This window comes from Ovis canadensis, chromosome 6, assembly GCF_042477335.2.
Source record: "Ovis canadensis isolate MfBH-ARS-UI-01 breed Bighorn chromosome 6, ARS-UI_OviCan_v2, whole genome shotgun sequence".
In the NCBI taxonomy this organism is placed as follows: domain Eukaryota; kingdom Metazoa; phylum Chordata; class Mammalia; order Artiodactyla; family Bovidae; genus Ovis; species Ovis canadensis.
Window position 1 is genome coordinate 80,955,389 of NC_091250.1, and position 144,179 is coordinate 81,099,567.

General features: G+C 36.3%; 1 protein-coding gene across 1 annotated transcript; it reads right to left on the reverse strand.

Moving 5' to 3' along the window:
* Nucleotides 1-7,397: 7,397 nt before the first annotated feature.
* On the reverse strand, nt 7,398-93,612 carry GABRG1 (gamma-aminobutyric acid type A receptor subunit gamma1). The gene is made up of 9 exons (XM_069593054.1): nt 93,007-93,612; nt 69,114-69,262; nt 46,105-46,172; nt 27,945-28,165; nt 26,997-27,079; nt 25,019-25,156; nt 24,744-24,896; nt 20,410-20,621; nt 7,398-10,270 (listed from the first exon to the last, which is right to left on the reverse strand). Exons 1-9 carry the CDS (start codon nt 93,108-93,110, stop codon nt 10,001-10,003), a joined length of 1,398 nt encoding a protein of 465 aa, XP_069449155.1. The 5' UTR covers nt 93,111-93,612; the 3' UTR covers nt 7,398-10,000.
* Nucleotides 93,613-144,179: the final 50,567 nt, after the last annotated feature.

The following is a 144,179-nucleotide window of genomic DNA, read 5'->3' on the forward strand; positions in this document are numbered from 1 at the left end:
GATTTATGGTAGATGTTGAATATGTCATTACTAAAGTTACCTATTTTGTAGTATTATATTAAAGATGCTTTCCTATTTAGTCAGAGTATAAAACTTTTAACAAACTAATTTTTGTGACTATTGGAATTGTAAATTTTAATTATTGAAGTGCACATACTGAAATGCAGAGAGAAAGCACATGAGTAATGTGCAAAGTAAATCAAATATTTATTCCAATAAAATTATTCAGAAAGAGCTGTTCAGATTTTGATACTGTGAAAAATGTTAAAAGCAAGATAATACATTGGCACAAACAGCTTTAATGAAGAAACATACTTTATGCTGTCTAAAGGGGGAAAGTATTAAAATTACTTTAGTAGTTGCATTTATCACTTTTCTTTTACTTAAAGCATCTTGTGTCAATTTTAGTTGTAGCAGTATTCTTCTCTCTAGATTAATCTACTTTATCTACTTCAGAAAACATTGGAATAATTATGAAGCATGCATTTGACTTAATAAAACATATTGCAAACAGTTTTTTAAGCAGATTAAAAAAAAAAAGATCACAGCTGTGATTAATGTCTCTGAGAGGAATTGAGACTACAAAGTACAGTGAAGAGCAATGAATTGCATTATTGGGTTGGCCAAAAACCTCATTCAGATTTTTCTGTAATATCTTATGGAAAAACTCACACAAACTTTTTGGCCAATGAAGTATTTTTTGAAAACTAAGAAAATGCATTTAAAAACATGTAGCACATTTTAAATAGCCTAATAAAGTTATTTCAATACAGGAGGCAATTTTTTTCTGTAAAGTGCCAGAGGGTAAATATTGAGGCTTTATGGACCACTTGATCTCTGGTACCTACTCAACTGGGCTTCCCACCTGCCAATGCAGGAGACATATAAGGGCTGTGGGTTTGACCTCTGGCTTGGGAAGATCCCCTGGAGGAGGGCATGGCAACTTATTTCAGTACTCTTGAGAATCTCATAGACAGAGGAGCCTGGTGAGCTATAGCCCAAAGGTTTGCAAAGAGCTGGACATGACTGAAACTCTTAACATGTATGCACACACACCACTACTCAATTCTGACAATACAGTGGAAAACCAGCCCCAGACAACACATAAATGAAAGGGTATGGCTGTGAACCTATAACTATTGCTGTGATAGAGTGCCACTTTTTTTTCTAAAAGGTAGATGTAGACATAGCTCATTTTATTGTGCTTTGTCGATCTTGTATTGTATACATATTGAAGATTTGTAGCAACCCTGGGTCAAACAAGTCTGTTGGCACAAATTTGTCCAACTGCATTTGTTCATCCTATTTCTGTGACACATTTTGGTAATTCTCTCAATATTTTGAAACTTTCCACTGTTTCCTTTGGTAATCTGTGATCAGTGATCTTTGCTGTTACTCTTATAATTATTTGGTGCTGCCATAAACCATCTCATATAAGGTGGCAAACTTGCTTGTTGAAATGACAATGAAAAATTGAGAATATTACATAAACTTAGTTAACAAAGCCAAGGTAGGGTTTGAAAGATTAACTTCGATTTTGAATGATGGTCTTCTGTGGGTAAAAAGATATCAAATAGCATTCCCTACCCTTCTTATTTAACTTATATGCAGAGTACATCATGAGAAATGCTGGGCTGGAAGAAGCACAAGCTGAAATCAAGATTGCTGGGAGAAATATCAATAGCCTCAGATATGCAGATGACACCACCCGTATGGCAGAAAGTGAAGAGGTACTAAAAAGCCTCTTGAGGAAAGTGAAAGAGGAGAGTGAAAAAGTTGGCTTAAAGCTTAATATTCAGAAAACTCAGATCATGGCATCTGGTCCCATCACTTCATGGCAAATAGACAGGGAAACAGTGGAAACAGTGGCTGACTTTATTTTGGGGGGCTCCAAGATCACTGCACATGGTGACTGCAGCCATGAAATTAAAAGACACTTACTCCTTGGATGGAAAGTTATGACCAACCTAGATAGCATATTCAAAAAGCAGAGACATTACTTTGCCAGCAAAGGTCCATCTAGTCAAGGCTATGGTTTTTCCAGTGGTCATGTATGGATGTGAGAGTAGAGCTGAGCGCCGAAGAATTGATGCTTTTGAACTATGGTGTTGGAGAAAACTCTTGAGAGTGCCTTGGATTATAAGGAGATCCAACCAGTCCATTCTAAAGGAGATCAGCCCTGGGTGTTCTTTGGAATGACTGATGCTAAAGCTGAAACTCCAGTACTTTGGCCACCTCATGCGAAGAGTTGACTCATTGGAAAAGACTCTGATGCTGGGAGGGATTGGGGGCAGGAAGAGAAGGGGACGACAAAGAATGTGATGGCTGGATGGCATCGCCAACTTGATGGACATGAGTTTTAGTGAACTCCGGGAGTTGGTGATGGACAGGGAGGTCTGGCGTGCTGTGACACATGGTGTTGCAAAGAATCAGACACGACTGAGCAACTGAACTGAACTACAGAAATATAATTCTTGAAGAGTCTGTTGATATGGAGAACTCCATTTTTGGTCTTACTTTAAGAAATTGTTGCAGCCACCCAATCTTTAGTAAACACCCATCAGATTAGTCAGCGGCCATTAACATCTAGGTAAGACCCTCCACCAGGAAAAAGATTATTACTTGCTGAAGGCTCAGATGATGATTAGTATTTTTCAGCAATATTTTTAAGTTAAGGTATGTACCTTTTTTAATAAACAAAACTATTGTACACTTAATAGACTACTGCTACTGCTGCCACTGCTAAGTCACTTCAGTCGTGTCCGACTCTATGTGACCCCATAGACGGCAGCCCACCAGGCTCCCCTGTCCCTGGGATTCTCCAGGCAAGAACACTGGAGTGGGTTGCCATTTCCTTCTCCATAATAGACTACAGTGTAGTGTAAATATAAGCTCACTATTAACTGTATTGGGAAACCAAAAATTTGTGTGGCTCATTTTATTGCAATATTCATTTTATTGCAGAGGTGTAAAACTGAACCCACAGTATCTCTGAGGCATGCTGTGCAGTCTGTATTATATTTGATTAGATATCAGGGTAATTTTTTAGAACACTTTTAGCACCTGTTTAAAATGTTTCAGCTGACATTAAGTCCACATTAGATAAAGATTATGTTCTTACTGAATAATATAGGATTTCTTGCCTCAAACACAATTGAGTGGATTTTTTTTAAGTCAAAATGTCTCTTTTGGAAAGGAATCTTGTTCTAACGTTGAAATATGAACATTATGTTGTCATCAGAGTAGTTCCTTGTAATTGAAAGAGAAGCATCTGTACAACTTAAGGTACATATGTTTCTTTAGGTATGTGCGCTGAGAGAATGCATTTAACATATTGATCCTCAATTTTTCCATCTGTTACATATAGCTCTTTACTTTGAAGACTAGGCTATTCATATATAATACACTTAAAGTTCTAGACACATGGCAAATGCTCAGAAAACACTAAAACCTCCCACATCTTATTCAGTTTTTTATAGAAACAGCATTGGACTTTAAGGAAGAATCACAAACTCCCCTCCTCCTTCTTTTTAAAGTACTGTATTTTAGTGGTAGAGAATTTTTCTTCACTAGCTGTTTCCTCAAATGAAATAATACATTTTCATATCAGGGTATTTGAAATGGCCTGGGTATTAATCCTAGCTAATATATATTGTTCTCCTTGATTCATGTGGGGAATACTATCTGGTTGTTCTGGTTAAGATGAAATCACAGGTTGTTAAAATAATCCAGAGATTTGTTGTCTTTGCAGTGAGAATCATGCATAAACATTAACTATCTTTGCCTAACCTTTTAGTTCATTTACCTTAATTCATTTTCAGATCTCTGTGTTAAAGAGAAACTCTTAAATTTATTTCCTTAATTGGAAAAAATGTGAAGTAACATTATCAGAAATTAACTTCTATGCTAAAATCATGATTACATATTCAGAACCAAAAAAGTGACCTATGTGTATGAAAACTACAAAAAAGACACACTGTAAGAGAATGTAACTTTTTGTTTCATAATAAGTTACTGCATTTATTTGCACTTAGAGTCATTAAAGGACAGAAGGCTGATAAACTGAGATACTTTTGCCACACACTCACAAAATGCTCCCCAAAATGATGTCAGAAGCTGACAACAGAAGCCATTGCAATCACAAGCCATAAAATTTTATTATACAAAGTGACTACGTATGGACACAAATAACTGTTATTACAGTGGTTTATCAAGATCCAAACCATTTAGATCATCTATATCTTAAAAGTTTTTTAATTAGTAACTCTTTTCAGCTTAACTGCATTATAGTTATCACAGGCTCATCTTAAATTCACACAGATTCAAAGGTACCAGGTATATTCCATTGTCCAACAATAATTTATTTTGAGACAAATATTTCAGAAATTGTTTGAGAATCAGAAATCAACTTCCTAGATTTGTCTGGTCACTCAGCAGCCTATTTCTACTCACACTTCTCCTCCCTTCCTCTCTTTGTCCAAATATAATATTTTTCCGTAGTTAGAAAGAAGAGAAAGTTACTTGAAGAGAAAGCCCTTTCAGTGAGGGAACAGATTTTTACAAAATAATAATAATTTGGACAGATTGTACTTCAGGAGATTCTTTTTTGTCATCCCTAAATGTGGCATGCTGCAATTCATGGGGTCACAAAGAGTCGGACTCAACTGAGCGATTGAACTGAACTGAATGTGGGAAAACCTTAGATCAGTAGGAAAAATAAGCATTTGATTAAAATGTTACAAGTAACAACAAGATCATAATACATCTAAAATTACCTTGTAATGTTTTACTGTCAGTTTACACTCATACCTACTATGAAATACAGGATCCCCTTTCCTACCCACAGCATTTCACTTAGTTAATATTGTCTGTTAATCACAGCTTCTTGTTTGCCTTTTTTTTTTTCCTTTTATTTCAGGATCCATCTTTCCTCCTACTCCATTGAACTTCTATTCCTAGCATACTGACCTTCATTCTCTCTCCGTCCATGTATTATAGTAGAAGCTTCCTAACTGGTTTTTCTTATTCTAAGCATCACACACCAGTAGGATGAAACTTTTGTGATATTAATAATGATGCTTCTGTACTCACATAACATCATAAACTCCTCAAGAATTGGTATCACCCAGTTCAGTTCAGTTACTCAGTCATGTCTGACTCTTTGCGACCCCGTAGACTGCAGCATGCCAGGCTTGTATCACCCAGTCCTCTGAAATGTGTATTCTTGCCTCTCTATTATGGGGTTAGACCTACCTATCTAGTCTCATCTTTGCTTGTCCCTGTATGAATTTTAACCTTCAATTAAAATGAACTTTTATTTGTACCCAAATAAAAGCAAACTTTTATTTGATTCTGCTTCTTTATTCAAGATGTTTACTCAACTGGAAAATGTGTTCTCTATTAACCCCAGCTATTGACATATTATATTCTCAAACTCCCATTTCTAAGCGCATATTCTCCAAGAAACTGTCTCAGAGTTACCCTCCCTCCCTTAGATTGTATAACTCATCTTCTGTTGATATGACAATTTTCCTAAGGAAAGTTAATTTTTATATTCCCTCTTGTACCTCATTACCTTTTACATAGGAAGTGCTGCATAAATATTTGAATTGTTAGGTTATTTTCAAAATGAAAACACAAACCTGACCTTATATTGACTAGAGCAGTGTGGTCAATAGCGTCTGGAAACAACATTTTGGAAATTTTGTTAGAAGGTTGGGAATGGACTTTACTATGGTAAAGTAAAAGTAAAGTAAATGGACTTTACTATGGTAAAGTTTACTATGCTTTGTCAAGGGCTCTCCAGCTGCAAAAACAATGATGACCAATAGAAACAATAACAAGTAAGTCTGGACTTTGTTGGGTATGACAAAGGGAGTTACATAAATTTGATGATGTAAAGAAAAATAGATTGGTCAGTAATTATTTTCAAAATGTTATTCTTGGGACAATGCTAAATCATTAATGGTCTATGGAACCCCTTCTCATAAACTTCAGCACTAAGATCAATGAAATATTGTAATTACAAATGTGATATCTTGCTGAATTTTTCAAGAGTGAAAGTAGGCACTGGTATAAAACTTTGGAGACTTCCCAGGTGGTTCAGTGGTAAAGAATCTGCCTGCCAATGCAGGAGACACAAGGGGCACAGTTATGGTCCCTGAATCAGACAGATCTCCTGGAGGAAGAAATGACAACCAGTTCCAGTATTCTTGCCTGAAAAATCTCATGGACAGAGGAGCCTGGTGGGCTACAGTTGATGGGGTCATAAAGCATCAGACACAATTGAATGACTGAGCAACAAAAAAATAAACTGATGATTTTATATATGTGTTTATTTATTTATTATGCATTTATTCAGTTATTGGTAATCACTTTAAATTTTAAACTCAAACATATCATCTGATCTAAATCTCTTGCATAATCAAAGTACAAGATGCTTTTCTTCACAACACACTTGACTTGAAATACAATTTCACATCTTACAGTTATGGGCCCTTGATGTGGGAGCTCTGTCAATCATTTTTAATTTTGAATCCTCGGAAAGGATGTAGCTCTCAATATGGGTCTTGTTATTAAGCTGAAATTTAAGATAATTTTATGATTAAATTTACTATCAGAATATGGGAACACACTAAAGGGGGAAAAAACCATGGGGGTTATTTCTATATTAACCCACATTTATTGTGAAAAGTGAAATGTTAGTCACTCAGTCGTGTCTGACTCTGTGACCCCATCAACCGTAGGCCACCAGCTTCCTATGTCCATGGAATACTCCAGGCAAGAATACTGAAGTGGGTTCAGTATATGTCAGTATACTGAGATACTGAAGCTATTCCCTTATCCAGGGGGTCTACCCAACCCCTGCCTGCAATGAGGAATGAACCTGAGTCTACCTCATTGCAGGCAGATTCTTAACCATCTAAGCCACCTGCTGCTGCTGCTACTGCTGCTAAGTTGCTTCAGTCGCGTCCAACTCTGTGCGACCCCATAGACGGCAGCCCATCAGGTTCTGCCATCCCTGGGATTCTCCTGGCAAGAATACTGGAGTGTGTTGCCATTTCCTTCTCCCCATATTTATTGTACTTTAACCTAAAGTTAATAAGTTTTAAAAACTCCTTAATGAAATCTATATCTTTAAAATATAATGTATCCCATGAATTGTCTAATTTCTGCTTACATTAACACCTTCTATGTAGCTAGATTTACTCTTGAATTATGCTCTTTCCCTACTGAATGCTCAGAAAATCTAAGTTCTTTATTTTTTTCAGAAATTACTTGAAATTTTAGGAGTTTTATTTCAATTAAGTCTATGCAACTCAAAAATAGATAAAATATTTTCATGCACTCATAAATCCAAGAGAATAAAATCATGCTAGTCACGATTTTCCTTTTCAATACTTCTAGATCCTGGTAACATATTTAGAGGATAGTGCTATGTGAATTAACACTTCTCCAAATTATTTTAAGTCCCTCTGGTCCAATTATCCTTTCTCTATCTATATTTTTTCTTTTTGGTGTATGTTATTTGGTGTATATTTAAACAGTCAGAAAACACAAGTACCAGTGAATCCAATAAAATCAAGATGTAACTCACCTAGAGAAAGAAGAGGAATTTTTTTTTAAGAATTCTTTCTTAAGATAATAAAACTAATACTTGAAAGAAGAGAGAAACAGGGATTAGACTGCATTTCCTTTTAAAGTAAGATCTATTTGATTTCTTGTAAAAATAATCTAATTGCATCTTCTTTTCACTCTCATTTTTAGAAAGAATAAAATTTGCACACACTTCCTCTTCTGATCTGCATGTTTAAATAGGACTGTTCAGAATACCACTGGCTTTGAAAACAAATCACATGTCTTAATGGTATATACAATGAATGTACGTAGAAAAACATCTGTCATATTTTTATCTAACTTTTATCATATTTTATCTCATTCACAATGTGAAATTGTTAATAGTAAAGTTAAGTTAATGGAACACAGTGAGAAAAGAAAAGTTGTTCAAATTAATTTTTAAGAATTTTGAAGTATGGTCATGCTCAGATAGACTTGAAAGAATACCAGAATTAAAACTGCCCCATGATAATGAGCAGGCCGGTGCTTAAAACATGGAAATACCCATGATACATTTTAGTGAAATGATTTATTCTTCATTGATACTTCATTTTTCATTTATCTTTAAATGAATGTTTACTTTAAGAATATCCATCAATATGCAATGTTACAAAAATGAAAGCATAAGCACTTTGTAAGTGAATATATACATGGCCAAAGTTTAATTTGGCTCTCCATTCAAAAAAAGCAGTGTCGGTGGATATTTGGGCAATATCACTTAATTCATTATTACTTTTCCCCAAGATTTATAAGCAAAGTGAAAAAATTCAGATGTAGGTTGTTGATACAAAATGAAATATACTAGACTGAAAAAAACCCTGTATATTCTAAAAACCTAAGTAATACCATGCCAGAGCATATTCATGTATTCACTAACCACGTGGTGTCAAGTGCACAAGGGACAGCTTCCTCCACATACCATAAGATGGGTCAGGACCATAAAACTCTTCATCCTGATAGTTGCTGTTGACAGAGGAAACAATTTTTAAAGGCTACCCTCAAGATCACCCTGGTGATTTTCCAACTGATTAGGTGATGGTGAATGAATAGGGAGTTCTTATAAATAATTGATATGCCAAACTAGTTATAGGAATATAATAATTAAAGCCTGAGTTTAACTCGCCTCTTAACAAAACAGACATTTGGAAACTATTAACCAACAGGCTCTAAACTATAGTAAGATTATTTTTGTTCCTGTCTCTCAGAATCGAGAGTTCCATACACTCATTTTCATTAGAGGTACCTCTAACAGAATTTCACCTTTAATATAATTTCTGCACCTGCTCACATTTTCTAAAAAAGAGAATGTCATTACAATTTATAACAAACTCATAAACCTGACCTAGTTGAAATTTAGGAACTGGAAAAGACAATATGCAATACAGGCCTGAAACTGTGTTTCCAGAATATTACTGGTCTGAAAAATGTTAATAGCATGTACTTAAGACAATATCCTCAAATTGAATTTCAAATCAATTCGCTGGATAATATTCTTTAGCCACATGAGTAAATACAAGCCCTGTTCCTCAATGTTTGTTGTTGTTGTTAATTTAAGGAAAATAACACTTTTTTAGAAGGTTAAGAAAAAGTCATTTAATTTTAAGCTTGGTAGATCTAAACATTTCAGTATTATTCTCTTTGTTCTTCATAAATGCTATGAAACAGAAAAAATGGTTAAATGTAATATTTTTCATTTCTTTTCACCTTGTATTTAAGTGTCTTTGATAGTTTCCATCCTAGTTTATAAGCCACCAAACCTAAATATTTCATCAGGAAATGAACTAGATTAAAGGTAAGCTAAAAACTGGCTTTTTCTTCTTTAAAAAATAAAAAATTTTAAATTAATGTGTTTGGAGGAGTAAAGCTTCTTAGAAATCAACCCAATGAAATCATGGTTTAATGTTTTCAACTAGTTCTATTCCAAACAAAGCATAAAAAGAAAAAGAAAAAAAAATCAACAATATTTTCTAGGCAAAAACAGATTACATAGTATTAGGCATTAGATTAGGCTACCATTACAAACAATTGGTTAAATTTAAATAAAATTTTTAATAAATTATTCCATCTTTAAAATATGAATCACAGAACTCATAAATTCAAACTCCTAACAGGATATATGCAAAAATAAAAAAAATAAAGTACAAATATACAATACTATTTTAATAGGCTGAATTTTGCAATAATCTATTTTATATAAAGTACATTTAACTGAAAGCTGCTATTTTATTTACCTATGAAAGCCATAAAACAGGTAAAATAACTATTCACATTTAAACCATTGGTTTCTCTGCATTTTGAATTCAAACTTCATGCAATATTGAAGGACAGTAGACGATGTTGGATTTAGTCAGACTTCTTTTTCATTTTTCCTAGTAAGTGGGATTTATAAGTAAAGATAGCCAACCCAATAAACCAGATTGAACAGGGCAAAAGCTGTTGGGAAAAATATTCGAGAATAGGAATCAATTTTGGCAATGCGTATGTGTATCCTCCCTTCCCTCCATGATCCTGTTCTGCAGTCTTCAAAGCAACAGAAGAAGCTGGCACAATCTTTGCCCTCCAAACACTGGTAGCCATAATCATCTTCTCCTTGTGGCAGAGAAAGGCTATTCATTGGAATCAGAGTGGATCCAGGATGGAGTCCAGAGGACATCTGAGTAAGATAATAAATGAATGTTGAGGAGAAAATAGCATAAAAAGGATCAATTTGTCCCCGCAAGGCAAACTCTAGGAGTGATATGCAGTAAAAAAAAAAAAAAAAAAAAAAATTGCATTTTTCAAAAATCAAACAAATATTCAACCCTAACATCTTTTTTAGGCTATAATTTACTTTGTAGTATGCTGCTGCTGCTAAGTCACTTCAGTTGTGTCTGACTCTGTGTGGCCCCATAGATGCAGCCCACCAGGCTCCCCTATCCCTGGGATTCTCCAGGCAAGAACACTGGAGTGGGTTGCCATTTCCTTCTCCAATGCATGAAAGAGAAAAGTGAAAGGGAAGTTGCTCAGTCGTGTCTGACTCTTTGCAAGCCCATGGACTGCAGCCTACCAGGCTCCGCCGTCCATGGGATTTTCCAGGCAAGAGTACTATACAAATATTATTTTATATTCCAAAGATTTTGAAGGAAAAAGACACTAAAAACTGAAATATATTTTTTTACCTTTAAAAAGATGATCTACTAAATTATTGTTGACCATGAATCTAATTCTAAAATGAGGATAAACTATATTTTCTATGATATTTTACAGTAAAACATTTACAATACTATAAACATCAGTTGGCTTGCTGTGGTTATATTCTGTATTATATTTTAGTCATAATGAGAACAAATAATAAAGATTGACGAGTTTGTATTAATTTTCTTATCACTTAATACCTAAATAGTATATGTTCCAATGTTAATCAGAGTGAAAGTGGTTAAAATACAAGATTGTTAATATATGATTTTGTAAAGCAGAAAATTTTAAGACGGTGTAAATGAATAAAAAATATTTGAGGTCTGGAGTTGTGGATAAGTATGAAGCTTTGTGTTTGGGAGAAAGAACATGTAGGAGTTAAAAACTCAGCTTGGAAACAACTGATATTCAAAATTTTGCTCATTCTACCAAAATTTGTCTCATTCCAGTCCTCCCCATAGCTGGGGAAGAATTACATTAATGAACGCTTAAATAAAATGGCAAGTAAATTATGAATGAAAATTGCCATCTTTAGTAACCCTTATTCTTCAGGACATCCACATATTTCAGGGGTTATTTTAGATGTGAATCTCACAATATAATATAATCAATGGTTTTATTTTGTAAACACTGAATACAATGCTGAAATTATAATAATTGTTTTATCATGATTTTAAATTCTAATGAAAATATTTATAAAATTTTTCATCCTAAATTCTGAAATAAATCTCAAAACTATAAAAATTAAACACTGTATGAGAAAGATTTAGAAAATCAAGTACAAAAATGAGAATTTAAAAACATTTGGACCTATATTCAAACCCACTTTATTTCTAAAATAAACAGAGAATCTGAACCAATAAATATTAAACATTCAGTAGATGCAAAAAGCAAATAATCACAGTTAATGATGTTTTAAAAAGATAAATCCATCACACAAGGTATACTATCCATATTAGAAACAAATTGTGCAGCTCAAAGATAAATAATGCCCTAAAAGTAAATATAAGTGTGACTGAACCTGTGCACACATATCATGAAAAACAGAGGCAACATATTATTATATGTTAACGATGATCTTCTGAGACTGATACTTGGGTTTACTAGACTAGATTCCTCAATTTTAGTGGAGCACTAACACGTACAAAATTGAGATAAATTTGTATTAATTTTCTTATCACTTGATACTTAAATAGCATATGCTCCAATGTTAATCAGAGTGAAAGTGGTTAAAATATAAGATTCTTAGTATGCAATTTCAAGGCTATAAGACATAAAACACATTCCCTTTATCACTCAGAACTGCCATAAATGGAGACAGTGTGTTCGTTGGAAGATATCAATTTTGTATGAGAAGGATGATCAAACATAAAAGTGCACAAAAATGGAGGAAAACTTGCAAATGTTTCACTTAAAATATGAACCAATCCCTGGTGGCCAAAATCATGGAGAACATCTATTTCAGGGACACTTTAGATTGATGGTTTTCTACTTTCCTGCTATCTCCCTCAAAATGCCACTAACCATAAACTGAAACTATACTTCATTGAATGATGAACGTGACTTGAAGTGAATTTTGTATGTGCTAAGAAAAATAATTAAAGAGTTGATATAGTATCAGTAAAATAAAATATTTGTGATATACAAATTTGTAATCTGGAACCACTGAAATATAAATTGGAAAAATATAAACATTACAAACTTTATTTATCTGAAGTACAACTGCATAGCCTACCTTATAATGTCTTAAATAAAGATCCTGATGTCCACCCAAAATAACAAACATTGAGAAAATAAAATAGACCTGTTTAAATAATATAAACAAAACAACAATCAAATAGAATTTTCTTCTACTTCAAACGATGTGGTTTTGAGAATATACCATCTTTTTGTTATTTCAAAAAAATCACTAAGAATATAGCTAAACTTAACATTTTGAGAAATCAATTCCATTCTATTAAAGATACATATGTATCTGGTTATATACTAAATACTCTATTACTTATAGTTTAATCATATAGTTAATATACAAAATATACTTTAAGCACCAAGGCCAATACTTACTACTCAGATCATATACTACTACCATTAATAATATTCAGTATTAGCAATTAACAGACATTGTAGACATTATTAGGTCATGTTATTGATATTATAAAATATTGACTAGTATCACTACTATTAATTTTTCATCAAAAAGTTATACATGAGTATACTTAGTTAATTATCAGTCAAAATTTCAAATATTATGAAACTATATTAGCGTTAAAATAGATATGAGGTAGATTTTTGTCATTCTAAGTTATCAATCTTGGTACCTCAAGAATATAGAAGTTAATGTAAATAATTATCAGAGGAAAGTAAAAAAATAGAAAGTTAAAAAAACAAATAAACCTAATTCTGAGGGTTGGGACCAAGGCTGATAAGCAGAGAATTGTATTTTCACTTGTACATTTATACATTGTTTGATTTGTTCATTTGTTTCAATCATACACAAGTAAGCTTCTTACTGTATTTCAGATTTCACCAATATCAAATAATCATTCCTGGGAGCTTTGCAAATACCATTATACGAAAGAAAGTTTATAATTGGTGAAACTGTGTATTCATACAGCTTTTCATTATTTTTGTGCTCTAAAAGGTGGAGGATTGCTTATTCATAAAGATATGATATGTATTAGCTGAAGAATGGGCTGTGGGTTGGGTACTGTGGCCAAAACAAATACACACACAAAAAAATACCTTTCACACTGTATTTCCACTCATATTCTAGTTACATTCTCAGTAATATATTATATCTTGAACTTTTGCAGTAGTCTTTATCTCCTTGCTTCTTTTGTAATTCAAAAGTATTCCATGCTATTTATAATTGTCTTTCAAAAATATAGAAACAAATATGCCATCTTTGAAAACATTCATAGTTCATCAGTGCTGACAGGGCAAAATCTGAATTTCTTAACATTGTGATGAAAACTTCAACATCTTGGCAATAAACAACTTTTCTATTCTCAACTTGCCTTAATTTCCTTCCTAAGATTCGTATTTTTAAACCAGCATTATCCAGAAGTTTCTACTAGTTACATGTGGCTATTAAACACTTGCAATGTGACCACTGCTACTAAGATTTAAATGTTACATTTTTGGTTGATTTTAGTTCATTTAAATCAACCTAGCTAGTGGTTATTGCATTAGACAAACAGCTTGAGAAATACACCAGTCTACTTTTTATTCTTACATGTAAACCTCAACCTGGATTACATGGTTCCTTCTCTCAAATGTTCTTGCTAATTTGTTTTCCTGAAAACTGCAATTTATTCTTCAGAGAACTACTCCAATGATGTCATGCTTCCTATGTCGTTTTCTCTATCAAATTCCCACTTGGAAGAATTAGTTTACATACATTTTAAATAAATTATTTACAGTGGAATGAGAGAAGCCCACCCACTGCACTGTCACTCACAATGGCATAGCCTCTTCTCAACACTATGTGCTTGTTCGTGTTTCACAAACTATATTACATAATGTCTCAAGACTCCTTCTGTGCATGGGACAGCCCACTTAGTTCAGACTCTGTGGTAACTATCTCTATTTCATTGAAAACATCTTCAAACATGCTTAACTTATATCTGTCATAGAAAATATTTTGGGGCTGAAAAGGTATTTGAAACCAGTTATCTAACTTATCCTTCCTTACAGTGCCTTTGTTTACTTTTGATTTTTACATTGGACTGTTATTTGTACTGTATTTCTTATCTTCTGTTTATACTTCTAATTCATTTTCCCACAACTAGATTTACAGAGCCCTGAAAGCAGAGAACACATTCTGTCATTATTCTCTTCATAGTGTCTTGTCCATTCTTAGTCACTCAGTTGTGTCCAACTCTATGCAACTCCATGGACTGTAGCCCACAAGGCTTCGCTGTCCATGGAATTCTCCAGGCAAGAATACTGAAGTGGGTAACCAACCATTCCCTTCTCCAGAGGATCTTCCTGACCCAGGGATCTAACTTGGGTTTCCTGCACAGCAGCGAAATTCTTACTTCAGAGCCACTAGGGAAGCCCATCTTGTCCACTGTTGGTGAAATAAACTTCAAACATTTAACATTTCCACCAACTGAGAGATTACAAATAAGAAGGTTCCATCCTCAAATGGCTATGCTGCTGCTGCTGCTAAGTCGCTTCAGTCATGTCCGACTCTGTGCGACCCCATAGACAGCAGCCCACCAGGTTCCCCCGTCCCTGGAATTCTCCAGTCAAGAACACTGTAGTGGACTGTCATTTCCTTCCCAGGCTCCTAATATAGGTAGAAAATAGTTTTCTGGTATTTTTATCATCAAACGGCTGAATATTTGAGTTTTAAAATGAATGACTCTTTATTTAGATTGTTTATTACTATTGCTTTTCTGATATCTTTACCTCTTTCATAGGGGATCTTGAGTTTATAATTCAATATATTTAGTATACTAGATTTAACTGAAAATAGATATTGATACAAACATACCTGAATCATATTCTCAATGAATAGAAATAAAATCCTATTAATATATATTCAGTTCAGATGCTCAGTCCTGTATGACTCTTTGTGACTCCAGGGACTACAGCAGGCCAGGCTTCCCTACCATCACCAGCTCCTAGACCTTGCTCAAACTCATGTTCATCCAGTCAGTGATGCCATCCAATCATCTCATCCTTTGTTGTCCCCTTCTCCTCCTGCCTCCAATTTTTCTCAGCATCAGGGTCTTTTCAAATGAGTCAGTTCTTCGCATCAGGTGGCCAAAGTATTGGAGTTTCAGCTTCAGCAGTCCTTTCAAAAAATATTCAGGACTGATTTCCTCTAGGAGTAACTGGTTGCATCTCTTTTCAGTCCAAGGGACTGTCAAGAGTCAACACAATAGTTACAAAGCATCAATTCTCTGGTGCTCAGCTTTCTTTATAGTCCAACTCTCCCATCCATACATGACTACTGGAAAAACCATAGCATTGACCAGACAGACCTTTGTCAGCAGAGTAATGTACCTGCTTTTTAATATGCTGTCTAGGTTCGTCATAGATTTTCTTCCATGAGCAAGTGTCTTTTAATTTCACGGCTGCAGTCACCATCTGCAGTGATTATGCCTAAAAAAATAAAGTCTCCCACGGTTTCCATTGTTTCCCCATCTATTTGCCATGGAGTGAGGAGACTGGATGTCATGATCTCAGTTTTTTGAATGTTGAGTTTTAAGCCAGCTTTTTCACTCCCCTCTTTCACCAAGAGGCTCTTTAGTTCCTCTTCACTTTCTGACATAAGGATAGTGTCATTAGCCTATCTGAGATTATTGATATTTCTTCAGTGATCTTGATTCCTGCTTGTTTTTCATCCAGCCCAGCATTTTGCATGATGTATTCCACATATAAGTTAAATAAGAAGGGTGACAATATACAACCTTGATGTACTCCTTTCCTGATTTGGAACCAGTCTGTGGTTCCATGTCCAGTTCTATTGCTTCTTGACCTGCATACAGATTTCTCAGGAGGCAGTTCAGGTGGTCTGGTACTCCTATCTCTTTAAGAATTTTCCAGTTTGTTGTGATGGACACAGTCAAAGGCTTTGGTATAGTCAATAAAGCAAAAGTAGATGTTTCTTTGGAATTCTCTTGCTTTTTCAATGACCCAATGGATGTTGGCAATTTGATCTCTGGTTCCTCTGACTTTTCTAAAATCAGCTTGAACATCTGGAAGTTGGGTTCATGTACTGTTGAAGCCTGGCTTGGAGAATTTTGAGTACTAGTTTGCTAGCAAGTGAGATGAGTGCAATCATGCAGTAGTTTGAACATTCTTTGGTATTGCCCTTCTTTGGGACTGGAATGAAAACTGACCTTTTCCAGTCTTGTGGTCACTGCTGAATTTTCCAAATTTGTTGGCATATTGAGTGCAGCACTTTCAGAGCATCATCTTTTAGAATTTGAAATAGCTCAACTGGAATTCCATCATATCCACTAGCTTTCTTCGTAGTGAAGCTTCCCAAAGGCCATTTGACTTCGCATTCCAGGATGTCTGGCTCTAGGTGAGTGAGCACACCATCATGGTTATCTGGGTCTTGAAGATCTTTTCTGAGTAATTATTTTGTGTATTCTTGTCACCTCTTCTTAATATCTTCTTCTTCTGTTAGGTACATGCCATTTCTGTCCTTTATTGAGTCCATCTTTGCATCTCTTTTCTTGAAGAGATCTCTAGTCTTTCCCATTCTATTGTTTTCCTCTATTTCTTTGCATTGATTATTAAGAAAGGCTTTCTAATCTCTCCTTGCTATTCTCTGGAACTCTGCATTCAAATGGGTATATCTTCCCTTTTTTCCTTTTCCTTTAGCGTCTCTTCTTTTCTCAGCTATGGTAATAAAGACCAAGTCAAAATGGCACTGACATTCACAATAAAAGATAAAGAAGAAAAAAATAAAATACAGACATAAGAAAATGATAGAAGGACAAAAGGAAGGATGAAATGATAGGAGGAAGGAAGGAAGGTGGGGGATGCAGTAAGAGAAACAGAGAAGAGGTCCATTGTATAATATCACATGGAGAATAAGGCAGAAAACATTTTTATTAACTTATATTTTTCTTAGAGCAGTCATTGAAGCTAAAATTCTATTGTGTTCAAGTATCATCTCTTTCTCCTGGAAGAGGGCATGGCAACCCACTCCAGTATTCTTGCCTGGAGAGTCCATGGACAGAGGAGCCTGGACAGCTACAGTCCATAGGGTTGCAAAGAGTCGGACACAACTGAAGCAACCTAGTACTTATGCATGCATCATCTCTTCCTAAGTAAAATAAATTGAACTTTTCAGGGATTCTCAGCTAAGCAGTCAAAGAGATCTCAAGAATGCCCTTGAATATCATTTAAATAGACATATTGACCTTTCAATGACTCCAGGCAAGATCTTTGGTGCTGGCCCATTGCCATAAATAATTTGGTGAAGGAAAGGAAATGCTTGGTTTTAAACTATTCACAATTTGGGTCCTACAAAATAAAGTAGAGTGTTGGCAGAACAGAGACATAGAGAATGAGAAAGGAAGATAAATTCACAAACTACTGAAACAGGTGTAAAGGGAATGTGCTGCAAGATTTCTGGGTCTAAGCTTGCATTTGATTCTCCTGGCTGGAACAGAAGAAAAACACAGATTCCACAAAGCCCTTAAATAGAACATTTTGAGACAACAGCAAACAGAGCTATCTATTCTTCATAAGAGTGTGTTCTGATTTACCTGATTACCGAGACCATATGGTTGAACACTGAACTAGGCAAGGAGTCAGCTTTGATTAGTGATCCAGTTTTTCACTTAAAGTGTCAGTTAGTATTGAAAGAGCTAATGAAGCATGTAACTGAACAGAAGGAAGATACTATAGAGTTTTATTTTAGATAGCTCTAAATATATTTCTTCTCTAGGTAGTCAATTAAATGTTTAATTTAACTTTTCAATATTTATAATTTAGTGCTTTTAAGCACTCATTTATTTTTTATTCCTTACTTTTTCAGCTTTAGTATTTTGCTTCTAGCGCTTGGTGATATATTGTAAATATTAAGCATATAGATAATTTTTTCTTAAATAGCTTTTCTAGAACAGTACCTAGAACCTGGGTGTCCTTAATAAATATTTGACGAATGAACAATTATATGAACATCATAATTTTAAAGCTTGCACTCCAGTGTTTCAGCTTCCTGAGTGAGGCATCTGGTAAGGTGGTTGAGAGCACATAACCTGGAGTCAAACTGATTATCTGTAGTCCTACAATAGCCTTAGGCAATATTAGTATCTATATCACATATTCTTAGAATGAAATTCTAGAATCCATGTGAGACTGTACATTGTTATTCTATAATGTCAATTATTTTTATTTTAAACATTCTCATTCACATCCTTATTTATTCACACACTCATTTATTCACTGTTCAGAAATAAAATTGTCAAAGTAGTAACTGAACATAGCTGTGGATGAGTAAATGATGAAATGGAAAATCCAGAGAGGATGCTTGGCTTGGAGTAAAGGAAGAAAGTAGAAAACCGGTGTTTTTCATTACTTAAAAAAATAGCAAATGGGTATTAAACTTGAAATCATTGCCTCCTGATGCTTTGTCCATTCAGAGACCACACTAAATCTTATTAATAAGCTAAAATGACATCAACTTGAGAGAATCACAGGCTAATTCTACCACGTAAATTCTGAAACATGTACCACCAACAATGTGTTCTTCTTCCTTGGAATATTGTGGAAATCTGGAAGCAAATACATAAGGCTTTGGTCCTTGGAGTACAACATAATATAATTTTAAAGTATGGAAAAATTATATAAACAAACTGATGAAAAATGAGGGACAGGAGAAAAATCATTATATCCTAGAACTTACAAATTTAGCACATAACCTGAAAAATCCCATGCTTCATTATGTATCTGCTATGGTAGGTTTGGGCTTCCCAGGTGTTGCTAGTGGTAAAGAACCCATCCACCAAAGCATGAGACACAAGAGACTTGAGTTCAATCCCTGGGTCAGGAAGATACCCTGGAGGAAGATCCCCACTCCAGTATTCTTGCCTGGAGAATCCTATGGACAGAGGAGCCTGGCTGGCTATAGTCCATAGGGTTGCAAAGGGGCAGACATCACTGAAGCAACTTAGCACACACGCACGTATGGTAAGTTTACAAGCTTGCCACTCATGCATAATTGTTTTATATAGTTTTCAAGTATATTGTTATTATGGAACAAATCTGCTTGGAGAACATTTAGTGAAATTAGCAATGAAGTGTCTTATTTTTCAGAATCTCTTAAGAACAGACAACATAAAGGAAGGGTTACAAGCTTGACCTCTGGCACCAAAAACAACCTGGGTTTGAGTCTTGGATTCCTCACTTTCTAAGGTTGTCCTTGTGCAAAGTATTTAGTAGGTGCCTATGAGCATAAATGAAATCATGCATGTAAAATAGAGGAGTTCTTGGTACACTCAGTAAAAGTTAAGTATTACTTTAAGGTTGTTATAATGCCATTATAAAAAGAAATTATAGTTAGTCATCCAATACTGAAGTATTTTAGAGTCAGTAGAATTAATTCTAATTTACCAACCTGATGTTTTATAAGTTAAGGTAGACATATGCCTAGGAAGAGGGGTAAGAGAGTACAACTGTATCGGTACAAAAGCCAAACAAATATCTTTTCTATGACATAGAAAGCTGCATCTTTCAAACACAGTTGAATACCAACATTAAAGAGGGATATTAATCTCTAAAAATTAGGTTGGTGGGACAACCATATTAGAAATTAAAATCCTATCACAAAAATAGATTCAAACAGAGAGCTTAAATGAGGAGTTTTCTAGGGCAAAGAATTTACTACTTACGGAAAACTTCACAGCATAATAACCACTCTTTGCAGAGGTGATTCAAAAGTACTTTCTAGGGAAAAAATATAAGTATACTTCTGGTAGTGGGGAATATTAGGTACTCAGTTTCATTTTATTATTTTTTATCTTTTGTCAGGGTACCTCTAGCATTTACATCAGTCTAAGAAAATATAACATGAGAACTCAAAAGAGTATCTCCAACAGTAAGTTGTTTATAGAGATATATATATATATATATTTTTTAACATACCGAGGTCTTGATTTTTGGCTTTTTTTCTCTAGAAGTCTTAACGTTTTTGTTGCTGGTAAAATAATGCAAGGTGCCATACTCCATCAAAGCTGCAAACACAAAAATGAAACAAACAGAAACAAAGAGATCCATCGCAGTCACGTAAGAAACCTTAGGTAAGGACTTCCTGGCAATTGTACTCAGAGTTGTCATAGTCAGCACTGTGGTGATACCTGTGGAGGGAGGGAAGAAAAATAGATGATGACAATGATCTTAGACCATTTTTATTCTTCCATTTGATATGGCAATATTGTTTGCATAAATAAACCATGGAAACAAAAGAATATGCTTATTCATGATTTACAGGGGGAAAAAATCTGGTAACCATAGCTACATTGTGTTCAGTGTGTTCTCTGTATAACTTTTAATCATGTAAATTCTCTGGACTGCAAGTAGGTAACTCCCCATACCTGTCCTTGCCTTCTTCCAGAATAAGCGATTATTCAATTTTTAGCTGGTTTGTGCCTGCCTCGAAGTACACATTTATTTGCCAGCTTCCTTTAGCTATGTGTGGCCACAGGCTGAATTGTAGCCAAGAAGAATCAAGTCAAGGGTGTAAACAAAGACCAAAAGATGTCCTTAGACATTAGAGAGATAGGAAATGCCTTTCTTTTCCTCTTTCTCAATTGATTTCTGCTGGAATATGATAGCCAGACCATCAGAAGCCACGTTAGACCCCTGTCTTATTTAATCTACAGTGATTTAAGGTTTCCTGTCACACGCAGTTAAAATTAATCCAAACTGCCATAACATTTTTATAACTTGTATTAAACCTAGTTTTTAGTCTCAGTAAAGAATACAGGCAAATGATATCAAGAGACTCTTTTTAAACGACAAGAGTAAATCATATTTTGAAGAACTCAACATATAAAATGAGGATGTCCCCCTGGACCCAAGCCCTGTGTATGGATCCCTGAGGCTGTCTATTTCTCTTTATCCATGGCCTTCTTGTGGTTCTCACCACTGCTCATTTTAGTCCCCCTTACAGATGCACAGGCTCTAGCTCTTCTTATCTAAAGTACCTCAATTCTCATTCTTTGTCTCATGAAACAGAGCACCATTAGTGGAACTGTTTTCTCTCTAAGAAGTACTAATATAATACCAGATGAATCTTAATTTGGCCAGCTATTTACAGACTGGCATTATCTGAGTTGAAAAAAATAGCACCTCTTTTGTATGATGAAGTTAATAGCCAACTTTTCCCTTCATGTCTACATTAAAATACACCTTAAAAATAATTTCTTTCATATGCCCATCTTTTTATTTTTGTTATCACTTAGGATTGAAGAAAAATAAGGTTGATACAGTTATGATGGATTGGAAGTTATGGAGATAAGTTCAAATTCTGACACTCTCACCTATTAATTCTGTGACCTCAGGGAAGTTTCTTAACTCATCTGTGTCCCTCAGCTAAAAAATTGACACAGAAATGTAATATATTTTATTTAATATATTTATAAAAAATGTACTTACTTCACTTGGGTTTAAAGTAGATGTAAAATCTTTCTTCCCTTCTACTACTAGATTTTAAATCTGTAATTTCCCCCTCTAAGCAAGGCTTTAGCTACATTTTACAAATATTTATATGCTAATTTCTTACTAAAATTCAATTTGAAATGTTTTCTAATTTCCCTTATTTAACCTAGGGGTTATCTAAAAGATCATTTTTAAAAATTCCAAATAAATGAGGCAATTATTAACCTATGAAAAGTTTTATTAATTTTCATTTACTTTCATTTTGTTCAGAAAATATATTCTGGAAAATTTTAGGCTTTTGAATGTTGTTGATACCTTGGTTAATGTTTTGTATGCGTTTGAACATGCTGTATATTCTGTAGTTAGGTACAGTGTTTTATAAATATCAATCAGGTAAAGTAGGTTGATAATTTCATTTAAATTTTATACATCTTAATTGATTTTTCCATGTAGTTATTCTGTAAATGAAAAAGAAAGGGTATTAAAATGTCCAATTATTATTGTAGATTTTCTATATTTCTCTCATTTTTCCTGACAGTTTTTGCTTCAATTATTTTTAACCCAAAATTATAATTAAAGGATTTTCATATAGTAAGTGTGAAATAATCTCAGTGACTACCACTCTTCTCTCTTCCTTGCTTAGCACATTATTTTTTGTAATTTATTAAATCATAACATTCTTATGGTCAAAGGTAGATTTCCCAAGGTACTGTTGCTTCCATTATTATGTCTCATTCAAAGTAGATTGATTTCATTATCAGTGATAAAATTAAATTTCACTTGACTAAAATACTATTACATATCTATTTCATGAAGTAAGGAAAACTATAGTAGAACTTAGCTTCTAGACATTTACCTATTTTATTTAGTATTTATTATCACAGAGTTTAGCTTAAAAATAATATGGTGGATTTCCTATTAAAATATCTCTGAGTTCATAAGAAAACATTTAGAACACCAGATAAATATCCAACAGAGACTTCATTAGGTCTCTGCCACCTCAGAGAGGACTAGTCTGACTCCACAAGATAACACAGCAAATGAGTATCGACCCACATACCTTATCATTCTCTAGCCATTTACTTTTATTTTTCTTTATAGCTGTTATTACTCACTGACATTTTATTATATGCTTTATACATGTGTACATCACCTGTATACCCCACTAAAACATAAATGTTTCCTGTTTTAACAGGAACATTAGCACTTTATAACATATGTTCACTGTTAACACTGCAGCACCTAGAACACTACGTATTTCACACAAAGCAGTTTAAAAATTTTGTTAAAATGCAATGTTGAATAAATGAGCTGAGGAAGTTGTCATTCAGTGACATATATATGCATGTATGCATATATAATTTTTAAAATATCCTTGCTCCTCCAACTACACAGGATCCACAATTTTAAGAGATATCTTCTAAGTAGACTTGACTATGGCTTATGTTTATAGTTGATACCATAACATTATAAAATATGAATTCATGGAAAAATACAATTCCACAATTGTCTATTCTCTTTGACATTATGGCATAGGCTTTTGGCTTTGTAGAAACCTAAAGGTATAAAAAAATCCATCCAAATTATCTTTGGGAAAATAATGTTTAAAAACAACATATAATATTTATTATACTCAGTTGTTGTTTAGCTGCTGTCATGTCCCAACTCTTTGTGATCCTGTGGACTATAGCCCAACAGGATCCTCTGTCCATGGGATTTTCCAGGCAAGAATACTTAGAGTATCATGCAAAAAGAATCTAAAGTAATTTATTTACCTTGTAACACAAAATAATTTGAAATAATTACAGAAACAACATTCAGATATGAATTTATTGTCCCCAGCTGCATCCATACCTCTCTTTAGACCCTCTGGGAGTTGCAGTTCCAAGTACAGAACTAGGTACTTCCTGTTTTATCTTCCTACTTTTATGTGATTTGAATTTTACAAATTTTTTTTACTATTTACTAAATGGAGTTATTTACCAGCTACAATAGAACCACAGGAAAATCTCTTTATTTTTGAAAATAGAAACTGTGCCAACTTTTTTTATGTTTTTAAGACACACTTGTCAGTAGTGAGATTCATGTACTATACTGATGTGGGGAAGTAATCAATTAATCAATAATTTATCTTTGTATATCTATATTATAAGAGTTTAGGTTATCATTTTCTTTTAAATAAATGTATAGTAATTAGGCACATTTTCTTATGCCTAATTACTGATTACACTGATTATTACAACAGAATGCCAGTGAAAGAAAGGAAAAGTTTCTTTTATCAAGTACTAACTACAAATTACCCTTTTAATCAATGTTATTATACAGGCAATTCTCAAAAGTTCACAGAATAATAACACATTTTATAGATAACAGAAGCCCAGAAACTTCTTGTCCCTGTCCTTTGGAACAGTTGAATATTCATTAGTACCATTGTAAGAGCAGGGGATTTCAAAGCCTTTTAACTACATGCTAGTCAATAAACACTGCCTATTAGTGATTCAGCTAAAAAATAAAGTCCTGATAAAAAGTATTGACAATACTGACCACATTTAAGATGTTTGGATTCTGTATGATTTTCATGCATTAATTCTATTTAGCCCCTATCCTTCCCTTGACCTCCATTAAAAACATTTATGAGATTTCCATCTCTTTACAATTCTATTTCCCACTTGTTTACATATATTCACTTCAACATCACACTGCACTAGAGTATCTGTCCATTTTTGTCTGTAGTTAGAGGAATATTTCTAATATATTAAACTATAAACTTTTAGCATATTAAAAGTTGCATGACACTATAGCATAAGATTACATCATACCCAATGATGTTCTTGCAGGTACTGCATCTTTATTGATCCAAAAAGATACCCAAGAAAGTACAACTGTCAGAATACATGGAATGTACGTCTGAATAGTGAAATATCCCATTCGTCTGCTCAAGTCAAAGAAAATTGTCATGATAATATAGTCCCCTGGAAGAAAAAAAAATATTTTAGCTATAAAATACAAATAAGTATAGGATTCCAAGCCATAGATTTAAATACAAATGCCACTTGATGCTAGCATTAGTCATTGATTTGTGTTCCTTTCTTACCAGAGATTGTGTGAGAGATTTCAGTTGTGTTCCGTAAACCTACAAATGCAAACTGATATAATCTCCAGTATTTAGGATCAGCCACTTCTACAGAAGGCTTTTTCCACTTATATTCAATTTCATTTTTAGGGTATCCATCTAGGTAAAAATTAAAATTAAAAATATACATATTAGCAGATCCAAATCTGTTACTGTTGCAATACCAACATTATTAAAAGACAAATGTTTGGAAATTCTTTCTCACTTTTACATGTTAATATAGAAAAATACTGTATAAAATTGGTGAGTATAGTATAAAGATAATCCTAATGATTAAATAATGATAGTCCATGCTAATTACATTTAAATCAAGAAATAAAATCTTGCTAGCATTTAAGAAAAACCATGCATCCACTCCAATAACATATTTCCCTGTTCAGCCAGAGGTAACCACTGACCTGATTTATATAATAATCCTCCCCTTATGATTTTGGTTATATATATTTTTGATAAGCAGTTCTGAAAAATATAGTTTAGGTTCTTTTTGAACTCTGCTTGATTTTTGCCATGCTGGATGTATTATTTTATATCTTATTTATTTTAATATAGTATTTATAACCATCATTTATGCTATTTTATGTAGCAGTAGTAAATTTGTTCTGTTGTAAAGATGTGCCAAAATTATTCATCCATTTTACTGTGTCCACACTTGTAATCTTTCCTGTTGGCTATTACTAACACTGCAGTTTACAATATTATTGTACATGTCTCACAAAACACATATATGCAAAAGTCTCTCTGGTATAAATACTTAGACATGAAATAGCTGGGTTGGGGATTACGTATACTTCCCACTTTATGAAATAGTGCCAATCTCTTTTCCATAGAGAATATATTAACCTCATCTCTCATCAGGCAGAGTTTGAAAATGCATGTTGATCCATGTTTTCATTAAAGTTTATGTGGACAGGCTTCTTTATTTTCACTGTAGAGTGTTTTATTTTTTTCCTGAATATGAATAAAATCTAGAACAAATTTCACATGCTTATTAAATTTTTGAGTTTATCCTTTGGATCATTGCTCATTCAATTGTCCATTATTTTACTGTTTTTTTTTTTTTTCCCTATCTTTTCTTGGTCTGAATTCTTATATATGTTCTGGATACTAGACCTTTGTTAGTTATTTGTGTTGAAAACATCTACCTTCTCTATAGCTATCTAGAATGGAAATGCATTCTTTTAAAAAACACATGCTTTTATTTTTGCTACATGTCCTAGAAATACACAAGGGTATTTTGGACCAAGTTAAGGAAATTTGGGAAAATCCAAGTTGAGTGGGCTTCTGATGCTGATTTAGACCTTAGTCAAATAACACAGTGAGCTAGTTACTTAACCACTCTAAATTTCATGATTTCGAGTCTTAAAATGGGAACTATAATGACATCTTCTAAATATATTTATTTAGAAATATATTTATTTCTCACTAGAAATTTATCTTTGTTTCATTCACTTTTTTGAATGAAATAAACATTTCTTCCTTGACTTTTCCAACTAATTAAAGTCTTCTTAAATATTTGCCATTTATGTGGTAAAATTCTTCACCAGACAAATTAAATATATTTTCAAATATAACGTAATAAACTTAAATCTGGCCTCCTAGAAGATGAATAAAATTTCAATCAACTTTTTATCCATGGCAGTGTAAAAATATTTGAATATAAATCTATCTTCAGTAGTCCTTTAGTTAATCAAAATAGGAAAAGGATATAGATAGAATGAATATTTGTAAATAATAAGATTATATATTAAATATACATTTATTATCACTTTTAAAGTAAGAAATAAATGTTATTTATAAATTTATCTAAGACAGTTAAACATAATTTAAACTTCTGATAATTGTATAAATCATGGTTTATCTGACATAATTTTATATTTTTAAATAAAAAGAATCATAGACTATAAAATTCTATTAAAATATCAAGCATTTTATCACTTACAACTTGAAAACTCCAATGGACATGAATGTTCATCCATAGGAAAGTTATGAAGCTGAAGGTAACATTCTGCATTAATTGTCAGTCTATTTAGATGGGAAAATAGATATCAGATAATGAGAAATAATTTCAGGCATTAAAAATATTTTCTTTAATTTTAAAACATAATTTTGTCCTACAATAATGGACTGTGATACAATATAAAACAATATTAATTCTGAAGTCTCAAAACTTAAGTAGTAATATTATAACATTCATAAATGATTAATAAAATTCTGACATTTTTCTCTCCAGCCAACTAACTTGCCTCAATTAGCCCAAGTGTGGTTTCTGTGTTTGTGATTAAAATTTTATACTTCAGAATCTCAACAAACACACAGGCGTACATACACAGGCAGATTAACAGAGTGTATTCAGTTAAGTATGGTAATTTTTTTCTTTGGATCATAAACACCTTCTCATTAAGGGGATGATTTATAATGAGTCAATATGTTCAAGACAATGAATTAAATAAACCTGAATCTTACCTATCAACCCTCATTTAATCCTCTGTTAGGGATGTTTTACTATACCACTGAAAATCAGAGTATTTTAAAGTATTATAGCAGGGTGGACTCCTAAAGAAAATCTTTGTCGATCATTTGCCTTACAGGTTTAAAAATATAGTATTTATGCCACAGCCTTTTCTGCTTCAAAACAGGGAAATCAAGGAGTTTTTCCTCTTTGCTTTCAGTCCTATTCACTTACTGGTAACACCAAGCTTAAACAAGCTTTCTACAATATTTCACCTTTTAAAATTTTAGTGTATAAAAGAAGCTTCATATTAATTACTCTGCAACTGTGAAAAAGGGACATTTATGAGTTTCAAATATTAATATGAAACTAAATTAGAGCAACTACAAGTGTTTTTTTTTTTTTTTTTTCTAAAAAAACAAAACAAAACAGTAATACCTTAGAGTATATAGAACTCGTCCATCATTCCATATTCGAAGAAGACGGTTAGGAGTTGTTATCCAATGAGCATCAGATTTTCTTGAGTTTCTGAAGAAAGTATCAGGAATCCAAATTTTCCCAACCATATTACTGTTAAGCATGAGCACTTTCATGGTACTATTGAATTTTAGACGACTATCAAACCAGGTTTGGGCAAAAATTATATCTATTGTGTATTCCTAAGAGATAAAAAGAGAGTAATGATTCATGATAGTAAAGCTTCTATTTTAGAAGCTTTTAGCTTCTCTTCAGACGTTTGAATTTTTATATTTTAAAATTTCTGCAAGTAAATAGCACTTGAACTCAATCTTTTTAGAAAAGTGTATGCCATTATCATAACCTTTCTTTTTCATTATTTACCTGAGTCATGTAAAACAAAATCCAAGATTTCTAGCAGTAACTGCTGTCCAGTGTGGCTTCACATACTTTTTGTAAATTGTATTCAACATTTTATAATATGGTTATTAATATAAAGGTCAATCACTTTCATGTCAACAACTATATAACAATTTTGTGATATTTATGAGTGATTAAGTCACACAAAAAGGCACAAACTAAAATATCAAAATTCAAGCACTCACCAAATTATCTAACAGCCATCAGATTATCCTTTGTCCAGAAAACTAATTTCAGTCATTTAGATTCAAATGTTTTAAAGCTAACACACACAGAGAAACCCCATTTTTCTCTCTCTCTCTCTTTCACACACACACACACAGAAACTCCATTAAGCACTTATAATATGCTAAGTATTGTGTTGAGTTCTGTAAGTATCAAAAATTGAGAGAGAGAGAAATAGAGTTTTGCATGTATCAGGGCTTCCCTGATAGCCCAGTTGGTAAAGAATCCACCTGCAATGCAGGAGACACTGGTTTAATTCCTGGGTCAGGAAGATCCGCTGGAGAAGGTATAGGCTACCCACTCCAGTATTCTTGGGTTTCCCTTGTGGCTCAGCTGGTTAAAGAATCCACCTGCAATGGGGGAGACATGGGTTCTGATCCCTGGGTTGGGAAGATCCTTTGGAGAAGGGAAAGGCTTCACACTCCCGTATTTTGGCCTGGAGAATTCCATGGACTGTATAGTCCATGGGGTTGGAAACAGTCAGACACGGCTGAGCGACTTTCACTTGTAAGTATCATGTCATTAAATCCTTACTACAGCCCTATGATGGAGAAGGCAATGGCACCCCACTCCAGTACTCTTGCCTGGAAAATCCCATGGATGGAGGAGCCTGGTTGGCTGCAGTCCATGGGGTTGCGACGAGTGGGACAGAACTGAGTGACTTCACTTTCACTTTTCACTTCCATGCATTGGAGAAGGAAATGGCAACCCACTCCAGCATTCCTGCCTGGAGAATCCCAGGGATGGGGGAGCCTGGTGGGCTGCCGTCTATGGGGTCGCACAGAGTCGGACACGACTGAAGTGACTTAGCAGCATAGCCCTTTGAAATAAGTACTACTATAATATTTATTTTAAGGAATGTTTATCAATAGAGACATAAAATAATTCTCCCTACATCATAGAGTAGATGATATGAAAACTGAGGCATTGTTAAATTGAATCCCAAATCCACATACATAGCAACCACATATAATGGTCATCATAGTGAGGCCTGATGGGTGCCATAATTAGAGAAAAGCCTCTGTTCATAATCAGAAAGACTATAAATAGGAAATTTCATGGTTATGAGAGAATTCTTAGAAGTAGGTGCTTAAGTATAACCTGCCTTTGTATCCTGACAGTTATGCCTACCATATTAAAAAGTAAAAAATAATTTGATAAAATTAATGAATAAGAATGCATAACCAATGCTATTGAGAAAGGAAAATGAGTAAGTGCATGTATGTGTGAAACTTTGATGTTAGAAAGTTAGGAAAAGAGTAAACCGAAAAGTATGAAGTTTTATATGAGTCATTTGAGGTGGGAAAGATTACTTACTCACTCTTGATGTAATGCTAGCTCTTATCCAAACTTACCCAGAAAGAAATATTTAATATAATAGATAGAAGTATAATTGAGAGTTTGACTAATGAAATTGGTAGAGAGAACTGAACAGCAGAAACTGCTTAAGATAAAGTAAGAGGCTAACATACCCCACCAGGATTATGGATTAGCAAAGATACAACATTAGTTGGTAGAAGAAAACTTAAACTACTTAGTAGGTATATTGGCTGCAGTATTCCTAATGAAGAGGGCATTAAAAACGACACTTGAAAACTAGCTTGTATAGGGCCGGGAAACAGCTCAGCAAACAATTGTGGATCCTGCTTTTCAGCTGGCAGTTCCTTCTTTAGCAGATCTGTTTGTAACTGTGCTAATCACTGTTGGATGAGTTATGACTTCCAAAGAGTCAAATTTCCTCAAGCAGAGATTTTTGGGAAAATGAGATTTTTTTTCTGCTCACAATTCCCTCAATCTAGGTTCAAGAAGAGAAAGATACAGAGCATTGTCTTGATAATCCATCCTTCCTAAACTTTTTGCAGAGGTTAATACTTCCAAGCTCTTTTAAATTACTAATCCTTAATAAATGCTTCACTGAGATAAGAAGTTATTCAAGACTGTGCCATTTTATACATAATTGAAAAATCCCATTTTATTTGCTCATTTGTATTAGTGTAGTTTGAAGAAAATGATCAAACCCTGTTCTTGTACTTCATGTTCCTATTTATAGGTTATAATTATCTACATAATAACTAAGCAAAAGAAACATGAAAAGGAACTCCAGTCACTCAGAACAACAAGTAGAATAGCTTCTAGGATAAACATTTCAAGATGAGGAGCAGTGCATTTAGCATTTGAGATCATATGTACATTGTGAAACTTTGCCTCCTTGCAGTTAGCCCAGAAAATAGCATTAGTGGGTAAAGGTGAAGAAGTGAGCCATCGTCAATCAATCAAACTATAATTGATGAAAGTGAGTGTCATGCCCTTTTCCTACTTCACTGTCAGCTTGCAATTACATGCTGTGTCTAAAACTTAAATGCACATGTTAACTATCTTTTTTTAGTAATGAAATTAACATCACACAAAATGCAGACCTAAATAATTAACTTAGGTGCATAATTACATCAAGAAATTGGGTTGATTTTCATCTGATGTTAGGAACCTGGCATTGATCTCTTCCTAAGCTATCGATCCACATGCCAAAAGGGTAAAATAGATCAGTGGTTAGCAGTGAATCAGATACTAAGGCTATAAACATGTAGAGAAAAGGTACAAGTGTAGCTAATCATCAGCACAAATAGCTTTAGTGATGCAAGTGATGCATTCTTCCCAACTTTGCTCAATTATTATAAAACCACCAACTTCTTGATACTGCCACAAGATAAGAAAAAGACTTGGTATTCCTTTCTTCAAATGGAAAAGAAAAAACGGTTTTGCTTAAATCATTGAAGTCAGTCATCAATACACTGAGGGACATTATAACATAAATCCTGCATTCAGTTACCAACTGGGTTCTATTTTTATGTCTGTAAATTTAGATTGCCAAAAGTACATAATGCCACATACATTCATCAAATAACTTTTTAACAAATATTTTTCAGTGTTCATGTTACTTCTTTATTGTTCTCAGTTTACAAAGATGAACATGAAGTTTTTCTGTTATATATATTTACATAATAAAATTGGAAATTAATACTACTTAGGAGAGACAGAATTAAAGAGAAATAAAAACAAAAGATTATTTTCAGCTAGGAGAAATTAATAAAGACTTCATGACGGAAATTGTATTTAACCTAAATTGACTTTTAAACAGTTGCAAACTAACATTAGAGATTTTTGTCTCTAAAACAAAAGTTAATTATGCTGTCCAAGTTTAAATACTAACACAAACATAGAATCAGAGAATTTCTGATATGTCAGTATGCTTCTAGAATACCACTCTTCACAGTATCATTGGAAGTGCTGGCTTCCAGTGTTTACTTCAGTAGGTCAAATCAAATCTGTACATATCACAAAATAGAGTTTTCTATGCAGATAAAACCAAAGCCTACTGCAGGACTTGCACAACTTCTCTTAGAGAGATTTGTCATGATTTCCATTATAGCAAAATGTTAAAGGTGGAGACATTTAACAAGATTTATCTACTTCAGATTTTACTTAAACTGATGTGAGTTAAAATCCATTGCCAATCGGAAACCTAAGGCTTTCAGACATTATTTAAAAGCCTTTGGACTAAAATAAATATATATAACACAACTAAGGAATAGGACATTGTCTTTAACGGTATACATAATTTTAAATACTTTTAAGATAAACTACCACAAATACATCAAATGTGTGTTATAGTGAGAAGTTATGATGTAATCTAAAGAATACTGGTTGAATGGAGACAGGAAATCATGTCAGACACCCAGTTTTGTGAGTTCCTAAAGTAGGAAGCTGATCAAGTCCTTTATTCTTTCTCAATGGAAAAATGAGGGCACTACATAAAATTATCATTCTTATCTTTCCTAGCTCTAAGTTTCGGTAATCATATTCTAAACATGAATAAGAATAAAGGGCCTATCAACGTTGTATAATCCAGTGACCTATGCTCATAAAAATATTTCTGATTTAAGGTATTGAAAGAATCAATTCCTACACAGGTTGATAAGAAATCCAAGGTTCCCAAGGAGGAGATTTTTTTTTCTTTTTTCTCTACATTCCTTAGTGTTAGTCATATAAAACATTTTTTTTCTTTAAGCCCAGAATTGATGATTACACAACAACTCAGTTTAAACTCTGCACTAGGGATTATATAACAACAATGTATTCTGCTGAGAGCGGTTTCTCCTTCCTGAAAACCTTCTGACTAATTCTGATAACTTCAGTTCAGTTCAGTTGCTCAGTCATGTCCAACTCTTTGTGACTGCATGAATCACAGCACATCAGGCCTTCCTGTCCATCACCAACTGCCAGAGTCCACACAAAACCATGTTCACTGAGACGGTGATGCCATCCAAACATCATCTTCTGTCATCCCCTTCTCCTGCCCTCAATCTTTCCTAGCATCGGAGTCTTTTCCAAAGAGTCAGCTCTTCACATCAGGTGGCTGAACTATTGGAGTTTCAGCTTCAACATCAGTCTTTCCAATGAACACCCAGGACTGATCTCCTTTAGGATGGACTGGTTGAATCTGCTTGCAGTCCAAGGGACTCGCAAGAGTCTTCTCCAACACCACAGTTCAAAAGTTTCTATCTTCTGTGCTCAGCTTTCTTTACAGTCCAACTCTCACATCCATACATGACCACTGGAAAAACCATAGCCTTGACTAGATGGACCTTTGCTGGCAAAGTAATGTCTCTGACTTTTAATATGCTATATAGGCTGGTTATAACTTTCCTTCCAAGGAGTAAGTGTCTTTTAATTTCATGGTGGAAGTCACCATCTGCAGTGATTTTTGGAGCCCAGAAAAATAAAGTCTGACACTGTTTCCACTGTTTCCCCATCTATTTCCCATGAAGTAATGGGACCGGATGCCATGATCTTCATTTTCTGAATGTTGAGCTTTACGCCAACTTTTTCACTCTCTTCTTTCACTTTCATCAAGAGGCCTCTTTAGTTCTTTGCTTTCTGCCATAAAGGTGGTATCATCTGCATATCTGAGGTTATTGATATTTCTCCTGGCAGTCTTGATTCTAGCTCATGCTTCCTCCAGCCCAGCGTTTCTCATGATGTACTCTGCATATAAGTTAAATAAGCATAGTGACAATATACAGCCTTGATGTATATATATAGCTTTTACCTATTTAGAAACAGTCTGATGTTCCATGTCCAGTTCTAACTGTTGCTTCTAGACTTACATACACATTTCTCAAGAGGCAGGTCAGATGGTCTGGTATTCCCATCTCTTTCAGAATTTCCCACAGTTTATTGTGATCCACACAGTCAAAGGCTTTGGCATAGTCAAAAGCAGATGCAAATGTTTTTTTTCTGGAAACCTCTTGCTTTTTTGATGATCCAGTGGATGTTGGCAAGTTGATCTCTGGTTCCTCTGCCTTTTCTAAAGCCAGCTTGAACATCTCGAAGTTCACGGTTCACGTATTGCTGAAGCCTGGCTTGGAGAATTTTAAGCATTATTTTACTAGCGTGTGAGATGAGTGCAATTGTGCAGTAGTTTGAACATTCATTGGCATTGCCTTTCTTTGGGATTGGAATGAAAACTGAATTTTTCCAGTTTTGTGGCCACTGCTGAGTTTTCCAAATTTGCTGACCATTTGAGTGCAGCATTTTCACAGCATCATCTTTCAGCATTTGAAACAGCTGAACTGGAATTCCATTACCATCACAAGTTGTGTTCATAGTGATGCTTCCTAAGGCCCACTTGACTTCACATTCTAGGATGTCTGGCTCAAGGTGAGTGATCACACCATTGTGATTATCTAGGTCGTGAAGATCTTTTTTCTACAGTTCTTCTTTGTATTCTTGCCAACTCTTCTAAATATCTTCTGCTTCTGTTAGGTCCCTACCATTTCTGTCCTTTATTGAGCCCATCTTTGCATGAAATATTCCCTTGGTATCTCTAATTTTCTTGAAGAGATCTTGACTCTTTCCCATTCTATTGTTTTCCTCTATTCCTTTGCACTGATGCTGAGGAAGCCTTTCTTATCACTCTTTGCTATTCTTTTGAACTCTGCATTCAAATAGGTATATCTTTCCTTTTCTCCTTTGCTTTACACATCCCTTCTTTTCACAGCTACTTGTAAAGCCTCCTCAGACAACCATTTTGCTTTTTTGCATTTCTTTTTCTTGGGGATGGTCTTGATTCCTGTCCCCTTGTACAATGTCACGAACCTCTGTCCATAGTTCATCAGGCACTCTGTCTATCAGATCTAGTCCCTTAAGTCTATTTCTCACTTCCACTGTATAGTCATAAGGAATTTGATTTAGGTCATACCCGAAAGGTCTAGTGGTTTTCTCCACTTTCTTCAATTTCAGTCTGAGTCTGGCAATGAGGAGTTCATGATCTGAGCCACAGTCAGCTCCTGGTCTTGTTTCTGCTGACTGTATAGAGCTTCTCCATGTTTGCCTGCAAATAATATAATGAATATGATTTCAGTGTCGACCATCTGGTGATGTCCATGTGTTGTTGAAGAGGGTGTTCTCTATGACCAGTGTGTTCTCTTGGCAAAACTCTATTAGCCTTTCCCCTACTTCATTCTGTACTCCAAGGCCAAATTTGCATGTTACTCCAGGTGTTTCTTGACTTTCTACTTTTGCTTTCCAGTACCCCATAATGAAAAGGACATCTTTGGGGGGTGTTAGTTCTAGAAGGTCTTGTAGGCCTTCATAGAACAGTTCAACTTCAGCTTCTTCAGCATTACTGGTCAGGGCATACACTTGGATTACCGTGATATTGAACGGTTTGCATTGGATATGAACAGAGATCATTCTGTCATTTTTGAGATTGCATCCAAGTACTGCATTTCGGACGCTTTTGTTGACTATGAGGGCTACTTGATTTCTTCTTAAGGGATTCGTGCCAACATTAGTAGATATAATGGTCATCTGAGTTATTTTCACCCATTCCAGTCCATCTTAGTTCACTGATTCCTAGAATGTCGATGTTCACTCTTGTCATTTCCTGTTTGACCACTTCCAATTTGCCTTGATTCATGGACCTAAAATTCCAGATTCCTATGCCATGTGGCTCTTTACAGCATCAAATCTTGCTTCTATCACCAGTCCTATCCACAACTGGGTGATGTTTTTGCTTTGGCTCCATCCCTTTTTCCTTTCAGGAGTTATTTCTCCGCTGATCTCCACTAGCATATTGGGCAACTACCGATCTCACATGCTAGTAAAGTAATGCTCAAAATTCTCCAAGCCAGGCTTCAGCAATACATGAACCGTGAACTCCCTGATGTGAAGCTGGTTTTAGAAAAGGCAGAGGAACCAGAGATAAAATTGCCAACATCCACTGGATCATGGAAAAAGCAAGAGACTTCCAGAAAAAAACATCTATTTCTGCTTTATTGACTATGCCAAAGCCTTTGACTGTGTGGATCACAATAAACTGTGGGAAATTCTGAAAGAGATGGGAATACCAGACCATCCGACCTGCCTATTGAGAAGCCTGTATGCAGGTCAGGAAGCAACAGTTAGAACTGGACATGGAACAACAGACTGGTTCCAAATAGGAAAAGGAGTACATCAAGGCTGTATATTGTCACTGTGCTTATTTAACTTATATGCAGAGTATATCATAGAAACGCTGGGCTGGATGAAGCACAAGCTGGAATCAAGATTGCTGGGAGAAATATCAATAACCTCAGATATGCAGATGACACCACCCTTATGGCAGAAAGTGAAGAGGAGCTAAAAAGCCTCTTGATGAACGTGAAAGAGGAGAGTGAAAAAGTTGGCTTAAAGCTCAACATTCAGAAAATGAAGATCATGGCATCCGGTCCCATCACTTCATGGGAAATAGATGGGGAAACAGTAGAAACAGTGTCAGACTTTATTTTTGGGGGCTCCAATCACTGCAGATGGTGACTGCAGCCATGAAATTAAAAGACGCTTACTCCTTGGAAGGAAATTTATGACCAACCTAGTTATAGTATATTCAAAAGCAGAGACATTACTTTGCCAACAAAGGTCCGTCTAGTCAAGGCTATGATTTTTCCTGTGGTCATGAATGGATGTGAGAGTTGGACTATGAAGAAGGCTGAGTGCTGAAGAATTGATGTTTTTGAACTCTGGTGTTGGAGAAGACTCTTGAGAGTCCCTTGGACTGCAAGGAGGTCCAACCAGTCCATTCTGAAGGAGATCAACCCTGGGATTTCTTTGGAAGGAATGATGCTAAAGCTAAAACTCCAGTACTTTGGCCACCTCATGTGAAGAGTTGACTCATTGGAAAAGACTCTGTTGCTGGGAGGGATTGGGGGCAGGAGAAGAAGGGGCAATCGAGGGTGAGATGGCTGGATGGCATCATGGACTCGACTGACGTGAGTCTGAGTGAACTCCGGGAGATGGTGATGAACAGGGAGGCCTGGCGTGCTGCAATTCATGGGGTCGCAAAGAGTCGGACACGACTAAGTGACTGAACTGAACTCAACCGACCTGGGGAGTTCATTTTTCAGTGTCCTACCTTTTTGTGTTTTCATACTGTTCATGGGGTTCTCAAGACAAGAATACTGAAGTGGTTTGCCATTCCCTTCTCCAGTTGACCACATTATGTCACACCTCTCCACCATGAGCCATCCATCTTGGGTGGCTCCACACAGCTTAGTTTCATTGAGTTAGACAAGGCTATGGTAGTGACCAGACTGGCTAGGTGTCTGCATATCTGAGGTTATTGATATTTCTCCCAGCAATCTTGATTCTAGTTTGTGCTTCATCCAGCCTAGTGTTTCTCATGACGTACTCTGCTATAAGTTAAATAAGCAAAGCTGCAATATACAGCCTTTATGTTACTCCTTCCCCGGTTTGGAACCAGTCTATGGTTCCCCGTCCAGATCTAACTGTTGCTTCCTGACCTGCATACTGATTTCTCAGGAGGAAGGTCAAGTGAGCTGGTATTCCCATCTCTTTAAAAATTTTCCACAGTTTATCATGATCCACTCAGTCAAAGACTTTAGCATAGTCAATAAAAGAGAAATAGATGTTTTTCTGGAATTCTTTTGCTTTTTAGATGATCCATTGGATTTTGGCAACTGGATCTCTGGTTCCTCTGCCTTTGCTAAAACCAGCTTGAACATCTGAAAGTTCACTGTTCATGTATTGCTGAAGCCTGACTTGGACAATTTTAAGCATTACTTTACTAGCGTGTGTGATGAGTTCAGTTGTGCAGTAGTTTGAACATTCTTTGGCATTGCCTTTCTTTGGGATTGGAATGAAGACTGACCTTTTCCAGTCCCGTGGCTACTGCTGAGTTTTCCAAATTTGCTGGCATATTGAGTGAAGCACTTCCACAGCAGCATCTTTTAGGATTTTAAATAGCTCAACTGGAATTCCATCACCTCCACTTGCTTTGTCTGTAGTGATGCATCCTAAGGCCCACTTGACTTCACAACCCAGGATATCTGGCTCTAGGTGAGTGATCACACCATCATGATTATCCAGGCATGAAAATCTTTTTTTGTGCAGTTCTTCTGTGTGTTCTTATCACCTCTTCTTAATATCTTCTGCTTCTGTTAGGTCTATACCATTATAGCAGAGACATTACAGCAGAGAACATTACTTTTCTGAATAAGGTCCATATATTCAAATTTATGGTTTTTCTGGTAGTCATGTGTGGATGTGAGATTTGGACCATAAATAAAGCTGAGCATTGAAGAACTGATGCTTTTGAACTGTGGTGTTGGAGAAGACTCTTCGACTGCAAGGAGATCCAACCAGTCCATCATAAAGGAAATCAGTCCTGAATATTCACTGCTGGCACTGATGCTGAATCTGAGGCTCCAATACTTTCACCATCTGATGTGAAGAACTGACTCATTGGAAAATACTCTGATGCTGGGAAAGGTTGAAGGCATGAGGCAAAGAGGCACCAGAGGATGAGATGGTTGAATGGCATCACTGACTTGATGGGCATGGATTTTAGCAAGCTCCAGGAGTTGATGATGGACAGGAAAGCCTGGTGTGCTGCATATCACAGGGTTGCAAAGAGTCGGACATGACTCAGTGACTGAAGTGAACTGAACTGAATCTTCTAAAATGGTGAAATATTATCCCTTTGAAGTGATATTTAGTTCATGATAAATCATCACCTTATGTGTTAAACTGCTTTTTCCTATTCATTGCTTTTCTGTTTTTTAAAACATATTATTAGCAACATAATACTATTTGTCACTCTCCTCATATAAATAAATTTTTTATTAAGAAATGAAAGAATCAAAGTGGTTGCCTAATAACTTTGAATTCATCATTGAAAACCTTTGGTAGGTACCATATAACTCAATTTAAATAAAGAGGTGAAAACTGTAGACTTATAAGGTATAGCTGTATTAAATATAACATTTGACAAATGAAATAGGGCCTTAAATTAGCTAGGTAGGAAGCAAAACTAAAAACCAGATTTTAACCACATTTTGACAGAACTTTTCCCCTAATCCTAACCTGAGGCCAGAACTGTCAAGCAGTACTAGCCCATTATAGAACATTCTATATCTATTAGTTCACAAAGGACTCAAAATTATAACTAAGCTGGGAGGCGTATCACTAAAAAAGAATTCAACATTAGACACCTCCAAAGACTAACCACGGTATTAGAAAATGAATTGTTAAATATATTTTAATATATGAGGCAATATTTAATGATATTTTTAAACAAGAATTAAGTATAATAATAGCCATGATATAATACATGGAAAGATATCATGTTATAGTAAAAACATGCATAATGATATAGCATTTGGGGAAACCTAGTACATAAAGTTATTAAAATGTTAAAATAGTAGCTAACAGTGGTGACCACTATATAATGATAATCCATGATATTATTCAAAAATATTTTAGATAATATAGCATAGGGTCACGATTTGCAAGTTAAAATATGTATGGATTCATAACAGAATTTTTCCTGACCCTTCTTCCTCTGTATTGATCTAATTTAATACTTTAAGCCATCCTCCCCACTAGGTTTTATACTTCTCCAAAGAAGGCCATACATTTTCTAACTTAGTAATCAATGTATCAACTGTCACAATAGAAGTATTACATAAATAAAAGAAAATTAGATCATAGAATAAAAATTTTAAAGTGTTTTTAACATTAAGAAATAGTATAAATTATTTTAATATTTTTTGGAGGTTTAGAGGTCAATTTAATTTCTTTATTATAAGAACTCTAACTTCCTATCCTTGGAGCAAATGAGCATTCTGGATCAAAGCAGCACAGAGATGAAAATAACACTCATTTATTTATAATTTTTAATTTTATTTCTGTTAGTGTTGAGTCAAAAGGTACCTAAAATAGAGCCAGTGAAAAGAAATTGACTTTAAAGGATATAATGAAAAAATAAATCTTAATGTAATATGCAAAAAAAGAAATGAAAACTATGGTAGCAAGCTTTAAAATGTTATACAAATGAAACAAATAACAAATGTGTTGCTGTTTTATAATTCCTAAAAGTAATATAGCTGGCAAGGAGTGACTATTTCCTGTTAATATAGTAAAAGGAAAATGTGGAGTTAATTTAATATTTAGAAGCTATGTTTAAATCTTTATTTCCTTAAATCTAGAAGCATCAGTAACAAAAAAAAAGAGAAGAAAGGAAGGAGAGGAATGAGAAGGAAAAGAGTAAAGAGAAAGAAACCCTGAGAGAGGGGGGCAGAAAGAGGCAAAGACAGAAAAATGGAAGAACTTATGAACACTGGGTGGAGAAGGAAATGGCAACCCACTCCAGTATTCTTGCCTAGAGAATCCTGTGGATGGAGGAGACTGGTGGGCCACTGTCCATAGGGTCGCAAAGAGTCGGACACAACTGGAGTGACTTAGCATGCATGCATGCATGGGAGAAGGAAATGGTGACCCGCTCCAGTATTCTTGCCTGGAGAATCCCAGGGACCAAGGAGCCTGTTAGGCTGCTGTCTATGGGGTCACACAGAGTCGGACACGACTGAAGCGACTTAGCAGCAGTAGCAGCATGAACATCATGACCAATTGTATGAACCATGCTAAAGAAATGTGCTCCTTGAAAAAAATTCATGATTCATGAAGAAAAAAATTCTCCCCGAGCACCAGCTTCCTCAGTATATTAGTTAAACAAAAGTTATATGTTTAGCAATTTAATTATAAAAATTGAGTTTGATAAAATAAGGTAAAATTTTAAAAAAATCTTAAAAGTCAGTTCTCATCATTCTCAAATGAATTATTTAACTATACCTTACCCTCTAACTATACCTCATGGGCTTCCCAGGTGGCTCAGTGGTTTAAAAAAAACAAAAAAAATCTGTGCTAAGGCAGAAGCCGCAGGAGACATCTGTTCAATCCCTGTGTCAGTAAGATTCCCTGGAGAAGGAAATGGCAACCCACTCTAGTATTCTGGTCTGGAAAATCCCATGGACAGAGGAGCCTAGCATGCTACAGTCCATGGGATCACAAAGAGTTGGACTTGACTTAGTGACTAAACCACCACCCTCTATATGTTGGCTCAGTGGTAAAGAATCTGCCTACAATGCAGGAAGCCGCAGGAACCAGGATTCTATCTCTGGGTTGGAAAGATCCTCTGGAGTAGGGCATGGCAACAACACTTGAGTATTCTTGCCTGGAGAATCCCAAGGACAGAGGGGCCTGGCAAGCTACAGTCCATGGGGTTGCAAAGAGTTGGACATGACTGAAGAGACTTGGCATGCATGCAGGCACTTTCTATACAGACATTTGATGCTTGCTCATTCTGCTTAAATGATGGAACAAAACTTATTTACTGAAAAAATCTCTTATCCCCCTTGTTTTATTTCCATGCAATAATAATTAATGTTTATAACTTTTGTAAGTTTACCTATACTTCAAGATTATTTATGCTTTAATAGGGAACAGTTGAACTTTCCTTTTCTGGTAAAAAGAGCCTGAAAGGGGGCATTATTGCTAAATATTTCTATACTGGCAAGAAAGAAAACAACTTGTCTTTTGCTAAATACAGTAAGTCCTATTTGCGTACTGCTCAGACCCTGATGCTGGGAAAGACTGAAGGTGGGAGGAAAAGGGGATGACAGAAGATGAGATGGTTGGATGTCATCACTGACTCCATGGACATGAGTTTGAATAAGCTCCAGGAGTTGGTGATGGACAGGGAGGCCTGGCATGCTGCAGTCCAGGGGGTCGCAAAGAGTCAGACAAGACTGAGGGACTGAAATGAACTGAACTGCCCTGTGTTGTCACTCTAGCAGGTACTCTGGAATCGAGCCCAGCTGGTGCCCTGGCTTGTTTCTAATTTGCCCTGTTTATAACTGGTGCCTTCATTCTTCAGCCCTGTCTCCAGTACCAAACCCAATAAAAATTTCAAGCCTGAAGAATCTATCCAGCTTAGGAAGCATAGTCTCAGATCATGTGACCTATGACCCTGGTATTTACAATGATATAAAGTTAAATTCTATAGACATGATTTGGGATATTGTTCTTGAGAAGTTTTTTATCACTGTTTTTCTCTCTGATCTGACACTTTCAAAGTACCTATACTGATAATCTCTTAATATTGGGCTATATAAGGGTGTGCTACTTCCTATAAATAAACCCATGTCCAAACTATAGCTGTAATTTTCAATGATTACTGTTCTATACTTACTCCCCTTGTGTTAGATATCCATTATATCATCTTGGATTCACTGGAGCTTTCACTGATTTTTACTTTATTCAGGGAATTTCCATAACCCTTGACTGTTATATGTGCTACCAGAGGATAACTGCTGCTGCTGCTGCTGCTTCAGTCGTGTCCAACTCTGCGCGACCCCACTGACGATAGCCCACCAGGCTCTGCCGTCCCTGGGATTCTCCAGGCAAGAACACTAGAGTGGGCTGCCATCTCCTTCTCCAATGCATGAAAATGAAAAGTGAAAGCGAGGTCGCTCAGTCATGTCCGACCCTTCGCGACCCCATGGGCTGCAGCCCACCAGGCTTCTCCGTCCATGGGATTTTCCAGGCAACAGTACTGGAGTAGGATGCCATCGCCTTCTCCAAGAGGATAACTGCAATTGTTTAATTACCCTGAGATATTTACTCAAAAGAGTGAAAACACATAATCTCTTCAAAACCTGAAAAATTAAGAGGATGAAATACTTTCATTTCAGTCTAATAACCTCTATTAACATTTTGTGCCTTCAGTTTTTATTGTATTTTTTTCTGTTTACATTTAGTTTTAATTAGAGCATGCATAGTTGAATGGCCACTTTCCAAGTTAGTTTTTTTTTTTTTTCCAATTCTGATTAGTTGCATCTGTTACTCACTTTGCACTAAAATTTTCAAAATAAAAATTATGGGACAATCTATTTACTAATTTATTCATTCTTTTAACATGCAATTATTGAATATCCAATGTTTGACAGTGACACCAGGATTGAAGCCATTAACCTAACCTTGAATTAAAATAAAAAAAAAGAAAGATATGTATGATTGTAGAATGATACTGTTTTAGGTCTTATCAATAATCTATAGATACTATTTAATGCAGTCAAGTTTGAAAAAAAAAGAAAACATTTTGCACCAAACCATATTTTATTTCATTTGAAAAAGTAAAATTATTAAGCCTATATATTAGCTTTGTTTCTTATCATTACCTTAAGTTGTATATGTAGTTAAGAGGGGAAAAAGACTTGCTTGCTTAATTCTATTCAAGTCTGCTTGTTTTATTACTGTCACAGCCAAAGCAATTCTATTCATTTTATAATAAGTGAATTATAATGTTCCTGCATTGTTTAGTTAGTTTTCTCTGTAAACTGTTTCTTCGTTCCTAGTATAATATGCTTCTGTTTTAATAAACACTATTAAATATTCTAGTTTTTTTTCTTATATGTGCTTTAATATCACCAATTTTAATAGCAATTTCACTTAATTAGCCTTAAAAAAAAAAAAAAAACTATCACTGTCCAAGGTTACAAGTGTGTGATTTGCCCCACTGGAAACTAAATATTTAATACTATGAAACTTTTATGCAAGAATATCATCACAGAAGTCTCTTGATAGCTATTCTTGTCAAAGTATTTCTGGAATACTAATTCAGTCTTGAATTCTACATCTTTTTAATAACCACATTTTTTCTTTAATGAATTCATTCAAATTGAAGACAAAAGGCTCAAATAAAAAATATACAATGCAGGAAAATTTAGACTTCCACATCCCCAAATGGGTTTACCTAAGCATTAGTAGAGACTGAATATTTTAAGATTCTTTTAAAGAGAAAATTAACATCTTAGTAAAGCATTACTTTATAAAATCTTATATTTGCATAATCTTAAATCAATACACACAGCTATGTAACCTTTTTTATCTTTACAAAAACCAAGTGGTTGTATACAAATTTGTTTGGAGTTAGAAGGAAAACTAAAACACTTCCAAATTTTACCTTCCCTTGCTTTATCTTCATTTTCTTATCAATATAGGCAGCTGTGAAAGTTAATGACAATCACATGAACATCATGTTGAGTAAGAGAAAAACCAATCATGACTGTAATACTATAGGACAAAGTAGACACAGATAATTGTTAGGTATATAACGATGGCTATTCAGGTATAATAAAGGGCTTCCCCATTGGCTCAGCGGTAAAGAATTGCCTGCCGATGCAGGAGGTGCAGGTCCGATTCCTGGGTCAGGAGTATTCCCCTCAAGTAAGACATAGCAACCCACTCCAGTATTCTTGCCTGGGAAAAACCATGGACAGAGGAGCCTGGTGGGCTACAGTCCATGGAGCCACAAAAGAGTGAGACATGACAATGTCTAAACAACATTCAAGTATAAAATGTTTAAGACTAGAATAAAGGGATAATCTGTTGTAATAATGAATAAATGAAGTTGGGGAGAAAAATCAAAGCATTAGAAAATTATCTTTGCATGGTATTATGCACTGAATGGTGTCCTCCCACAACTTATATGCTGAAGCCCTAACCCCAATACCTTAGGGTATGACTGTTTTGGGAGACAGGGCTTTTAAGGAAATGATTAAGTTAAAATGAGGTTGTAAGGGTAGACCTGAGTCCAATCTGACTGCTGTTCTTATAATAAGGGAAAGTTTGGATATTTGGATGAAATTTGTATGAAAATTTGGATACACAAAGAGCACAAGGGAAGTGGATGCACTGAAGAAAGCCCATGTGATTCAGCAAAAAGGCGGACATATGCAAACCAAGGAGAGAAGTCTTAGAAAAAGGCAAAGTTGCTGACACCTTGATTTGACTTCTGTCCTTCAGAACTTGAGACATAAGTGTCTATTGTTAGAGCCATCCAGTCTCTAATACTTTGTTATGGCAGCCTGAGATGGGTGTCCATCAAAGGAAATGAAAATAACACCTGACAGAACCCATTGAAAGGCATCAAGTAGTCTGACTCAGAAATGGGATTATTAGGGTTTGGATCAGTACATTTTCAATCTACTTTAAATAATGCCTATGGGTTGTATTGTAGGTGTTAATTATGTCTTTCTAATGGTAAGAAAAACTATTCATTCTACATGTAAGAGATAAAGCATAGTTACACACTTTTATTAATTTTCAGCTTAAATGACCTTCCCTTGGCATTTTTTTATATTCTCCATATTTCTCTTACACTCTCTTCCCTCTCTACCAACAACTTCTTATCTCATTCTCTTCTAAGTCAATTTTCTCAAAATAGTAGTTCATAAAATTAACCTGCATTCCCACTTAATCTCCATCACCTTGAAATCAGAACATGATTTCATGTCTGTTCTTGCAGAACCTGTATTTCAGGGTTCTGTGCCAAGAAGTTGGGTATGAGACCAATTATGAGGCTGGAAGAGAGACATATGATTTAGCTCTTATTCTTTTCTATTTTTCATCATTCCTCTGAATTTTATCTGAGAGAATCAGTACCATCTAGCCAATACCAGTAGGCCTAATTTAATTCATTTATCATTGGATTCTCATTTACATAGACAATTGTTTATTAATTCCTTCTTCATCCTCTTTTCTTCCTCAGATAATTTAATATCATCTTATCCCTGCTTCTCTTACCCTCTGATTTTTCTGAGTATGTCTCTTTTCTGCACTTCTCTTTTTTTCCACCTGTAGTTTATACACATTGGCCTCATTTTACCATCTGATGGTCAGATCTGTGCTGTTCTTAATATGTATCTTCCTTGGATCACTTCTCGAGGCTTCAAGCTATATCTTATACTGCTTGTTCTTCCTCCTTTCTCAATTTATATCTATTTCCAAATCATCTCCAAATCAACTTATTCCCTGAACTTAAAATTCAAGTCATTGCTGGACAGTTCCTCCTGAATGTGCCTTTAGCATTTGAGGGCATATGTGACTATATTCCCAATCTCAAAAGATTACTCTGCTGTCCACAAAGTCATCTCTATAACTTAGAGTCAGCCTACGCACAACCGGAGAATCACTTCACCTTTTCACCCTGAACTCATTCAGAATTAGCTCTCAGAAATTGCTCACATATTCATTCTATTGCTGTGGTATGTACACAATAACTTTATGCAAATAATAATTTTTAATATTCATAACTCACCATATTTATGGGATCAACTGGTCCAATGCTGTTTACATAAACATCAGTTTCAATTACTGTGGGCCTCACTGCAAAATACCAATACAAAGAATGTTCAAAGATACAATCAGAGGTGGTGTTAAATCTTATTTAAATAAGTCTTTACTAATCATTAATACTTTATTATTTTAGTTATAAAACATTTTGCAATATGAAATGAAGAAGCATGATTCATTATATAAACACAACAATCTTTTAAATCAATTATGTAACTAAAAAAGACCATTTTGACTAAAAATATTCCAGTGTGTAGCCTAAAAAGGTTAAAACAGTTCAAACCTTCCATGAAAATTAATAAAGTTAATTCAGTTAAAACTGTTAGATAATTTATTCTGCAACAGTTATAGAATTTAGGATCGGATGGATTTTAGAGCCTAAGTATTGTTATGTAAGCCTGTGCATGCGCACATGTTCAGTTGCTTCAGTCGTGTCCGATTCTTTGCGACTCTATGCACTGTAGCCTGCCAGGCTCCTCTGTCTATGGTATTCTCCAGGCAAGAGGGAGTGGATTGCCATGCCCTCTTTTGGGCGATCTTCCCATCCCAGGGATCAAACCCATGTCTCCTGCATTGCAGGTGATTCTTTACTGTTAAGCCACCTGGGAAACCTATTAATCTATTTAGTGCATATCAGTGGTGTGCTAGCAAATGTTACCAAGCTTACTCACAGATGAGTAAAAAAGCCCTGATTTGTATCTTTTGCTGATTTCAGTGTTGCAAATACTCCCACAATGACTGATGTAGAGATACCACTGTGAAGTCAATGAGTGCAGAGTGGGGACAATATGTAATTAGTGGCTATTGTGAGCCAGTATAAACCAGTTCCAGCAATACTAATTTGAAGCACAGTTATGATGATCAAAGGAAGTGATGAATGTAAAGCATCTACCTCTAGGTCTGATTCTTATCGGGAGCATAATTGGTGTATTTACACCTCCTTCTTCCCTTGTTAACAATATTCCTTTGGATTGTTTACAGTTGGCTCCAAGGAAAGGTGTATTTTCATCTAATTCTCAGAGTATACTATATAGCCACCACTGTGAACTTCATCTGTTGTGTTTTGTACACAGCCATTTGTGCTTTCTGAGTTAGTCTTTAAATGTCTACAGTCTTATATTCTATCAAAATGTGTAGCACAGGTCAGCCTTTTAAACATTTACTGAATTATATGGTTAACTAATACCCTCTATAGTGAATATTTTTTGATTACTAAATAGTGATTGTGATTTAGGCTTTCTGCCTTTGTCAGGTATTTTTGGCTTCCTATAATGAGATTTACCATAGTAATGATAATTTATACTCATAAGATTTTTTTGTTTACTATGAAAAACATTTTCACATAGTTTCTTTTTATTCCCTACTCCCCCAAAGATTCACTTATTTATTCCACACATACTTGTTGAAGAATACATGTAAAGGTTTCATAAGTAGACAAGAAGGGAACAAACGTTGTGAGAAAAAATCTATAATAGATCTCAAAGAGATTTACATAGAGATAATGCAAATTAAAGTAGAAAAACCACCTTGTACATTAAAAGTTTCTAAAGTAAGCATGTTTCTAGTAATATTTATTCAGTCATCCTTTCTGGATAACTTTATGTGATTTCCCTTTCCAGCCCAGTGTTTATCATTCTTACAAGGCAAACACTATATTAGACCTGGCAGGATGAATCTTCTCCTTTAATATGTAGCTGGGTCTGCCTGTCTGATTCCCTAGCCTGTCCCAAATCTCTCTGTCTTGGTAACCTACTCTGGCAGAGCCTCCAGGCTGGTAAGCTTCCATGGAAAAGGCCTTTTGAGAAACAGTGCTTATATTATTTTAAAACCATATTTATTTTTAATCTTTGAAATTGTAAATAGTCTCAGTATGCAAAACTATAGGTTTCTGTACTTGAGTGCTCAGTTGCTCAGTCCCATTCTTTACATCTGACTCTGTGACACCATGGACTGTAGCCTGCCAGGCTCCTCTGTCCATGGGATTTTCCATGCAAGAATACTGTAGGGGGTTGCAATTTCCTCCTCCAGGTGTAGGCTTTTAGATTTACACAATACATGACAATGTAATTGGATCTACTAACCAACAATTAGATTTCTTAAATAAAAGTAGGTCTTGTAAAGTAGAGAAGGTTTTATAGCTTAACTTAAACTGATGACTTCTAAATGAGTTCTTTTCAATCAGCTGCCATTTATTTTTGACCAGCTATGAGTTGTAACCAATAAATATCATGTTATTAAGCTAATTATAACTATATTCAGAGTGGTTTTTATGCAAGCCAATTAATAACAAGACAATAGGTTTATTAGTTTCATTTGCAAGTACATTTTTTACTAGTTATAAGCAATTAAGTGCAGTGTACCTGTCTTATTTGATTAGATTTTTGGTTCATCTGATAAACCAACAAACACTGAATAACTACTCTTTACTGCATGATACTTGGAGTTGAACATAGTCTATACCAAGAACTAAATGATTCTTGAGGACATTATTGGGCTTCCCTGATAGCTCAGTTGTAAAGATTCCACCTGCAGTGCAGAAGACCTAGATTCAATTTCTGGGTTGGGAAGATTCCCTAGAGAAGGGAAAGGCTACCCACTCCAGTATTCTGGCCTGGAGAATTCCATTGTCTGCATAGTCCATGGGCTCACAAAGAGTCAGACACGACTGAGCAACTTTCACTTTCATTTTCAATAATTAAAAATGTGAGCATCTTTTCATCTGCCTGTTGACCAGCTATATGTATTCTCTGGAAAAATGTCTATATACATCTTCTGTCTATTTTTGGATTGGGTTACTTTTTTTTTAAAAATATCGAGTTGTAGATACTGTTTATATATTTTGTATGTTAACTCCCCATTGGTCACATCATTACCCGTATTTTCTCCTATACCATAGGTTATCTTTTTGTTTTGTCAGTGATTTCCTTTGCTGTGCAGAAGCTGTTAAATTTAATTAGGTACCAATTGTTTATATTTTGCTTTTATTTATTTTTCCTCAGAAAAATATTGCTCAAGAAAATATTGCTACAATTTATGTTAGAGAATGTTTTGCCTATGTTCTCTTCTAGGAGTTTTATGTTGTCATGTTTTTTATTTAGGTCTTTAAGCCATTTTGAGTTTATTTTTGTGTATGGTATGAGGGAGTGTTCTATTTCACTGATTTATAAGTAGTTGTCGAGCTTTTCCAATACCAGTTTTTGAATAGACTTAAGTCACTTATTATATATACTCTGAGATGAAAAGATAAAAAGCTACTTTGCACTGTACAATCTGTTGTTGCTGTTCAGTTGTTAAGTCCTGTCTGCCTCTTTGGGACCCCATGAACTGCAGCACACCAGACTTTCCTGTCCTTCACTGTCTCCCAAAGTTTGCTCAAACTCATGCCCACTGAGTCATTCAACCATCTCACCCTCTGCCGCCCCTTCTCCTCTTGCCTTCAATCCTTCCCAGCCTCAGGGTCTTTTCCAGTGAGTCAGCTCTTCATATCAGGTGACCAAAGTATCAGAGCTTCAGCTTCAACATCAATCCTTCCAATGAATATTCAGTGTTGATTTCCTTTAGGATTGACTGGTTAAATCTCCTTACTGTCCAAGGAACTCTCAAGAGTCTTCTCGAATGCCACACTTTGAAAGCATCAGTTCTGTGCTCAGCCTTCTTTAGGCCCAGCATCCATACATGACTACTGGAAAGACCATAACTTTGACTATATGGACCACTGTCATCAAAGTGATAGCTCTGCTTTTTAATATGCTGTCTAGGTTGTCATAGGTTTCCTTTCAAGAGCAAGTGTCTTTTAATTTCATGGCTGCAGTCACCATCCAAAGGAATTTTGGAGTCTGAGAAGAGAAAATCTGTCACTATTTCTACTTTTTCCCCATCAATTTGGCATGAAGGTATGGGATGGGATGTCAGGGTCTGTTTTTTAGAATACTGAGTTTTTTGTTGTTTGTTTTTTTTCCACTTTTTATGGTAGTTTTTTTTTTTTTAATTTTTTTTTTAATTTTAAAATCTTTAATTCTTACATGCGTTCCCAAACATGACCACCCCTCCCACCTCCCTCCCCACAACATCTCTCTGGGTCATCCCCATGCACCAGCCCCAAGCATGCTGCACCCTATGTCAGACATGGACTGGCGTAGAATACTGAGTTTTAAGCCAGCTTTTTCACTCTCTTTTTCACCTCTATCAAGAGGCTCTATATTTAAATAAAAATTAATTAAATAAGCTTGAATTTAAATGTACTTGCTTAGCCATACTAACATATTTCAATACTCAGTAGTCAATAACCATTTTCAAATATCCAATACTCATAAATATAAGGCTATTATTAATATATATGACATATAATTAATACATATAAATTTAATTATTGAGAGTGTCTTATTAGAGAAAAAAGACTGATCTCTCATTCTGAATAAATGTCTCTTTTAGGCAGAAGGCTGAGCAACTTACCCCTGGGCTTGCATGCTTGGGGCTGGTGCATGGGGATGACCCAGAAAGATGTTCTGGGGAGGGAGGTGGGAGGGGGGTTCATGTTTGGGAATGCATGTAAGAATTAAAGATTTTAAAATTTAAAAAATAAAAAACTAAAAATTAAAAAAAAAAAAAAATAAACAGGGGTAAAGAAAAAGAGTGGTAAGATTTAAAGAAAGAGAAGCAGTAGAGTCTTTACACACTCACACTAACACTCACACTCACACTCAGTTCCATTCAGTTGCTTAGTCATGTCTGACTCTTTGCAACCACAGGGACTGCAGCACTCCAGACTTCCCTGTCCATAACCAACTCTTGGAGCTTGCCAAAACTCATGTCCACTGAGACAGTGATACCATTCAACCATCTCATCTTCTGTCATCCCCTTCTCCTCCTGCTTTCAGTCTTTCTGAGCATGAGGGTCTTTACAAATGAGTCAGCTCTTCGAATCAGGAGGCCAAAATATTGGAGTTTCAGCTTCAGCATCAGTACTTCCAATGAATATTCATGACTGATTTCCTTTAGGATTGACTGGTTTGATCTCCTTGCCAACTGAGGGACTCTCAACAGTCTTTTCCAACACCACAGTTCAAATAAATCAATTCTTCAGGGCTTAGCTTTCTTTATACTCCAACTCTCACATCCATACATGACTACTGGAAAAAACTTAGTCTTGACTAGATGAACCCTGGTTGGCAAAGTAATGTCTCTACTTTTTAATATGCTGTATAGGTTGGTCATAACTTTCCTTCCAAGGAGCAAGCATCTTTTAATTTCATGGCTGCAATCCCCATCTGTAGTGATTCTGAAGCCCCCCAAAATAAACTGTTACCGTTTCCATTGTTTCTCCATCTATTTGCCATGAAGTGATGGGATCAGATGCCATGATCTTAGTTTTCTGAATGTTGCACTTTAAGCCAACATTTTCACTCTCCTCTTTCATTTTCATCCAGAGGCTCTTTAGTTGTTCTTCACTTTCTGCCTGGAGAAGGCAATAGCAACCCACTCCAGTATTCTTGCCTGGAAAACCCATGGACGGAGGAGCCTGATAGGCTGCAGTCCATGGGATCATGAAGAGTGGAACACGACAGGACAACTTCACTTTCACTTTTCACTTTCATGCACTGGAAAAGGAAATTGCAACCCTCTCCAGTGTTCTTGCCTGGAGAATCCCAGGGACGGGGGAGCCAGATGGGCTGTCATCTATGGGGTTGCACAGAGACGGACATGACTGAAGCGACTTAGCAGCAGCAGCAGCAGCACTTTCTGCCATAAGGGTGGTGTCATCTGCATATCTGAGGTTACTGATATTTCTCTGAGCAATCTTGATTCCAGCTTGTGCTTCATCAAGCTCAGTGTTTCTCATGATGTACACTGAATATATGATAAATAAGCAGGGTGACAATATACAGCCTTGATGTACTCCTTTCCTGATTTGGAACCAGTCTGTTGTTCCATGTCCAGTTCTAACTGTTGCTTCCTTACCTGCATACAGATTTCTCAGAAGGAATGTGAGGCGGTCTGATATTCCCATCTCTTTAAGACTTTTCAACAGTTTTCTGTGATCCACACAGTCACAGGCTTTGGCATAGTCAATAAAGCAGAAACAGATATTTTTCTAGAACTCTCTTGCTTTTTCCATGATCCAATGGATGTAGACAATTTGATCTCTGGTTCCTCTGCCTTTTCTAAATGCAGCTTGAAATTCACAGTTCATGTACTGTTGAAGCCTGGCTTGGAGAATTTTGAGCATTATTTTACTAGCATGTGACATGAATGCAATTGTGCAGTAGTTTGAACATTCTTTGGCATTACCTTTCTTTGGGATTGGAATGAAAACTGACCTTTTCCAGTCCTGAGGCCACTGCTGAGTTTTCCAAATTTGTTGGCATATTGAGTGCAGCACTTTCACAGCATCATCTTTTAGGATTTGAAATAGCTCAACTGGAATTCCATCACCTCCACTAGCTTTGTTCGTAGTGACTCTTCCTATGGCCCACTTGACCTCACATTCCAGGATGTCTGGCTCGAGATGAGTGATCACACCATCATGATTATCTGGGTCAAGAAGATCTTTTTTGTACAGTTCTTCTGTGTATTCTTGCCACCTCTTCTTAATATCTTCTGCTTCTATTAGGTCCATACCATTTCTGTCCTTTATTGAGCCTATCTTTGCATGAAATGTTCTCTTGGTAGCTCTAATTTTCTTGAAGAGATCTCTAGTCTTTCCCATTCTGTTGTTTTCCTCTATTTCTTTGCATTGATAACTGAGGAGGGCTTTCTTATCTCTCCTTGCTATTCTTTGGAACTCTGCTTTCAAATGGGTAGATCTTTCCGTTTCTCCTTTGCCTTCACTTCTCTCCTTTTCTCAGCTATTTGCAAGGCCTCCTCAGACAACCATTTTGCCTTTTTGTATTCCCTTTTCTCGGGGATGGTCTTGATCACTGCCTCCTGTACAATGTCACAAACCTCCATTCATAGTTCTTCAGGAATTCTGTCTATCAGATCTAATCCCTTGAATCTGTTTGTCATTTCCACTGTATAATCATAAGGGATTTGGTTTAGGTCATACCTGATTGGTCTAGTGGTTTTCCCTACTTTTTCAATATAAGTCTGAATTTTGCAGTAACAAATTTGTGATCAGGGCCACAGTCTGCTCCTGGTCCTGTTTTTGCAATTTAAAATGCCTATGAACAAGAGCAAAAGCATTCCTCTACTCCTACCTATAAAATAGTCATTATGTATATGTTTGCTTCTCAACTTAAAAATGCAGATGTGAGTTCTATGCTATTTTTGATCACTCTTCCCCTTGGTATATTTGTTCTGTCACTGTACAGCAATAGTGTCTAAACAAAATACAGTGGCTTAGAACTTGTACCTCTCCCAAAGGGAATAAAATCAGACAATCCACAATCAACTTTCCCTCAAGGCATGTATTAATTCCTAAATTGTGTGTGTGCACATGTGATGCTGAGGAAACAAATATAAAACAGCTTCTGAACTCTAAGTTACTATGTAGAGATCTCAGCTATTTAGAGAAGTCTAGGGCCACCAAGGAGAGGGAATCCTAGTACAACCCTCAGGCTATAAGTTGAGAAATTTCAAATGACTGTGCTCTAGGAGAAATAAAAGTTTTATAAAGTGAAATACACCAATTTTGGCCAAATGAAGTTTGGCCAAACTCAGCCTGACTACACAAGAAAAACTGCATCAACTTTGCAGGAAATTACATCATCTAGAATATCTATTGTTTTTAATATGACTTAGTGGCATTCAATAAAATATTAACACACATTTCATGAAACAGAAGCAAATCACCTTTAACCAAGACATAAAATTTAAGTAATCAAGTTATTGTGATTATCAGAGATTTTAATATAACTATGAGAAAATAGATGAGATGATGTCAAATTTGATAAAATGCCTAAAGTTGATTTAAAAGTTATTAATGTTTAAAAGTGATTTTCAATAGAAATAATTGAAGAAAATGAAGTAATGTGTATAAATTTTGAAAAGGCAATAATAGCCATTCTGGGGTTTTGCATACATTGAAAATATGATTCAAAACTGAAGGCCACACAAAAGTATTTTCACATAAAAACTGAAATAAATTTTTGCCAGGAGACTTACACCAAAAGAAATAGTATAGGGCATATATTTCTAAATGGAAATACAGTACTGAAAAGAAGAATATCAGAAAGAGTAATTTCTTTTTTAAAGTTAATTGTTGTTCAACATTTAAAAACAATAGTTTCTTTTAGTATTTTAAAATATAGAATGAAAATATGTGAATGTAATAGCAAAAAAAATAAGGAATACAGTTTATGTAGTAAATGGCTTGTGAGGTCCTTAAATCATGCTAAAGTTACTAATGTATGAGTAAATCTAATAAAGAAGGCATATTTTAATCACTAAAATTGATAAACAATTGTACATATAATAAGATAATGTAAAAAGAAAATAGAATTATAACTAGATGATGAATTCCAAAGAGGGAATGAACTGAGGGAAAATAAAATCTGGATAAAATTGATCATACAGCAAAAAAAAAAAAAAAAAAACAAAAAACGAGAGCCAATATATTGGAAACCATGCAACCCCTCACTCACCACCAACCAAGATACACTACCCAAAACAACCAATTCATTCAAAGTTGAGGTTTTTGCTCTACAGACAAAAGAAATACTGATAAACTAGTAATATACAAGACACTCAAGAACAGCAAAAAGAAATAGGAAAACAGCAAGGAAAGGATCCATACCAAAATGCTGAATAAGAAACCAAGATCCAATGCAAATTAACTGTGGAAAAATCCCCTCAATTCACATAAGCAGGGAAAAAAAAAAAAAAAACCCTGATTAAGAAAAAAACAAAAAACAGGTACACAAAGTCAAGCAATCACTTGGGGATAAGAAAAACTTCCTTGTCTCAGAAATTCAGAAACTAAAAATGTGCCATTCCCCCAACACAAACATGTACATAGGAAGAGATGAACAAGAAATTTAGTGAACTTATGAAAGAAATGGAAGATAATATTATAAGATAGAAAAATAAATAAATAAACTAAAAATAATGAATAAAAAACAAGGAAAATATCAAGAGAATATAAATGAGTTAGAATTCAAAGAGAATGAAAGAAAATAGAAAGCTATGATGAACACACGTGTAATTGTAGCTTAAAAAGAAAACCGAAACAGTTAAAGAAAACCAATATTCAACACTGTAATACAATAAATAAATAAATCTATCCACAGATGAAAGAAAACCTGAAATTGCATTTTAAAAAGACATTGATTACCCAGAAAAAAATGTTACCAAAAATGAACAACTCTAAGATACATCTTAACAAAAGCATCCAGCTGAACGACAAAGAAAAATCCATAAAGTCCTCTAGCTTTCATAAAACAGAGATTGAATCGATAACCAGGGCAAGAAAATTGTATTGGCATCAGATTTTCTCAAAAATGACACTACAATTCAACATCAAAAAAAAAAAAAAAACCTAATTAAAAACAGGCAGAGAACCTGAATAGATGTTTTTGCAAAGAAGACACACAGACATATGAAAAAATGTCCAGCATCACTAATATCAAGGAAATATAAATCAAAATCACATTGAGTTATCACCTCATGTCTGCAAGGACTTTATCAAAACGACAAGAAATAACAAGTGCTGGCATGGATGTAGAGAAAAAGAAGCCCTAGTTATTGTTGTAAGTGTGTGTGCTCAGTCACTCAGTCATGTCTAACTCTGTGGTCCCATGGACTGTAACCCACCAGGCTCCTCTGTCCATGGAATTTCCAGGCAAGAATACTGGAGCGAGTTGCCATTTCCTACCCCAGGGGATGTTCCCGACCCAGACTTTGAACCCATGTCTCTTGTGTCTCTAGCATTGGTGATGGGTTCTTTACCACTAATACCATCTGGGAAGCCCAGGAAACTATTTGTAGGAATGTAAATTGGTAGAGCCACTTTACAGGAAAATAGTCTGGAGGGTCTTTAAAAAATTAAAGATAGTTATTCTGCCCATTTTTTAATTGGGTTGTTCATTTTTGATACTGAGTTGTATGAGATGGTTATATGTTGGATACTAAACCCTTATCAGTCAGATCATTTGCAAATTTTTTTTCCCATTTAGTAGTTTTTCATTTTGTTTTTCATTTCCTTTGCTGTGCAGAAGTTTTAAGTTTAATTAGGCCATATATGTTTAGTTTTTCTTTTATTTCCTTTGTTTTAGGAGACATCTGAAAAAATATTGCTATGATTTATGTCAAAGACTAATATACTTGTGTTTTCCTCTAGGAGTTTTATAGTTTCCCATCTTACATTTAGGCCTTTAATCCATTTGGAGATGTTCAATATCACTAGTCATGTTGCCATTTGCAGCAATACGGGTAGATTTTGAGGGTATTACGCTAAGTGAAATAAGTCAAAGTAAAACAAAGTAAATTTAATCTCATATGTGTAATCTAAAAAACAAATAAACAACCCCTCCCCCCTGCCAAATGCAGACTAATAGATACAGAAAACAGTTAATTGACAGAAAGGAGAGGTGGGGTAGGGACAAAATAGGTGAAAGGGATTAACACGTACAAACCTATAGTTATAGAATGAATTATTCATGGGTATATAATATAAAGTATAAAGAATATGATCAAAAATAGTTTTACATTTTATGGGACCAGACAATTACTAAATGTATCATGGTGACCATTTCATAATGTAAAGAAATGCCAACCACAAAGTAGTACACTTGACACAATATTGTACCTCAGCTATATATGTTTTTTAAAAGAAACACACAAAGCATGTCAACTCTGAAATAGTCTAACAAAAGAAAACTCAATGAAAGAAAGCCTGAACTAAGAATATCATATGCAGCCAATGTGTCCTTCAAACACTGGGTCAATGAAAGAGTTTTCAACATAGAAAAACTTCTCAAAAAATATACTAGATTGGAGAGAACCGGGAAAATAGCAAGAAAAAAAAATGCTAATGGTGAGCCTTTTAACACATATCACAGCAGATCAAATACTAAAACAAAGATTAAGACAAGGATGTGAGACTATTTACAATTGTTATATGTTGTTGTAAAGCAGAAAATGTGTTAACTAAAAATAATAAAGCATTGGAGAGGAATAATTAAAACCTAGAAAAAGCTTGCTGTTTCATGGATAATAGGTGGGTGTTAAATTAAACCAAAATCATCTGATAATAGAAAGATCAAAGACTTTGAAAAAGGGGACTAAATCCATTATGAAAGTTAAAACTATAAAGGTAAAGTAGAACAAAAATATAAAGCTTTGAAAATATTAAAATATAAACATTATCAATTAAAGTGCAAATAATCCAATCTCATATAGAAAGACAGTAACTATGACTAAAATGTTATGAAGGAATTGAGAGCAAACCTATCAGTCATATTGACAAATATAATGGAATCAAATGATCTGTTACAAGAAAAAAAAACAAAACAAACTGTCTTTATCTTGGACTACAGAACAAGACCTAATGACATGGTGCATACAAGCGATATAGCTAAAACAAAGTGATCAACAGAGGCAAAATTAATGCAGACAAAAAGATACAGGCAAGTGGAAACAGTAAGAATACTAGGATTAACAATATCTTGGTATCAGATGAAGGAAAATGAAAGTCAAAAAGCCTTGTGATCTTCTGTGCTCAGTCATGTCTGACTCTTTGTGATCCCATGGACTGTAGCCCATCAGGCTCCTCTGTCCATGGGGTTTTCCAGGCAAGAATACTGGAACAGGTTGCCATTTCCTTCTCCAGGGAATCTACCCAACCCAGGCACTGAACTCATATCTCTTGTGTCCTGTCGCAGTGGCAGGCAGTTTTTATTCTTTACCAGTGAGCCACCAGGGAACCCCAAAAAAACCTTATAGGTGACAAATAACTTCTCTTTTTAATATTTAAATCCACAAGTCAGTATGAAGCTATAACACAAATATTTCTACACTAAATAAAATGTAGCCACCTTTGCTTCTCTGGTGGCTCAGCAGTAAAAGAATCTGCCTGCAATTCAGGAGATGCAGGTTGAATCCCTGGGTCTGGAAAGGCCCCTGGAAAAGGAAATGGCAACACTTCCCAGTATTCTTGCCTGCGAAACCCCATGGACAGAATCCTGGTGGGTGACAGTCCATGAAGTCACGAAAGAGTCAGACACAATGACTAAACAACAACATTTATGAGGTAAAATATACAGGTAAGAAAAAAAAAAAAAAAGGAAACAGACAGTAACACACCAAAACTTAAAGAAGGAAAATAAATCATTAAATTTCAAGCTCGAAAAACACAAAACAAAATAAAATAAACAAAATAAAATGAAGGTTATAATAAAGACAGAGTAGGAATAATGAGATAGTTAATAGAAAACCACTAGAACTCATTTGCTATTATAATAAATGGAAATCCTGAAAAAATCCACTACTCATAATTTTCTTGATTAGAAAAAATGGGGTAATAGTACAAAATATAAAGTAGGAAATAACAAATGGGAACTAAACATTGAAGCAGAGAAAAAAATGATCAAAAGATTAACTATTTCCAAATAGCACAAGACCTGGATGAATTTATAATGGAATTCTACCAAATTTCCAAGAGTCAGACAATGCTAACACCTGGACAAAGAAAGTGTTAGACCTTTGTTGAGCATCTTTTCACATGCTTCTTGGCCATCTGTATGTCTTCCTTGGAGAAATGTCTATTTAGATCTGCCATTTTTTTTTTATTGGGTTGTTTGCTTGTTTTATATTGAGCTGCATGAGGTGTTCGTATATTTTGGAAATTAATCCCTTGTTAGTAAATCCATTTGCAAATATATTCTCCAGCATCGCTGACGGATGTTTTTTCATTTTGTTTATGGTTTCTTTTGCTGTGCCAAAGCTTTTAAGTTTAATTAGTCCCCATTCAACATCATTGTTTACTAGAGAAATACAAATCAAAACTACAATGAGGTATCATCTCACCCCAGTCAGAATGGCCATCATCAAAAAATCCACAAACAATAAGTGCTGGGGAGGGTGTGGAAACAAGGGCATATACACTGTTGGCGGGAATATAAATTGATACAGCCACTGCAGAGAAGAGCATGGAAGCTCCTTTAAAAACTCAGAGGGTAACAGGCAGGAAGGCCAGGGGTCTCCAAAGAGAGGAAATAGGCTGCAAGTGTCAGACACTTATATCTCTCTTAAGCAGCAGGAGGAAACAAACTAGTGATATATCTTTCCTTCTCTGTACGAATTTAAAAGGAGGTTTCTCTTAAAATACTGTGTTGCCATAATGACACCTGGTTTCACCTGAAGTTAACTATTCTCAAACCTTGAGTTAACCAATGCATTTTTCTTATGGAAATGTTTGTCTTAAGCTATGTTAATGTACTATGCATTTACCCCAAACTCTGTCTTCAAGTCAGTTCCACCTAATGGCTCAGAACCTACTTGACAAACCCGTATATTATACTCGGATATTGTTCCCCTAATCTATGTAAACGAAACTATTTGTATGGTAACCTGCCCTTCTACAAGATTCAAGTCAATCGTTTTATGGCCTGAGATGAATCATCTGGTGCCAAGATTATCCCAAAATGCATCTTATGGATGAGGGGCCTGGTGCCATTCTGAGTTTTAAGACATTTCTTTCTTTCATTAACAGACTGCTAGGAGTAGGTGATGGCACCCCACTTCAGTACTCTTGCGTGGAAAATCCCATGGATGGAGGAGCCTGATGGGCTGCAGTCCATGGGGTCGCGACGAGTGGGACAGAACTGAGTGACTTCACTTTCACTTTTCACTTTCATGCACTGGAGAAGGAAATGCCAACCCACTCCAGTGTTCTTGTCTGGAGAATCCCAGGGACGTGGGAGCCTGGTGGGCTGCCGTCTATGGGGTCACACAGAGTCGGACACGACTGAAGCGACACAGCAGCAGCAGCAGCAGTGACTATATAACATCCAGCTGAAGACTAGCAGGAGGGTACTCTTTCTGCCCCCTTCTGATGTCTATGTCAGAAGCTTTCTCTATCTCCTTTATACTTTAATAAAACTTTATTACACAAAAGCTCTGAGCAATCATGCCTCATCTCTAGCCCCAGATTGAATTCTTCTCCTCCAGAGGCCAAGAATCCTGGAGTCTTTTTGTTCAGCAACAACCTTTCAAAACTAAACTAGAGCTACCACATGATCCAGCAATCCCACTCCTGGGTAGATATCTGGAGAAAAGCGTGATTTGAAAAGATTCATGTAGCCCAATGTTCTTTTCATTTTTTGTTTAGTTGCCAGGTCATGTCTGACTCTTTTGTAACCCCATGGACTGTAGCCTGCCGGGCTCCTCTGTCTGTGGGATTTTCTGGGCAAGAATAACTGGAGTGGGTTGTCATTTCCTTCTCCAGGGGATCTTCCCAAACTAGGGATTGAACCTGCATCTCCTACATGCATTTCCTGCATTGCAAATGGATTCTTTTAATACTAAGCCACCAGGGAAACCCAACCCCAATGTTTAGTGCAGCACTATTTACACAGCTACTACAAGGAAGCAGTCTAAATGCCCATCAACAGAGGAATGGATAAAGAAGATATGGTACATATATACAATAGAATATTTCTCAGCCATAAAAAATAAATAAATAAAGCCATTTGCAGCAACATGGATGAATCTAAAGATTCTTATACTGAGTGAAGTAAGTCTGACAGAAGGAAATAAAGATTATATGATATCACTTATATATGGAATCTAAAAACAAATGAACCTATTCACAAATAGAATAGAGTCACAGATGTAGACAACAAACTGATGGTTCCCAAGGGGGAAACAGGTGGAAGGGATAAATTGGAAAAAAATTGAAATTCACATATATATATACTACTATCTATAAAATAGAAAACTAATAATCTAATAAATAGCACAGAGAACTGGACTCAATATTCTGCAATGACCTATATGGAAAGAGATCTAAAAAAGCATGGATATATATATACATCTAACTGACACACTTTGCACTGACACACTTTGTACACACTTTGTACAGCAGAAATTAACACAACATTGTAAATTAACTATACTCAAAACTTAATTTTAAAAAGTGCTAGACCTTTGAGAATGAAGGAAAATACCCTTTCATGAAACAAATATAAAAGGATAACAAAACATATGAAAATGTTACTCAAAAATAAAATGGAAGATGAATATCACTTATAAATACCAATGCAAAATACTAAATAATATATTAGCAAGCAGAATCCAACTTTAGTCCAGAATTCAAATAGTTTCAATTACTTTTATATACCAGAGAAGACACTGGTGGTGCAGAGGTTAAAGCGTCTGCTTGCAATGTGGGAGACTTGGGTTCAATCCCTGGGTCGGGAAGATCCCCTGGAGAAGGAAATGGCAACCTGCTCCAGTATTCTTGCCTGGAGAATCCCATGGATGGAGGAGCTTGGTGGGCTACAGTCCACGGGTCGCAAAGAGTCGGACACGACCGAGTGACTTCACTTTCACCATACTAATAGATTTAAGGAGGGTAAAACTCAAATTTCCATAAATGTTGAAAAAGACTGAAAAATTTCAACCCTGATTCTTGATTTTAAAACTAAATCAAGTGAATCAAGGGATAAGTTCTTAATGTGACTATCTATATAAAGGAATACTTTGAATAATTTCCCTAAGAATGAGAACAAGGCAAAGTCACCCATTATCTCCACTATTATTTATTATATTAGACAATGAGACATTGTAATGTTTTTAGACAAGAGAATTCAATTAGTTTCATATGAATTGGTAAACAAAAGATTTTTTTGCATATGGTATGATCGCAAAATTTTGAAAAGAAATAATGCTTAAACTAACAAAAATCTATTAAGGTAAAAAGATATAAAATAAACATTCATAAATCAATAGCACTGAAATACAAAAACAATAAAGAGAGGACATTATGTTTGAGGAAATATCATTTACAGAAGAAAAAGTTAAATATTTAGGATTCAATTTAACAAATGTGAAAAAAATCAATGACTAAATCAAAACATTCCAGAGAGATAGAAAATAAGCATGAAGATTTAGAAAGACAGCCCATGTTCCTGTTTTAAATGACTCAATGTTATAAAATGCTAGTTCTCCCAAAGTTAATTCACAAGTTTGACAGAATCTCAATAAAAATACCAACAAATCTTTTTCAAGTGGAACTAAACTTGTCGTTCCTATATACAGGAATAAAGCTTATATATATATATAAAGACACACAATAGCCAGGAAAACTTAAAAGGAAAAACAAACTAAAATGAAAATATGAGGTGGGGCCAGCTTTAGGGCAGGCATTAAAATACTTTACAAGGCATTACAAGTCTCAAAATACTGTTGAATCTCTACTGTTAATGTAGTGTAGTGGCAAATAAATAGAACAACAAGTAAGAGAATGGAATAGAAAGGTCATAAATAACAAAAATACATAAGAATATAATATACAGTTGACATCTCAAATAATGGAAGCAAAGATTGACTTTTTAATAAATCATGCTGAGTCAACAGAAAAGCCATTTGAAAAAGATAAAAATTAGATTCATACTTTACACCATACACAGGATAAAGTTCGAGTGTATTAGGGAATTAAATGAAATAAAACCATACAAATGCTTAAAGTAAACATAGACAGATTCCATTCAAAGTGGAATATAATCAGTAACACTGAAACCAAACTGTTGAAAAATTGGTAACATAACAATACCGAATGAGGATAGGGAAGAAAAGATTAAGTAATTTTGGGGAACAGTGTTTTCATTACATACTTCAAAGATAAACACAAAACTAATTGTATATGAATGTTTTATTCATGTTAGTACAGTCCACGGGTCGCAAAGAGTCGGACACGACCGAGTGACTTCACTTTCACCATACTAATAGATTTAAGGAGGGTAAAACTCAAATTTCCATAAATGTTGAAAAAGACTGAAAAATTGGACTGCAGCCCACCAGGTTCCTCCATGCATGGGATTTTCCAGGCTAGAGTACTGGAGTGGGGTGCCATTGCCTTCTCCGTAATTTTTTTAATAGACCTATTAAAATTATAGAACCACTTTATTTATTTATTAGAATTGAACAAATAAGAAAATATACGATGGGAAGATGAGAACCAGGTACCTATTTGTTGGAAAAAAGAAGTTACAAATAAGGAAAAGTGAAAGGTTTGGACTCATGGTTCATAATACATCTACCCATGGATACACACAGGAATGTGTGAATGGTGCAGAACATATATTTTCTTTGTCTGTCCAATGAAGTCAAGAAGCCATGACCCTCAATATTAATGAATACACCAAAGACCCCTTTAGGGGTGTCTGCCATTGGTGACCCCATGGACTTATACAGTCCATGGAATTCTCCAGGCCAGAGTACTGGAGTGGGTAGCCTTTCCCTTCTCCAGGGGATCTTCCCAACCCAGGTCTTCATATTGTAGGCAGATTGTTTACCAGCTGAGCCACAAGGGAATCCCAAGACTACTAGAGTGGGTATCCTATCCCTTCTCCAGGGGATATTCCCAACCCAGGAATCCAACTGGGGTCTCTTGCATTGCAGGCAGATTCTTTACTAACTGAGCTATCAGGGAAGCTTCCCTCATAGCTCAGTTGGTAAAGAATCTGCCTGTGAAACAGGAGATCCAGGTTTGATTACTGAGTTGGGAAGATTCCCTAGAGAAGGAAGAGGCTATCCACTCCAGTACTCTTACCTGGAGAATCCCATGGACAGAGGAGCCTGGCAAGCTACAGTCCATGGGGTCGTGAGAGTCAGATGACTTAGAGACTAAACCACCACCACCACCAAGTACCTGGATCTTGGTTTCTAATTATCATTCTAAAAAAATGGAACCAGGAATTTTTAGAGATATAGTGAATTATATTCCTGGATCAAGATGAGCCTGAAATATCTTATGTGCTAGAAAGGAAAGGATATGCCCAGGAAATGATGCAAACGTGAAAGGAAAGAGCAGTCAAATTATAGGAGGTTGTAGTTCAGTCCCTAAGTGATATCTGACTCTTTGAAACCCCATGGACTGCAACAGGCTATCTCCTGGAGTTTTTTTTCAAATTCATGTCCATTGAGTTGATGATGCCACCCAACAATCTCCTCCTGCCTTCAATCTTTCCCAGCATCAGGGGCTTCTGTAATAATTTGGCTCTTCACATCAGATGGTCAAAGTATTGGAGCTTTACCTTCAGCATCAGTCCTTCTAATGAATATTCAAGGTTGACTTCACTAAAGATTGACTGGTCTGATCTCCTTGCAGTGTAAGAAACTCTAAAGGGTCTTCCCTAGCACCACAATTCAAAAGCAGCAATTCTTTGGTGTTCAGCCTTCATTAGGGGGCTTCCCTCATTGCTCAGTTGGTAAAGTTGGTAAATCTGCCTGCAATGAAGGGGATCAGGGTTCAATTTTTGGGCAGGTAAGACCCCCTGGAGAAGGAAATGGCAACCCACTCCAGTATTCTTGCCTGGAGAATCCCATGGATAGAGGAGTCTGGCAGGCTACAGTCCATGCAGCCATAAGAGTCAGACACAACTTAGCAACTAAACCACCACAGCCTTATTTATGGTTCAACTCTCTCATTCATACATGATTACTAGAAAAAAAAAACATAACTGACTATAGGGACCTTTTCAATAAAGTGATGTCTCTGCTTTTTAATAAACTATCTAGGTTTCTCATAGCTTTTCTTCCAAGGAGCAAGTGTCTTTTAAATTTGTGGCTGCAGTTACCATTTGCAGTGATTTTGGAGGCCAAGAAAATAAAATCTGTCACTGCTTCCATATTTTCCCCTTCTACTTTCTGTGAAGTGATGGAACCAGATACCATGATCTTAATTTTTTGAGTGTTGAGTTTTAAGTCAGCATTTTCACTCTCCTCTTTCACCCTCATCAGGACACTCTTTGCTTTCTGCCATTTGAGTGGCACCATCTGCATATCTGAGGTTACTCATATTTCCTCCTAGTAATCTTGACTTCAGCTTGTGATTCATCCAGCCCAGCATTTCACATGATGTATTCTGCATATAAGTTAAACAGGGTGGCAAAACACAGCTTTGTCATACTCCTTTCAAGGTTTTAACTATTGCTTCAGGCTTCACCGGAGACAGGTAAAGTGGTCTGATATTCCCATCTCTTTAAGAATCTTCCAGTTTGTTGTGACTCACACAGCCAAAGGATTTAACATAGTTAATGAAGTAGAAGAAGATGTTTTTCTGTAAATCCTCTGCTTTCTCTATGATCCAATGAATGTTGGCAATTTGATCTCTAGTTCCTCTGCCTTTTCTAAATCTATCTTATACATCTAGAAGTTCTTGGTTCATGTACTGTTGAAGCCTAGCTTGAAGGTTTTTGAGCATAACATTATTAGTATGTGAAATACACACAATTTTATAGTAGTTTGAACAATTTTTGGCACTGACTTTCTTTGGGATTGGAATGAAAACTTTTCCAGTCCTGTGCCCACTGCTGAGTTTTCCAAATTTGCTGACATATTGAATCAGCACTTAAACAGTGTCATCATTTAGGATATTAAATAGCTCAGCTTGAATTCCATCACCTCACTGGCTTTGTTCATAGCAATGCTTCATAATGTCCAGTTAAGTTCACACTCCAGGATGTGTGGCTCTAGGTAACTGAACACACCATAGTGGTTATCTGGGTCATTAAGACATTTTTGTATAGTTCTTTTGTGTATTCTTGCCACCTCTTCTTAATCTTTTCTGCTTCTGTTAGGTCCTTACTGTTTCTGTCCTTTATTGTGCCCATCCTTATAGGAAATGTTTCCTTGATATCTCCAATTTTCTTGAAGAGATCTCTACTCTTTCTCATTCTATGGTGTTCCTCTACTTTTTGCACTGTTCATTTAAGGTCTTCTTTTCTTTCATGTTCTTCTCTTGAATTCTGCATTCATTCAGGTATATCCTTCCCTTTTTCCTTTGCTTTTCACTTCTCTTCTTTCCTCAGCTATTTGTAAAGCCCCCTTAGACAACCACTTTGCTGTCTTGCATTTCTTTTCCTTTGGGATTGTTTTGTTCTACCAGATCTAATCTCTACTAGATTTAATCCCTTGAATCTATTTGTCACTTCCACTGTATAAATGTAAGGTGTTTGATTTAGATCATACCTGACTGGCCTAGTGATTTTTCCTACTTTCTTCAATTTAAGTCTGAATTTTGCAATAAGGAACTGATGATCTGAGCCACAGTCAGTTCCCAGTCTTGTTTTTGCTGATTGTATAGTGCTTCTCCATTTTCGGTTGCAAACTTTATAATCAATCTGATTTCAGTATAGACCATCAGGTGATGTCCATGTGTGGATTTGTCTCTTGGATTGTTGGAAGAGGATATTTGCTGTGACCGGTGCGTCTCTTGGCAAAACTCTGTTAGCCTTTGCCCTGCTTCATTTTGTGAGCACACGTGCAGGAAAGCACAAAATATCAGTCTGTGGTATTCTTGGCAAAAATGCATAAGCACAATTCAATAATGGAGATATGAGACAAAGTGAGTAGTTTACACTGGCTAATATACTTTAAAGTTATCAAGTTCATGAACCAAAGAGAAAAACTGAAAAACTATACCAGATTGGAGGAGAGTATGGAGACGTGAGAACAAAATGCAATGTGTGATCTTGGTTAGAGTTCTGAACTAGAAAAAAGGGTCATTAGTGAAGTATCTAGCATAATTTGAATAAGGTTGACTGAGCGACTTCACTTTCACTTTTCACTTTCATGCATTGGAGAAGGAAATGGCAACCCACTCCAGTGTTCTTGCCTGGAGAATCCCAGGGATGGAGGAGCCTGGTGGGCTGCCATCTATGGGGTTGCACAGAGTCGGACACGACTGAAGCGACTTAGCATAGATTAGTTAATGTTATTGTATTGATACTACTAATGCATTGATTTATGGTAATAGTTCTATGATTACATAAATGTTAACAGTACATTTAAAAGGTTTATGGGAATTCCATGTATAGATAGCATTTTGTTGTTGTTGAGTAGCTTAGTGATGTCTGTCTTGGCAACCTCATGAACTGTACCCCTCCAGGTTCCTCTGTCCATGGGATTTTCCAGGCAAGAATACTAGAATGGATTGCCATTTCCTTCTCGATGCAATTTTCCTGACCCAGACATCAAACCCACATTTCCTCTACACACAGGAGAATACTTTCTACTGCTGAGCCACCGGGGAAGCCCAGATAGTATTTCACTAGGTCTAAATTCTATTTTGGAATGAAATATTAAAACAATGTAGGAACACAGGAAATTAAATACACAAAAAATAAATTAACATAATAAACAAAATAGTGACATTTAAGAAATTTGACAGAGCCAATATTTGATTTTATGACAACTGATAAAAAGTTTTAAGTCCTTCAAGATTTATTCATAAGTGAAAGAATAGTTTATCAATATAAGTGACAAATCCTTAAGGGGAAAAATCCTTAGTGCTAAAAATCACTAAAAATATCACAAAAGCTTTATGAAACAATTTAACATTAGTAAATTTAAATTCCTTGAAAGCCCACCAAAAGTGATTATTGAAGTAATAGAACTGTTAAAATTTTTTCCTAAAATGCAAACTCTAGGTCAACATGATTTTACCAAATAATCTTTTCAAATTTCTTAAAGAAAGAGTATCCATTTTAAATAACTCTTTCAGTGAAGAGGAAAATGGGGAACCATAACTCATTTGTAGATGCTAGCATAATCTTGACTCTACAACTGAAAAAAAATTTTTTTAAGTAAAACAACTAATTATCTTCCTTAACATATATATAAAATTCTAAAAGAAAATATTAGCAAATTGAATCTAGTGATATTTTAAATATCTTACCGTGTCGCAACCAAGTGACATTTATTATAAGCATGCACATTTGGTTGATATTTTAAAAATCAGTCAAATTTATAGAACAAATGGTAAATAGAATAAAGAACAAAATATGATCAATATGATTGTTCCAAAAGAGGAACAGAAATCATTTTAAACATTAGGGAGGAAGAAAGAGCCCTAGCAAAATTTTTGAAAATGAAGTAAAAATTCATTCGTTGAAAAATGGACACTATTGGCAAAGTAGTCATTATTTGTAACAATCACCATTCAATAAATAAAGTTGATAAATTTAGCAAGGCTGCTGAGGATACAATAGATAGCAAAATGTCTACTGTATTTCCATATGCTGCTAATAAAAACTTACAAAATAAAATTTTTAAAAATCTATTTATGCTTATATCAAAAACTCCAAATACAGATAATTAAATCTAGCAAAATATATTCAGAACTTCTTTCAGAAAACATTAATAAAAATAGAATACCTATAGAAGGATATATGATGATCATGAATTTGGTTTGGTAAAAATTCAATATGATAACATTTCAATTTCCCTATATTGATCATAGATTAAATGCAATTTCAATAAAAGTTTTTTCTGACTTATTAATGTATTTTGCTTCTTTGTTTTAAATTGTCACAGGAGAAACAGAAGTTAATCATGTTATAAGATGTATACAAAAATGTACAGAACTCAGACTAACAATTTTACAAAGAAGAACAAAGTTGGATTACCTATCCTAAATATACACTCAAGGCTTATAATTTTACATTATCTAAGACAGTGCAGCAGTACTATACAGAATTAGAACTCTTAGTTACATTTGAAACATTCTGCTTAATGAAATATCTCTTAGCATTTCATCAAAACTTTGATGGCTATTTTATCAAAACTTTGCTATTTCACCCTTTGTGGAAATGTGGCAGTTGTAAAATAATGACATCAAAAATATTTAGATATCTTTCTTCCCACATCAAACTGTGAATATTTCAAAGTAGTACCAGTCTAACTAATAATTGTCAAACCTAGCAGTTTATAACATTTGTCAGAAAATCAAGAAATATGAGATATGATTAAAGTAACATCAGTAAGTGTGGCTTTCATAGGCACCAAAATCCCAGAATGATTACTCAAACTTACCTCCTATATCTGGGCGAAGTTTATTGTCATAGCCTTGAAGCAAGGAGTTGAGAATTTGTGTTATATCTCCTTCGTGAATCTTTGGTGCCAAGACCCAAGTTTTGTTCACTGTTAAGTCCTCATCATCTTCGTCATCTGCTTTATCAACACTAAGAAATTCAAAGAAAAATTTGTATGATAGTTCAGTCAAAGAGGGATTTAAAAAAATAGTTTAAGGTTGCTATAATTGTATATGGGAGTAATAAGAGGTAAAAGAAAAGCATTAGAAATATCTTACACTAAGTAAGCCTAATACCTAATATCTTCATCATATGAACTCCCTGTTTCAATAATATCTAAAAATGAAGAAATCAATACAAGGAATAATCATGTAATATTAAGATAATAAAATAAAATTTTCCCATCCCACAACTGTCATTTACAATGACAGAGGTCATGCAGATGGTAGTGTAAGTAGTGGCCCTAGATTTGTGCAGACCACAATCTGCAGAGCCATATACAGTGATTCTAAACCAGACACTAAAATAAAAATTAAAAGGTGAATATATATATATATAGGAAAAGTTGCAATAATTAGTCCAGTAAATGTATTTAAAATGCAAATATAAAAAAGAAGACAAGGAAAGATGACAGAAATAGAGTTAAAAGAATAAAAGGAAGAAGTATTAAACACATCTGGTCAGAGCAAACACCCTCTTCCAACAACACAAGAGAAGACTCTACACATGGACATCACCAGATGGTCAACTGAAATCAGACTGATTATATTCTTTGCAGCTAAACATGCAGAAGCTCTATAGAGTCAGCAAAAACAAGACTAGGAGTTGACTGCGGCTCAGATCTTGAATTCCTTATTGCTAAATTCAGACTTAAAGAAAGTAGGGAAAACCACTAGACCATTTAGTTCTGATCTAAAGCAAATCCCTTACTATTATACAAGGGAAATGACAACTCTTACAATTTTACAGTGGAAGTGACAAATAGATTCAAGGGATTAGATCTGATAGACAGAGTGCCTGAAGAACTATGGATGGAGATTCATAACATTGTACAGGAGACAGTGATCAACACCATCCACAAGAAAAAGAAATGCAAAAAGGCAAAATGGTTGTCAGAGGAGGCCTTACAAATAGCTGCGAAAGAAGAGAAGCAAAAGGCAAAGGAGAAAAGGAAAGAAATTCCCATTTGAATGCAGAGTTCCAAAGAATAGCAAGGAGAGATAAGAAAGCCCTTCTCAGTGATCAATGCAAAGAAATAGAGGAAAACAATAGAATGGGAAAGACTAGAGATCTCTTCAAGAAAATTGGAGATACCAAGGGAACATTTCATGGAAAAATAGGCTCGATAAAGGACAAACATGGTATGGACCTAACAGAAGCAGACAATATTAAGAAGAGGTGACAAGAATATACAGAAGAACTGCACAAAAAAGATCTTCACGACCCAGATAATCACGATGCTATGATCACTCACCAGAGACAGGCATCCTGGAATGTGAAGTAAAGTGGGCCTTAGGAAGGGTCACCATGAACAAAGCTAGTGGAGGTGATGGAATTCCCGTTGAACTATTTCAAATCCTAAAAGATGACGCTGCATAAGTGCTGCACTCAATATGCCAGCAAATTTGGAAAACTCAGCAGTGCCACAGGACTGGAAAAGGTCAGTTTTCATTCCAATCCCAAAGAAAGGCAATGCCAAAGAATGCTCAAACTACTGCACTATTGCACTCATCTCACACGCTAGCAAAGTAATGCTCAAAATTTTCCAAGCCAGGCTTCAACAGTATGTGAACCATGAACTTCCAGATGTTCAAGCTGGTTGAGAAAAGGCAGAGGAACCAGAGATCAAATTGCCAACATCTGCTGGATCATCGAAAAAGTGAGAGAGTTCCAGAAAAATATTTACTTCTTCTTTCTTGACTATGCCAAAGCCTTTGACTGTGTGGATCACAACAAACTGTGAAAAATTCTTAAACCGATGGGAATACCAGACCACCTTACCCGCCTCCTGAGAAATCTGTATGCAGGTCAAGAAGCAACAGTTAGAACAGGACATGGAAAAACTGTTCCAAATTGGGAAGAGTCTGTCAAGGCTGCATATTGTCACTTTGCTTATTTAATTTATATGCAGAGTACATCATGAGAAATGCTGGACTGGATGAGGCACAAGCTAGAATCAAGACTGTCAGGAGAAATCTCAATAACATCAGATATGGACATGACACCACGGTTACGGCCGAAAGCAATGAACTAAAGAGCCTCTTAGTGAAACTGAAAGAGGAGAGTGAAAAGTTGGCTTAAAGTTCAACATTCAGAAAACTAAGATCATAGCAACTGGTCCCATCACTTCATGGCAAATAGATGGCAAAACAATGGGAACATTGACAGACTTTATTTTGGGGGGCTCCAAAATCACTGCAGATGGTGACTATAGCCCTGAAATTAAAAGACACTGGCTCCTTGGAAGAAAATCTATGACCAACCTAGACAGCATATTAAAAAGCAGAGACATTACTTTGCCAACAAAGGTCCATTTAGTCAAAGCCATGGTTTTTCCAATAGTCATGTATGGATGTGAAAAATGGACTATAAAGAAAGATGAGCATGGGAGAATTGATGCTTTTGAACTGTGGTATTGGAGATGACTCTTGAGAGTCCCTTGGACAGCAAGGAGATCCAACCAATCCATCCTAAAGGAATCAGTCCTGAATATCTATTGGAAGGACTGATACTGAAGCTGAAACTCTAATATTTTGGCCACCTGATACGAAGAACTGACTCATTTCAAAAGACCTTGATGCTGGGAAAGATTGATGGTGGCAGGAGAAGGGGATAATAGAAGATGAGATTGTTTGATGGCATCACCGACTCAATGGACATGAGTTTGAGTAAGCTCTAGGAGTTGGTGATGGCCAGGGAAACCTGGAGTGCTGCAGTCCATAGGGTTGTAAAGAGTCAGACCAACTGATTGACTGAACTGGATGCTTCTTCCAAGTGAGAAGAATCCAGACCCCAGAGATTTATTTCAACAATTTGGTTGAAGATTATCTTTTTAAATCATAAGTGAATGACTCACTCTCCATATATACATAATTAAAAACTCTGATTATCAAATTTTAGGACTAGAATTTAGACTTTAGGGATCAAATAGCCCACTGCCTTTATTTTGTAAAGAGGAAACTAAAGTTTGCAGGGAACTAAGGAAAGCACAAACACATTTGTTTGCAAAACTGAAACTCAAACCCTGATCATACAGCTAATGCTTCCTGCTATACCTGTGTGTTTAACAAGCATAAAGTTTCAACTTACTTATGAATTATATTAGAAACATATTGTGGTAGTAATGTGTGTGTGTGTGTGTGTGTGTGTGTGTGTGTGTGTGTGTGTGTGTGTGAGTTTAGTCTCTCAGTCATGTCTAACTGTTTGAGACTCCCTGGACTCTAGCCACTAGGCTCCTCTGTCCATGGAATTTTCCAGGCAAAAATACTGGAGTGGGTGGCCATTTCCTACTCCAGGGGATATTCCCAACTCGTGGTTTGAGCCCAAATCTCTTGCATCTGCTGCACTGGCAGGCAAATTCTTTACCACTGTGCCACCTAGGAAGCCTCAGTTGTAATATATTTATCTTTGAAAAGTCAAAGTTGCTCAGTTGTGTCCTACTCTTTGCCAGTCCATGGTATAGTCCATGGAATTCTCCAGACCAGAATACTGGAGTGTGAAGCCATTCCCTTCTACAAGGAATCTTCCCAGCCCAGGGATCGAACCCAGCTCTCCCACATTGCAGGCAGACTCTTTACCAGCTGAGCTGCTAGGGAAGCTGAGCCACCAGGATAAAAAATATTCATCTTTATTACCCACGAATTACCCAATCATCATTTGAGTGAGATTATCCTAGACTTATACTCACTTTTAGTAAATCTTAGTTCCCAGTGAAAAATATATATAAACTTTTATATTTGTAAAATTAGGTAAATCTACAATACATTATTTACTTACATATGTTTCAGAGATGGGCTTCCCTCCCAAAATAGATACTGAAGTTTATCATAACAGCTTTAGTTGTCATTTCTACACTAGTCATTTAGCTCTCTTTTGCTGTGGACCTAAACATCTTAGCTAATGCAGTTCTTAACTCTTTTATCATTTTTTTCCAATTTTATTGATATATAATCAACTTATAACATTGTATATATTTAAGGTATACAACACAATGATTTGATCTATGAATACAGCAAGATGACTACCACAGTAAGTTTAGTTAACATTCACCCTTTTTATCCTTTTAAAGAGTATAAATTAACATTGTAAACAAAAACTTAACCTTTGAAATATTTGTGCCTCATTTCATCTTCAAAGTCATTATATTGATAGTTATAACAGATAATGGGATGTATTAGTCTTCTCAATATTTCTCATCTTCTTTCTGTCAGATAGTTATAGTCTCCACTTCACTGGCTTCTAACTTGGTCATGTGACCTGAGTTCTCCTTTCTCAAAGAGTGACCCACTATACTCGTTTGGCTCAGTAGTTTGTTTTGGCTAATGGTATATGTAACATGTGCCACTACCAAGCAGAAGATCTAATGCCAATGCACGCTCACCATATCTCTCTCGTCCTTCTGTGAAAAGACCCAGACACACTCAGAGGCTACTACTCCATGACTTGTCTATCGGAGTAAAGGCAACCTGAACAGAGCCACAGTTGACCTACAATGGACACACAGCCTGAGTGAGAAATAAACATTTACAATTGTAAGTCACTAAGATTTGGGAGCAGTTTATTACTAGAGGATATAATTTTATCCCTTTTGTAAGCTAGTGAGACTTGGGGGGTAGTTTACTACCACTTTTAACACAGTATACAAATTTTATACTCCTGGTATATTAACAGATTTTTAATGTTCATTCATAATTATTTTGCTGTATTTAACTTCAAAATATATACTACTGAAATATAGTTAGTTATATGATTTCCTTCAAATAATTCATTTTCTGTCAATAAAAGGAAAATATATGTACATAGATACATTCATTTATGAACGAAGGAGTGAAAAATACTGAAGTATTAGGAATCCCTGCTGGTATGTCCTCCAGCAAAATTTTATGAAATTAGAATTGCTGAGATATTGTCAATAACCAAAACTCTAGGGCATACATCTAGCTTTAAAACCCGGTTTTATAAAGAAAAATCTGATCGATAGAGAAGATCATTACACATATAAGAACTTGATTTTTCTTTGCAATACGATTGTAGTCAAATGGATGTTCCCAGAAAATATAAAAGCTTTCCCTAATTTTTAGGGTAACAAAATCTTGGTAATCCCAAAAGTACATGCTCACAATGATGTATATTCCCATTTTCCCAGAAAGCTCAGAGGTAATATGAAAATTTACCTCAATGATATTATAAAGCTAACTTTGCTCATTTTTGGCAATAACAGAAAGGAACTTTCATTATATTAATAGTTCATTATTCTACATTTTCTTCTACATTTTATAAATTGCCTTCAGAAAATTAACTGCTTTAATATCATATTGGTATTATTTTGTGGATTAAAAAACACTTGTAATAAGTTAAACATAGTTTGTATAGCATATCAATGTCTCACTGTCTTTCATAGGCTGGAAGATCTGTAACATTTACGTATGTTGAGTGAACATTCATTTTGGGGAAACAAGTAGTATTTCCTTAGGAAATTTCCCTGGGAATTTCCTGACTCATTCTCAAGAACTTATTTTAAATAATGTGAATAAATATAATTTTATAAGTACTGGAAATACATAGATTCCTCAGCATATAATTTTATAAATTGTTTATTTTAATGATTGATGTTTTCATATTTATTAGCAACTGTTGAGGGCCAGTGATGCACCATTATATTCCTATTATGTTTTCAGAACTGTGTGCAAGGTTTCTTCCATATTAAGTTATGTTACTTAATACAGAGTAATCCTATTAAATACATATTACTATTCCTATTTTACAAATGAGAAAAAATAGATATACAGAATTTCCAGGAGCCACCCTACTAAACAATAGAGGCAGAATTTGAAACAAGATTGATTTAGCTTGAAGACTCATTTTCTCTCTGAAGTTTCCATGATATCTTATCATTATTAAACAATCCAGTGTGGTTGAATTTTGAGTCTTCTAATTTATAAGAACACAACACTTGTGGTAAATAGTTAGCACGTGCATTTGGATTGTGCATGTGTAGGAGGCTTAGTCTCTGCCTTGAGTTCTGAGAAGTTAGAATGATAATTTCAAGGAATCACACACACTCTCTGATGAAAAAGATTTTCTAACAGATATGCTTAATCTTCAATCCAATGCTTTCACTCATTTATAGCAGAAATAACAAGTGCTACAAATATGTTAACTACAGAAAACATAAAGACAAATAAAACTATATTCCTGATCTAAATGATCTTGTTGTTGTTATTCTTTAGTCACTAAGTCGTGCCCAATTTTTTGGAACCCCATGGACTCTAGCCCACCAGGCTCCTCTGTCCATGAGATTTTCAAGGCAAGAATACCAGAGTGGGTTGCCATTTCCTCCTCCAGGGGATCTTCCAAACCCAGGGACTGAGCCTGAGTCTCCCACATTGGCAGGAAGATTCTTTACCACTGATCCACCAGAGAAACCCCTAGATGACATTATTTTCTATTAAAGGAGATAATTATTCAAAAAATCAGGCTTCTGTGGTAGCTCAGCTGGTAAAGAATCCGCCTGCAATGCACTCCAGTATTCTTGGGCTTCCCTGTGGCTCAGACAGTAAAAATCCACCTGTAACGTGAGAGATCTAGGTTCAATCCCTGGGTCGAGAAGATCCCCTGGAGGAGAGCATGGCAACCCACTCCAGTATTCTTGCCTGGAGAATCCCCATGGACAGAGGAGCTTGGGAGGTTACAGTCCATGGTGCCTCAAACAGACATGACTGAGCAACTAAGCACAGCACATTCAAACAACACAGAAAACCATTATATACAAAGATGCTTATCACAGTGTCATGTATAGTAGCACAAACTTTAAACAGTAAGATCATGTTTAGTAAATTATTATTTGCCTATAGCGTCTAATGGATTTATCCATTCAATTGGTGATTGTGAAGTGTCTCGTAAAAATATAAAATTATTTTCATAATTGAATCTTATATGCAAAGTAACACATAATAATTTGCTTTTATCAAACCCTAGGTATAAAATAGCTAAAATATTTAACAAGAAAGTAGCATAATGAATACATTAAGTGTTCTACACTCATGGAGCTATAAAAAATTTAATTTTTTCTGCTATAATTTTGTAATATAAACACATGAAAAGCAGTTTATTTGACATTAATACCTACCTAAAAATGAACTGCCTCTTCCTATATACCAGATAATGCTCTGAAATAAATTTCTAATCATAAAAATTAAATAATTAAATAGAGACTTTTATGGAGAGAAGTAGAGCTTTATACTCTGCCACAAAAATGAATATGGCAGCCCTAAAAAGTTGCCACTCGGCTCTCCTGGGTTGGGAATATGGTTTACTGACAGCCCAGGTGTCAGTTCTCTGGACCAGCACTATGTCTGCACCAGATCCAAGCTCCCCCGGGCAGCTTTCAGGCAATAACTCCACACTGTGGCAATGGTAGTACAGACCCATTCCTGCAGGACGAGGGACCTCTCTACAGGGCAAATTTGGTTGGATGAATCCAGAAGGCCTGACTAAAGCCTGTTGAAAGGGCACTCTATTCTGAGACTATTTTGAATCAAACATCTTTGCCCTATACTTTCATAGGGGTCAGATCTCCATTATTATCTGAAGGCTCTCTCTGCTTACTTCCACTTCCTCTCCTTTACCCTGCTGGGCATTTCTCACAAAAAAACTTTTACATGTCTAATCCTATCTTGGCATCTGCTTCTCTGAGGCTTTTGCTTCTCATGTTCCTTAACTGATCCTTGTGTCCAGTTACTAAAGTTTTTTGAGTTACCTGCTTCAGTATTGGGCTTCCCTGACGGCCCAGTTGGTAAAGAATCCACCTGCAATGCAGGAGACCCTGTTTCAATTCCTGGATTGGGAAGATCCACTGAGAAGGGATAGGCTACCCACTCCAGTATTTTTGGGCTTCCTTGTCATTCAGCTGGTAAAGAATCAGTCTGTATTTATGTCTTACTAAGCTATTTTACTACAAGTCTGATTATAGTAAATATATAGTAAATTATTTGATGTAAAAATAATTTGAGTATAATTTGTATTTTTCCTAATACAATAAGTAAAAGTTTAAATTTATGATAACTAAGAGTATAGACAAGATATGCTAATGCATATAATCATAAAAGAATTCATCTCTACTGCTAGAAGTACATATATATATATATATATATATATATATATATATATATATGCTGCTACTGCTAAGTTGCTTCAGTCGTGTCCAACTCTATGCGATCCCACAGATGGCAGCCCACCAGGCTCCCCCGTCCCTGGGATTCTCCAGGTAAGAACAATGGAGTGGGTTGCCATTTCCTTCTCCAGTACATGAAAGTGAAGTGAAGTCGCTTAGTCATGTCCAACTCTTAGCGAACCCATGGACTGCACCCCACCAGGCTCCTCCATCTATGGGATTTTCCAGGCAAGAGTACTGGAGTGGGGTGCCATTGCCTTCTCCAATATATATATATAACAAGTCAATCAATCAATACAATTTTTCATAAATAGGGTAAACATTCATCAAGATTTGCCCAAGACAATCTTGATTTACACCTGTTGCCCTAGAATAATTATAAATAGTACCCTCTTTCACTCACAAAAAGCCTAATTTGAATTATAAATTGTATAGTCACCCTGTATATAGTTCATATAAGGTTGACTTCAATGCAGGTGTCCTTGTTCTGATACCTGGGGAAGACCCTTTCATTAATTAAGACAGTACAGATGAAACTCAAAAGCCAGGCCTCATCAGTGAACCGTTGCTCATGACAAATTAGTGTTTTTTTATAAACATCAGATACATTTCCATAAGTCAACTGACAGATTCCAGGGAAGAAATATAATGTTCTAATGCTTCTAAGTAGACTATATCTTAAAGTCAAAGCCTACAGGAGCTAACTTTTAAAGAGAATTTATAGGCACTGATTTTAGATTTAAAAGAGAAAATAAAATTTTAAAAATTCAATTATTTTTCTTCTTTTTGCCTTTATATTCTCACCACTTATTTCTTTAGTATAGGGTCCTTTTTAGGGTAGTGGTGCTGAATCATTTCCATTGTTCATAAATGCTGGTAGGGAAGCAAAATAAGTAACAGTGATCGATAACAATGTTACAGATTTGAACCTTCTGAGGTGAAATGACAGTCCACTCAATTCTGTGATTATCTGATAAGCACAAATGAATTTGGGACCCATCACTTAAGGCACTAGAGAGGAATGCTGTGGAAATCTGAGAAGGGAGAAGGGAAGCATGCCTAGAGTATTAAGCAAGTGTATTCCACCCTATGCTTCCAGTCTATTCAGTGCTTAACTCTAACATAAATTAATCACACTGTATCTTATTCAACTACTTTGTTTATGGTGCTCTATAAGCTCCTTGAAAACTGAGGCTAATATTTTCAATATGAAAACACTGTTGCTTAGCCTGACATATAATGTGCACAATAAAAAAAATCACTAAATAAATGAATAATAGTGTAAAGAATATTAGAAATCATCTTGATGTTCATAGGCAAAATTATAGTGAATAAAGAAAATAAACAAGTAAGAACTGTAAATATTGGCCTTAATCAGAGAATTCATTATTGTTCAGTTCAGTACAATCACTCAGTCATGTCTGACACTTTGCGACCCCATGGACTGCAGCACACCAGGCTTCCCAGTCTATCACCAACTCCCGGATCTTACTCAAACTCATGTCTACCATGTCGGTGATGCCATTCAACCATTTCATCCTCTGTTGTCCCCTTCTCTGCCTGCCTTCAATCTTTCCCAGCATCAGGGTCTTTTCCAATGAGTCGGTTCTTTGCATCAGGTGTCCAAAGTATTGGAGTTTCAGGTTCAGCATCAGTCCTTCCAATAAATATTTAGGACTGATTTCCTTTAGGATGGACTGGTTGGATCTCCTTGCAGTCTAAGGGACTCTCAAACATCTTCTGCAACACCACAGTTGAAAAGCATCAATACTTTGCTGCTCAGCTTTCTTTACAGTCCAATTTTCGCATCCATATATGGCTACTGGGAAAAATCATAGCTTTGACTAGACGGACCTTTGTTGGTAAAGCAATGAAAAATGTCTCTGCTTTTTAATATGCTGTCTAGGTTGGTCATAGCTTTGCTTCCAAGAAGCAAGCATCTTTTAATTTCATGGCTGCAGTCACCATCTGCAGTGATTTTGGAGCCCTCAGAAATAAAGTCTGTCACTGTTTCCACGGTTTCCCCATCTATTTGTCATGAAGTGATGGTACTGGATGGCATGATCTTAGTTTTCTGAATGTTGAGTTTTAAGCCAACCTTTTCACTCTCCTCTTTCACTTTTATCAAGAGGCTCTTTAGTTCTTCTTCTAAGGGTGTCATCTGAATATCTGAGGTTATTGATATTTCTCCCAGAAATCTTGATTCCAGCTTATGCTTTTTCCAGGCTGGCATTTCACATGATGTACTCTGCATATATGTTAAATAAGCAGGGTGACAATATAAAACCTGATGTACTCCTTTCCTTATTTGGAAACAGTTTGTGGTTCCATGTCTAGTTCTAACTGTTGCTTCTTGACCTGCATAAATTATTGTAATTTTTACCTAATATAAAATTAATTTTAAAAACACAGTAGCGTTCTCATCCTAGTACTAATCTATCATAAATGTCAGAAAAAACAATGCAAAACAATCTAAAAAACAGTTACAAAAAATATAGCAGAAAACGTGTACATCTTATGTGAGGAAACTAAAAAACTAATCGAAGCATATAAGAATAGAAAAAATAAATGCAAAGTAAATATTTTGGCTATAAAACTGTCATATTAATATATAATTCTCAAACTAGTTTATAAATCTAAGAAATCTATATGTTAAACATTTTGTTGATGTATTGCAGAAACTAAACCAATATTGTAAGCAATTAGACTTCAATTAAAAATAAGTTAGCAAAAAGAAAGCTTCCTATGTAAAATGTTAAAATCATTATACTGTAGTTAATCCTCAATATGAGGATTACAAGAAATTTTTGAAAAATAGATTGTGAGATAAAATTTGCCTTGCCAGAATAAAGAGAAAAATAAAGTTACTGTAATCAAAACCAAATTGTGGTAACACATAAAGAAATCAGTGAGAATGAAATCAAACATTCAAAGTGATATACCAAGTGTCCAGAAATTCAGTATATGATAAATGTGACTAGTCAGCTTAGAAATGAGAACATGAATAATTCAGTAAACTCCTGTTAAAACATTTAGAAAAAATAAATTACCACTTACATAATAAATTACTAATATACCCAGGTGGGGCTAGTGGTAAAAAACCCGCCTGCCAATGCAGAAGAAATGGGATGTGGTTAGATCCCTGGATCTGGAAGATCCCTGTGGAAGGAAATGGCAACCCACTCCAGTATTCTTGCCTGGGAAATCCCATAGACATAGGGGCCTGGAGGGCTATAGTCCATGGGGTCACAAAGAGTCAGAAGCAACTGAAGCGATTCAGCATGCATACTAAAGATCAAAATATAATAAAGTATAAAAAATTAAAGAAAATATAAAAAATATTTATTTTCTAACTTTTTGGGGTAAGGAGTTCCTTATACACAACATGTTGTCAAACCAGGAGAGTAAAAAAAAACTGACAAAAAAATAAATTATGGAGGACATTAGACAGAATTCAGATAAAAACTATAGAGCAAAGGATAAAAACAAAGATATTTACAACATAATTTGTACAGGAATTTCAGAGGGAAAAGAAGACTAATAAATATATGAAATTATGCTATTATTTACTGGTAGCAAGGGAAAATAAGTTTACAATATGGCAAATTTTAGCCATAACACTGGAAAAAACATTCAAAGTTTTGGTAGCAGTACATTCATAATATAGTACATAATATAGATAAATGGCATTTTTATAAGCATTTGTGTTCAGTCACTCAGTCATGTTGGACTCTTTGTGACCGCATGGACTGAAGCACACCAGGCTTCCCCATCCTTCACTATCTCCTGGAGTTTCCTCAAATTCATGTCCATTGAGTTGATGATGCCATAAATAGAATAAATTACTCTAATAGAACAAATTGGGTAGCTTGGAAACACCGATGAAGTAATAAAATTAAAACATGAGAATCCCATGGACGGAGGAGCCTGTGCAGGCTATAGTGCATAGGGTTGGTTGCACAGAGTCAAACATGACTAAAGTGACAACACACATGCAAGCACATGTGTATATATGAACACAGTAACAAAAAAGCCATGTTCCTGGGAAGGAAAACTATGACCAGCCTGGACAGCATATTAAAATGCAGAGACATTACTTTGCCAACAAAGGTCTGTATAGCCAAAGCTATGGTTTTTCAGTGGTCATGTATGGATGTGAGAGTTGGACTAAAACGAAAGCTGAATGCCAAAGAATTGATGCTTTTGAACTGTGGTATTGGAGAAGACTCTTGAGAGTCTCTTGGACTGCAAGAGATCAAACCAGTCAATCCTAAAAGAAATCAGTCCTAAATAGTCATTGGAAGGACTGATGGTAAAGCTGAAACTCCAACACTTTGGCCACCTGATGCAAAGAACTGATTCATTGGAAAAGACTCTGAAGCTGGGAAAGATTGAAGGCAGGAGGAAAAGGGAATGACAAAGGATGAGATGGCTGGATGGCATCACCGATTTGACGGACATGAGTTTGAGGAAGCTCCGGGAGTTGGTGCTGGACAGGAAACCTGGGGTGCTGCAGTCCACAGGGTCGCAAAAATTTGGGACACGACTGAGCAACTGAACTGAACTGAGATACTTAGTTTCTCCTTTTAATGATGATGTGGTATTCTATATTACATAAGTATCATAATTTATTCTGTTAGTCCATAAACAGTGAAAAGGAACTAAAAAGCCTCTTGATGAAGGTGAAGGAGGAGAGCAAAAGAGCTGGCTTAAAACTAAATATTAAAAAAAACTAAGATCACAGCATCTGGCCCCATTCAGTTCAGTTCAGTTCAGTTCAGTCACTCAGTCATGTCTGACCCTTTGCGACCCCATGAATCACAGCACACCAGGCCTCCCTGTCCATCACCAACTCGCAGAGTTCACTCAGACTCATGTCCATCGAGTCGGTGATGCCATCCAGCCATCTCATCCTCTGTTGCCCCCTTCTCCTCCTGCCCCCAATCCCTCCAAGCATCAGGGTCTTTTCCAATGAGTCAAGTCTTCACATGATGTGGCCAAAGTATTGGAGTTTCAGTTTCAGCATCAGTCCTTCCAATGAATACCCAGTACTGATATCCTTTAGGATGGACTGGTTGGATCTCCTTGCAGTCCAAGGGACTTTCAAGAGTCTTCTCCAACGCTATAGTTCAAAAGCATCAATTCTTCAGTGCTCAGCTTTCTTCACAGTCCAACTCTCACATCCATACATGACTACTGGAAAAACCATAGCTTTGACTAGACAGACCTTTCTTAGCAAAGTAATGTCTCTATGTTTTAATATGCTATCTAGGTTGGTCATAACTTTCCTTCCAAGGAGCAGCTGTCTCTTACTTCATGGCAAATAGAGGGGGGAAAGTTGGAAGTAGTGACAGATTTCCTCTTCCTGGGCTCTAAAATCACTGTGAATGGTGACTGCAGCCATGAAATCAGAAGACATTTTCTTCTTGGCAGGAAAGCTATGACAAACCTAGAGAGTGTGTTGAAAAGCAGAGACATTACTCTGCCGACAAAGACAAAGGCTGTAGTCAAGGCTGTGGTCTTCTTAGTGTATGATTGTGAAAGCTGGACAGTAAAGAAGGCAGAGCAATGAAAAATTGATGCCTTTGAACTATGGTGCTGGAGAAGACTCCTGAGAGTCCCTTTGACAGCAAGGAGATCAAATCAGTCAATCTTAAGGGAAATCAACCTTGAATACTCATTGGAAGGACTGATGCTGAAGATGAAATTCCAGTATTTTGGTCATTTGATGTGAACATCTGACCCATTGGATAAGTTCCTGATGCTGGGAAAGATTGAGGACATATGGAGAAGACAGTATCAGAGGATGAGATGACTGGATGGATATGAGTTTGGGCAAATTTGGGGAGATAGTGAGGGACAGGGAGGACTGGCATGCTGCAATCCATGGGGCTGCAAAAATTCAGATATGACTGGGCATCTGAACAACAACAACTAAGTATGTATATATAAATCTAGAAGAATACCTTTGATATTAGTTGCATGACAAAAACAAGTGTTAGATTTCATTTGTACAAAAAATGTACACACAAATGTGTATACACATACTTGTTTAAACTTACAGAAAAATCTGGAAGTATAGGCTTCAAATGGCTAAGTAATTTTGAGAAGTAGAAATGTAGTAAGTTTTATTCTATTATTATTAACATGGTCAAAAACATTATGACTCTAGGGAAAAAAGTTTTATTTTTTCCATGTACTTCAACAACATATAGGAGAAGGAAATGGCAGCCCACTGCAGTATTCTTGCCTGGAAAATACCAGGGACAGAGGAGACTGGTGGGCTGCTATCTATGGGGTCGCAGAGTCGGACACGAGTGAAGTGACTTAGCAGCAGCAGCAGCAACAACATATATGTATATCACTAAGAGATTATTTAAATTATTTAGGAAAATAAAGAAAAATAAATTCTAATTATTTGTGGTAAAAAGCTTAAAACATTTTATGTCCACAGAGAAACTGGATTAAATATTAATGATTCTACAATTTGAGACATGAAATATTAGTCTAGAAGAAAAAATAAAATATATTTTCATCCACTGTGAACTTTATGTGACTTTCTTGATAAAGTAGAATATATAGAATCCATCAAATTACATTAAGGTTAAGAAATTAATGACCATAGAGATTGCTTGGGCACACAGTGCTTCATTCTTAGTTTCAAAAAGAAGTATGACAAATTCCTAAATCTAGTAGAACATAGTTTGATGTGATTAGACTAGAAATAGGAATGTAGAGTTATAATATTTAATAAGAAAGGGGAAAGACTCATATCAGAATATATTTTTAAAAATTAATTAGTGAAGTGACATATATTTAGAAAGAGAACAAAATGAGAAAAGCACAAAATAAAGCAGCTTATTTTTTCTTAACATCTTTGCTCATAGTTATGAAATTCTCATGGTTTAGTGACTGATCCAAAAATGCTAATAATAAAACAATGTTTTATGCAAATTTTTGGATTTCTAATTACTTTGTTTGACACACCAATTCTATTTTCTTGAAACAGAGTTTATAAAATTGTGAACCATGATTCCAAAGAATAATATTTAGGAGGGATTATAAATGTTTTTTGAGCCTGTTTCCACATGAATATTTTTTTGAGGAAGGGAAATAAACCATAATTTTCTTCAGTCTATTAAAAAATTACTGCTGGATTGAAAGTATATTAAAATGAACACCAAATTTGTCATTATATCACTTTATATTCATAGAACACAACACAACATAAATTAGACTTAGAAACAATATAACTCTTCATGACATTCACATTCTCTAAGGCTTTGATGCTCAGATAAATTATATAAGGCTGCTAAAATTTTTGCAAAATTGAGGCATAATATTGAGGGTTATTAAATTATAAAAGATATGAAAAGATCTTTAAATGGAAGAAATAAATGGGAATTGGTTCTTCTGAATGCAAAAAGGTATACGTTTTCCTAAGTCTTAAGATCATAAAGTAAGTGGTAAAATATTTTCACTAACGTAAGTTATCTTCTCAGAACTTTCACTTTAAAAGGGAGAGAATACAAATGAGTATAACAGGAACAACAAAACACTCTCGTCACCTACAGTTATGACAATCTGAAGGTTTTCAGAAAGAATTGTTACTAAGGAAATGACAGGAACAAATGTACACTCATAAGTCACCTGCACAGAGTAAGAAATCAGTTTAAAAAACACAGATGTCTGACTAAAACTTAAATTTAATCCAACCAATAGAGCTACCTTGTTTCAGTCAATATGGCTCTTTAGTAGAAAAGTAATCCTTACTCAAAACCCTCTACTATCTGTGTTGGAAAATTATTCTGACAGTTATACACATCTAGGATGACTGACGGAGATGGCAATGGCATCCCACTCCAGTACTCTTGCCTGGAAAATCCCATGGACAGAGGAGCCTGGTGCGCTGCAGTCCATGGGGTCGCAAAGTACTGAACACGACTGAAGCGACTTAGCAGCAGCAATAGCAGGATGACTGAGAGGTGAATGACATGCCTTTATTAAAGCAGTTCTCAAATTCTGCAAGCACAAATCATGGCCCTAGTAACATACCCAAAGGTTAACTTGTTTTCCAGAACCCTTGATTCTAATAGTCTTATAGTTAAGTAGCGAACCGAATCATACCCTGATCATAACAGTGTTAAAATTTTATATTAAACCTACTATTTTCTAATCATAAGCCTTCTGATATGCCCATCCACCTACAGGTTGAAGTTCAGGGTCTATGTTAACTTTCTTTCTATATCCCTGTGTTACTCAAAATATTTGTCTAAAAGTAAGGAGAAATGTTAAATCTCCAAATGGATTGTATTTAAGAGAAAAGGATTCCTACAGTTCAGAAATTTACTACTTCATTAAATTATATAGATTTTAACAGGATGTTAGAAAGTGAAAGTCACTCAGTTGTGTCCAACTCTTTGTGACCCCATGGACTATCATGGAATTCTCCAGGCCAGAATACTAGAGTAGGTAGCCCTTCCCTTTTCCAGGGGATCTTCCCTACCCAGGGATCGAACCCAGGTCTTCCATATTGCAGGCAGATTCTTTACCAGCTGAGCCACAAGGGAAGCCTGAGAAAACTGGAGTGGGTAGCCTATCCCTTCTCCAGTGGATCTTCCCCACCCAGGAATTGAACCAGGGTCTCCTGTATTGCAGGAGGATTCTTTATCAACTGAGCTGTCAGGGAAGCATTGCCATTTTAATGAAACATACTCAATGACCAAAGTAAAGAATATCCTGGGAATATAGTTTTCAAAAGCCTCACCAAAATGTGAGGCCATACCTCTGGCCACAAAATATAATGTTCTCTCTCTATGCATATTCTTTACTAACACTGACCTGAACTTATGTATATGACAGCTAAGAATATTAGTCTTTTCCTAGAGTTGCAACTGATGCCAGTCTCCTTTATACCTCATTATAGCTCATATAGAATTCTGAGGAAGAATTATAGTATTTTACTGTCTTTACTTTTATATTGACAGGCCATCTCAACACTAACTACTAGAATTTAAGTCCACTGGATGTGCATATACTATCACATATATGTCCTGTCTACAGTATACAAACACTACTAGGGCAAAGACTATGTCTTGCTTACCACTGTATCCCAGTTCCCAGACTCTGCTTCATACATATTAGGCACTGAGTAAATATTTGTTGAATGGATGCTAATGTTTAATAACTGCTTACTGAATTAATAGCTAAGACTCTTTCCTGAAACAAGGGGCTTCAGTTGGCTAAACTATTTTAGTACAGATAGAATTAGATCCTGAGCTATTTAAAAATAGAAGAAAATCATAGATTTTATCTCCTGCTAACAAGTTTCTGCTAAAAGTCTAGTGATAAGGCATTCATTACTTTGTTAGAAGACTTTTGTATGGATGAAAATCTGTCTTCACATAGCTTTCACTACTTAGTTATGGGCGGTTTATAACATCTATACATAGTAAATTCAAGCATGATTTTCTCTGGCATCCTTAAGAATATAAGATGCCTCAATACAAGACTCCTGAATTCCAAATTCTCGTTTTTAACTCTTTATCCAGTGGGGTTTTTTCTAGATTAAGAAGTCCAGTTGAAGTTTTTTTTCCCAAAATAATTAATCCAGCACTGCACATAATATTCTAGATTAAGTGTCAGGTAGAAGAGAAGAGAGGGGAGGAGACACTTGAGTGCAATTGAGAGAAGCACAGTAGGTACACTATCCACTGTGTCAGTTCAGTTCAGTCCAGTCACTCAGTCGTGTCCAACTCTTTGTGACCCCATGAACTGCACCACGCCAGGCCTCCCTGTCCATCACCAACTCCCGGAGTTCACTCAAACTCACGTCCATCGATGCCATCCAGCCATCTCTTCCTCTGTCTTCCCCTCTGAGGGACTGGGGGCAGGAGGAAAAGGGGACGGCAGAGGATGAGATGGCTGGATGGCATCACCGACTCGATGGACGTGAGTCTGAGTGAACTCCGGGAGTTGGTGATGGACAGGGAGGCCTGGCGTGGTGCAGTTCATGGGGTCACAAAGAGTTGGACACGACTGACTTTCACTTTCTTTCTATGTATTATTTAGTGCCTACTCTGTATTATCTAGGGGGGCTCCCAAATCACTGCAGATGGTTACTGCAGCCATGAAATTAAAAGACCCTTGTTCCTTGGATGAAAAACTATGACCAGCCTAGATAGCATATTAAAAGCAGAGACATTATTTTTCAAACAAAGGTTTGTCTAGTCAGAGCTATGGTTTTTCCAGTAGCCATGTGTGGATGTGAGAGTTGGACTATAAAGAAAGCTGAGCACTGGAGAATTGATGCTTTTGAACTGTGGTGTTGGAGAAGATGTTTGAGAGTCCCTTAGACTGCAAGGAGATCCAACCAGTCAATCCTAAAGGAAATCAGTCCTGGGTATTCATTGGAAGGACTGATGCTGAGGCTGAAACTCCAATGCTTTGTCCACCTGATGCAAAGAACTGACTCATTGGAAAAGACTCTGATGCTGGGAAAGATTGCAGGCAGCAGAAGAGGATGACAGAGGATGAGATGGTTGGATGGCATCACCAACTCAATGGACATGAGTTTGAGCAAGCTCTGGGAATTGGTGATGGACAGGGAATGGATGCAGGGCGTGCTGCAGTCCACGGGGTTGCAAAAAGTTAGACACGACTAAGCGACTGAACTGAACTGAACTGAATTTAGCTACGTATTTGTGTCAAACTCTTTTGTGAACCCATGGACTGTAGCTAGCCAGGCTTATCTCTCTGTGGGATTTCCCAAGCAAGAATACTGGAGTGGGTTGCCATTTCCTCCTTCAGGGGATCTTTCAGACCCAGGATCCATCCTGTGCCTCCAGCACTGCAGGAGGATTGTTTACCACTGAGATACCTGGCATCTTTAGTGAGTTCCTAAAAATTGATGTGCCCTGATTTTTCCATCTGTAAATTTGGGAGAATAACAGTATCTAACCTTTATTTTCCCTTCATGCTTGATTGTAGTTCCACTAAGTATAACATTCTAGGTTGAACATGTGTCTTTATTTTGGAGACATTTCCCCCATGGTTTTCTGGTATTGTCAATGAGTAATCTCATGGTGTTCTAATTTTCTTGCCTTGACTGTGATATTTTCTATTAGCACCCTCTAACCTTAAAATTTTAGATTTCTCTGTTTATCTTTGGAGTTAAGGTATATTTCCTTATTTTGACTACAAGATGTTTCCCTTTGAGTAATATCATAAATCTCAGCCTTAGCAGTGAGTATAACAGTAGTACTTATGTAAAATTCTGGACACAAGTACTGTCCATATGGTTAGAACTCATGTCTAGTTTATTCACCACTGATAGCCGGCATTCAGTAAATATTTGTTGAATGAAAGACTGATATTTCTCATAATTCTGGCAATGATGACCCTGTATGCAAGACAGGAAAAAAGACACAGATGTGTATAACAGACTTTTGGACTCACAGGGAGAGGGAGAGGGTGGGATGATTTGGGAGAATGGCATTCTAACATGTATACTATCATGTAAGAATTGAATCGCCAGTCTATGTCTGACGCAGGATATAGCATGCTTGGGGCTGGTGCATGGGGATGACCCACAGAGATGTTATGGGGTGGGAGGTGGGAGGGGGGTTCATGTTTGGGAACGCATGTAAGAATTAAAGATTTTAAAATTAAAAAAATTTTTAAAAAAATGTAGCCACCACATAGGGAAAATATTACTGAATTGAGTAGTATAAACTTTGAGCCAAGGAAATTATATTAATCAATTCAGAATGCAACTTGAATATATATTGTCTTAGAATCTAGCTCCTGAGTGAATGTACTTTAATGTATGTTGCTTCATTTTTTTTCTATTGTAATAAACTAGTCATTTGTAAAAAAAAAAAAAAAAAACAAAAAACTGAAAGTGTGAAAGTGTTAGTCACTCAGTAGTGTCCAACTTTTTGTGATCCCATGAACTGTATGTAGCCCATCAGGCTCCTGTCTGTTGAATTCTCCAGGTAACATATTGGAGTGGATAGCCATTCCATTCTCCAGCGGATCTTCCCCACCCAGTCTCCTGAAATGCAGGTGGATTCTTGACCATCTCAGCCATCAGGGACGCTTCTGATGGCTTTATGATATCTCTAATTCAAAAGAGATTTAGTAATATGAAAAGTAGTTTCATAGTTCAGTTCACTGTAAGATATTTAATAATAATACACAATAATTCAAGGAGTTTACTGTGCTTGACTTTAACTAGAATAATTCTATAGTTACTGTGATTCTGAGAATATGTGGTATGTCATTTCAGTTAAAAATTTAGGTGACATTACTTTGCACAAATTTTCTTTCTTGGTCCTGAAACAAGCTAAAAACACAGATGTCATTTCTGCTTTCCACAAATGAGGACTCTGCCTCAAAGATTTGTCTGAAATCACCCTAGTGGGAAGGAATGTAGCTGAAACTAGAAATATATCTAATGATCAGGTCCAGGATTCTCAGTTGGCAGTATGCATATATGTGAATTAATCTCCAGAGACCTGTGGTGGTCATTTTATCATATTTTGATAATATCTCAAGAGCCAATTTTTTTTTTCAGTTTTCCACCCTGATTTGCCTCCTCTTGTTTGGGACCCTATTATCATTATTATTTTCTTAGATAAATCTTAATCACCTGTAAATAAATATAAAACACCAGATTTGCCTATTTCATTTTTAAATGAAAAATCAGAAATTTCCTTCTGTTGCTTAACCAAAAATGTGTCTCATAATATATAATGGGATAAAAGGGAAGAAGAGTATACTTGAAAGACTCTAAAAACAGGGGATTTATTAATTATGAATTCCATTTTAGCTTTAAAATTATTTTGTCTCTCATTTCTTCTTAAAATATTTAATTATTATAGAACATTATCAGTCATTTTGTCTGTAAGTTTGCACCCATATTTTATTAGAGAATGAAGCCAAAAATCTAAATGTCTAAAAAAAACCATGTATTATCATGTCCACTAAAATTATTTGAAAATAATATATTTTAAAAGCAATTATACTTGAATATTACCATTTAGGCAAACGATTGCTGACTTAAGAAATTGTTTTTAAAAATGAGTTCTCTTCCTTGAGCTCTCTCAAAATATAACTTCTTAGTCAAAGCTCACTGTAAATTAGTTTAGAACAGCCAAAATCTCACACCATTTTTTCAATTATTTTACAAAGTCTGATCAAAATGAGATTGTTTTCAACATTACAAATAAGACAGCTCAAGCTTGAGAAATTTTAACCAACTTGCCAAGATGCCATAGAGCCTCTCTGAGAATGAAACACAGGAACTGTGACTTCAGGTTTTAGCTACAACAACAGGATCGGTTTTCATAGTTCAGCAATATAAAAATCAATAAAATGTCTCTTCTTTATACTCTTGATGAAAACTAATGAGGAAACAAGCTACTGTCTCTGATTAGATACAAAAAAATAATGGCTTCCAATTTGGTAAATTCCAAAATAGGTGACTTTGAAGATTTAATTTAGAAACTGGCATCAGACATCAAAATTCTTAGAAAGAACCATCTGTGGTTAGTTTTAGGAAGGTCTCTCAAAAAAGGAAAAAGGAAGAAGAAAATATGAATATAAGTGTTTTATACATGTCTATATCAATTATCTTCAACTAAATATTAAAAGGATGAAAAGTTCATCACAACTGTAGCTACTTTGAAAAGTGAATACATACATTCTCATCATTGAGACCCTAAGAGCTAACTACAACAGCAATATATAGCTTTAATTTTTTTACTATGTATTTATTCACTCGCCAGAAAAATTCATATTCTGTTTGGTACTGTGATAAAATAATTCATCTACTTTAGCTGTTAACACATTTGTCTCTCACTTATCCATAATGGCAAAAAAAGTACATGACATTCCCAATTAAAATTTTCCCCTTGAAAACTACTAAGAAAAGCCAGTGACATGACTACTGAGTTATTTTGTTTCAGTTCAAATCTTGGACATGTTGTATATGAAAACTTGAAGAAATTATGAATGATCTACTACTTTCCTTCATTTCCTAAATGAAGAAACTGTGTTCAGAGAGATTAAGGACTCTTGACACATAGAATCATGTCTCCAGACTCCCAGAGTCCAATCTCTGTCTACACCACCACAACAAAACTCTCTAATTCTGAGCAGCTTGAAAGAGAGTTCCGGAACCTGGATAATGCAAATATCCTCAAGAAGAAAATATATTATTTAAAACCAAACATCTCTTCAGAAAGACAATATCCCCTTTAGTAAGCAGCTTGTCTATTAGGTCGCAAAAGAAACTTGCACTTGGAGTGATAAAGGAGCATACAGGTTGCTATTTTAGAAAACCAATGGGTAATCTATTTATACTTATGAGAACACAGATTCATTTGCAATATTATAAAGATGCAGGAGAGCACTGATACATGGCCTACCAAGGTATCTTTCATAATTTTATGATATATTCAAAGAAATAAATCATTATGATACACTTAAATATAAGAAGTTATTAATTACGTAGTATGTTTGTGCCCATACAGAACATTTAAGTTTCTAAGGAAAAACTAAAACCGTAATATTTAAAAAACAGTGTCAAACATATTCTGGCAAGACTCATATTACTTAGCATCCTTTATTCTCTGTTTTTGGAGAGAAAATACAGTTGTTCTATAGGCCAGTGGTAAACTCTGGCTATATGCTAAAAATCATCATCATCATAATAAATTTTAGCAATGATGCAAGTAGTTATAAAAGCATGTTTCCATCTCTATAGTGATTGCATTTTACTCTTGAGTTCTAAACACTGCCCCCACTTTCCTTTGTCATACACATGCACACACACACACACACACACACACACACACACACATGCATCCAGGAGATTCATATCAACATAACACTTTCATTTACTTGTACACATCCAATGAAAATAAAAATCATTCAAAACTGACTCAATAAATTATACACAATTAATTTCTAACAAATATAACACACTTGCCACCCTGATGGATTTTTTTAGCCATATTTATGGTCTTTCTTGACTAAAACTTTGCGTATTTTTTTCGAATAGCAAAAAAGAAAGGATAAGGGAAAAAGCAGTATTAGTGTATAGAAAAGCATCATACATTCCATGCTGTGTAACAAGTTTCTAAAATAACTTTGTCTTTAAAATGAAGAATAATTCAGAAAGTTCAACAGTGGCATTCATTCACTAAATGCAGTAACAAAATAATTTCTCCTCCCCTCCCTACTTCCAGTAACTGAGTCTTCACTAGTTTCCACTGCGATTCAAGTCAGAACCAACTGAGCTAATTTCGGTGCTTCACACATAGGCTCATTTCATTCTATCAGAAAATGAGTAGATCTAATAAATAAACTGATGGTAAAATATCCCAAATGTGCCCGGGGAAATGCAAATTATTTAACCCAGAATGATTTCTAAAGAGAAACGAGGAAGGAGTGGGTAGATACCAGAGAATAGTTTAAAGTCCTTGAATTTACTCACCAGTTTCCCAGATGCACGGTCAGTAACAGGAACATCAACCTCACCCCTCTCCTTTGATTCCACAGAAGAAAAGGGGAGAAGAGAAGAGCTTTCCAAGAACCCATGGGAATAGCTTTTTCTTCTTAGCTCTCCAGCCAGGACTTTTCCTCCCACCTCAGCTGCAGACTGGTGAGTACAGAAAGGAGAAGGTAGAAAGGCTGCACGCCTCCCAACCAGGTAGGATGCGACTCCCAGCGGAATTGAGCAAAGCGAGCCAATCAGACCGAGAGGATGCCGGTAGAAATTATCTGAAAAAAAGTTGGGCCAATCAACAGCCCAAGGAGGCGGAGCTTCCCCTACTAGAAATCGAGCCCAGTAGGGAAAAGGGCTCTTTTCTTCCTAAAAGAAAAACAAACCTCTTCTCCCTGGCAGCCTCAGAGAAACAGTTGAGTGGCTCTGACAGATTTCCGTCCCTAGGGAAAGGCGGCTTCCTTCTTTTCCCCCAGCCTTCCCGACCGACTCTATTTCGGGAGTCTCTTTACTCTCCCGCGTTTGGATTCTGAATCTGTCTTCCAAAAGGGATCCGTGGGGAGCTTGCCATGCCTAATTGGTTTTCCCCAGGCTCCCAAAGGTTCTGCTAATTTTGGTAATTACCGTTGTTACTTTGCGTGGGGCGGTGTCTCATTTCTTTGCAGACCCAGCACCTGGCATAATGCCCCACACAAATATGTTCTCGGGAGGTGTTGAAATATATAACTGTATGAGTGAATGAGCCAGCTGGGTGCATTCCTGATAATCACGTTTCCTACCCACCTCCCTTCAGCTGCAGTTACAAGTGAGAGGATTTGCCGTCTCCTCGCTCTGGGCAACAAATGATAGTAATGAACAATACCAGGGAAGAATTCTCTCATTTTACAAAAACATAAACAAAAATCCGATTTTAGAGAGATTATTTTAGTCCTAGGAGCTGTAGATTGAATACATGTGTAATCCTTGTTCTCCCCTTTGCGTTTGTTGAGCTCCAGTGTTTGGTACCTAACTTCAGAGGCTCTGCTTTGAGTTTGCAGCAGAGCCCAACAGTTGCTATGGCAACTAGAAAGCCTCTGGCAGCCTGAACAACTGTACAGGCTGACAGTGGTGGCGGTGGAAACAGGCTCGCTCTGCCCAGCCATCTTCCTCCTCTGTCCCCTCCTAGATCGCTGCTTCCCGCAAAACCCGTGTGGTTGGAGGCTTTGGCTGTGTCCTTTAATCATCTCACAACTACCTGGAACTGACCAGATTCAGGGGTGAACTGCAATTTGATGGAGTTACTTTAGAGTATTTGTCTCTCCAGCAAATAGTTCAAGGTAGAAGTAACAATGTTTGTGGATGAGTAGCTGTTGCTACCCTAGCTTCTGAAATCACTTAAAGAAACTGGATGGGGTAACAAGGTCACAGATATTTTCTTACCCAGAATAACAGATGGTGAAATACAAGGGCTTCTCTCCTCTCTCTTTGGTTCTCCATCTCTTTAGTCTTCTCTAAATATAGGTGTTGACTTCCTTATTTTTCTTCTTCTACTTGTTAATTACTAAGCATTATTCTCTTTCATCAAAACACATTAGTCAAGGTACCTCATACTAAATAATTTGAATAAGAATAAAGTTTCATTATAATAAATTTTGAGATGAATTGAATATAGTTAAAAGTTGATTTCAATTTGAATCTGGGTAGTAGTTGTTTTTCTGGCCAATTAAGAATGCACTTTGCAGAGCTGTTTAACTGTTTCATTGGGTGCACACACTAATTCACTGCTCTGGTTAGCAAGCAAACTTAGGAATGAATTTATTAGAAGTATGTGGTGAATAACAAATATTTGTCTAGGTACTCTTTGCATTTTTCAAAGATTAGGTAAGTTTTCTGCATATAATCAATATGATATCGAGTTGACAATATGATATTGCATGTATTTATACAACGGTAGTTGAAAGTTCTCCCATCAAAAATTTTACTTTTATTGTTCTAATGCATAACTGAAAGATGCTGGGAGCCATTACAAAAAATTAATGGAGAGGAAAGGTGAAGGATATATCCTTAGACTACTATACATTGTTTATTGTTGTAAAAGATAAAGGAATGGAGTAATTTCCAAACTGGGAAATTTTCTGTATTTTCTGAAATGCACATTTTTGCCAATTTGGGGCTGAAATATTTCAAATTTATTTAAATCCTTTCCTTCAAACAATGTCATGTGACTTTTTATTTCTATGTCTCTTTCTTCGATTTTTCTTTTCCTTTTTGTAACATTTGTCTTCTGGGAAAAGGATCCTATTCTGCTGTCATAGTTAATTATAATTCCCTGTAAACTATGTTAGAGGGATCTGTGCCCTCCAGAACCTAATTTTGTATATCAGCCATGTCTTGACCCTGACAGTCTGTCTCATTTGATTTACTGAATCAGTTGTGTGTGTGTGTGTGTGTGTGTGTGTGTGTGTGTGTGTGTGTGGTGGGAGTGGGGGATGACACACAGTGCGAGCTCTGAAAAAAGCCAAGAAGGAAAACAGCGCTCATCAAACCAACCATAGTGTGTCATGGAGGAGCCTTATGAAGAAACATATTAGGTGTCTTACACACATCTAGATTAGAAGGCCAGAAGCTGCTATAGGGAAGAGTCTAGACAAAACTCTGTCTTCCGTTAAGGCCGTGGTTTCCAAACCTGGGCAGTTTTACCTCATAAGACATGTATCAGTGTCTGGAGACATCTTCAGTTGTCACAGCTTGGAGGGAGGAGTGAGCTACTGGCACTGAGTGAGCAGAGTCCAGAGTTGCTACTCCATGTTGTAAAATGCAAGAGAGAGCCATCCCACAGCAAAGAATTATTGCATTCAAACTGTCAATAGTACCAAAGATGAGAAGCCTTGCATTATGTATAAAAATAGGAAGAGTAAACTGATTCCCTTGCAGCTGATGATCTCCTAATATTATCATTGAAATCATCATACCCCTTCTCCTTCCTTTGACGTGCACGTTAAGTCACTTTAGTCAAGGCCAACTTTTTGAAACCGCATGGTCTACAGCCTGCCAGCCTCCTCTGTCGATAGGATTCTCTAGGCAAGAATCCTGGAGTGGGTTGCCATGCCTGCCTCCAGGGGATCTTCCCAACCTAGGAATCAAACCTACATCTCTTAGGTCTCCTACATTGGCAGACAAATTCTTTACCACTGGTACCACCTGGGAAGCCCCTCTTTTGACCGGCTGAGCCATAACCATTATTCATTCATCTCATATCTAGTTGTAATGACCATAGACTGATAGTTCACAGCAATTTTTTTCAAAATGTATCCAAATATTAGAATAAAATGAATATTTGAACATTAGAATAAATTGTTTGGAGTATCTACTTACAATGTGAAAAACATGGGCTTCTACCCAGACCAAATGAATTATAATTTTTAGCAAGAATCTCTGGAGCTTCTCATGTGTCAAAATGTTTGAAAAACATAATCTGATAATCATCCTACAAAATGACTAGTGAGACAGTGACCTGATTATGAATGTGTAATTCTGGCCTTAGGAAAGCTAGATTTCCACATGATTCACCTGTCTGTTGTTAATATATTCATTGAAATATTTGTGAATAAATTTTGATGTCAGACACTGTACCCGACATTAAGAATACATTAGTGAATAAGACTTACAACTTCTTGCCTTGCTTTCTTCATCTATAAGAAGGTGATAAGAATTTTTAGTCTATTGAGTTGTTTTTAAGATCAAATGGATGAACACAAGGGGATTGCTTTGAACAGTATGTGGATAATAGAGATTACTCAAAAAATGTTATTTGTCACTGTCATTGACTTGTTGAGAGTGGATTTCAAATATAATTTTCTTATTCCAGCCATTGGTATAGAATCTGGCACAAAGCAGCATTCCTAGAATCAGCAATCTTATAAAGACTATGGAGAAGATCAGGAGAACACTGGTGTTCTCATCCTACCCTCAACATTGTCCTGAAAACTGGCTTCTCCAGAGACTATGGAGAAGATCAGGAGAACACTGGTGTTCTCATCCTACCCTCAACATTGTCCTGAAAACTGGCTTCTCCAGAGCAAGAAGATAATTGGAGTCATGTTCTAGTTCTCCTGATAACACTTTTCTTCTGATGGCCACAAATTCTATACAGTTAAAACTGTAATTGTAGCTTCCTAAACTTATTATTCAATATCATAATTTTGTGTTTGTTTTATCCTGTCATATGCTATTCCTTCAGCTCATGGGGCCCTTCCTTCTTCTTCATCTGCTTAGTCTCTCATTATTCTTTGTGAGTGTTTAAGTGTCATTTTTCTCCAGGGAGTCTTTATTGATTGTTCACTACCTGCTAGTCTGTGGTACAGTTCTATCATCCAATAATAGTGAATGTTTACTGAGTGTTTGATGTGTCACCAGACATTATTCTTAATGGTTCTGCATTATAGATGTATATAATACTCTCACAACTTAAAGTAACCATTTCATATTTGTATCACAGAATATAACACATTTTTTAAATGTGTTAAAGCTATCTGTATTTCTGCCCAAATTATTAATTCTGTATTTTTAGATTTTACATATAAAGATTTATAGCACTTTCTAGACCTGTTATATTATATATATATATTTAATATTATTATAGTTTATCTTTAATATCATATGTACATTTCTCTCCCTAGAACTTAACTCCATGATGTCAAAGATTTCATCTGTGTTCATCACTCACTCCTTTTGTCCAAAGCAATGACTAGTAAGTTTTAGGTTCTTGATAAATACCTATAGAATGAAAATAAGTGTTCAGACAATAAATAAACACACACATGGCTTTAATCCTTCTATAAATTTCTGGAGTCATTAAGGGACTTCTTTCAACAGCATAGGTTCCAAGTGCCCATCCCTAATTAGACAAAATCCAGACCTTGTTCTTGACTTATTCCTTCTTATCACACTATGGGAATTAATTATTTTTCTTATTTATATATTGCCATGATAAAACTTAACAAACTCAGGCACTTTATGCAATAAGATTATTATTTAAACCAAACAGAAGAGAGGACCAGCAGACAGAAATTTCACAAAACTGAAAGCACACACCCTTTCTTTGTCAATCTGTTCAATCTCCTTTATCCTGTACCTGACCTCTGACATAAAGCCAAGAGAAGGAATTCTGATCATTGGTGGCAGGTAGCCATGGATTTAAAGCTTCTAAATCCATTGCATTTTTTGGTTTCTATATTGTAGTTTCCGATAACCTTTTGCCACTGGTTATTACTATTCTTTCTCGTATCTTCCATGCTTTCTTTTTTAGCTGATTTCCTCTCAGTATGCAAATATGTCCATAAAAGTGAAAGTGAAAGTCACTCAATTGTGTCTGACTCCTTTATCGAGCCCATCTTTGCATGAAATGTTCCCTTGGTATCTCTAATTTTCTTGAAGAGATCTCTAGTCTTTCCCATTCTGTTCTTTTCCTCTATTTCTTTGCATTGATCACTGAAGAAGGCTTTCTTATCTCTTCTTGCTATTCTTTGGAACTCTGCATTCAGATGCTTGTATCTTTCCTTTTCTCCTTTGTTTTTCACCTCTCTTCTTTTCACAGCTATTTGTAAGGCCTCCCCAGACAGCCATTTTGCTTTTTGCATTTCTTTTCCATGGGGATGATCTTGATCCCTGTCAGACTTTATTTTTGGGGGCTCCAAAATCACTGCAGATGGTGATTGCAGCCATGAAATTAAAAGACGCTTACTCCTTGGAAGAAAAGTTATGACCAATCTAGATAGCATATTCAAAAGCAGAGACATTACTTTGCTGACTAAGGTCCATCTAGTCAAGGCTATGGTTTTTCCTGTGGTCATGTATGGATGTGAGAGTTGGACTGTGAAGAAGGCTAAGTGCCGAAGAATTGATGCTTTTGAAGTGTGGTGTTGGAGAAGACTCTTGAGAGCCCTTGGACAGCAAGGAGATCCAACCAGTCCATTCTGAAGGAGATCAGCCCTGGGATTTCTTTGGAAGGAATGATGCTAAAGCTGAAACTCCAGTACTTTGGCCACCTCATGTGAAGAGTTGACTCATTGGAAAAGACTCTGATGCTGGGAGGGATTGGGGGCAGGAGGGGAAGGGGACGATAGAGGATGAGATGGCTGGATGGCATCACTGACTCGATGGACGTGAGTCTGAGTGAACTCCGGGAGTTGGTGATGGACAGGGAGTTGGTGATGGACAGGGAGGCCTGGCATGCTGTGACTCATGGGGTCACAAAAAGTCAGACACGACTGAGCGACTGAACTGAACTGAACTGTATCTGACTCTTTGCCACCCCATGAGCTATACAGTCCATGGAATTCTCTAGACTAGAATACTGGAGTGGGTAGCTAGCCTTTCCCTTCTCCAGGGTTTCTTCCCAACCCAGGAAGTTGAACCCAGGTCTCCTGCATTGCAGGCAGATTATTTACCAACTGAGCCACAAGGAATGTCTAAACATGTCCATGTAGAGCATTAAACTTTGTACACATACTACATTAACCTTATTACCTCCTCTGTTTTTTATGCCTATTCCTTACTCCCACTAAGAGCCATTCTTCTCTATTTTGTCACCACCCATTCACTCACCAAGCTTGTAGTCTGGCCTCTGTGCCATGACACTGATGGATCCAGGTTGCTAAATTCAGTAGAAGTTTCCCTCAGTCACCTTGTGTTTCATTTCCATTGGATCCAGTTGATTCTCTTTCTCAAAATACTTGGCATCATGACACCATGCTTTCCTGGTTTGTTTGTTTTTTACATTCCTTTAGCTAATTTATTTTAGGCTTCTTTGCATGCTTATTCTACCTGACTCCAACATTTCTGAGTTCCTCAAATATGAATTCAACTTCTTTGCTTTTTTGCATCATACTTTCACACTGAGTAAACTCATCTATTTCCTGAGCTATTTATATAATTTTAAAACCTGAAGTGTATCCCCTGAAATTTAAAATCCAAGAATTTCTATTGGGCCATCGAAACATACATCAAACTAATCCCAGCCAGGTAGTCAAATGAGAAACCTCACATTTTTTCTAGATACATGTATCATCTAAACTGTCATTAACACTTCAATATTTGCAAACCATATTTCCAGTCACGTGATTGTGTGCTAAGTCACTTCAGTCCTGTCCAACTCTTTGCAAACCTATGAATTGAGCCTGCTATGCTCCTCTATCCATGGGGATTCTCCAGGCAAGAATACTGGAGTGGGTTGCCATGCCCTCTTCCAGGGGATCATCCCTATTCAAGGATCAAACCCGCCTTTCTTACATCTCCTGCATTAGCAGGCGGATTCTTTGCCACCAGCACTACCTAAGAAGCCTGTATCTCCCGTCAACCAACATAAATAGATTGCAGTGGCCATGGGCTCATATATAAACTAGCCTGGGTTCAAACTCAAGATCTTCTACTACTAATTGTCTAAGAATAGGAAGTTTACTCATTTTTCAGTGTCTTAATTTGCATTAGATTGATGTGAAAATTGTTAGACAATTTAGTAAGTGCTCAATCTTAACAATTATTACTACTGCTATTACTATCACTATTGTTATTATCATAATCCAACTAGTTCTCCTGCCAATTAATCCAAGCAGCCATCATCAGTTACATGGACTAAGTGCCTACCATTTTCAACCTTGCCTAACCTAAATTATTCTTTATATAACTACCTGAATGGTAATTTTAAAGTGGAAATCTGATAATGCTAATGTTTTGCTTATACATTCAGTGATTTTCTGGTTGTACTTAGGACAAAATGCAAAGTTTTATCCTGGACTTTGAGACCCTCCAGCTTCTGGTCCCTACATCTCTCCCCTGCACCATCTTTTCAGCTCTTCCTTTCTCTCAATGTGTTCCTACCAGAATGAACTTACTTTTTTTGTTTTTCCCATTGCCAAAACTCTGTTAATTTTGGGCTTTACAGATGTTTTCTCTTTATTTTGGTCACTCCACCTCACACTTCACCCTTTATCTGGCTATTTCATTACTCTCTTTTCAGTCTCAGCTTGACTGGCACATTCTCAAAGAAGCCCCAATTTCCAAATTTAAATTATGTCCTCTGTTATGCCATCTAGTAGCATTCAGTACTTTTCCTTTCTGACACTTGAACTATAACTCACTGATTTATTTAATTCAAGAAATAGTCATTGAGCACCAAAGTTTTAAGCATTTTTTGATATATTGAAGGTTTCAAGGTTTTAAGCATTCTTTGATATAGTATACACATCATAATAAATAAAACAGAGATTCATGCTGTCATGGAGCTTACATTTTATTGAGCTTTAATAAATGAAAGATATATTTTTCATTCTTAAATATATTTTTCACAATCTATTATTTTTGACTATTAAAAATATTTTTAATTGGAGAATAATTGCTTTACAATGTTGTGTTGGTTTCTGCTGTACAACAAGTTGAACCAGCTATAGCTATACAATCGTCCCCTCCCTCTTGAGCCCCTCTCCCACCCTCTCCCCTATCTCACCCCTCTAGGTTGTCAGTTGATTGAGCTGAGCTCCCTGTGTTTTATAGCAACTTCCCACTAGCCATCTGTTTCACACGTGGTAGTGTGTTTATGTCAATGCTACTCTCTAAATTCATCCCATCCCCTCCTTCTATCCCACTCCGCCAGGGTTCACCTATTTGCAGGGCAGGAACAGAGGCACACAGATGTAGAGGATGGACTGGTAGTCACAGCAGGTGAATGAAAGGGTGGGACACATTGAGAGAGAGCGCTGAAATATATAAATTCTCTTTTGTTTAATTTTTACCTCTTATCTACACTGTAGCTCCATGATGACAAGAAATTTTGGCTTTTTTTTTTTACCCTTTTGTACATTGTCCCGAATGTCTGTGATTCTGCCCCCATCATATCCATTGGTTGAATGAAGAAATGAAGTACATTTCTACATTCACTGTCTCTAAAAGTTTGAGCAGCATACTTCATTTCTGTAAGCTTACATTTATTCTCTATTAAAAAAAATGTACAGGATATTAGTATGAAGTTTGCAGAGTCGATGTACTAGTATTAGATAATACAAAAATGCCGAGCACATATTAGACCTCAATATATGGCTAAGATTTGGAATCAGGTGGGTAAACTCTTGTTAACATCAGAAAGTATATGATTAAATTACACTTGTAAAAGTAAGGTGTGTGGAGTCAGCTTCAGTCAGTTCAGTCGCTCAGTTGTGTCCGACTCTTTGTGACCCCATGAACTGCAGCACATCAGGCCTCCCTGTCCATCACCAACTCCTGGAGTCCACCCAAACCCATGTCCATCAAGTTGGTGATGCCATCCCACCATCTCATCCTCTGTCATCCCCTTCTCCTGCCCTCAGTCTTTCCCAGGGTCTTTTCAAATGAGTCAGCTCTTATCATCAGGAGTCAGCTTCAGTTCAGTTCAGTTCAGTCACTCAGTTGTCTCCAACTCTTTGCAACCCCATGAAGCACAGCACACCAGGAATCCCTGTCCATCACCATCTCCCGGAGTTCACTGAAACTCACATCCATCAAGTTGGTGATGCCATCCAGCCATCTCATCCTCTATTGTCCCCTTTTCCTCCTGCCTCCAATCCCTCCCAGCATCAGAGTCTTTTCCAATGAGTCAACTCTTCGCATGAGGTGGCCAAAGTACTGGAGTTTCAGCTTTAGCATCATTCCTTCCAAGGAATACCCAGGACTGATCTCCTTCAGAATGGACTGGTTGGATCTCCTTGCAGTCCAAGGGACTCTCAAGAGTCTTCTCCAACACCACAGTTCAAAAGCATCAATTCTTCGGTGCTTAGCTTTCTTCACAGTCCAACTCTCACATCCATACATGACCACAGGAAAAACCATAGCCTTAACTAAATGGACCTTTGTCGGCAAAGTAATGTTGCTGCTTTTGAATATACTATCTAGGTTGGTCATAACTTTTCTTCCAAGGAGTAAGCGTCTTTTAATTTCATGGCTGCAATCAACATCTGCAGTGATTTTGGAGCCCAAAAAGATAAAGTCTGACACTGTTTCCACTGTTTCCCTATCTATTTCCCATAAAGTGATTGGACCAGAAGCCATGATCTTCATTTTTTAAATGTTGAGCTTTAAGTCAACTTTTTAACTCCTGTCTCTCACTTTCATCAAGAGGCTTTTTAGTTCCTCCTCACTTTCTCCCATAAGGGTGGTGTCACCTGCATATCTGAGGTTATTGATATTCCTCCCGGCAATCTTGATTCCAGCTCGTGCTTCTTCCAGCCCAGCGTTTCTCATGATGTACTCTGCATATAAGTTAAATAAGCAGGGTGACAATATACAGCCTTGACATACTCTGTTTCCTATTTGGTACAAGCTTACATAAATTTAAATCCTGCCTACACTAATTATTTTTGTGACATTTGGCAAAGCACAACATCTCTGTGAACCTCAGATTTCTCAATTACAAAGTGAAAATGAAAACCCCTAAAAAATTGGTATGAAGATCAAATGCAATAATCTTATTATAACTTTTAATAAATGATTAAATAATGTAGAAATATTAGTTATGTTACTAATAACATCAGATGCTTACTCCTTGGAAGAAAAGTTATGACCAACCTAGATAGCATATTGAAAAGCAGAGACATTACTTTTCCGACTAAGGTCCATCTAGTCAAGGCTATGGTTTTTCCAGTGGTCATGTATGGATGTGAGAGTTGGACTGTGAAGAAAGCTGAGTGCCAAAGAATTGATGCTTTTGAAGTGTGGTGTTGAAGAAGACTCTTGAGAGTCCCTTGGACTGCAAGGAGATCCAACCAATCCATTCTGAAGGAGATGAGCCCTGGGATTTCTTTGGAAGGAATGATGCTGAAGCTGAAACTCCAGTACTTTGGTCACCTCATGAGAAGAGTTGACTCATTGGAAAAGACTCTGATGCTGGGAGGGATTGGGGGCAGGAGAAGAAGGGGACGACAGAGGATGAGATGGCTGGATGGCATCACTGACTCGATGGACGTGAGTCTGAGTGAACTCCGGGTGTTGGTGATGGACAAGGAGGCCTGGCGTGCTGCGATTCATGGGATCGCTAAGAGTCAGACACGACTGAGCGACTGAACTGAACTGAACTGAACTGAATATCAGACAACAGTAGTATCACTGTTATTATTCTTCAATGGTCAGTAGAAAAAGACAGTAATTAAAGGAGATATGTCAAAGAAATTTCAAGAGCTCACCATTTTTTAATCCTCATGGTTTTCTAATACTTGGAATTATTAGTTTGGATATCTTAATTTATTAAAAGCCTGAAATAATTATGTGAGGCAGTTACTATTTAATTCCTTTATTTTACAGATAAGAAAATTGACCTAGTAGATTTAGTAACTATTCATTTCAGACAGCAAATAAATGAGAGAATTTGGATTTGAATCCAGGCAGTCAGCATTCGTAGCCCACATTTGAACTACTATGTGATATTGTCTTCACCATGACAGATGAATCATGATTTCTGCTTTAAAGAAGATAATTTATATCTCTGCCATGACACCCTTTCCCACCTCAGGTCAACCAACACTGTTATTTTAGTGACTACGTACGAGGGCATCACTGTCATGAAAACCTTCCATATTTTACTTTAAAGGCCCATCCCATAAAAATGTCAAAGATGGCAAAGAGCTTTTAAAGAATGATGCTTAAGCAGCCGTGATTCAAAGGAATACAGTCTTGTTCAGCATATGAGACACTTATAGGAAGAGGTCCAGGACTTGGAGATATATCAAAGCCTGACATTTAATGAAAACCTTAAAGGTCTTGATGAAGCTTTATTATATCAATTACTCATTCACCTTGTATATAGCCCAATATATTTTATTTTAAAAATGTCTTGCTAGCAGGACTGGCATTGAAATAGTAGCCCCGAGGGCATCTCTGAATGTGTCCTTATCTAGTACTTAACTCGCTACTCATCTAGTTAATAGCCCATAATATGTCTATTTATGTGGTTTTGACTAGCAGCTAAAGAATCATATAGTTTCATACGGCCATTATAGTCCACAGAGAGAGAACCTCCTCCTGCTTGCATATTTACTCCCTTATTTGTCTCACAGTAACTCTTATGATCAACCTAGATAGCATATTCAAAAGCAGAGACATTATTTTGCCGACTAAGGTCCATCTAGTCAAGGCTATGGTTTTTCCAGTAGTCATGTATGGATGTGAGAATTGGACTGTGAAGAAGGCTGAGCACTGAAGAATTGATGCTTTTGAACTGTGGTGTTGGAGAAGACTCTTGAGAGTCCCTTGGACTGCAAGGAGATCCAACCAGTCCATTCTGAAGGAAATCGGCCCTGGGATTTCTTTGGAAGGAATGATGCTAAAGCTGAAACTCCAGTACTTTGGCCACCTCATGCGAAGAGTTGACTCATTGGAAAAGACTCTGATGCTGGGAGGGACTGGGGGCAGGAGGAGAAGGGGACGACAGAGGATGAGATGGCTGGATGGCATCAGTGACTCGATGGACAGGAATCTGAGTGAACTCCGGGAGATGGTGATGGACAGGGAGGCCTGGCATGCTGCGATTCATGGGGTCGCAAAGAGTCAGACACGACTGAGTGACTGAACTGAACTGAACTAAACTGAACTTTTGGTCCAACAAAGCATGCAGTGATTATGTGTAAGTATCAGAAAAGCATTTATAGTCTTCAAATCTCCTTTTAGACCCATGAGCAGATGCCATGCATAGCAAAAGAATTGTTCTTAGTCACTCTGGGGAGTCTTTGTGAGAATAAATTCTAAGCTGACTAGACCAGAGTAGAAGAATTATAATGCTGAATTGTCAACACGTGTTGCAATGTGCACATTCACTAAGTGAAGATTTTGGATTCAATATGTTTAATCAAAGTGTTTCTAACAGTTGGCATCAATGGTTGACTGATCCTTTACCCAAAAGTAGCAAGTTATGAAGTTAAAATATCCATGGTACTGAAAAGTAGGTATCCAGAATTTTTAGAAGGGCATTCACTGGTGGCTCAGATGGTAAAGAATCTGTGTGCAATTCAGGACACCCAGGTTCTATCCCTGGGTTGGGAAGATCACTTGGAGAAAAGAATGGCAACCCACTCCTGTATTCTTGCCTGAAGAATTCTATGGACAAAGGAGCCTGGCAGGCAACAGACAGTCCATGGGATCACAAAGACTCAGACACAATCGAGTGACTAACGCCTTCACTTTCACAAAGATTTTAGAAGAAATGGACTTTAGCATATAGATTTGTCCAGCTTACCAACTCCAATATAGTGGCCCCAAAATTTGTCCAAGCACACTCCCTTAATTTTAATGTATTCACTGGGGAAGCTCCAGCCACCTTGAACCTCTTGGGTGGCTATTACATGTAGGCCAGAGACGATAGGGGGAAATGCTGCCATCAAACTGGATTCCCCAAAACAGTGGGGATAATGGAACTCAGGGTTTCTCTGTATCAATGAGCTTGATAGAATTCTAGAATGTCAGGGGCCTAGTGACAACACTTATAATCAGGGTTAAGGTAGGCATTAGTACAGAAATATATACCAGAGGCAACATGGTAATCAACCTGGTTTGATCCCCAGAGACCTTTCCTGCTGCTGCTGTTTAGTCGCTAAGTTTTATCTGACTTTTTGTGACCCCATGAACTGTAGCCCACCAGACTCCTCTGTCCATGGAATTTTCCAGGCAAGAATACTAGAGTGGGTTGCCATTTCCTTCTCCAGGTTATCTTCCTGATCTAGGGATCAAACCCACGTCTTCTGCTTGGCAGGCAGATTCTTTACCACTTGGAACTGAAGTAAATGATCAGCCTATAGAATCTTATTGATTTGTATAATCAAAAAGTCACTAGTTCTGGTGAAGATGTAATTTGAATTATCACAAAAGAGTGCAAGTCCCTCAAACCAGTTTCTAGTTTTGAGTCTAGAGCCTCTTAATGAAGGGGAAGTGAGATTTGCTTAAAGAAGGTTATAGATACACATACAAAAATTCATCCTGTAAATTTATGTCCTGGCCTTTCTCTAAGAAGTCCTGCCACCATTTATCAGAGTACCTGTAGAAGCTGAATAACCAGATTCCTTGAGACTATAAGGCCCTGGTTCTAACATACAGCAATTACTGGAGATCCCGAATGCTGCCATAGTCCAATGTAGCCACAGTAAGCATCAATAGATATAAGATCATTTATAGTATGGGATACTCCCAAAGTAGGCCTACATGCACCTTAACATATCATGTGGGTTTTTTCCCAGTTATACAAGACATAGTTGGGAGGCACATACTTAGCAACTGGTAGAATACTGGATTAATTCTGTGACCTGTGGGGAAAAAGCTCAATTAAAAGTCATATAACTATTTTTTTACCTACCAATGTAATAAGCAAACTGCAATACCACATCTCTGCCACATCAAAGACATAAAAGAAGACAAAGTGGTGCTTCTTACTAAAAAGAAATTTAGCTTGTCCATTTGGCTTATTCATAAATCAGATGGATATAAGAGAATAAGAGTGGATTAGCAAAAACCTAATTGGGTAATGATTCCAATCGCAGCTCTTTTCCTAGATGTGATTTTATTGCTGGAGTGAATCTCCTGATACCTGGTGTGTAGAAAAACAGATCAATGGTGAAAGTCAGTAGAAGTTTACTTTCAGACGAGAGAGTCAGAATACACTGTTGCTGACTTACCTCAGAGCCAAATCAAACATCCAGCCCAGTGACATAACCTAGTCAAAAGAGAGCTTCTGTGTGTGCTAGTTGCCAGTCACATCTGACTATTTGTGACCCCTTGGACTGTAGCCTGCCAAGCTCCTCTGTCTATGGAATTCTCCAGACAAGAATACTGGAGTGGGTAGCCATTCCCTTCATCAGGGCATCTTCCTGACCCAAGTATCAAACCCAGGACTCCTGAATTGCAGGCAGCCTTCCCTGGTGGCTCAGACGGTTAAGCGTCTGTCTACAATGCGAGAGACCCAGGTTCAGTCCCTGGGTTGGGAAGATCCCCTGGAGAAGGAAATGGCAATCCACTCCAGTACTATTGCCTGGAAAATCCCACGGACAGAGGAGCCTGGTAGGCTACATGTAGTCCATGGGGTCGCAAAGAGTCGGACACGACTGAGTGACTTCACTTCACTTCACTTCCTTACCATCTGAGCCACCAGGGAAGCCCTTATTGTATAAGACATCATATTTTTTCATTGAATTGAAGATGCCATTCTGACTGGATCTAGTGAATAAGAAGGAACTACTCTAGACACCTTGATAAGACACATGCATACTAAAATGTGGGAAAAGAACTCCACAAAAATGAGAGGCCTTATTTACACTCTGATGAAATTACTAGGGGTTCAATGACCTGGGCGTGGAGATATTCCTGTTTAGGTGAAGGAAAACTTCATGCATCAGGTCCTTTCTATTATGAAAGAAGGAAAATACTGTCTCTTTGGATTTTAGAAGCAATATATCACTTGTTTAGGTTTATTTCTCCAACCCATTTACCAAGTAACTTTAGCGTCTCTGTTTTTATTAGGGATATTATTTTTATTAGGACTTAAAAACATAGAAAACTCTGCAATAGATTTAGACTACTGCACAAGAGCCTCTACCACTTGAGCCAAAAGTGAATGCTAATCCGATTATGTCTGAAAAGATTTTAGTGGATAGGGATAATGTATGGCACTTATACACAGACTTCTGTTGGTGAAATACAAAGTAGACTTAAAATTTTAGAGCAAAGCTGTTCATCCTCTTCAGATTAATATTCTCCTTTTAAGAGATAGATTCTGGTTTGCTACAGGCCCCTAATAGAGACTGAACACTTACCACAAGCCACCAAGTTACCCTACAAGCTGAGCTACCCTTCATGACCTGGTACTCTCAGCATGGACAGAAGTCCACAGTCAAATGATAGCAACACATACATAAGAGATCAGGCTTGAATGAGGCCTGAAGGCATAGATTAAAACATGCAAGCAAATGGCTAAGGTGTCTATGGCCCTTATTCCCTAGCTCCTTTGTGTCTCTCAGTCTTCATGCTCAGCATCACTTTGTTGTTTTTATTCAGTCACTAAGTTGTGACCAACTCTGCAACCCCATGGACTGCAGTACACCAGGCTTCCCTGTCCTTCACTGTCTGTTAGAGTTTGTTCAAACTTATGTCCATTGAGTCGGTGATGCCATCCGGCTGTCTCATCCTCTGTCGTGCCCTTCACCTCCTGCCCTCAATCTTTCCCAGCATCAAGATCTTTTTCAATGAGTCAGTTCTTCGCATCAGATGGCCAAAGTACTGGAGCTTCACCTTCAGCTTTAGTCTTTCAAGTGAATATTCAGGGTTGACCTCCCTCAGGATGACAGGTTTGATCACCTTGCTATCCAAGGGTCACTCAAGAGTTGTTCTGCAGCACCAAAATTCAGAATCATCTATTTTTTTTTCTTTTGTGCTCAGCCTTCTTTCAGTCAAACTTTCATCTGTACATGACTACTGGGAAAACCATTGTTCAGTTCAGTCGCTCAGTCGTGTCCAAATCTTTGCGACCCTATGAATCGAAGCACGCCAGGCCTCCCTGTCCATCACCATCTCCTGGAGTTCACTCAGATTCCCGTCCATTGAGTCAGTGATGCCATCCAGCCATCTCATCATCTGTCGTCCCCTTCTCCTCCTGCTCCCAATCCCTCCCAGCATCAAAGTATTTTCCAATGAGTCAGCTCTTCACATGAGGTGGCCAAAGTACTGCAGTTTCAGCTTTAGCATCATTCCTTCCAAAGAAATCCCAGGGCTGATCTCCTTCAGAAGGGACTGGTTGGATCACCTTGCCATCCAAAGGACTCTCAAGAGTCTTCTCCAACACCACAGTTCAAAAGCATCAATTCTTCAGCTTTCAGCTTTCTTCACAGTCCAACTCTCACATCCATACATGACCACAGGAAAAACCATTGCCTTGACTAGATGGACCTTAGTTGGCAAAGTAATGTCTCTGCTTTTGAATATGCTATCTAAGTTGGTCATAACTTTTCTTCCAAGGAGTAAGCATCTTTTAATTTCATGGCTGCAATCAACATCTGCAGTGATTGGAGCCCAAAAAAATAAAGTCTGACACTGTTTCCACTGTTTCCCCATCTACTTCCCCTGAAGTGATGGGACTGGATGCTATGATCTTCATTTTCTGAATGTTGAGTTTTAAGCCAATTTTTTCACCCTCCTACTTCACTTTCATCAAGAGGCTATTTAATTCCTCTTCACTTTCTGCCATAAGGGTGGTGTCATCTGCATATCTGAGGTTATTGATATTTCTCCCGGCAATCCTGATTTCAGCTTGTGTTCCTTCCAGTCCAGGGTTTCTCATGATATTCTCTGCATATAAGTTAAATAAGCAGGGTGACAATATACAGCCTTGACATACTCCTTTTCCTATTTGGAACCAGTCTGTTGTTTCATGTCCAGTTCTAACTGTTGCTTCCTGACCTGCATACAGATTTCTCAAGAGGCAGGTCAGGTGGTTCAGTATTCCCATCTCTTGAAGAATTTTCCACAGTTTAATGTGATCCACACAGTCAAAGGTTTTGGCATAGTCAATAAAACAGAAATAGATGTTTTTCTGGAACTCTCTTGCTTTTTCCATGATCCAGCAGATGTTGGCAATTTGATCTCTGGTTCCTCTGCCTTTTCTAAAACCGGCTTGAACATCAGGGAGTTCACGGTTCATGTATTGCTGAAGCCTGGCTTGTAGAATTTTGAGCATTACTTTACTAGCGTGTGAGATGAGTGCGATTGTGTGGTAGTTTGAGCATTCTTTGGCATTGCCTTTCTTTAGCATTGGAATGAAAACTGACCTTTTCCAGTTCTGTGGCCACTGCTGAGTTTTCCAAATTTGCTGGCATATTGAGTGCAGCACTTTCACAGCATCATCTTTCAGAATTTGAAATAGCTCAACTGGAATTCCATCACCTCTACTAGCTTTGTTCGTAGTGATGCTTTCTAAGGCCCACTTGACTTCACATTCCAGGATGTCTGGCTCTAGATGAGTGATCACACCATCATGATTATCCCGGTCGTGAAGATCTTTTTTATACAATTCTTCTGTTTATTCTTGCCACCTCTTCTTAATATCTTCTGCTTCTGTTAGGTCCATACCATTTCTATCCTTTATCGAGCCCATCTTTGCATGAAATATTCCCTCGGTATCTCTAATTTTCTTGAAGAGATCTCTAGTCTTTCCCATTCTGTTGTTTTCCTCTATTTCTTTGCATTGATCACTGAAGAAGGCTTTCTTATCTCTTCTTGCTGTTCTTTGGAAATCTACATGCTGATGCTTATATGTTTCCTTTTCTCCTTTGCTTTTTGCTTCTCTTTTTTTCACAGCTATTTGTAAGGCCTTCCCAGACAGCCATTTTGCTTTTTTGCATTTCTTTTCCATGGGGATACTCTTGATCCCTGTCTCCTGTACAATGTCACAAACCTCATTCCATAGTTCATCAGGCACTCTCTCTATCAGATCTATTAAATCTATTTCTCACTTCCACTGTATAATCATAAGGGATTAACCATAGCTTAGACTATATGGACCTTTGTCAGCAAAGTGATGTCTCTGCTTTTTAATATACTGTCTAGGTTTGTCAATAGCTTTCTTCCCAAGGTGCAAATGTCTTTTAAATTTTCCTCGCTGCAGTAACCATCCACAGTGATTTTGGAGCCCAAGAAAATAAAATCTGTCACTGTTTCCACTTTTCCCTCTTCTATTTGCCATGAAATGACAGGACTGGATGCCATGATTTTAGTGTGCTGAATGTTGAGTTTTAGGCCAGCTTTTTCACTCTTCTTTCACCCTTATCAACAGGCTCTTTAGTTTCTCTTCATTTGCTGTCATTAGAGGGGTATCATCTGCCTATCTCAGGTTGTTGATATTTCTCCTGGCAATCTTGATTCCAGCTTAATTAATATCCCTTGTGATTAGAGAAAGGAAAATCAAAAATACAATGAGGTATCACCTCACAAGGTTCAGAATGGTCATTATCAAGAAATCTACAAATAATAAATGCTGGAGAGGATGTGGAGAAAAAGGAAGCCTCTTGCACTGCTGAGAATGTAAATTAATACAGCCATTATGGAGAAAAGTATGGAGATTTCTTTAAAAACTAGGAATAAAACTACCATATGACCCAGAAATCCCACTACTGGGCATATACCCAGAGAAAACCACAGTTCTAAAAGACACATGTACCCCAATGTTCATTGCAGGACTCTTTACAATAGCCAGGATATGGAAGAAAACTAGCTGTCCACTGACAAATGGATGGATAAAGAAGTTGTGGTATATATGTACAATGGGATATTACTCAGCAATAAAATAAGTGAATTCAAGTCAGTTTTAGTGAGATGGATGAACCTAGACCCTATTATACAGAGTGAAGTAAATCAGAAAAAGGAAAAACAATATTGTATGCTAACTCATATATATGGAATCTAGAAAAATGGTACTGATGAACCTATTTGTAGGGCAGCAAAGGAGATGCAGATATAGAGGACAGGCCATGGACACTGCCGGGGAAGGAGATTATGGGTCAAATTGAGAGAGTAGTGCTAAAACATATACATTGCTGCCATTGCTAAGTCACTTCAGTTGTGTCCGACTCTGTGTGACCCCATAGATGGCAGCCCACCAGGCTCCCCGTCCCTGGGATTTTCCAGGCAAGAAAAACAGAGTGGGTTGCCATTTCCTTCTCCAGTGCATGAAAGTGAAAAGTGAAAGTGAAGTCGCTTAGTCGTGTCCGACTCTTAGTAACCCCATGGACTGCAGCCTACCAGCCTCCTCCATCCATGGGATTTTCCAGGCAAGAGTACTGGAATGGGGTGCCATTGCCTTCTCTGAAACATATACATTACCCTATGTAAAATAGATAGCCAGTTGGAATTTGCTCTATGATGCAGGGAGCTCAGTCTGGTACTCTGTGACAGCCTAGAGGGTTAGGATGGGGTGGGAGGTGGGAAAGAGGTTCAGGAGAGAAGGAATATATTTATACCTATGACTGGTTCATGTTGATGTATGGCAGAAACCAACCCAACACTATAAAGCAATTATCCTCCAATTAAAAATAAATTTTAATAAAAGAAAAAAAATAATCTTCACCTAGAGTTTCATTAGGCATTTCCTATGAGTAGTAAACAGAATGAAAAAAAATCAGGCCTTCTTTACAAATGATTCTGTAGAATTGGCACCCCAAAGTAGATAACTTCAGCTTAATAAAGTATTGTTCCAGGTCCTCCCAAATAAATTGAAAAAATCTCTTTCCAGGAGGCAGAATGTTGAGTAGTAAATAGTTTTGTTGGATTTTTTTTTTTAAATAAGAGATTTCAGAAGTAGAATCTACATTGATATATAGGTTGTGTAAAGTCAGAGACATGGAAGAGCCATATTTGGAAAATCAGTGACAAGAAGAATGGGGAAGAGATATTTGAATAGATCTCTCCGAAGGAACAGAATATCAAGTTATTTTTCACTCTATCTGTGATTCTCACAAAAGATACCCTCAGCAGAATAAGTCCTTTATATTCACATGAACAAATGTTGTTCTATATGACTACCTGCTTTCTCCAACCACCTATGTTCTTACAGACTGTAATCTTACACAAAATGATGAAAGTTATACACAGATTCAATAACATAGATTCACTGAGAATGGTCTGACTTGGAAATTTTCCAACCAGTCAATATCAGATGCTAATACTTAGTTCCAAACATGATACCATTCCATGAGGGCATTAATTAGCCACTCAGTAGCAGGTGGATTGAATTGGACCCTACCATGGATGCCATTCCCTTCAGCAAGTTACCTGAGTTTCAAGATTGGAAGTTGTGAGAAACACCCTAGTTTCCAGTTTTTCTTCACTCTTCATCCCTTTGCAGCCCTTTCTTCCAAAATTGCAATCCCTGCTGACCTATAGCCATTTTTCACCCACCACCACCCATGAAATTCTATAGCAGTCTGACTCATTTTGAACAAAAATAAAGGGTGCTCTGAGAGAAAAGCAAATTACAAAGTCTCCAAGAATATTAATGTCTAAATATTTGAGAATAAACATGGGCTAATGTGTTATCACAATGTAAAACATATTTTTAAAATAATTTTTTATCAACAGATGCCACATACACACAATCATCAGATATTGCCATATATTTTCTGTATTTCTACACTGTGTATATGTTCCATTTTAGCCATTAGTATTTCATATTATGGTGTTTGTCATAATACCATATGGCAAATTCTCTGTAGCAAAGACCCTTTTGTCCATCCTTCTAATAATACCTAGCAATAGTAAGTATACTAGTTGTTGGATGAAAAAGTAAATTTGTAAATTATCTGTCAGTCAGTCTATCTATCTAGATAACTAGCTATAGAAATAAGACTAGCATTTATGTCAAGAAAGCATAATGAAGAATTGAAGACTTGTCATAAATTTGAGTGCATGGGATGGGATGTCAGGGTTAATGCAGGGAGATATTTCTCAGTAGAAATTGAGATGGTGCAAGGGTCTGGTACAAGTTAAGTCTTTCAGAATTATGATATATTGCATTTTTGTTGATTCAAACAAAAGTTAAAAGTTAATCAGGTGAATTATATCATATCTCATGGGTAAAAGAGAAGAATATATTTGTCTGGATATCAAAGGTTTGATAAAGAACAAGAGTATGGACAATTAATCTCTGAAACAAATTATGAGACACAGAAATGAGGACTAAAAAAGCAAATAATGTCAAACAAAATATTTTACAAGTAGAGTAGATGAACAGGAGGAAACATCTACAAATTTACATTACATGTATGCATGATAATGTAAGTGTACCCACTCCAGTATCCTTGGGCTTCCCTTATGGCTCAGCTGATAAAGAATCTGCCTGTGATGCAGGAGACCTGAGTTTGATCCCTGGGTTGGGAAGATCCCCTGGAAAATGAAAGGCTACCCACTCCAGTATTCTGGCCTGAAGAATTTCATGGATTATAGTCCATGGGGTCACAAAGAGTCGGACACAACTGAGCAACTTTCACTTTCCCCAAGATTAAATATTTGGCCAATACAGCTGATTCCTAGAAGTCTTTATAACATTTTCTGTCATATTTTAACATCAGAAGAATTATGAACATCAGTGTGCCATTCTCTGAAAATGAATTTTTTTTAGTATTATCATATTATTTCTTCAAATTCAGTAGTTCACTTGGTAAAGATTCCTTCATTATTGCTAAATTTTTTTAATTGAAGTTGTTCAATCGTGTCCAACTCTCTGTGATCCGATGGACTGTAGCCTACCAGTTTCCTCCATCTATGGGATTTTCCAAGTAAGAGTACTGGAGTGGGTTGCCATTTCCTTCTCCAGGTGATCTTCCCAACCCAGGGATCGACCCCGGGTCTCCTGCATTGTAGACAGATGCTTTACTATTATTTTGTCATTATTGCTAAAGAATCCATAAATATCTTTCCAAAAATAAAAAAATAAATAATCTTTAATTATTTAAATATAATCCATATTTAATCCATAAATAATCCTTCCCAGAACAAATGTTTGAAATGATTATGAAGGCATGGAATTAACTGCCATTATCTTTAGGAACGAATTTGTTATCAATATTTTTTTTCCACTGAGAAAGTTTAAGTTAAAGAACATGTTAGATAATTTCAGTTCTTTATAAACATTGAAAAATATCACAAGACTTAGTAAGTTTTGAACCACATTTCCAAACTAGGCTATTGAACAGAAAGACCTAGTAGAGGCTTTAAAAATAGAAATTTCACCACTGTATACCACATGATTCAGTTTCACTTAGGTAAAATCCTGAAATTTGTATATTTAACAAACTTCTCAAAAGATAGTAATACTAACACAAAGGATATATAGACCTACATTGAAACCACTGATACCATATACAATTGCAAAATGTGGTCAATACATATTGGCTCACTGAATATATAAATGACCAACTTTGCAGCTTGGCTAAATGTATCACATTCCTAGGGATGTTAAAATATTTGCCAGAGCTTAACAAGTATTTATAAGCCAACATCATGGTGATCCTTCTCTTAGGGTTTGGTAACTTCTTAATGAAAAGATGAATGGGATTCATTGTCTTTGAACTCCATTTTACATAAATAGTAGGTATGTATTTTTTTTCTAAGAAGAAGCTCCATTTCATTCTCACTAATTTAGCAAATATTTGACTATCAATGAGGGATTCTTTCTTCCATCTCCCAAAGGTTAAGAACCATTGCCCTAAATTACTCATATTGCTGTTGATTTGCATGCATGCTAAAATCTTTCCTCTAGGCTCACAACCAAAATCATTTGAATGTTAAACAAAGTGCAATTACCAAGAATCCATATGCCCTTAGAATAAAAAGGAAACAGTATGATCAGGAAACAAGGCCAAGTAACATCATTTTTTTCCACGGTAATTTACATGTAGAATAGTCTCAGAGGTTTAAGCTTTTCATATTAGAATTCAAGACAGAAATCCTTGCTCTGAGATAACTTCATCAACCCTCTCTATAGCTCAGCTGGTTACACTGCAGGAACTTGCCTCTGACAGACATAGTAAAGGGTCATGGCTTTGAAGTCCTTAGGGTACCTACTGTTTCAGTCTGTGTAGTAGCTATAGTCTGTGTGGATTTAAAGTTGGTTAGTCAACCAAACAAAGACACTATAGATTTAATTGACCAATGTCACCCTGAAAGAAAATTAAAAAGTATTTTTTGCAAGGTAATGAAAAATATGAAGCTAGGAGAGAAAGCTTTCTTATCTACTGCATGACAGAATTTAGCTTTGGGAAATCTTGACACAGTTAAAATCTAACAGAAACGAGTATAAAGAATATTGCTTATATCTCATGATTATTGAGCTATATTTTACAAGTGTTAAAATTTACCCTGTTTAGGAGTTTGATTCTGTAGGTTTTGACATTCTCATTACGAAGACGTAAAATCTTCCCACTACCCCAAAAGTTTCCCCATGTTCCTCTGTAGTCAATCCATCTCATACCCAATCCTGGTAATCACTGTCTTGATACCTGTCTCTATGCTTGGCCTTTTCCAGAATGTCATATAAACAGAATCTTAAAGTATGCAATCTTACATTTCTGTGTCTTTCATTTAGCATAATAAATTTGAGATTCTGCTCTATTAGATGTTATCAATACTTTGCTTCTTTTATTTGGGAACAATATGTAACTGTGTGGATGTTCCAAGATTTATTTATTCATTCACTGGTTGATATATAAATTTTCTTTTTTCCAGCTGTTCTATAAGCCTTTGTATACAGTCTTTTGTGGACATATGTCTTTATAATTTTTGTTAGATGCCTGGGGCGGGGATTACTGGGTTGCATATGCTACATGTTATATTATATTATATTATGTGACATAGATACATCTTATACATTGTATACGGAGAAGGCAATGGCACCCCACTCCAGTACTCTTGCCTGGAAAGTCCCATGGACAGAGGAGCCTGGTAGGCTGCAGTCCATGGGGTCGCTAAGAGTCAGCACAACTGAGCGACTTCACTTTTGCTTTTCACTTTCATGCACTGGAGAAGGCAATGGCACCCCACTCCAGTATTCTTGCCTGGAGAATCCCAGAGACAGAGGAGCCTAGTAGGCTTCTGTCTATGGGGTCGCACAGAGTTGGACATGACTGAAGCAACTTACTAGCAGTAGCAGCAGTAGCAGTATACATTGTATAAAAACTGCTAAACTGTGCTCTAAAGCAAATGACTGCACCATTTGCTTTCCTGGAAAGAGTGTATGACAGCTGCTCAGCATTCGTGTCTGCACTAGACATTGCCATTTTTTAGCCATGCTAATACATGCACAATGAAATCTCATTTTGGTCTTTATTTGCATTGTCCTAAAAAACAGGGATGTTGAACCTCTTGAAAGTGCTTGTTTGCCATCCAAATCTCTTTTAAGGTTAAGAGTCTGTTCAAAAGATTTTTTCCCATTTTTAATGGATTTATTTTTGTTACTATTATTACTATTGAATTGTGAGAACTTATATGACTTTGATGGATATATGACTTGTAAATATTTTATTCAATCTCTTCAATATGTATAAAAAACCAAAAGTTTGTAATTTTGAAAAAATACTGATATCAGTTTGATTTCTTTTATGGATTATACTTTGCATGATCAAAGAAATTTTTACTTAATTCAAGCTCAGAAAGATTTTCTCTTATGACTTCTAAAGTTTTTTAGTTGTAGGTTCTGTGTTTAATTCTATGATCCAATTAATGTAGATTTTTATGTCTTGTGCAAATATGCATAAGTCTCCTTCTCTTCATACAAATACCCAACTGGTACATCACAATTTGTTGAGATGACTGCTCTTTCTTAACATTGTATAACCTTGTCAACTTTTTTTGAAAATTAATTACTAACATATATGTAAATCTATTTCTGTACACTGTTCTGGTTCAATGATCCTTTTGCCAATATCACACTATCTGGATTACAATAGATTTGTTGAAAAAGTCTTCAAATCAGATATTGGAAGTTCTGTTACTTCTTGTCTTCAAAATTGTTTTGACTTATAGGTTCTTTGTGCTGTGCTTAGTCACTCAGTTGTGTCCGACTCTTTGCAACCCCATGGACTGTAGCTACCAGGTTCCTTTGTTCATGGAGATTCTCGAGGCAAGAATACAGGAGTGGGTTGCTATGCTCTCCTCCAGGGGATCTTCCTGACACAGGGATCAAACCCGGGTCTCCCACACTGCAGGCAGATTCTTTACCATCTGAGCCATCTGGGAAAACCTTAGGTTCTTTACCAGTCCATAAATATTTTAAAACAAGCTTATCAATCTGTAACAAAACAAAAAGTAAAAAATACCACTGGGATTGTGTTTGATATTGCTTTGGATCCACAAATCAATTTGGGGATAATTGATATCTAAATAATATTGGGTCTTCCAAATCAACTTTCCATGTATTTAAGTTTTCTTTGATTTCTCTCACTGATGTCTTAGTTTTCATCATATTCATCATTTATACACTTTGATAGATTTTTCCCTTTTAGTGCTTCACATTTTTGATCCCACTGTAAACAATATTTCAGGGTTTTTGTTTGTTTTCAGCTGCTTGCTGCAAGCATAATTTTTGTTTCCTCATCTATTTAGTTTTTATTTTTAAAATCTTGACTACATTTGGTTAAAATTACTCCTGTAGATGTCACTTTACATGATATTTTAAGTAATAAAATTTAAAATTCAATTTAAATACTTTACCACTTTATATACATAAAAATTATTTTTAATGTACCCAAGTACATCAAAGTATGAATAAAATAAGTTTTAGTTATTTCTTTCTCATCTCTGTACTTTTAGATTTTGTTTGTTTTGTTTGCCTTATTTTTCTGGTTAAGACTTTTATTTTGAGTAATAATGGTTAGAGAGTACATCACTGCCTTATTCTCCATCTTAGCAGGAATGAATTTCTCAATATTATATCTATGATATCAACTGCAATTGTTTGGTAAATACCTTTAACCAGGTTGAGATTGTTTCCTTTTGTTCCTCCTTTGCTAACAGTTTTTATCATAAATGTCAAATTATTTTTGGAAAAGGCAAGGAATGGAGTATTTCTAAAAGCCTCTAGAGAGTGTAGTTTTGCCAACTCCATGACTTATACATAGTTCAGCTGGCAAAGAATCCACCTGCAATGCAGGAAACACCAGTTCAGGATAGGATGCCCACTCCAGTATTCTTGACTGACCAAACCAGTCAATCCAAAGGAAATCAATCCTGAATATTCGTTGGAAGGACTGATGTTGAAGCTTAAGCTCCAATACTTGGCCAGCTGACTCATTAGAAAATACCCTGATTGCTGGGGAAAGATTGAAGGCAGGAAAAGAAGGGGATGACAGAGGATGAGATGGTTGAATGGAATCACCAACTCAGTGGACATGAGTTTGAGCAAGCTCTGGGAGATGCTGAAGGACAGGGAAGCCTGGAATGCTGCAGTCCATGGGGGTCACAAAGAGTCGGACACAACTGAATGACTCAACAACAGCAATATTATACCAACTCACAAAGAGTTTAAGAAAATTAAAAGAGTTTATATAATTCCAATTATGCACTCTCATCCATTCTGTTATTTTTCTCATAATTTTACTTTTATATATGATATAAGGCCCACATTATATTTGTTCACTTTTGCTTTAAAGAATCAAATATATTTTAAATTATTAACAATAAGAAGGTGTGCAATTTCTATCTGCATGGATTTTTAAAAATTTTATTTCCCATATTATTTTTGCTTTGCCTAGATTCAAGTTTCTATCTGATATGATATTTCTTAACATGGTCTGAAAAATTTCTTAACATAATCTGCTGGCAGTGAAAAATGTTCTTTATTTCATTTTATTTTTTGTAAGATATATTCTTTGGACATAAAATTCTGCTTTGAGTGTTTTTATTTTTTACCCTGTGGTTTGAAGATGTAAAACTGTCTTTTGCCTTGCATAATTTCTGATCAATAAGATTATTATTATTTTTTTTCTGATTTTATTTATTTTTTTTTAATTTTTAGTTTTTTATTTTTTAAATTTTAAAATCTTTAATTCTTACATGCATTCCCAAACATGAACCCCCCTCCCACCTCCCTCCCCAGAACATCTTTCTGGGTCATCCCCATGCACCAGCCCCAAGCATGCTGCATCCTGTGTCAGACATAGACTGGCGATTCAATTCACATGATAGTATACATGTTAGAATGTCATTCTCCCAAATCATCCCACCCTCTCCCTCTCCCTCTGAGTCCAAAAGTCCGTTATACACATCTGTGTCTCTTTCCCTGTCTTGCATACAGGGTCGTCATTGCCATCTTCCTAAATTCCATATATATGTGTTAGTATACTGTATTGGTGTTTTTCTTTCTGGCTTACTTCACTCTGTATAATCGGCTCCAGTTTCATCCATCTCATCAGAACTGATTCAAATGAATTCTTTTTAACGGCTGAGTAATACTCCATTGTGTATATGTACCACAGCTTTCTTATCCATTCATCTGCTGATGGACATCTAGGTTGTTTCCATGTCCTGGCTATTATAAACAGTGCTGCAATGAACATTGGGGTACATGTGTCTCTTTCAATTCTGGTTTCCTCGGTTTTGTTGTGTAATAGTTTCTTTTTAGTCTGATTGTATTAAAAATTTAAAATATTTTCCCACATTATTTTTGACTATGATGTATCTAAGTGGATAGTTTTTTTGTTTATTTCTCTTTCAGTATATACAGATTAAGATTCTACAGGCATCTTGATCATTATATCTTCAAATATTTCTTCCCCACCCCAATTTTCTCTTCTCCTTCCAGAACCTTTATTATACATGTGCTTGACTATTCCATGTTGTTTATCTACTCTTTTAGATTCTCTTTTACTTCTTTCTCTCTTTGGGGTCCAATCTACTAATAAATCAATCAAAGGAACTTTTTATACGATAGCATTTTTAGAATTCTAGTATTCTTATTTTTGTTGTTGCTTAGTCACCAGGTCGTGCCCAACTCTTTTGCAACCTCATGGAGTGTAGCCTGACAGGCTCCGCTGTCCATGGGTTTCTCCAGGCAAGAATACTGGAGTGGGTTGCCATTCCATTCTCCAGGGGATCTTCCTCCTACAGGGGAACTTCCCGATCCAGAGATCGAACTTGTATCTCCTACATCTCCTGCACTGGCAAGAAGAATATTTATCACTGAGTCACCAGGGATGTCAGTTCTTACTTTACTTTCTTATATTACTCTTCTGTTGGCTAAACTTTCTTCATACACATATGTTGTCTACTTTGTCCTGTAGATCCTCTAACATATTCATTTTAGTTATATGAATGTCCCTATCTCATAATCCAAAACCAGGCTCACCTCTGAGTCTGATTTTTTAATTGATTTATTCCTTGACAATAATTTTAATTTTTTGCCTTATATTTTTGAATGCCTTGTAATTTTGAGTATCAGGAATTGTATGTAAATAATAAAGACTGAGGTAAATATTATTTATGCCTAAAAATGGTGATACTTCTTTTGTTACACTGTTAGTGTAGGGATGAACTAATTTAGTATGTAGTTGAAATCTAATTGGGTTTTGTTATAGCTCTTATTATCTTTGGGGACACTCTGATGCTTAATTTTCTGTGTTAATTTGCCTGGGCTAAGGGATACCAAGATAACTGCTTAAACATGTTTTTCTGGGTGTGTCTGTGAGAATATTTCCAGATCAGATAGCATTTGAATTGGTACTCTGTGTAAAGAAGATGGCCCTCACCAATGCATCATTCAGTCTGTTGAGAGCCTGATTAGAAGAAAGAGCAGAGGAAGGGCAAATCCTCTTGCTCTACTTGAGCAGGAATATCCATGTCCCCCTTACCTATGACATCAGTGCTTCTAGTTCTTGGGCTTTTGGGTTCAGACTGGAAATCATACCACTGGCCTCCTGGTTCTCAGTCACTGGGTTTAGATGGGAACTACATCAGCTCTGTTGGGCTTCCAGCTTAGAGATGACAGATCATGGGACTTCTCAAGCCTCCATAATAACATGAGACAATCCCTAACAGTAAACTCTTTCTACACATCTGTATGTATACACCATATTGGTTCTATTTCTTTAAAGAATCCTGACTCATACAGATACATATTCATCTAGTAATGCACTGTTGTCACATTTTCAGTTCAGTTCAGTTGCTCAATCATGCCTGACTCTTTGTGACCCCATAGACTGCAGCACGCCAGGCTTCCCTGCCCATCACCAACTACCAGAGCTTGCTCAAACTCATGTCCATTGAGTTGGTGATACTGTCCAACCATCTCATCCTCTGTAGTACCCTTCTCCTCCTGCTTTCAATATTTCCCAGTGCCAGGGTCTTTTCCAATGAGTCAGTTCTTCACATCAGGTGGCCAAAGTATTGGAGTTTCTGCTTCAGCATCAGTCCTTCCAATGAATATTCAGGAATGATTTCCTTTATGATTGACTGGTTTGATCTTACAGTCCAAGGGACTCTCAAGAGTCTTCTCCAACACCACAGTTCAAAAGCATTCATTCTTTGGTGCTCACATTTAATGTTGATATAAAGTAAGGAGTAGAGAATCAATTTTTTTTTTTAGTGTCTCTGCTCCTCTTTAAACTTTAGTCATTTTGGCACACCTGCACCACAGATAGGCTTTTTCTACATTCCCTTGCCCTCCATTAATTGTTGGACCATTGTTGCTTGTTACTTAATGCTTGAACTGTGTGAGATGTGGGGACAGTAATTTGCTTTTGCCTTGGTCCAGCCTGAGCCATAGACTAACCCACTGTTGGTGGACTTAGGAATAGGACTTTCTCTGCATTTATTCTCTTTCCCCTTATGGCAGTCAAGCTCTTCTTTATGTCTTCATAAGTCTTGGGTGAAAGTTTCTAGAATATTCTGAATAACAATCAGTTCAAATAAAAAATTGTTTAAAATAATTGTGTATATAAAGTAAGTTGTTAAAATTCAGAAATAAGTCAAAACTGGTAAAATCAGTAATAGTTGCCATTAGATAGTAAATTCCATAAAATTGGTAATAGCTGCCATTAAATGAATAATTATACTTTTTAGTAAGATCTATGTTGTCTTTTTGCATATATTTAGTATTTCATTTAATCCCTAAAAGAAATCTTCCACTTTAATATTATTATATTTATTTTATAGATAGAGTAATGAAAACTCGGAGAAGTTAAAAACTTGCCCAGGGTTACACAGCTACTAAATGGCAGAGCTGGTATTTAAATCCCAGATCTTACCAACTCCAAAACCCTGCTGCTTTCCACTGTACGTCAAGAGAATTTAAGTAGCTGCTTAACACTAAAACCATATTTGCTTCATTTAACTAATGTGATGCTAGCAAAACATCAAAGAAGGAAAATGGAGATTGGATACCAATGGTAAAAAAGCATTGATTTGTTTAATCATAAAGGAATCTTGGGACTCAAATATCTAAAATAAATAAAATGACTTTTCTCACTTAAATATAAAAATATTCTCTCAATGTTTTTCTCTTCGTTCTAATTTAGTAGATGCATGGGTTTATTGACAGTAATTTATGATTATAAATTAAATTCAGGGTATCAGAATCTATTAATGAAGAAATCAGTCTCACAAGCCTCAGCAAGTAGTTTTTTTTTTTTAATCATAGTGTCTCGTTAAAAAGATCATAGGCTTACTCAAACACGAGATTAAATAATTCTGATGTTATAGAAATGAACATAATTAATCAGATATAGAAGTACAAGCAGTAAAGGTGACTACTGAGAAATATTCAGTTCAGTTCAGTCAGTCGCTCAGTCGTGTCCAACCCTTTGCAACCCCATGAATTGCAGCATGCCAGGCCTCTGTGTCCATCACCAACTCCCGGAGGTTACCCAAACTCATGTCCACTGAGTCAATGATGCCATCCAGCCATCTCATCCTCTGTTGTCCCCTTCTCCTCCTGCCCTCAATCCCTCCCAGCTCAGGATATTTTCCAATGAGTCAACTCTTCGCATAAGGTGGCCAAAGTATTGGAGTTTCAGCTTCAGCATCAATTCTTCCAATGAACACCCAGGACTGATCTCCTTTAGGATGGATGGGTTGGATCTCCTTGCAGTCCAAGGGACTCTCAAGAGTCTTCTCCAACACCTCAAAATCATCAATTCTTCAATGAGAAATATTAGAAAGTAAGAATCATTCATATAAGCAATATAAGCCATGGTCTCTGAAGCTTAAAGTTACTCTTTGATGATAGAATGATGCTATTATTATCTCATATATATTTAAAGTCAGAATGATGTATAACACAAAGTAGAAAAGTGTTCTGTCAATCTGTGACCTCATTTCCTGATAAGACATAATTTCCAGTGAGAGGACATGGTCTCCAGTGAAGTTGGCAGTAAATTCTGATAATTTAAACTTCATAATTTGAGCTTCATCTCATGTATGACCATGTGATATTGACAAGTAAATAAGTCAAAAGTTGGATCTTGAGTTATTGTTGATGATGAGTCACTGGAAGTGTCATCAATGCAAATGAGGGCTCTGTTTAAAGTTGAACAGAGGAACTCTTGTAGCTAAAGAAATTGAAAGTAGAACCTGTCTTTAGTCAGGTGGAAGAACATTGATACTTTGGGAAAACATTAATTCAGTGGAGATTCCAGAGATACTATAATTCAGACTGGAGATAAACAGCCATTGCAGTTGGTCAGTAGTGGGCAGAGGGGCAGGGATGTGGAGAAAAACCTTTATTAACAAATGACATAAAATAAAATGTGAGTATCCCAAAATCGACTGGAAGATGTGGAAAAGAACAACATGGTGAATGCCAGGAAAAAAACACAAATTGTATCACAGCTTCTACTTTTATAAACATTAAAGGTTAAATGTTATAGACTGTTACTTAAAAAAGAGAAACTAGAAATTAATGATAAAAGCCACCTTCCTTTAGAGTCCATTATGTATAAGTATAGTATAGGTAATTCTAGATAGTTTTCAAAAGTGAGTGTAAATTTAGTTATGCTCAATAAATGCTTTAGCTTCAAAATTTTCCGAGTTAAATGAAGAAGTGAAGTGAAGTGAAAGTCGCTAAGTCTTATCTGACTCCTTGCAAACCCATGGGCTCTACACTCCATGGAATTCTCGAGACCATAAAACTGGAGTAGGTGGTCTTTCCCTTCTCCAAGGGATCTTTCCAACCCAGGGATTGAACCCAGGTCTCCCACATTGAGGGTGGATTTTTTACCAGCTGAGCCACAAGGGAAGCCCAAGTTAAATGAAAACACTTTAGTATTGTTTTATATTTACATAAAAAACATATGAATGTTTTCTTAACATTAGGATTAAGATTTTGGTACTTAGAATGAACAGATGAGAAATAAAAGGCCTCTCTCAAACACTCCTGCCTTAAATCTTAATAGTGTTTGGATACGATATACCTCATAGTAGCATTTACTCCTGTATTCTGAAATCTGTATTTACTGTTTGTCTCCTAAGCAAATTGAGATTTCAGAGGGAAAGAAATCATGCATTACCCATCTTTATGCCTCCAGTGCCTAATACATGCATGGAATAAAGGAGAGGCATAATATGTTTACTGAAATAAACTGAATTAAGTAGAATAAATAAAAACTAATGTAGAGAGAAGAGATGTGCCATTACATTAAGAGGACTGGTGTGTGGATTAGAAAGTGATCTTAAATGGTGAGCCTGGTGTTAATTAAACGATGTTTAAAGGATTGAGTTCTTTCAGTGCAGATCTTGAACTATATCAATTATTTGTAAACATTTGGGTTTTGTTTTGGTTTTATTTGTAGTCCTATTATCAGATGAATACTTATCACAATCCCAATTGCAAAAAAAGCTAAAAATAAATACAAACTGGATAAATAAGGATGCAAGTTATGGAACCCTGCTTGGTTCTTCCACTGCTATTTGTTCTTATCCCATAGCGTCCAACAACAGGAATCATTAATCAATCTTCTAAAAGTGTTTTGTAAACTCAGCCTCTATTCACCAATGCTGAATAGAAATGTGGAGACAGTTTTGGGTGAAGTAGAAAAGAGTGGCTTTGATTGCTTTGCCCAGCAAAGGGGACCACAATGTGCTGAAGTCCTCAAAACTGTGTGACCCACACTGGAGGGTGTTGTGAAGTTTTATCATGTTCAAGAAGTGGGATGTGATCAACTTGTGAACAATTCTTGGATTGATTAACATCAAAGTGTAGTTTCAAGCATCATGGACCTCTGGTTTCAACCAGCCTATGTACTTATGGTTACAATTTTCATCTGGAGCGGGTGTGCTTCCTGTAAAAACAACTTAGGAATGTGTGTCAGGCCTTTATCTATATCTCTTAGGGAACTGTGTGTTTGGTAATTCTGCTGTGTGACAGAATTATAGTCTAAATTGTTGCCAGTTCCCCAGCCCAACAACTACTCTTTGTTTCTACATCTTTATATTTCCCAATCATTAATTCTTGAGTCAACATTTTGCTTCAAAAGACAAGGACATGGGGACTTTTACAGAGTTTCAAGAATTGAAAAAAGTGGAGTTTGAAAGCCAACAATTCGACTATGTGATCTTTAAGAAAGGAGTAGTTATAAAAAACATTATGCATATAAATGTGTATTTGTAAATAATATATATATGTATAATACATAAATAAAATATATGACATAATAAAATATAAAGTAAAAATATAAAAATAAAAGAGATAAATATAATAAAATAGTGTTTTATAGATAAGCTAACATACCATCACCATACCCAGTTCTTGTCATGCCTGTCTTGCTATGATTGAACCATTGTCAAGACTTTCTTATTAAAACAATTAAAATGATCAAGAAGGAGTTAGGATTAAAAGGGTTTCTCTACTTGTCTTTAAACAAATTTGTTCTTGTTCTTAAAATTCTGTATGACTCCTTTTAATATACTTTCTTTATAATATGTAAACTAGCTGTAACTCCTAAAGATGTATATAAAAGAACAAAGGTGACTCAGTATCCTTTTTCAGGATTCTTTCTCAAGTGTGATTCATCTTGATTCCATATTTTACTCCTCAGTTGTTTGGTGAAAAACAATTTCACTAATCTAATTAAATTATTGCCATTCTCATGAATTTGATGAGTGCAAAATGATATAGTAAATATTTTCTATTAATTACATCTCTAAAATATAAATGAAAAGTCATTTTAAAATTGCTATAACAAGTTTATCATTATTTAAATTGGTATAGGTTATGTTTTACTTTGTAAATATCAAAATAATCTGATAATTACTTTGTTATCTTGGCTTGAATATGATCATACATATTTCATTTTCTTTGTCTCTATTAATGCTCTTTATGCTAATAATTTGTTCTGATTAATATACTTTAAAAAGTGCCTAAGTTTTTACAAAAATGCAAGATACAAATTCTTCTAAAATTATTCACTGCCAAGGAAATAGAATAATATCTCCATTGTGTGCTTCAAACCTACATTTAAAACCCAACATAGGTTATATAATTTACACTTGTAGATAGAAACAATTATTTTGATTATTTCATATATTCTTTCTATTCTTATATGTTCAATAAGAGAACATTTGTGTAGAAGATTAAGCCAAGCAGAAGTCTTTGCGTTTATGGAAGCTAGTTATATAACAAGCAGAAAGCAAAAATTCTATCATCAATAATACCTTAAGTTTCTTGAGTGTTTAACTTCCTCCATCTCTGTTCTAATATATCTAAATATGTTAAACAGAAGAGAGTTTAGGAACAGACTCACAGCTAAGCCTCTTGGTAATGACTCCATGAACCTCTGTCACATCAGGAAAGTGAAGGATCAGGAAGCTGCTTCTGCAATCATTAGTTCCAAAAGCACTTCATTGGTTTACAGTTATAATCAAGACTAGAACTCTCCCTCCAGAATATTGGAATCAGAGTCCTATCACTAATCCCTCAGTAGCAAAAAATTAAAAAAAAAATGAGTCTTTTTAACACCTCTAACCCCAGTTAGCTCATTTCCAAATTCAAAGTTTATACTAATTCATCTGATTGGCAAGGCTAAACTCAAATCCAAGATCCTAAATTCTAAGAAATCTGTGAAATACTTCCAGCAGGAAATTGGAATAGGAGTTGAAGTGAACCAATCTATTAACACAAACAACCACAAATATTATTTTTATGTGCTAAGATTGTGAATTGTTTTACAAGTTGAGATTGGTTATTTTAAGAATTGTATTCTGTCAGTGTTGTGAGAGGGCATCAGAGGGCAGACACACTGAAACCATAGTCACAGAAAACTAGTCAATCTAATCACACGGACCACAGCCTATCTAACTCAATGAAACCAAGACATGCCCTGTGGGGCCACTCAAGTTGGAAGGGTCATGGTGGAGAGGTTTGACAGAATGTGGTCCACTGGAGATGGGAATGGCAAACCACTTCAGTATTCTTGCCTCGAGAACCCCATGAACAGTATGAAAAGGCAAAATGATAGGATACCGAAAGAGGAACTCCCCAGGTCAGTAGGTGCAAATATGCTACTGGAGATCAGTGGAGAAATAACTCCAGAGAGAATGAAGGGATGGAGCCAAAGCAAAAACAATGCCCAGTTGTGGATGTGACTGGTAATGCAAGCAAGGTCCGATGCTATAAAGAGCAATATTGCATAGGAACCTAGAATGTTAGGTCCATGAATCAAGGCAAATTGGAAGTGGTCATACAGGAGATGACAAGGGTGAATGTTGACATTCTAGGAATCAGCGAACTAAAATGGACTGGAATGGGTGAATTTAACTCAGATGACTATTATTTCTACTACTGTGGGCAGGAATCCCTTAGAAAAAATGGAGAATCCATCATAGTCAACAAGAGTCTGAAATGCAGTACTTGGATGCAATCTCAAAAACGACAGATGACCTCTGTTCTTTTCCAAGGCAAACCATTCAATATCACGGTAATCAAAGTCTATGCCCCAACCAGTAATGCTGAAGAAGCTGAAGTTGAAAGTTTCTATGAAGACCTACAAGACCTTTTAGAATTAACACCCTAAAAAGATGTCCTTTTCATTATAGGGGACTGGAATGCAAAAGTAGGAAGTCAAGAAACACCTTAAGTAACAGGCAAATTTGGCCTTGGAATCAGAACGAAGCAGGGCAAAGACTAATAGAGTTGGGTTAAGAGAACCTACTGGTCATAGCAAACACCCTCTTCCAACAACACAAGAGAAGACTCTACACATAGACATCACCAGATGGTCAACACCAAAATCAGATTGACTATATTCTTTGTAGCCCAAGATGGAGAAGCTCTATACAATCAGCAAAAACAAGACCAGGAGCTGACTGTGACCCAGATCATGAACTCCTTATTGCCAAATTCAGACTTAAGTTTAAGAAAGTAGGAAAGACCACTAGACCATTCAGGTATGACCTAAATCAAATCCCTTATGATTATACAGTGGAAGTGAGAAATAGATTTAAGGGTCTAGGTCTGATAGACAGAGTGCCTGATGAACTGTGGACTGAGATTAGTGACATTGTACAGGAGACAGGGATCAAGACCATTCCCATGGAAAAGAAATGCAAAAAAAAAAAAAAAAAAAGACTGTCTGGGGAGGCCTTACAAATAGCTGTGAAAAGAAGAGAAGCCAAAAGCAAAGGAGAAAAGGAAACATATAAGCATCTGCATGCAGAGTTCCAAAGAATAGCAAGGAGAGATAAGAAAGCCTTCTTCAGTGATGAATGCAAAGAAATAGAGGAAAGCAACAGAATGGGAAACACTAGAGATCTCTTCAAGAAAATTAGAGATACCGAGGGAATATTCCATGCAAAGATGGGCTAGATAAAAGACAAAAATGGTATCGACCTAGCAAAAGCAGAAGATATTAAGAAGAGGTGGCAAGAATACACAGAGGACTGTACAAAAAAGATCTTCACAACCCAGATAAACACGATGCTGTGATCATTCACCTAGAGCCAGACATCCTGGAATGTGAAGTCAAGTGGGCCTTAGAAAGCATTACCACGAACAAAGCTAGTGGAGGTGATGGAATTCCAGTTGTGCTATTTCTAATCCTAAAAGATGATGCTGTGAAAGTGCTGCACTCAACATGCCAGCAAATTTGGAAAACTCAGCAGTGGCCACAGGACTGGAAAAGGTCAGTTTTCATTCCAATCCCAAAGAAAGGCAATGCCAAAGAATGCTCAAACTACCACACACTTGCATTCATCTCACATGTTAATAAAGTAATGCTCAAAATACTCCAAGCCAGGCTTCAGAAATATGTGAACCATGGACTTTCAGATGTTCAAGCTTGTTTTAGAAAAGGCAGAGGAACCAGAGATCAAATTGCCAACATCCGCTGGATCATGAAAAAAGCAAGAGAGTTCCAGAAAAACATCTATTTCTGCTTTATTGACTATGCCAAAGCCTTTGACTGTGTGGATCACATTAAACTGCAGAAAATTCTGAAAGAGATTGGAATACCTAACCACCTGACCTGCCTCTTGAGAAACCTATATGCAGGTCAGGAAACAACAGTTAGAACTGGACATGGAACAACAGACTGGTTCCAAATAGGAAAAGGAGTACGTCAAGGCTGTATATTGTCACCCTGTTTATTTAACTTCTATGCAGAGTACATCATGAGAAATGCTGGACTGGAAGAAACAGAAGCTGAAATCAGGATTGCCGGGAGAAATATCAATAACCTCATATATGCAGATGACACCACCCTTATGGCAGAAAGTGAAGAGGAACTAAAGAGCCTCTTGATGAAAGTGAAAGAGGAGAGTGAAAAAGTTGTCCTAAAGCTCCACATTCAGAAAACTCAGATCATGGCATCTTGTCCCATCACTTCATGGGAAATAGATGGGGAAACAGTGGAAACAGTGTCAGACTTTTATTTTGAGGGGCTCCAAAATCACTGTAGATGGTTATTGCAGCCATGAAATTAAGACAATTACTCCTTGGAAGAAAAGTTATGACCAACTTAGATAGCATTTTCAAAAGCAGAGACATTACTTTGCCAACTAAGGTCCATCTAGTCAAGGCTATGGTTTTTCCAGTGGTCATGTATAGATGCAAGAGTTGGACTGTGAAGAAAGCTGAGCACTGAAGGATTGATGCTTTTGAAGTGTGGTGTTGGAGAAGACTCTTGAGAGTCCCTTGGACTGCAAGGGGATCCAACCAGTTCATTCTGAAGGAGATCAGCCCTGGGATTTCTTTGGAAGGAATGATGCTAAAGCTGAAACTCCAGTACTTTGGCCACCTCATGCGAAGAGTTGACACATTGGAAAAGACTCTGATGCTGGGATGTATTTGGGGTAGGAGGAGAAAGTGATTACAGAGTATGAGATGGCTGGATTGTATCACCAAATCAATGGACATGAGTTTGGGTGTACTCTAGGAGGCGGTGATGGCCAGGGAGGCCTGGCGTGCTACGATCATGGGGTTTCAAAGAGTTGGACATGACTGAGAGATTGAACTGAAGTGAAGAGAAATTAAGGAAACCATTCCATTCAGCATTGCAATGAAAAGAATAAATACTTAGGAATAAATTTACCTGAAGAAACAAAAGACCTATATATAGAAAACTATAAAACACTGGTGAAAAAAATCAAAGATGACACAAATAGATGGAGAAATATACCATGTTCACAGATTGGAAGAATCAATATAGTTAAAATGAGTATACTACCCAAAGTAGTGTATAGATTCAATGCAATCCTTATTAAGCTACCAATGGTATTTTTCAAAGACCTAGAACAAATAATTTCACAGTTTATATGGAAATCCATAAAACCTTGAATAGCCAAAGCAATCTTGAGGAAAGAATGGAACTAGTGGAATCAACTTGCCTGACTTCAGACTATACTACAAAGCTACAGTCATCATGACAGTATGGCACTGGCACAAAGACAGCAATATAGATCAATGGAACTAAATAGAAAGCCCAGAGGTAAATCCATGCACCTATGGACACATTATCTTTGACAAAGGAGGCAAGAATATACAATGGAGAAAAGACAATCTCTTTAACAAGCGGTACTAGGAAAACTGGTCAACCACTTGTAAAAGAATAAAACTAGAACACTTTCTTATACCATACACAAAAATAAACTCAAAATGGAATAAAGATCTAAACATAAGAGCAGAAACTATAAAACTCCTAGAGGAAAACATAGACAAAACACTCTTTGACAGAAATCAAAGCAGGATCCTTTGACCCACCTCCCAGAGTAATGGAAATAAATGAACAAATAAACAAATGGGACCTAATTAAACTTAAAAGATTTTGTACAACAAAGGAAACTATAAGCAAGGTGAAAACACAGCCTTCAGAATGGGAGAAAATAATAGCAAATGAAGCAACTGACAATCAATTTCAAAAATATACAAGCAACTCCTGCAGCTCAATTTCAGAAAAATAAACGACCCAATCAAAAAATGGGCCAAAGAGCTAAACAGACATTTCTCCAAAGAAGACATACAGATGGCTAACAAACACATGAAAAGATGCTCAACATCACTCATTATCAGAGAGATGCAAATCAATGAGGTAACATCTCACGCTGGTCAGAATGGTTGCTATCAAAAACTCTACAAAATATAAATGCTGGAGAGGGTGCAGAGAAAAGGGAACCCTCTTACACTGTTGGTGGGAATGCAAACTAGCACAGCCACTATAGCCCAGAGGTTAAAGCATCTGCCTGGAATGCAGGAGGCTCAGGTTCGTTCCCTGGGTTGGGAAGATTCCCTGGAGAAGGAAATGGCAACCCACTCCAGTATTCTTGCCTGGAGAATCCCATGGAGGGAGGAGCCTGGTGGGCTACAGTCCATGGGGTCGCAAAGAGTCAGACATAACTGAGCAACTTCACGACACGATGATGACAACCACTATGGAGAACAGTATGGAGATTCCTTTAAAAACTGGAAATAGAATGCCATATGACCCAGCAATTCCACTGCTGGGCATACACACCAAGGAAACCAAAATTGAAAGAGACATGTGTACCCCAATGTTCCTCACAGCACTGTTTACAATATCTAGGACATGGAAGCAACCTAGATGCCCATTGGCAGATGAATGGATAAGAAAGCTGTGGTACAAACACACATTGGAATGTTGCTGCTGCTGCTACCACTGCTAAGTCACTTCAGTCATGTCCGACTCTGTGTGACCCCATAGATGGCAGCCCACCAGGCTCCCCCGTCCCTTGGATTCTCCAAAGAATGCATTTGAATCAGTTCTAATGAGGTGGATGAAACTGGAGCCTATTGTGCACAGTGAAGTAAGTCAGAGTAGAACACCAATATGGTATATTAACGTATATATGTGGGATTTAGAAAGATGATAATGATGACCCTTTATGTGAGATAGCAAAAGAGACACAGATGTAATGAACAGACTTTTGGACTCTGTGGGAGAAGGCAAGGGTGGGATCATTTGAGAGAATAGCATCAAAACATGTATATCACCATATGTGAAATAGATTGCCAGTCCAGATTCAATGCATGAGACGGGGTGCTCAGGGCTGGTGCACTGGGATGACACTGAGGGATGGGGTGGGGAGGGAGGTGGGATGGGGTTTCAGGATGGGGAACACATGTACACCCATGGCTGATTCATATCGATGTGTGGCAGAAATCACTACAATATTGTGGAGTAATTAGCCTCCACTTAAAATTATATATATATATATATATATATATATATATGTATATATATATATATATATATATATATATAAGAGCAGTGTTTGACAGTAAATAAAACTGTGTGATGTGTTATGAAAAAAAAAAAAAAAAGAAGAAGTGCATTAAGACAGCTTGAGAAAACCTGTATCTCTCCTCAAAACCTATCACCATGTTTTGGTGTAAATGCTATTTTTGTTAGAGGGAAACTTTAATAGCCCTGGAAAACAAAAGTGCATCATAAATAGGTCATGTGTTTTGAAAAACTTCTAGAGATAAACAATATTTAGGATTATAATGATGAAGAAAGATTGAAGAAAACCCACCACAATGTAAAATATGTATAAGAGCAAGGCAGTGAAAGGTTATTGTAATTTCATGATAGTTTAAAATTAGCAACAAGAAATAAGTAATCAAGAGGCACTCCACAGTTAATTCTCAGTGTCTTAATTAATAATACACATTCTCCTGAAGTTAAACTTATTACAATAGCACAGCTGTTTATAATAGTTTATAATATTATGGCAGCAGGGGATTGCTATATTAGATACCTATATAAATAATTCTGCATTTTCATTCAGTAAAAAAAAAATCAATTTTTTCCTTTTTTTAGAATTGGAGTATATGTCTATTCCTTAGACAAAAGAGTCCGAAATGCAGTACTTGGATGCAATCTCAAAAACGACAGAATGAACTCTGTTCGTTTCCAAGGCAAACCATTCAATATCACAGTAATCCAAATCTATGCCCCAACCAGTAATGCTGAAGAACCTGAAGTTGAATGGTTCTATGAAGACCTACAACATCTTTTAGAACTAACACCCATAAAAGATGTCCTTTTCATTATAGGGGACTGGAATGCAAAAGTAGGAAGTCAAGAAACACCTGGAGTAACAGGCAAATTTGGCCTTGGAATGTGGAATGAAGCAGAGCAAAGGCTAATAGAGTTTTGCCAAGAAAATGCACTGGTCATAGCAAACACCCTCTTCCAACAACACAAGAGAAGACTCTACACATGGACATCACCAGATAGTCAACACTGAAATCAGATTGATTATATTCTTTGCAGCCAAAGATGGAGAAGCTCTATACAGTCAACAAAAACAAGACTGGGAGCTGACTGTGACTCAGATCATGAACTCCTTATTGCCAAATTCAGAAGAAATTGAAGAAAGTAGGGAAAACCGCTAGACCATTCAGGTATGACCTAAATCAAAACCCTTATGATTGTACAGTGGAAGTGAGAAATAGATTTAAGGGCCTAGGTCTGATAGATAGAGTGCCTGATGAACTATGGAATGAGGTTTGTGACATTGCACAGGAGACAGGGATCAAGACCATCCCCATGGAAGAGAAATGCAAAAAAGCAAAATGGCTGTCCGGGGAGGCCTTACAAATAGCTGTGAAAAGAAGAGAAGTGAAAAGCAAAGGAGAAAAGGAAAGATATAAGCATCTGAATGCAGAGTTCCAAAGAATAGAAAGAAGAGATAAGAAAGCCTTCTTCAGTGATCAATGCAAAGAAAAAGAGGAAAACAACAGAATGGGAAAGACTAGAGATCTCTTCAAGAAAATTAGAGATACCAAGGGAACATTTCATCCAAAGATGGGCTCAATAAAGGACAGAAATGGTCTGGCCCTAACAGAAGCAGAAGATATTAAGAAGAGGTGGCAAGAATACACAGAAGAACTGTACAAAAAAGATCTTCACGACCCGGATAATCACGATGGTGTGATCACTCATCTAGAGCCAGACATCCTGGAATGTGAAGTCAAGTGGGCCTTAGAAACCATTACTATGAACAAAGCTAGTGGAGGTGATGGAATTCCAGTTGAGCTATTTCAAATCCTGAAAGATGATGCTGTGAAAGTGCTGCACTCAACATGCCAGAAAATTTGGAAAACTCAGCAGTGGCCGCAGAACTTGAAAAGGTAAGTTTTCATTCCAATCTCAAAGAAAGGTAATGCCAAAGAATGCTCAAACTACCGAACAATTGCACTCATGTCACATGCTAGTAAAATAATGCTCAAAATTCTCCAAGCCAGGCTTCAGCAATACATGAACCGTGAGCTTCCTGATGTGTAAGCTGGTTTTAGAAAAGGCAGAGGAACCAGAGATCAAATTGCCAACATCCGCTGGATCATGGAAAAAGCAAGAAGAGTTCCAGAAAAAACATCTATTTCTGCTTTATTGACTATGCCAAAGCCTTTGACTGTGTGGATCACAATAAAATGTGGAAAATTCTGAGAGAGATGGGAATACCAGACCACCTGACCTGCCTCTTGAGAAATCTGTATTCAGGTCAGGAAGCAACAGTTAGAACTGGACATGGAACAACGGACTGGTTCCAAATAGGAAAAGGGGTACGTCAAGGCTGTATATTGTCACCCTGCTTATTTAACTTCTACGCAGAGTACATCATGAGAAACGCTGGACTGGAAGAAACATAAGGTGGAATCAAGATTGCTGGGAGAAATATCAATAACCTCAGATATGCAGATGACACCACCCTTATGGCAGAAATTGAAGAGGAACTAAAAAGCCTCTTGAAAGTGAAGGAGGAGAGTAAAAAGTTGGCTTAAAGCTCAACATTCAGAAAACTCAGATCATGGCATCATGTCCCATCACTTCATGGGAAATAGATGGGGAAACAGTGGAAACAGTGTCAGACTTTGTTTTGGCGGGCCTCAAAATCACTGCAGATGGTGATTGCAGCCATGAAATTAAAAGATGCTTACTCCTTGGAAGGAAAGTTATGACCAACCTAGATAGCATATTAAAAAGCAGAGACGTTACTTTGCTGACTAAGGTCTATCTAGTCAAGGCTATGGTTTTCCCAGTGGTCATGTATGGATGTGAGAGTTGGACTGTGAAGAAGGCTGAGTGCCAAAGAATTGATGCTTTTGAAGTGTGGTGTTGAAGAAGACTCTTGAGAGTCCCTTGGACTGCAAAGAAATCCAACCAGTCCATTCTGAAGGAGATCAGCCCTGAGATTTCTTTGGAAGGAATGATGCTAAAGCTGAAACTCCAGTACTTTGGCCACCTCATGCGAAGAGTTGACTCATTGGAAAAGACTCTGATGTTGGGAGGGATTGAGGGCAGGAGGAGAAGGGGACGACAGAGGATGAGATGGCTGGATGGCATCACTGACTTGATGGACATGAATCTGAGTGAACTCCGGGAGTTGGTGATGGACAGGGAGGCCTGGCGTGCTGTGATTCATGGGGTCACAAAGAGTCGGACACGACTGAGGGACTGAACTGAACTGAACTGAAGAAAAAGGACCAAAATTAATGATCAAAATAACTGAACTCAAAAGAAACAGAATTCACCAAAGAAAATTCTGGGTACTAGAAATTCTCAGAGCAGTTCTGGGGAAAATTAAACAATGATAAACAAGGCTATTGTAAAGTGAAATTGAAAATGAAATCCCTGAGTTGTGTCCGACTCTTTGCGATCCCATGGACTGTAGCCTACCAGGCTCCTCCCTCCATGGAATTCTCCAGGTAAGAGTACTGGAGTGGGTTGCCGTTTCCTTCTCCAAGGGGTCTTCTCGACTCAGGGATCGAACCCGGGTCTCCTGCATTCCAGGCAGAATGCTTTAACCTCTGAGCCACCAGGGAAGCCCTAAGGCTATTGTAAGAGAGGAGAAAATACTAAACAGCACAACACACTTGCTATTTTAAAATATAAACTGAGTAAGTCTGAATTTGACTAAAAATAAAATTCATTGTCTAAAAGGGAAAATCAGAGAACTCTCCAGTACCTAAAAGATCAGTCTACAGAAGATATTTAGACATTTATGTAACGTGTTCTTTTTAAGATGAGGACAAAGAAAATGGAAGAGGAGAAATGTGCGGCCTTTTTGCTCATTGTCCTCATTTGTCTTTTAAGAGGGTAATTTCCCTAAAACTAGTCCTCAGATTGAAAGAGGCTATCAAATTCTGAGGAAAAATTCGTTCACTCTTTCCTTAACTCTGACCTATTAGTAAACTGGCAAAATTATAGAAATCTTAAGATGAAATTTAAAAGCTTTGAGAGGGAAAGAAAATAGTATCTTTAAAGGAATAATAATAAAATTGCATTAAATTTCTCTTTTGCAATATTAGACACTAGAAATGTAATTTCTTTAAATATCTGAATGAAATTTATTTTCAACTCAGAGTTGTATTAACTCTAATACTTAAAATCAGGAAAATGAACAGTTGTTTTTTTTTTTTTTTTAAAGTAAAAAATTACTCACCAAATAATGACTGGTAGTTGGTCACTTTGTCATTTGGAGAGTTTTGAAAGAATTTTATGAGAATAGAAGGCAGAATTTTTTACAAATGTATTTAAATAAATATATAGATGTAGAATACAATAAACATTAGCTAAAAAATAAAATGGCTAAAACAATATTGAAAATCTAAATTATTTCTTATCATAGTGAAAGACATTAAAATATCAATAAGTCCGTATATTTTAAAAGTTAATGATTTTAAGAAGTCTAGAACTGATTAATTTGATAATATTCTATGACAATATGACTAATTTCATGAACAAATTTCAAGATCAATTATCCTTCTTGAATAATGGTGAAAAATTCCATGATAATCTTGATAGATAATGAAAAAGCAATAAAAAAATTTAACATGCATTTGTGATTATAAAAGGCTAATAATAAATTTATATGTTAAAGCAAGTTTAGTTAATAAGATATACCTATCAGAAATCTATCAAAAACTTCAAACTTAATGGTGAAATATTAATTACATTTTCAATTATAGTCAAGGAATAGACAAGAATGACCTTACTATTCAATACTATACTACTAATTTTTTATTAACTTTGTTTTTTAGAGGTATTTAAGATTCACAGCAAAATTAAGGGGGCAACTGAAAGTAATTTGATAAATAACACTCACATATTGTATATTTTGAAAAGGAAGCATTCTAAGTGTCATTAAGTGCATCACATAAGTTGGATATGTAACCTCCATAAAAGCAAGGATTATGTTGTCTTCAGAGAGTAGAAATTGCATTGCACCTGAAAGAGAAAGTTGTTCAGTCATGTCTGATTCTTTGCGACCTCATGGATTATATAGTCCATGGAATTCTCCAGGCCAGAATACTGGAGTGGTTGCTGTTCCCTTCTCCAGGGGATTTTCCCAACCCAGGGATTGAACACAGGTCTCCTGCATTGCAAGTGGATTCTTTACAGTCTGAGCAACCAGGGAAGCCATGGTAGGTACTTAATACATAAATAATAAAGTGCCAGACAAAATAAGGATTGATAACATTCTTATACAGTGTATAGAAAATTAAACCAAAAATAATAGTAACAAACTTATGGAAAACCTAGATATAAAACTTGTAACTGTGTAGAATCCATTTAAAGCTATTCTGACATTTTTATTTAGAAGGTAAAAGAAAACAACAGTAAATTTAGAATATTTCATATTATGAAACAGGAAATGTTTATAATGTTTATAATATAAAGATATGAATATTTATAAACATTATTAAGTTTAACATATAAAGGGAAATGACAGACTGTAAGAAACTAATTGAATATATTGAATCATTAGTAGCAGAATGTATAGAATTAATTTTTTTAAAAAAATAAGTCAATGAATTAGGACAATTCACCAAATAAATAGCCAAAGAGTATACAAAAATCCTCTCCCAAGTTGAAAAGTAGTAATGAAAGGAAGGAAATGTAAATTACAACAGCAGCGAATATTATGTCTTACAATTTAGAATGGAAAAATTACTTTAAAATTTGTTAATGCTCTTCAGTGGTGAAGGCGTGGGAAAGAGTTCCAGCATGGGACTTACAGGTAATTATGTCAGATGTCATGTAGCAAGTTTAGAAATGTGTACAAAAAAGTGGGAGGGAGAAATAATGGCAGGCAACATGTATGGGTCAGAGAGATGGTTGAGTGTGGGCAGCAGAGGGGGCTATGTATGCCTAGAACAATGAAAAGAGACAAAACTGAAAAAAAAATGCATAAAAGAAAGGGGCTAAAAGGTGCAGTGAATAAGATTAACTTTTTTCCTAAATAGACAATCTCTTGCACATTCCATGGAAAGAGCTTGTTGATCAAAGTGAAAGAAGAGAGTGAAAAAACTGGCTTAAAACTCAACATTAAAATAACTAAGATCATGGTATTCATTCCCATCACTTCATGGCAAATAGATGGGGAAATAATGAAAACAGTGACAGACTTTATTTTCTTCGGCTCCAAAATCACTGTAGATGGTGACTGTAGTCATGAAATCAAAAGACACTTGCTCCTTGAAAGAAAAGCTATGACAAGCCTAGACAACAATGAGGTACCACTTCACACCAGTCAGAATGGCTGCGATCCAAAAATCTGCAAGCAATAAATGCTGGAGGGGGTGTGGAGAAAAGGGAACCCTCCTACAGTGTTGGTGGGAATGCAAACTAGTACAGCCACTATGGAGAACAGTGTGGAGATTCTTTAAAAAATTGCAAATAGAACTACCTTATGACCCAGCAATCCCACTGCTGGGCATACACACCGAGGAAACCAGAAGTGATAGAGACACATGTACCCCAATGTTCATCGCAGCACTGTTTATAATAGCCAGGACATGGAAACAACCTAGATGTCCATCAGCAGATGAATGGATAAGAAAGCTGTGGTACATATACACAATGGAGTATTACTCAGCCGTTAAAAAGAATTCATTTGAATCAGTTCTGATGAGATGGATGAAACTGGAGCCAATTGTACAGAGTGAAGTAAGCCAGAAAGAAAAACACCAATACAGTATACTAACACATATATATGGAATTTAGGAAGATGGCAATGACAACCCTGTATGCAAGACAGGAAAAAAGACACAGATGTGTATAACGGACTTTTGGACTCAGAGGGAGAGGGAGAGGGTGGGATGATTTGGGAGAATGGGAATTCTAACATGTATACTATCATGTAAGAATTGAATCGCCAGTCTATGTCTGGCGTAGGGTGCAGCATGCTTGGGTCTGGTGCATGGGGATGACCCAGAGAGATGTTGTGGGGAGGGAAGTGGGTGGGGGGTTCATGTTTGGGAACTCATGTAAGAATTAAAGATTTTAGAATTTTAAAAAAAAACTATTAAAAAATAAAAATAAAAATAAAAAAAAGCAGAGACATTATTTTGCCAACAAATGTCCATCTAGACAAAGCTATGGTTTTTCCAGTTGTCATAATATATGGATGTGAGAGTTGGGCTATAAAGAAAGCTGAGTGCCAAAGAATTGATGCTTTTGAACTATGGTGTTAGAGAAGACTCTTGAGCATCCCTTAGGCTGCAAGGAGATCCAACTATTCAATCCTAAAAAAAAAAAAAAAATCAATCCTGAATATTCACTGAAAGGACTGATGCTGAATCTGAAATTCCAATACTTTGGCCACCTGATGCAAAGAACTGACTCATTTGAAAAGACCCTGATGCTGGGAAATATTGAAGGCAGGAAGGGAAGGGGATGACAGAGGATGAGATGGTTGGATAGCATCACTGACTCGATGGATATGAATTTGAGCAAGATCCAGGAGTTGGTGATGGACAGGGAAGCCTGGTGTGCTGCATGCGGTCCATGGGATTGCAAAGAGTTGGACACGACTGAGTGACTGAACTAAACTGAATACAGTTTAATTGAAAAATGGTAATATGTCACTGGGACACAGGAGAAAATAGCCTTCCTTTTTTAGATAGCATTAGGATGGCAGACTTACAAAACTAATAGAAGTAAAAATCAACCTAAAACTAAAAGGGATAATCTAAGGCTAAGGATGCCCTGAATAAAAGGAGAACACGATAATGACAGTCAAGGGAATTGGAAGCCACTAAAATGAGACCCATGGCCTGAGACTGATCTATGAAAAGATAATTCATAGAAATTATGAGTGTTTACAGTTGAGAAATAAAAATATTTTGAAAACATATAAAAATGTTAATGTTTACATTATAGAATGACATACACATATGTATACACTGAAATTATATATATATATGTATTGTGTGTATATATATATATCTGAAAGTTTTGTATTAAGAAAAGAGAGTTTTCCCATTAAAGATGTTTATAAAAACAAAAGAGAGAAAGAAAGAAGAGCAAGAATGAGATTTTCAGAGAACAAGATCCAAATACAATATAGTTATTTGTATCATAAAAGCAATAACTTGAAGAGTCCATGTGTTGGCAGTCAGTCTTCTCCACACCATCTGGCATTTATTTAGTACACAACTTTAAGTGCTGATTCTACCTTTTATAAATGTAGAAATTCAATAAGCTTTCTCCATCCAGGTACTGTTCACACAGTGTAGTGACCAGTGTTTTCTGTGGATCAGATTGTCCCTATAATTTTAGGGCATGAAGCCATGCTAAGTCTGACTCTTTGCAACCCTACCCATTATAGCCTGCCAGGTTCCTCTGTCCAGGGAATTCTCCATGAAAGAATATTGTGATGCCATTTCCTCCTCTAGGGAATTTTAGGGCAAGTGGAAGTATTTGAAGCCACATTCCATTTGTAATTTTGCACATTATCAGTATACAGTTGTTGCTGACACTGCCTCTTTATTTTCATATTTGTCATTGGAGATGAGTTGTGCCAGTAGAAAATGTGGAGGTCTTTTACAGTGATATCACTGGTAGCTCAGATTGTAAATAATCCACCTCCAATGCAGGAGATGTGGGTTTGATCCCTGGTCAGGAAGATCCTATAGAGAAGGGAATGGCTACCCACTCCAGTATTCTTACCTGGAGAACACCATGGACAAAGGAGCCTGGCGGGCTACAGCCCACAGGGTCACAGAGAGTCAGACATGATTGAGCAACTAACATCATTCTATTTTTTAAAAAGGGAAAAAAGGAATTTAGAAAGATGGCAATGACGACCCTGTATGCAAGACAGGAAAAAAGACACAGATGTGTATAACGGACTTTTGGACTCAGAGGGAGAGGGAGAGGGTGGGATGATTTGGGAGAATAGCATTCTAACATGTATACTATCATGTAAGAATTGAATCGCCAGTCTATGTCTGATGCAGGATACAGCATGCTTGGGGCTGGTGCATGGGGATGACCCAGAGAGATGTTATGGGGAGGGAGGTGGGAGGGGGGTTCATGTTTGGGAACGCATGTAAGAATTAAAGATTTTAAAATTTAAAAAAAAAAGGGAAAAAAGCAGAATTGAAATCAAGCACAATGAAGGGTGGTTTGGAACAATCAGCTTGCTGCTTGTCTCATTTGTCTTCATTAACAATACTAAGTACTTGACTGGAGACCTGTTGTTATTTGATATACAAGCCACGAACTCTAGATTTGGGAGATGACAGGAAAGAGCATTTACAGTTGAACAATAAGACAGGGGAGTCTAATCATAGAAGCTTTGTGGACTGGATGGAACTGAAGAAAGGTTGCAGAGAGGATCTGCTGTACAATATAGAAATTTGATCTGGTATAAGAAGTAAAGCAAAGGTAAAAGTTAGGTTTTTTAAGTACTGGGAAGAGCAGGAATTCAATCTGGTAATTCTAAAGACGTAACAGCATCGTGACTGAATACTCTTTCTGGAATAGATAAAATTTGTTTTGTTTTTTGTTTAGTTTTGTTTTGTTGTGTGTGTGCATGTGTGTGTGTGTGTGTGTGTGTGTGTGTGTGTGTGTACTGGGCAAAGGAGAATCTGGGATTTAAACTCACCATGATTCACAAGGGGTGAATCCTGTCCTTGGATAAAGCCAGTCAAAGGGAGATAATAGAATAAATACCCTCTCTGAAAGCATTTGCTATTGTTAGATTTAGCTCTAAACATTTTTTAAATAAAAACAACTTTAATTTGTTTTTGTTATCTCTCTATAAGTCTCAAAATCAGGTCTATCTTCCTGGTACCAAACATATTACAAATATTAACCTGAAATTCTTATGTCTTAAAGGTGATCTGCAAGAAAGAAAGAAGCTATGCGGACATTTGTAGAATTCACATTCTAACCTCTAGTACTTAATAA

Excerpts from the sequence above, each read along its gene's own strand:
- GABRG1 (XM_069593054.1), bottom strand. The coding sequence starts at position 93,110 with ATGGGTTCTTGGAAAGCTCTTCTCTTCTCCCCTTTTCTTCTGTGGAAT. Across the intron at positions 24,897-25,018 it reads AATCTCTCACACAATCTCTG|GGGACTATATTATCATGACA; the intron begins GTAAGAAAGGAA and ends TTTTTCTTCCAG. Across the intron at positions 20,622-24,743 it reads ACCTGCAAGAACATCATTGG|GTATCACCACAGTGCTGACT; the intron begins GTATGATGTAAT and ends CTCCCTCCACAG.